Source organism: Onychostoma macrolepis, chromosome 07 (assembly GCF_012432095.1).
Source record: "Onychostoma macrolepis isolate SWU-2019 chromosome 07, ASM1243209v1, whole genome shotgun sequence".
NCBI lineage: Eukaryota > Metazoa > Chordata > Actinopteri > Cypriniformes > Cyprinidae > Onychostoma > Onychostoma macrolepis.
The window spans coordinates 39,156,792-39,269,141 of NC_081161.1; the positions used below are offsets into that span (position 1 = coordinate 39,156,792).

General features: G+C 35.1%; 2 protein-coding genes and 1 long non-coding RNA gene across 3 annotated transcripts; 1 reads left to right on the plus strand and 2 right to left on the minus strand.

Annotated features, from left to right (window-relative positions):
* Window positions 1-8,836: 8,836 nt before the first annotated feature.
* On the minus strand, window positions 8,837-11,126 carry LOC131544397 (uncharacterized). Its single transcript, XR_009272126.1, has 2 exons — window positions 10,678-11,126; window positions 8,837-10,401 (listed from the first exon to the last, which is right to left on the minus strand). It is a non-coding gene; the product is annotated as an uncharacterized LOC131544397 (long non-coding RNA).
* A 13,724-nt stretch (window positions 11,127-24,850) lies between these two features.
* On the minus strand, window positions 24,851-38,261 carry immp1l (inner mitochondrial membrane peptidase subunit 1). The gene is made up of 6 exons (XM_058782583.1): window positions 38,154-38,261; window positions 28,891-29,015; window positions 28,706-28,794; window positions 28,468-28,594; window positions 25,661-25,771; window positions 24,851-24,959 (listed from the first exon to the last, which is right to left on the minus strand). The coding sequence occupies exons 2-6, from the start codon at window positions 28,993-28,995 to the stop codon at window positions 24,897-24,899; spliced, it is 495 nt and encodes a 164-aa protein (XP_058638566.1). The 5' UTR covers window positions 28,996-29,015; window positions 38,154-38,261; the 3' UTR covers window positions 24,851-24,896.
* Window positions 38,262-38,309: 48 nt separating this feature from the next.
* Window positions 38,310-110,336, plus strand: elp4 (elongator acetyltransferase complex subunit 4). The gene is made up of 10 exons (XM_058782582.1): window positions 38,310-38,513; window positions 39,222-39,257; window positions 42,857-42,978; window positions 45,131-45,262; window positions 51,089-51,222; window positions 59,238-59,322; window positions 67,823-68,011; window positions 74,671-74,779; window positions 80,070-80,176; window positions 109,875-110,336. The coding sequence occupies exons 1-10, from the start codon at window positions 38,345-38,347 to the stop codon at window positions 109,983-109,985; spliced, it is 1,194 nt and encodes a 397-aa protein (XP_058638565.1). The 5' UTR covers window positions 38,310-38,344; the 3' UTR covers window positions 109,986-110,336.
* Window positions 110,337-112,350: the final 2,014 nt, after the last annotated feature.

Below are 112,350 nucleotides of genomic sequence, written 5' to 3' on the forward strand. Positions count from 1 at the left end.
TATATTTAAAGGGATAGTTCACCCAAAAATTCTTTCATCATTTACTCAAACTCATGTTGTTCCAAACCAATGACTGACTCATATGCATCCATATTTACATATATACAAAATAATTGTTATATCATTTTAATTTTCACTAATAAAATTGTAGCATAAAGTCTCTTAAAGTTTTTACCTGATTTCATGAAGACCACTGTTGCATGTTTTGAATCACAGTCTCCCCAAACATCAGCAGATACGTCCACAGAACCAGCCCGTAAAACATCACCAGAGTATACCAAACACAGTCCCACACGTCAGGCCTAGTTATACCCCGACCGTTTGCACTACACTGATTACTGATATTAACTCCCAATGCACATCATCAAACACACATTCAATACCCACACAGACACACGGCACCTTCACTGCAGGGGACGTGTAAACTCACCATGTGGAAGCAGGTTGGAGCGTTAAACGCAGGCATATGCACCAGTGAGGAGTCTTGCCCTGATCTCACACAGTCGACTACACTAGAGTAGGCCACTCAATGGGCTGAGAGAACTCCCGTAATCATGGTTCACACCCGGCCTGCTAATGCTAATGACTGATCTTTCATTCACGCTGGCTGTTGATTGCACAGGGACAGTTTGAGTTAGCGCAGTTCATGGAGAGGTTAATCGGTCAGAGATATTAACATTAATCACATTTGCCATGCTAACCTGCCAGTCAGAGATGCCAGAGTTTTTTCCCAGAGGTCCTGTGTACAGTATCAGTTCTAATCTGGTATTGCAACTCTAAACAAATGCAGAAGAAGTAATCGTAATTTCTGCCAAAATACCAGTTTTAATTGTAAACCTATTAAAAAGCATAATTTGCTCACATGTATGCTCACATTTAAACAAAAGGAAAAATGTCAAAAACCAAACTAGTTATTTTTCCAGTTATAAAGATGTGGATCAAACCTTTTAAGCGTTAGGAAAATTCAAAAGTATCACAAAAACCTTAATATTACATACATAATACATAATAATATTATAAACATAGTCCATATGATTCATGCACCATATTGCAAGAATTCTGAAGCCATAAGATAGTTTGAGTAACAAACAGGCCAAATTTCTATTGTATTTGCTTACTTCTGAACTGGATCAGTCTGAAAAATGAACAAATCATTTAGACCATTTCTGTGAACTGATTCATAAAAAGATCGGACTCAACTAATCGAGTACTTGAATAGTTTTTTAATACTTTTATGGTACTGTTGTGTCATTTTGTAATTATGAATCCTCACCTACATTCACTGCATTAAAAACAATGGCAGGATGTTTTTTGTTAAAAAATAAAGAAATAAATTGTCTTTCCATGATAGAAAGTCTTGTTGTTTTGGAATGACTTGTTGAGGGGGGTAAAAGATGACAATTTTAAAGAGATAGTCCACCCAAAAATGAAAATTCTGTCATTATGTACTCACCTTCATGCTGTTCCAAACCTCTATCCATTTCTGTCTTCTGCAGAACATAAAAAAGGATATCTTTAGGAATGTTGGTAACCCTACTGACGTCCATTGTATTTTTGTCCATATAATGAAAGTCAATGGGAACAGAAACTGTTTGATTGCCAACATTCTTCAAAATATCTTCTTTTATGTTCCATAGAATAAAGACAGTCATACAGGTTTCATGTCGAAACGACATGAAGGTGAGTAAATAATGACAGAATTTTCATTTTTGACTATGCCTTTCATTTCTAATATTAAATGCAATTTCTTATATCTTTTCTCTTTTATACACGTACAATATTCAAACAGACCACAGACATGTGAATTCAAGGTCAACAATCCGCTGCAAGAAATGTTAGGTGTCTTTAGGACACATCAGAGAAAGGATACTAGATCCATGTTATCACAACACATTTTCTGTCTGAGCAGACATTCCCCCTTCTCCATCTCCTTTCACTCAGGATCAGAGACGCAGTGGAAGTCAAACCATCCTATACATGACGAATGTCACAGATGGATCACGCCGAACCATGTTTCCCTCTCAAAACAGCAAGAATGAATCAGATAGAGACTGAATGTGGATTTGAACTTGAGATGAAATAAATCTGAGGCCAACAATTACAAAAAATATTGCTGGGAAAGTCAGACCCAGTCCCTTAAGAAAATTAACCACGGTTTAATTATAGTAAAAGTGTAGTAGGCCCTAACAAGTTTTTTTTTTTTTTTTTTTGGTGTATTGATTAGCCTACCATTTATAGTATTAGTTTTACTACAAATACCATGGTTAATCAATGGTTAGTGTAGCAAAACCATGGTTAATCCATGGTTAATTTGTGGTTACCATGATTTAACTAGTAACCATGTTTTTTATTATTATTATTATTATTTGTAGTAAAACCATGGTTATTTTTTCGTAAGGGGTAGCGAGAGAAATGTGGCAGTTTTGTAGCCATTTTAAAAATGATTTGACTTGCTTTGTAAGACTCCATTGCTCTAAATTTTAAAACAATAATATTATTTTGATTTTACTATCATATGTGACCCTGGACCACAAAACCAGTCTTAAGTCGCTGGGGTATATTTGTAGCAATAGCCAAAAATACATTGTATGGGTCAAAATTATGGATTTTTCTTTTATGCCATAAATCATTAAGACATTAACTAAAGATCATGTTCCATGAAGATATTTTGTAAATTTCTTACTGTAAATATATAAAAACTTGATTTTTGATTAGTAATATGCATTGCTAAGAATTCATTTGGACAACTTTAAAGGCAATTTCCTCAGTATTTAGATTTTTTTGCACCCTCAGATTCCAGATTTTCATATAGTTGTATCTCAGCCAAATATTGTCCTAACAAACCATATCAATGGAAAGCTTATTTATTTAGCTTTCAGATGATGTATAAATCTCAATTTTGAAAAATTGACACTTAAGACTATTATTAGACGACCGACCATGTTCGATTCACTAAAATGATCCGACTCACAAGAACGATTCGTTCACAAACCGGATATTGCTACTTCTGTCATAAACGCACCAAGAAGAGCGATTTCTTCTCGTCTCAGAGCCAAGATCAAGGTTATAGACTGAAAAACAGCGATTTTCTCTCTTTTAAACAGTTAAAATTGCTTTTTATTCTTTGAGGGTTGACCAGCATAGTGCCGCTGCTATGACAGTGTCGGTCACTAGGAGGCGCTAAAGGACTGTTCACTGTGTGCTACGAGAAAATGACCAACAGCCTGTGTAAATTATAAATAAATTAATAAAGAAAGAATTGAGAATTATTTTTGTCTCTCAGTAACATCATAACATTACTCTGTACCACCTTTTGTACGTTACTAAAAGAAATGAGCAATAAAATAGATTCGAGAGACTGTCCCACACTAATATTTCTGCTCTTATGCCTTGATTTAATTATCATGCATTTTAATGTTCCCCTCAGTGCACACACCTAGAGTCCAGACAGCTGATTTATAATTAGCAGGATTAGTAGGTGCATTCATAGTTCTGTTTAAATATTCTGCCGTTCTCTGTTGACAAAAACATTTTAATAGGCTCAAAATATTTGAGTTAGTTCAACAAACCTAAAAGTGTGACACAAATATACATCAAGGAGATGCAAGGTATATTTAAAAACTATTTGTATATGATATAGGGGAAAGTTTTGTTGCTCAGAGGTTGGTTTTTCTTAGTTCAAGACGTTCTCGCCTATGCTCTTATGTCTAAGATGTTTCTTTTAAAATTAGTTTAGAAATTCTTTAAAAAATTAATTGAAGAATTGACGAGAAATGTTTGAGTTCATACTGAAATTTCTGACTTGTGTCTTGGCAAGCCTGAGCAAAATTTGAGACATAGCCTGCACATGAGATTAATATTTTTCTAGGTGTTTTCTTCCATGTATAATTTGTATAAAATTACCAAAATTGCCAATTGCAACAGATTTTTATGCAGAACATAGTGGATGTGTGCCTAATGTGAGAATGAATCTATTTTGTGCTTGTATGAGTGTATGAAATGTCTTTTTCTAGTGGCTGTGTTTATAATAGTCCTCAGACCTCTGACACCCATCTGACATCTTCACAACCCATGAAATCCTTCCTCTGCTTTTGTTTGTTGTGCCTGCTATGACTCCCTGTCCACAGCCCCATGAGTGCAGCCACATAAAGTGCCCCTGACCGGTCGGGGCTCTGGCCCCGTGGGCGAAATGGCAGGGCCCAGCAGGGTGGACGCTAAAGTTGCCCAATACTTTCACTGCTGATTCTTCTGGTCCAGCAGTTCAAGCACCACTCGCTGTGAGAGCGGGTCACTTCTCTTAAAGTCAGCGTCGCGAGGACATTTATGATGGTGACATCCACTGGACTCAGCACAGAGTGAGACTTCAGCAGATTTGCCATGAATATGAAGGGCTATTCCGACAAAATGATTATATTTCAAACCAGGGCTCAGATTCTGTCTAGTATAGAAACACATGTTTCTAAAGGTTAAATGGGATTATATTTGTATTATGGATGTGAATTATACCTCAAATCATGCAGTTTATTTAGAAGATGTTTGCTATTGCTTTTCCAAAGGGTCAGAATTAAGTTGTGGTCACATCTACTGTTGCTCTGTGAATTTTTGTTAATGAAATACAGTCATTTCAACACTGTAAAAAAAAAAGAAAGTTGAGCCAATTTAAAATTTTAAGGCAACCAACTTCAGCAGATTTTTGAGTTTTCTCAACTTGTCGTTTTTAAGTTTATACAACAAAAATTTGAGAGTCTCCCACAAAAATAAGTTGAGCAAACTCAAAAATCTGTTATAAAACTGCTATACTTCTATACATTTGGTTTCAATGATTCCTTGACCCTTGACCTACGATCACAACCCAAACACAGCTAACGGACAAGTTGCCGGCAGGAGGTTACAATCATTGTCAATTCTCTACTGTCCTCGGAATGTCTTTAATATCTATGTGAACTTTCCATTCTCATAGTTAACATGCAGGAGATATTTAGCTGGATGTGAACAAAGCTTCCATAGACTACTATCACATAACCTCTTCACATCAGAGTTAAAAGAGTCAGGATAAAACAAGGCACTTGCCCCTAGCCAAAGGTCTCCATTTATTTCTGCTCATGTCTTGAGAAATCAATTACGTGGAGACACTTGATTTTGAGTGATCTGTAAGGGCGCAGTGTCTCCCTATTCCATGACAGCTTACATCCTCTTCCTATCAACAAAAATGAATCTGAATATCATTTTGACCTAAGCTTTCCCTACAATCAAGAGGCTCAGCGGGGGGTAAATTAATTTTAGGGGCATTCAACACCTCATAGTGCATGACAGATAGCAGATATCTTATGACAGCAGTGGGAAATGCAGGGATGGTGTGTGTGTATGTGTGTGTCTTAATAAAGAAATAGTGCCATTTTTTTTCTCTCAGTGTGTGCATGCATGACCCAGTTGGCTCTGTGCCCGTTTTGCAGAATCTGGAAGCTACAAATGAACCATCTGCTCTGTGTGTGTGTTTGTGTGTGTGTTACAGATTTTATGTGGGAATAAACAGGGAATTTGTAGCAGCTGATTCTGTTCACCTCTCCAATGATGATGAATATCATCCAAATATAAATGGACATATATTCCTGCACGACATGATATATATATATTTTTTAATGTAATTATATTTGATCGTTTGTAATTTTATTAATAGAGGATTTTGAAAGTAATGCAAATGACAGTAAATGATGACTAGAGCATGATATATTTTTCAGTCCACCGCACAATACTAATTCAAACCCATATATCCTACATGAGTGCATCAGCTCAGTGTGGGTTGTGCTAACCACAGCTTATGCTTATGTTTTTAACAGACATTCATACTTAAGATTTTGTAAGAAAGTGGCAGAATCTTAACTAAAGACTCTACCGCACACAATCAATGTGTGCAACAAGAGAGACTTATACTCCAATAAGCATGAAAATACATAACATGCACACATTACGTAAAATAATCAATTTTAATTACTCTAAAATATTTTCATCGATACTTTGCAGTAGTGTTATTTTAGTATCACTGAAATACTATTATAGATTTGATTAATATTTTATTTTTTATTTTTATACTTTCTGTTTTCATTTAAATTTTAGTTAATTTTATGACATTTTAATAACTTTAATTTTCATAGTTAATTTTAGTTGGCAACTAGCTGAAATAAAATAATTTTAAGTTCTTTTATGTTAGTTTAGTTTATTTTATTTCAAGCAATTTCACAAAGTTTTAGTTAACTATATTAACCCTGAGAGTATGCAATTTATCATATTTATCATATTTATAATAAACATTTCTCTCGGTTTGTCCACCATCTTCAATTTATTTTTCAGTACATTTTCTGGGATTGCCATAAATTACATCCAATGGCAGCATGATTAAATTGCCTATTTTTGTCTGCATAGCCATCATACCATGTTTTGGAATGGATAAATTGTGGATAATGTGGAAACAGGAATATGAGTCAAGTGCTAAGATCCATTCAAAAGAGCCAATAACAAATAGAGAGAATGTTGTAGTAATGATAAACTAGATTTCACATCAGTTCATTTAGATAAATATCTTCAGTGAATCAGTTTTTGAACAGGTTCATTGACTTGTCTGAGTCTACATGTCCACATGAAGTTGGTTTAATACGCTTCACTAACTTAAAAAAGTGCATCATTTTAAATGAATCATTAAAATTAGCCGCTTCAAAACAAAGATTTGTTTGTGAATTTAGACGTTATGTCTTAAGGACTTTCCTGAAAGACTTAAATATACCTTTTTCATAGAGAATTTTTAGGTATGACAGCAGAATTTACACCAGAATCATGCGAAGATGTTTTTCCAACTTGTTTTAAACCATGAGGATATTTTGACTGTGAAGGCTGTGTGATGAAACATGGCTATTTTTCTGTCTCTGTATCTGACACACACACACACACACATCCTCCCTGCAGCTCAGAGCAACTTCTCTGACTTTTGATCATGACATCTGCGTCTTGCTGAAATGTTTGCTCGTCTCCCCCAACCTTCTGATGTAGCTCCAGGAGCTAATGGCTTGTGAAAAAGGCAGACGGGCCCCTGTCTGCATGTGTGCTTTTGTATATATGGAGAAAAAGAACAAGAGCAAATATCTTTGTTTACGGAATATGTTATATTTACTATGCTTTCAAGAAAAAAAATACAAAGTAAGATTCTTTAAAAAAAAAAAAGGGTTAATGACAAGTCTGTAATTTGTCCAAATAAGGACTCAAATCTGGATTATATAGCATTACTTCCACTGACATCATTACATCTATTCAGGCATCAGGTGTTTTAAGATAATCCAATTATTCTTGACCTTCCTGTAGAGACTTCATGAATACCTCATAGCGTTATGCACTCGTCTCCTGACTTTAATCCGGCCCCAGACGCCGAAGCACAACCAAACCATTTATGCTCATCAGTATGGAAAATGACAGAAACGCTGTCTTCTCCAGGTATTAGACATGATATTCAGGCCTGTGGAAGAGATTAGGACTCAAACTAAAAGGTTTTGGCTTCACAGAATAATGCATTACATAAAAAGCACACTATATATATATATATACATACACTTATTTTCTGATTTAAAAAAAAAAAAAACATAAAAAAAAAATATAATAATTTTTTTAAATTTATTTAATTTTTTTATTTAAGAAAGCAGACTACATTGCACAAGTATGAAACAAAATATTAACAAATAATAATTACCAAAATATATAAAGACAAATTTTGACATATTTTAATTAAACTGGCTCTCCTCTCTCTGAAATAATATTTTGATCAAAATATTATCACACAAAAAAAAAATCAACATATTTGTTTTGTATATAAATCCAAAACTTAATGTCATTTCAAACATATAAAAATAATATTTACATATTACAACTAATATTTAACAAATATATTTTTCTGAAAATGTGAGTGATACTTGTGCATGCAAAACTTACTGCCATTATGCTACAGTTGTGGTCAGGATGTTGCTATGGAGTTACTGACCGGTTGTTGAGGTGTCTCTGTTTATTTTACTATTTAGTAAACAAGCTATTTCATGAAACTTTGTTTTGTAGTGTTCTACCTTATTACTAAGCCCAGTGCATTAATTAAGGCATTGTGGAAGGTTGACATACCATCATTTAATTGAAAAACATTATTTTCAGTAAAATGTCCCAAAAAATCCATGTCTGTGGTCACCTTGATCAAAGTTCCTATTACATTCTGCTTTATAATGGCTCTTTTTAATGAATCTGCCATTTTCCGAGATACCAAAGAAATTATAATTAATAATCATATCTTTCTGTTCCACAAAACAAGGTAGATGTAGATGGGGGAAAAAATAATTTAGGCAAGGTAAAATTAGATTCTAATCATTAAATCTCTTCTTTTTTTCCTCCTGTCCACAATATTATGGTTCATTTAATTGATTTTATGGAATTGATTAAAAGACAACAATTCATGCTTATGTTCATCTTTGCATTTTTAATTTATCTAAATAATCTAATCTAAAATAATTAGGTGCATATTTCTCCTGAAACGATGCTTTCACGATGCTATACTGTCTATTATTTTGTTTTAATTTATGCTTTAATAAGAGCAGTTCACTTCATAAACTGTAAACCATTTGAACATGAATAACAATCAAATACTAAATAAACCTTATGAAAAATAGGACAACATTTCTCCAACATGGCATTTTCTGTTTCTCTCTTTGAGGATGCAGCGCTTCATGTGTAGATATGAAATGAAAGATGCCCTCTAGCAAACATCTGCTCTCAAACACCACACACACACTCACACTCTGCTCTGAGTGTCATGTTAATTAATAATCCCCAGAGAGTTGAATCATATTTACAGCTCAGTCCTGCTGGCGTTGCCTTCAGTGCCGGCCTGCTGAGTCCAGACCCGGGTCTATAGAGCTCAGGTACAGACAAAAGACCTGATAGAAAATGTTTTGTTTTGGTTTGAGCTGATTTCTCGGTCTAATCACATTCTCAACAGTATAGTGCATGTCACTCCTACAGTCCTTCAATAGATAATTGCAGCAACATCCACATGAGAATTAATGTTCAAATTTTGCTTTCACAGCTCAAGAGTCCTAATAGAGATCTTGTCAACTTTTCCGCAGATCTTTCTTGTACAAATCAGTCAATAATTGACACACGGTAAGAGTTTAGAGTAATTAAATGAATGTGGATAACATTAGTAGATTGATGAGAATGAGAAATTGAAATTTGATGTGAAATGTGTGACTTAATATTGAAATCATTTGAAAATAAACTATGGAACCATTGACAAACAAATGCACCACTGTTTGGAAATCTGAGATCAGAATTGTATTTATTTTTTTAGAATGAAATCTAAAACTTAATTAATAAAATTAATAAAATGTGACAGGAGTTTGTTACATTATAAATGTTTTGTAACATTTATAATGTTACAAAACATCTACTGCTAAGATTTCTACTACAAACAAATGCTGTTCATCAAAGAAGTACGAGAATATTAAACAAAAATATTAAGTAACAGTTATTTTAAGTTGTAATAATGTTTTTCAATACTACTGTTTTTACTGGAAACATAGGAAACATCTGGGAACCTTTAGACAAATAAAGCAAAAGTTCTAAATTTGTTCTCTCATCAGTGTCTAAGAGACAAAATTGAGATATTAAAGAGATTTTATTATTCTTTCCCTCTCTCTCTCTCCTCGGGATCAATGTTTCACTGTATAGAGTTATTGAGCTGCTATATTATGCTATAAAGTTCTTGTTTTCAGATTATAGGTTGTTCAAATCAGCATATTGATAAAATACATTGTTTGCATTTTCAACAAACACACGTGACATGAGACTATAAAACCTTTCTTGAGTGTAAAAATTATTTGAAAGCTGGAAAAAGAAAAGAAAAGGAAAAGAAAAATGATACAGTAGAACAGAAAGGAAGAAGGAAATAGACAGAGGCCTCAGTGTTGGAGCCATCAGCTTGTGTTAAGTGGATTGTGACGGAAGCCAGACGGACTTTGATTCCCTCAGGTGATTTTTCCGGTAAGTTCTCAATAACACAGAATGACAGGGGACAGAGGGTGCACATCCCCTCTCGTGTCATCCTCATTCTCCTGCTATTTTCAAAATCGCGGCCGTGACAGGACTTTTAGCCGCAGCTGTAATATGTAGCCGTGGAGGGCAGCCGAGCACAAAACTGGTGCTTGTTGTCATGAGCTGTGGTCACTGGAGTTTGTTACATTAGCCTGTCAGGGGTGAGAGGCTAACAGAGCGCTGTTACTTTAAAGACTTGATACAGCTGGAATATGACAGAGTCTGTATGATTAAAGATGATCACAAGAGAGCAGGTCGGCCTTCCAGCATGATAACACATCGTCTAGACTGAGAAAAGGAAAGAGAAGAGAAGGTGAATACTATTGAACTCAGAGTCAATAGATAAGAGTTCATGTTTATTCTCAGGTAGCACTGCCATTTGTGTCTTACACTGCAAAAAGCAAAATGAAATAATATTTTCTTTGAGTCTTGTTTTTGAAAAATTATAAACAAGCTTATTTAACTTATTCAATTGGCAGATATTTATTTCTTATTTTATTTAAATATTTTGTTTTAAAAATGAACAGTTCACCCAAAAATTTAAATATGCTGAAATTTACTCACCCTCAGACCAACCAAAATGTAGATGAGTTTGTTATTCATTGGAACAGATTTGGAGAAGTTTAGTATTACATCACTTGATCACCAATGGATCCTCTGCAGTGAATGGGTGCCGTCAGAATGAGAGTCACAATAATCCACATGACTCCAGTTCATTGATTAACGTATTGTGAAGTGAAAAGCTGCATGTTTGTAAGAAACAAATCCATCATTATGGCATTTTAACTTTAAACCGCTGCTTCTGACCAAAATATGAGTTCCTAATCCATAATAATGCTTTCTCCAGCGAAAAAAAAACTTCCATCCCCTGTCGCATCAAAATCCATCAACATGTTTTTTAGAACTTTTTTTTTGGAATCTTTTCATCTGTAAACTGCTCGATCTGAAGCAGTGGTTTTAAGTTGAAAATATTGTGTAGATTACTTGTGGATTTTATCAGCTGTTTGGACTCTCATTCTGACGGCACCCATTCACTGCAGAGGATCCACTGATGAGCAAGTGATGCAATACATTGTACAATTGTACACCGGTTGATTTCAATTTTGTAGCTATACTGCCTTTCTCCCATTTTTGGTCTTTCACCTTCTTCTCGCGCTACCAGAGCTGTACAATCCATTAATTGGCTAATTGATGTGGGTTGGACTAATTAGTGAAGACAGGTGTTGCAAGCCTTTAAAACCTCTCGGCTTTTAACATTCTGGTCCTATTATGAGAGTGTTGGAGTGCATGTGTGAGATGGTTTTGAAGGCATAATTGAATTGAGTGACTTTATTTTTAAGAGAGTGACTTAAAAAAAATAAAAGACAAATAGGAAAAAACTGGACATTTGGGGTTATTTTCTCAAGAAAAAGCGGAAGAAAGATTTCCCATTTGTTTTGTTGGGTTACACTTTTCTTTTGATAACTAGTCAGGAGATCTGTCTAGGCTAGGGCATTTATCATGAACTTTTTGTTTTGAAGTTATTGGTTTTGAAGCCGAATAAGTGCTTCATGAACAGGTGAAACTTTACATGCAGTAAGAGTAGAGTATGTTGGATGCTTCCACATTGGTAATGGAGCGTCATCAGGGGCCAAACAATCTCTGAAATACAGAACTGAAGGCACCCTGTGTGGATAACAACAGGCATGGGGAACTCAAGCTATGTTTACTAAAGACCGATAGAGCACTCCGCTAACAGCAGGCGACGGTCTGAACGGCCTGTGATGTGGACAGAACTGACAATTCTTCTTGGTTTATTTGCTGATGGAGAGAGATGCCACACAGAGAGAACAGTACAGTTAATGGGCCATCAATGGTGCAAAATCAACTGATTCATATTCAAAAACATGAGTGGTTCAGTGAGTAAACGTCTGGGATTACAGAAGAGGGTTTCCTAAACTGGAGTTTGTGAGGAAACTGCAGGGGATTCATGAGTTGTTGAAAAACTACTAATGAATTAAATCATAAAAATGTAAAATTTCATTTTAAAAAATCTATATAAAAACACAAAAAAAGGTTAAATATTTCATGTTCACCTGCATGTCATGTGACCATTACTAACATCAAGGAACTGTCTGCTAAAATGAGTAAAAACTGAGTTAAAAATGTTGCTGCAACTAATTATAACAACTTAAAATTTGTTGAGATAACTTACTGACTTTGTTGAAAATAAAATAAAGTTGAAAAAACTTAACTAAGTGAAAGTTAACTAAACTTATAACTTTAAGTCTACTTACATTATTACTTATTGTAATTTTGAATTTTAAGTTGTGATAACTAATCACATCAATAATTTTTTACAGTGCCTGAATTTCTGAGAAATTAAATCCCCAAAATGTCTCTGTTTTATCTTCAGTAACCCCCATTACTTTATTGCTTGAAACATGCAACTCGAAACATGAGAATATTGCAGTACTTGGAAAAAGGCATTGAAATGCATACAGTGAAATTAAACATTATGAAGAGACTCTTACTTCATTTTTTTTTTAATATTAAATATCAAATGTTACCAGCTTTTTTTTTTCTTGTCACATTCAGATCTTATGACTTTCTCATACTAATTGCATATTTACATGGTTTCAAGAATCATTCTCTGACATAAATGGAAATTCAGCATATAATTTCTGTAAAAGATTTTTAAAAATTGGTTAAATTGAAAATCCATGTCAAATGAAAAGTTATGGATATTCGTTGATCAAAGGTGTGGGTTCCATCTGGTCTACAGTTGAGACACTTCTATCCTAAAAGAAACATTTTAACACCAGAACCTGTGAGCGTTTTCCAGAGCAGTATTGGCAGCTCGACCCTCTACCTTTGTGTTATTTTTGTGTTGTGGTCTTGTTCTCTCCTTTCACTCCACAGTCTTTCTCTTGTCAATGTTTATCCCTTGGGTTTTGAATGGGTAGCATATGGAAAAATGTCTCTGTTTTTGTTTTGAGGCTGAGCTCAAAGTCAGGACCATTTGGTGATTTCACCACATGACCACCACACGCAGCACCCCAGTACCACCAACATGATTCGCTCATGGGTAAAATTGGTTTGGCAAAGAACTGATATGCATTTGATTTGCAAAAATGTTTCACATATTGTAATTTCTTATTTTCAACTGCAACATTGATTTTTTTATAATACGTGCCCATATTTCCAAACTATGTTGTCCAAGTCCAAGTCTTGTCCGGCTTCACCACACAGAGCAAACACAACCAGAGAGAGCCCTGCGAATGACCCTTAAAATCAAAAGTCGGGCCTTAACCTCACTTTGCATACATGCATAAGGGCTCTAGGTGGCAGTGTTGTCATGCTGGCAGCTTGTGCCATCCTGTCTGGATCTGTTCAGTGCTTCCAGCTCTCTCACCATCAGCCTAATGAAGTGAATTCTACAGTGTGGCTGAAACTGATGGCTCTGTCTCCTCTGTCACTCGCAGTTTGTACCTGGCTTTCTGAAGGCATGAACACTGAATTATACAGTAGTTTTGTCTATTATCATATATTACCATATATAAGATGAGATTTATGTACACTGCCATTTTTTTCCCCCTGAAATTAATTTGATCTTTTTCCCATTTTATTTTATTTTATTTTTTGAATGTATTCACATATACACATATACACTATATATATGTGTATGTATATGCATATATGTATGTATATGTGTATATGTATGTATATGTGTATATGTATGTATATGTGTGTGTGTATATATATATATATATATATATATATATATGTGTGTGTGTATATATATATATGTGTGTGTGTGTGTGTGTGTGTGTGTGTGTGTGTGTGTATATATATGTGTGTGTGTGTGTATATATATATATATATATATATATATGTGTGTGTGTGTGTGTGTGTGTGTATATGTATATATATATATATATATGTGTGTGTGTGTGTGTGTGTGTGTGTATATATATATATATATATATGTGTGTGTGTGTATATATATATATATATATATATATATATATATATATATATATATATATATATATATATATATATATAATAAACACACTTAAAGTGGAATTGTATTAAAATCTGAAACTTGGCAAATTAACTTAGACTTTAAAATGACTATATATTTCAAAACGGGCTTAATCATGTGCTCACGCACCCATGTAAACTCTCTGGAAAGAGGATAAAAAAGCTAGAAAGACAGGTGAAAATAAAAAATGAGAGCAAGTCTGTGACTGTGTGCAGTAAAGAGAGATTGTACCCGGATCTGGTTTGCTATAATGGTTGCGTGCAAAGGGTTTAACAAAAGAAAAAAAAAAAGAGGCATGAAGGAGAAAAAAAACAAAGAGAACAAAATAAATGAGGCAAAACACATGACAGACAACTGCGAGACAGGCACAATTAGAATCATTATTGAGGCAGCAGAGATCAGAGAGGAGCAGCATGGCCGTCCTGCTGGGCTCTGGCACGCAGGCTCAAGAAGGTCATGGTCACTTCAGTAAAGGTATGCTGAACCTTCTCCTGGTCATTCCAACTTAATCTCTCTACACCTTCTGCTAATCAACCAGCACACACACACACACACATACACAAGAATTATTTCAGTCTTTCCACTAAAAGCATGCAAACTCAGATTTGATCTTGGGAGTTGTAGTCCACACTGGTTTGGAGGCAGTTCTTCCTGTCAGTCCATTTTTCTTTCTCTAATAACACAATGAAACTTTTCAGTAAGGACACTGGTCACATGAAATTCATAATTCTGAAATTCATACTGTATGTACTGTGGACAAACTTAAAAATCCTTTAAAAAGACAAGTTGAGCTGACAAAGTGCTCTTCATATTTTAATTTGTTTGATTACTTATTAGAGGTATTTGTTAAGGCAGGCATTTTGATCATATTTAATGAAGTAAAAATGAGAGTTTTGTGGCTCTTAGCTCAAATTTGTTAGCTTTTAGGTAATCTATATTCTGGTATACTCAAACAATGACAAAATTAAAGTTTTAGTGATTACCATTCAAAAGTTTGGGGTCAATACAATGTTTAAAAAAAGTAACAGTGACATTTATATAATGTTACAGAAGATTTCAATTTCAAATGAATGCTGTCCTTTTCAACTTTCTATTTGTCAAAGAATATCAAGAATCTTGAAATCCTGATGTATTTCACAAAAACAATATGAAGCAGCACAACACTGATAATAATAATAAGAAATATTTCTTATAAGAAATATATTTCTTTCTATCATCATATCGGCATTTTAGAATGATTTCTGAAGGATCATGTGACACTGAAGACTGGAGTAATGATGCTGAAAATTCAACTTTGCATCACAGGAATAAATTACATTATGTAAACAGAAAACAGTTATTTGAAAGTGTAATAATATTTAACTGTTTTTAATGCATTTTTGATCACATAAATGCAGCCTTTACACACACACACACACTCACTCATTTACAGTTTTTAAAATCTTCTATGAAAACTGACCGAAAATATTTGTGACTAGCATTCACATGCATATTCAAATTTGCAAGTAGGAAATCATTAACAAAAAGCTATTCAAAGTTTTTTTTTTTTTTAAAGTTCTGCACCACTTCCCGTTTAATAAAAAAATATCTCAATGCACTGAAGAAAATAATTAGAACTTGACAAGCAGTTGAACAGGGTCTCTTAAGGTTCTGATCTTAAACCATTAACCATATAAGCTTAGAACTTATAAAATTTACCTTTAAATTAAATGTACAAAAAGTAATCTCACTTTTTGCAATAATCATATTTAACTGCAAACAAGTGCCTGTAACTTGCAGGTGACATCAGTTTGCTGCTGATGTCTCCATTGCATCTGTCTCTCTCTCTCTACAGACGCACAGTCTCTCCTGAATTCGACCCGCACGACTCCCACGTTTAGATATGCTCTGGAATCTTCTGCTCGAGCGAGTGGACTAATGCATCTCTGTGGAAACGCTCGCTCGCAGATTGATCAGGCATTACAATATCTGCTCTCTCCACCATCACAGTCAGAGAGCCAAAGATTCGACTCATCTCAAGCAAGGGGAAAATTGGCAGTGAAGAGCATCTTAAGTTAGTGTCAGTGTTAGTGAGATGATGCATAGTAGACGGTAGACAAACGTTCCTATTCTGCATTCAGATGAGGGTTGATTTGCGATTCCCAATTCATTTAGTTCATCTCACAAATATGTTACTTGAGTATAAATACCATGCCAAGTGTGATATTACAAATAAATATCTGCAGGACAGTGGAAATCTGACCTCAAATATAAAAAAATATGGGAAGTGGCGGGAGGTTTGAATAATTTCCCCCCCAAAAACACCAGCAATCAATGTACAGCAGATATTCAGGGAGGAATTACAAACACGCAGGCCAGAAGCATGTTGGAGAGCGTCTCCCATTCTGGCCTCCAGGGCTGTTTATGGAAATGCAGAATTTAATAAGCTCTTCTCGACACCTTGTCACTGATGTGCTTGTGTGTGTGTGTGTGTGTGTGTACTTGCATTAGCAATGCTCTGTTGAATAAGTCCATTATGACAGAATGGAGTGACCTGAGTGTGCACTGTCTGCATTTTTTGAATACTACAGAATTATTTGCATTTCACTTAAGTTGTGTCACACCACATGACTGTACACTCACAGAAAAAAGTACAAAAGCCGTCACTGGGGCGGCACCCTTTCAAAAGGTACCAATATGTACCATGTAAATATGTACACTTTAAGCACTAATATCAGTAATTATAAGGTATTAATATGCACCCTTTAGGGGCAAATAAGATACAAAGTTGTACCTTTTGAAGGGATACTGCCCTAGACAGCTTGTTTTTCTTGAGAATAGCACAGAAAAGATACCAAACACTTTTTTTCATGGACATTTGTTATCAATGCAAATAAAACAATTATAATGGAGAAACACAATTGTTCATGTACAATTGCACCATCCCATCTTGAAAACCATTTTTGGTTCCACAAAGAACCATCTCTTTCTTACCTTTTTATAATCTGAAGAACCTTCTTTCGCCACAAAGAACCTTTTGTGAAACAGAAAGGTTCTTCAGATGATAAAGGATCTTTATGGAACCATTTAGACAAAAAAGGTACTTCCATGGCATCGTGAAGCACCTTTATTTTTAAGAGTATAGATCACATCACAAATTAATTAATGACAACTGTTTTCATTTACATGATAAAACAATCTGTTTGTTGTAATTACAGCTAAATATTCAGTTTTCTGTTCATGTCCGCCTCTTGGCTCGATCTACACTCAAATCCATCTGCCGTTCACCGTGCCGCCACATCCGAACCCAAGCAGACCCAGAAACCACTGATCATCCCCAGCGGCTCTCATTTCACTGGGCTTTACCGGGGCCCACCAGGCTTTTGGAAGATTGATGATCAGTCAGTAAGCTGCCACAGCACCAGATTCGCAGAAGGTCTGGATTCACTGGTCTGGTAAAGGAAGGGCAGGAATAGCTGGGAAATTTGGCATCACTTTAGCCTTATTCACTGGCTGGGCCAGCAGTGTTGGAAAGACAGTCATGCATGTCGGCCCAAACAACTGCTGCCAAAGAAAACCAGATGATGATTTTATTTCTGAGAAAACAACACCTTTTGAATAGGTTTTGTTATAGTTAGTGCTATAAATCTACTATTTATGTATTCAGTAAAAATCACGTTGAGGTTTTATTATTATTATGACATGAGGATTCGAATGTTCTTTTTAGTTATTTATATTTTTATATTTACATGACCTATTCAAATGTATTGTTGCACCATCCAAACAGACCAAACTATTTTATCTTAACAGCAAATCACAATAGATTTCAGTCATTTTGAATTACAAAACTTCCGTTATAATAAGTAATGCAATACATTGCATCCAAAAAAATGAAAAATCTATGTGAAATTTGCACATTTTCTGGCATGTTGTTATTCTGTCTCTGATGTCTTGGACTTAAAAACTCACAAAAATTGAGAAAAAAGAGAGCTGTTAAGTGTTCTGTCAAAGAAATGCCATCACATCATGATATACCAGTAACAAACAACAACATTCTCTCATTTGAGGCTCCGAAAAAAAAAAAAGAAACACTGGTAAATAAAGTGCATCTGTCTTATAATCTGTCAAATGACTGACAGCTGAGGCTGTGGTTGGCAGGTATGTTTCCAATACATCTTAAATGATAATCGGATTGGATATGCCATTTAAGTCTCTGCATTGGTAATGGTAGTTTAGTGGCTAAAGATGTGGGCTACCAACCCAAAGTGGGTCTGCTTGGAAAGTGTTTGTCTATTCAATAACTATTATGCCCAGCAAGAGAGTTTTTGGAATAGACAACTAAATGGCAAGTGGCCAGATAGAGTTCAGCCAGAATGGCTACCATTGTGATTCCTCTTGAGTTGACACATTGTCAGACCCTTGCCAGTGTTATCTGTACTGATCCTCTATAAATTATGTGGTTATCATGACTTAATTTTGTAGACCTCCATGCAAAGAAAAGTAGTGGAAATTTAGTTATACTGGTGTAATGTCTGGCTTAACTAGAACTGAGGAAGAGCCGTTGGTCCAGTTAGCTCATTTCAGGCCTTCAAAAACTAAGAATGGGCCAATATACATACATTGCTATGAGACAACTAAAATGTCACACTAGACCAGGGGTTTTAAAACCAGGGCCCAGATGGCTACAAGGTTAGGGGGCCTGAAGAAAAGTTCAGAGAATGAATGAATGAATGAATGAACACAAAAACAATCAAACAAACTCAAATTTGACACTCTGCTTTCAAAACACTGATCAAAAATAATAAATTCACACATAATATTATTCTATCGAGAGATGAGTTGCAAACAATAAGATGTCTTGTAGAAAATAAATATTTTTCAGATATTTTATACTTTCTCACAGTATAAATGGACCCATATGCATAGTTGCCTATATGTATTTGAAGAAAAAAGGGACTCCCGCAAGGTGATCGTGTATTTGGGGGTCCATGGCATAAAAATGTTTGGGGAAAAAAAACAACAGCAACCCTCACTTTATACAATAATTTGCTGCCTTACATTTTTAAGTACAATCTACTTAGTTGTGTAATTTATTTCAACTTAAATTACATTAAACTGGCTTAAAATAATGAGTTGTTTAAGATATACCTTGTATATCTTATAAATTAAAGTTGAAAATTGCTTTACTTATTTTGATGAGTTAAAGTAATGTAAAAACTCACATCACATAACTTATCGGTCATATTATTTTTTAAAGACTTGACAACCGGGTAGAGTCTTGACCTTGATGAAGGACAATCAGTCACAGTCAGTCAAACATTTTGTTTCACAGTAATATCTTTTTGGTTCAAAATCCTGCTCCACATATTAAATGTTTGGCTGACTGTGATTGTTTACACAGCATTCAGTGTGGACAGACTACCTGCTTGTCACTGGTAACTCACTTCATCACTCCTGGTTCATGATACTGAGTTAGAAACACTGTCCTTTAACACAGGCGATGTTAACCTGGTTCCTCTGGTTTCTCAAACTTCTCAAGCCGACGAGTCAATGCCATCCTCCCCATTGTCTCTGTGAAGGCGTATCAGTGCTCTGTGAGGCTTTTAAGGAAATTAAATCAATGACTGAACATCAAAGCTGTGTTAAATGTGCTAGAAGGTGGTTCTCTAATGCTGCCCTTAATTAAAGCCTGGATCGATGACCTTTAGTGAAAGGTCTGCTGGAGTCTGATAGCAGCTTCTCTCCATTAAAAGTTTAGTTTCAACACTCTCCTATAATCTTGAGGGGACTGGAAAATAAACACGGAAATTCAATAGTCATTCATTTGTTTCAAGTATATTTCTGCAAGTTACCGGTCAGAATTTAATGAAGTTTTATAATAATAATAATAATAATAATAATAATAATAATAATAATAATAATAATAATAATAATAGTAATTATTATTATTAGGAATTAAGTGAAGTTCTTTTCAAATCACTTTCAAGACTAAACATCAATGCCAGACTGAATATTTAGAATTATTTATCCAAGGCCCACTATTAAGCCGAAGACTTTATAAAGAGAAATAAAACATCAACAAAGAATAAAATAACTATTCTTGCATATCCACCTACTGTGCCAATCAGAGCTTGGAAATTGTGGTCGATTCTCTGGAGATCACCAATGAGAAACTGCCCAGACAGGGTTGGGGGCGGTGCTTGATTGGTATTAGTTCTAATCAAAGAAGAAAACCACATATATTCAGTGATTACTGGCAAGGACCCAGAGGATAAAGTCTGAAAACAACAGGAACAAGAATAAGAAATAGCATTCAGAGTCCTTTAGACTCTTGTTTCTCAAAAAATGCTTTCATTGAGCAGGAGTGCTTGTATGCAGACCCACGGGGGGTATGTGGGTCAGGACTGTCAGAATCAGCCTGCCTTTACGCAAACTGATGGGTCTTTTGCCCCTTTAAGCCCCCTTTTTCTTCCCACCTCGCCCCCTGCCCATCTCTGCAGGCCTTGGGGAAAATGTTCCTTTGGCCTCCATTAGGAGTGTACAGTGTTCCTCCCCAGCACTCTTGCCACTATTAGTCGAGGAGAGCGACAGTAATGGTGTCGAATGCCTGTGGCGTGAGGACACTTCTACACAGCAGCGCAAACTCACGCCACAGACCTCAGAGCAGCTCAACGCCGCTGTTGTGCTCTTCTGAAGAAGGTTGCCTCAGGTCTGAGATCCACAATGCTTATATCACTCTCCACTGGAGAAATACATGTATGCCATTTTTTCGAACATTTCCCAGCAAACTTACACAGCCCTTTCTATAAATGTAATGACATTTTGTTATTTGGACATCACGTGTGGACAGGAACCACTGTCAAAATGTTAGAAAACAAAAATAAAAAAAACAATACAATTATGTTATTAGTTGAGTGTCAGACTGTGTCTCTACGTCTTGTGTTTTCCCCTCCTCTCGTGACCTTATTTAGAGTTCCTGTCCTTGTCCTAGTTTTTGTCATCATTAGTTAATTAGTCCCCAGCCCTGTGTTATTAATTCTCTCGTTTCCCCTAGTATTCTTAAGTCCTGTGTTCCCTCTCCTCTGTGTTCGGTCTTAGTTGTCCATAGTTGAATGTCAATAGTTGTCTATTGTTGCGATTGTCATAGTGTTTTCCCCTCCTCTCGTGACCTTATTTAGAGTTCCTATTGTTGCGATTGTCATAGTGTATGTTAATATGGTTATTGTAAATAAAGTCGTTCTTCCCGAAGCTCCTACGTCTCCGCGTTTCCCTGGAGTCAACAATGTGACAGAAGACCGAACCAACACCAAAGCTAAGATGGAAGTCGCCGCTTCGATCCTTGCCCTCGCCCGTCAGGATCTCCCCTTTTTTGAGTTTGCGGGGGATTTCTGTAAATTGGCTGCGAGAGCCGCGTTGGACGATGTGGAAATCCTCCACCTGTTTCGGATCGGGCTCTCCTACCACCGCCCCGTGAACCTCCCAGACACCACAGGATTGTGCTGGAGGGAAGGGGTCTACCGGTGTCTGGGAAGCATCCGGTCCTGCGTCGGAACCAGCCCGCCGCCCGTGGCTCTCCCTCACACACCGCCGTTCGCGGCTCACCCAAGCCCGCTGGTCCCGACCAGCCCTCCTGCGTCTCCGCTGGTCCCGTCCAGCTCCGCGCTTCCAGAGCGCCCCCCAGTGCCTGTGCCACAAAGGCGCCTCCCTATCTCCGCGCTTCCAGAGCACCTCCAAGAGTCTGCGCTTCCAGAGCGCCTCCCAGTGCCTGTGCCACGAAGGCACCTCCCTAGCTCCGCGCTTCCAGAGCGCATCCAAGAGTCAGCGCTTCCAAAGCGCTCCCCAGTGCCTGCGCCACAAAGGCGCCTCCCTATCTCCGCGCTTCCAGAGCGCCTTCCAGTGCCTGCACCACGACGGTGCCTCCCTATCTCCGCGCTTCCAGAGCGCCCCCAAGAGTCCGCGCCTCCCTGTGCCTGCGCCACAAAGGCGCCTCCATATCTCCGTGCTGCCAGAGCGCCGCCAAGAGCATGCGCTGCCAGAGCGCCCCCAAGAGCCCGCTATCCCTGATTGCCTGCCTAGATCCACCTCTAATTTCCCAAAAAAATTTTAGGGGTGGGGGTAGTAAGGTTCCTGCCATAGAGGCCGAGGCTGGGGCCGAGGTTAAGTTCATGGTTAAGTTCACATGACTTAACCATGGCCTCCTGAGTCCCCTGACCCGCCATGGCCTCCCGAGTCCCCGGAGCCGCCCTGGAGGCCGTCCATCCTGGTACTCTGCCCCTTGAGGCCTCCAGAGCGCCCACCCCCCTCCCCGTTGGATTTTTGTACGGCGCGGGACGCGCCTTTGGGGGGTGGGGTAGTGTCAGACTGTGTCTCTACGTCTTGTGTTTTCCCCTCCTCTCGTGACCTTATTTAGAGTTCCTATTGTTGCGATTGTCATAGTGTATGTTAATATAGTTATTGTAAATAAAGTCGTTCTTCCCGAAGCTCCTACATCACTGCGTTTCCCTGGAGTCAACAACGTGACATTGAGCTAGTGTTGAATGCATATGGAAACATGGAAAAAGAAGAACAAAAAATCAATCAATAAATAAATAAATGCTTCTATTAAAAAGTTTGGGGTCTTACTTTTTTTGGTAAGAAACTGATACTTTTATTTAGTGATGATGCATTAAATTGATCAATAAAAAAAATATATAAAAGACATTTCTAATGCTACAAAAGATGTTTATTTCAAATAAATGCTGTTTTTCCAACTTTGAAGAATCCTGGAAAAAAAAAAAAATCTTGAGCAGCAAGTCAGCATATTAGAATGATTTCTGAAGGATCACGTGACACTGAAAACTGGAGTAATGATGCTGAAAATTCAGCTTTGCATCACAGGAATAATTACATTTTAAAACATATTAAAGTAGAGAACAGTTATTATTATTTGTAATAATTGTTCACAATATTATTGCCTTTGTATTTTTATCACGTAATTCTGATTTTATCAAAACAAGTCTGCTATTGGTTTTAAATTAAGCTACTTCTAGTTTGAAATTTCTATTTTTGATTACCATTCACATTATATGGATACAGATTTAAAAAAAAGTAATTTTAAAATTTAAATTTATAAAAGAAAAAGGTGTGAACAGTATATATGGATAAAAGACTGAAAACCGCTGCATGCATGTGGTATATTTACTGGAAAAGGCACTGTTACTGTAATATAATGGGTTTTGTGTGTAAAAGTGGCTAAGAATCATTTAAAATGACCGTGTGGTTGTCATAATATCTATAGTAAGTTTTTGTAAATGTATTTTTCATTTGGTCATGGACAAAGAAAGACTTTTTAATTAACACCTGGAAATGTGTTTTCATTCTGTTATACTTTTATGCTTTCTTCAATAACATTTGAAATCAAAGGCTTTGATCAGTAGGGTTTATCTATCGATTATCCTCACGGGTCTGATCACAACAGACATCACACTTGGTGCAGCCGCCAGTAGTCTGTCTCCCCCTCAATGCCATCTGTCTGGTATGGATCTACTGGGGGGAAAATCCAATGTTGGCAGAAGTTTCCCTTTTGAACTGATCTAAGATCAAATTCCCTTTCCACAAACCTCATTCTCAACCACAACAATGGAAACCACAAATCTGACCTCAGATCAGCACACAAAAACATGTTTCAGCCAAATTAAGAGGCTCATCCCATGCAAACACTCACATTATTGAAAAGAAATTGTGACCGTCGTCTCACATTTGATGTCAGCCAGCATCATCGAAAGACAGACTCATCCTGTGCTGAGATCAAATGACGCTCTGAAGTTTTAATTAAAACCTTGATTAAAGAAACACGCATTCTGCATTGGAAAGAAAGACGTCAATTTCTCATTACCTTAAATGCACACATCCAAACACACCAATAAACACCGAAAGAAAGAGCAACTGAGGGAGTTTGTCTTTGATGAAGGTGTGTAGAAGTCTCTCTTTGGACTTTAATTATGATTAAGTTTATTAATCATTACCTTCAATAGTGGATTACATCCCAGGTGTGCTTAAACCCATATTATGGTTCAAACTTCAAGGAGGATATAAGCTTAATAAGTTTCTCCCTCTCAAACAGCAGAAATTAATAAATAGAAAAAAATGGTGGCTTTTTTTTTCAAGTGGAAGTGCTATCTGTACCAAAAATGCTGCTCCTCATGATTAAATTCTACATCAGGACAATGCCAACATAGCGTAGTATGTCTGGAAATGTGTTTATACCACACAACTGCATTTCTAAACAATATGGAAGTATTATTCTGACTATTGTCACATTGTTAGAACTGTTAAAAACATAATAATTTTTAATGGTTGAAAAGGAAGTTTCATCAAATTTAGTCTCTGTACTCTCATATAATCTTATTTTAGGGTGCCTTCCCTTTTAAAAAGTCCATTTATAACTTTTGGTGAAAATGTTTATATGCAAAAAAGAAATTTCAATATTAAGAGTGTTACTTATTGGTCAGCTGCATTGATGAATGTTGTGAAACTTATTTGAAACAACACAAGTCTGTGTTAAAACCATACCAGATCTTCCTAGCATTTAATGCAGTTTCTTCATTAACATTTTAAACCATTGATTGCAGCATGATGTTGCTGATATGATGCATTTGTGCATTTTGTGTCTTTTTCCTTATCATAAACTCTCATTTGCCCTAAACAATGAAACAGACATGAATTATAAATATGAATTTATTTTAAAACATTGCAAAAAATATAATTTACATTGCGACTATACATGAACACAGCTTCTTCATAAAATGCGCCCGTCGTTTGGACTTTCAGCCAATACGCCAAAATTGTGTGGGGGCCATAACTGCAAAACAAAACAAACAAAAAAAAAATTGTATATAATATTTTATATTATACTCTGAGGAAAAAAGCTGTCACTGGGGTGGTATCCTTTCAAAAGGTAAACCTTAGTACTTTTTTTTTTTTTTCTAGAGAGTGCATATTAGTACCTTGAAGGTATATATTAGCACTTAAAGTGCACATATTAGTATCTAAATGGTAGACATAATATTAGCTTTTGAAACGGTATCACCCCAGTGACAGCTTTTGTACATTTTATGAACATACTATGCATTATATTATTTTAAACTTCAAACATGCATTTTCCAACTCAAAAAAGTGGAGAAAACACATCTTGTCCTTGTAAGACCCTCCACCCCCATATCATTTGCCTCTGACTTTCCAATCAGGGCCTGACAGAAGGTGAGGAGACCTGTTTACAGGGTCATGGGCACATGATGCTATACGAGTCGACAGCCGAAAACAGTTTCAAATGAAGACGACACTCAATTATTGAGACACTTAATAAATTATACTTTGAGTTCATTTATTTGCAATTTCGAATAAAAGTAAAATTAAGAAAGGATCATTTGTACTGCTTGTTTGAGGAAAAAAACCTCATTAAAAAAATACTACATAAAAGGCCAACAGTTCAAACTCAAAAAGCTTGTGGTTTTGCCTTTGGGGAAGCATATAGGTCAAGAAATGAGACTGTATCCTCATTACCTTTAAGCAAACGCGTCCTCGGATCAGGGCATAGGGAACTGGGCCATAGCTTCGGGAATCTGTGGAATTCCGAAGGTTATCGCCTTCCAGCCACACATGCCCTCTTGGTACCTAGATTACAGCAGAAATGGAAGTCCAAAATGTTAAACCACCATGCTAACTTGAGAAAATGAGTACAATTTATTGTGATTGCAGCCACACTCATCTAAAATGATCCTTCGCAACACTATGAAACGCATTCACATGCAACACACTGTATCGAAACCCTAGGTTCTGCCCGGATTAGAGGATAAAGAAGAAGTTCCTAACAGTGAGAAAGTTCACATGACTTAACTGCTCATCTCAGATGGGAAAGGGATCATTTTTACTGACCGCTGGGGCCTCACACCCCCCACCCTCTTTATCCTCTCAGCGAGGGGTGAAGCCACGCCTCCGTGAGCTGCTCCATGGGTCTAGACCACGGACAGACCTGCCAGGCTGGGCCGGCAACCGAGCGAAGCCTGATCCACACTGACATCAATTAGGAATAATCTCATCACACAGGGAGAGTGGGGCTGTCAAGCCCCTAATTAAGTCCCCTCCACCCCCTCTATATGTGAGGCGAGGGTGAACAACACATCACGTTGTCATTATAAACATAACAGTATGGAGATGCCTATCTGGCACTGACCAAACTGAAGAATTTTCAAGTTGGTTTTTCCCCATCAAGCAGAATTCCATAGAATCTTGTAGGATTTGATACTCTCAATTAGTCACACTCGATATCTAACAAAGCCGTCTCATGCACTAATGTGTGAGAACGACTAAATATGACCCATAAAGTGATTTCCTGACCTTCTGTATTGCAAACAAATGCATCATTGACAAATGCAAAAGAATCGTGATTATAAACATATGTCAGCATGGAGTCGTCTTGCAGTCGACTCTCATTAGCATGGAAACATATGTTTGATCCCATCCACAAGAAATCTCAGCCCATCATCATCTGCTGTTCCGAAGCGAAGCTTTTGTCCTGTCTGTCAGCCAAGCATACGAGAAATCACACCATACTGTGACCAGACACAAATGTTGACAACCCTGCGTTCGATCTTACAAATGGGAAGCATGTTAGAAACATATTATGGTTACTGTTGTTGATTGTTTAACATCTAGATTCTGGTCTACAAAATACCTCTACAATGAATTATGCAAGTTATAGATAATATAGGGCTTATCTAAACAAAACTTTGTTTTGCTATCAGATTATTATTAATATTTTTCTGTTAAGTGAATAGAGTCCTGAAGTCATGACGCAATTTTGTAGGCCAACATGGAAGTTTGCATCGCTCTGATTCCCTCAACAAATGGCTGTTTAACTAGATTTTTGCATAAAATATGCTCTGTGACCGACAAAAGATTACGAGTCTTCACAAATAAACACAACTTTTATAAATTTTGAAGCCTAATATACAATCGCCAGATGTATCGCCAGAACAAACTACACTATGGCTGCATTACGGCTTTAACCAACACAAAACTTTGACAACTTTTATCTTAATTAAAAACTTATTTAAAATGATTTGAGTTAGAAAAGTTTGCAAGAGCATGCAACAAGGTTGTAAATATGGACTAGTGAGTAGATAAGTTGAACTGTTCAGCTCCAATCTAGCAACTAGTTAGTAACCACCTTTTTCAAGACATGTAAAAGCATAAAATCACAAGTCAAAAAAAAAAAAAAAACCCCAACAAAAACCCATTGGCTTGATGTAACTGGCAGTTCACAAATGCTAACTAATGCAAGTTTTAGGATTAGTTCCTGCAGCACTGTATTGAACTATCACACATTTTCTCCTGTTTATAGATCTTTCCCAGGAACATGTTGTGGTTTGGAGACATGCAGTGAAAAACAGCTGCCCAAGATATCGCAGCCAAATCAGTTATTAATGTTCTATCTTTGATTGACAAATCCTTTAATCACTCAAAGGCATTTTATATATAGGAACAAACAAATTACCCTGTCATGCTACAGATGATTAATTATAGAAAACATGTCACATCGTCTGTCAGCTATAAACAAGTATCAACACAAAACAACTTCTGTGACAAAATGAGCATTAGAAAGAAAAATCAATAGAGTACACAAATAAATGCAAGAAGGAAGAGCAGTTACAGTATGTTCAGTATGTTAATACTGCTATGACGCCATCGCTATTGAATTAGATTAGCATTTTAAGATTTCATAATTTTCATACATTTTAAGAGTAGAAAGAGACTGCATCAGTACACTGCTGTCTTAATTATTCTTCAGTTCTGACATTGCAATCGGTTTGGGATGGCTAGTACCGAGAGTGAGCAAACTTCTACAATCTTGGGTCCTTGTTCATCTTGAGGGTTTGTATTTCTTTACCTTAAATGACTGCAGTGACAGGCCTTTCGTTCTCTCCTTTCTCTTCATCACTTGCTCTACTCATCTGGCACTAACACTAACAGCTTCGGGAAAAATTACAGGCCAGAACCGCACATAGTCAAGGTGAAAAAAACAAGTGATACAAAAAAAAGCAATAACAGCTATTTCAGTGACAGGGTGGCTATGCTCTCTCTGGACCAATAATAAGTGAGAAACAAGCATTTGTTGTTGCCATAAGGTAAATGTTTTACTCAACGAAGGTGAAAGCATGTGAAATTCAAATGCATACACCTTTAGAGTAAACACAGTGGTTTATACAAAAAAAAAAAAAAAGTAGTAAAGGACTTCAGAAAGTGTCTATGGGTTTATGGAAAAGGAATCATTTCTTCAAGCAGAGCTGATGTCAGATGCGGGTACTCACATAAGTGTGTGTTTTAAAGATGTCAGATGGTCCACTAGTGCAAACTTTGTCCCCTTCCAGGCCGATCACTCGTTTACAAATGTTCATTTTTGGATCAAAAGGACTTTTGGCTATTACAATATCCCCTCTGGAAGAATGTAACAGGTGAGGTCAAAATAAAGCAGATACTCAAAGATTCTGCATGACAGTAAAATCAATAAAAGTCAAATAGAAGCTAAAGTAAGCATTTCATACTCACTTTTGTATTCGACAGAGGTGGCGGCTTACTCGTTCTGAGAAAACCACATCGTGGTTAGTGATGGTGGGCTCCATTGAAGGTCCTGAACACTGTAGTAGGTGAATTGTGGGCATAAATAAACTTTTATATGTATTTATTTTACTGTCAGTGGGAATGCTTTGACCAAACAGCTCCAAGAAACTTACAGACACAAATTCGCCAATATACTCAAAGGCACAGTGAGCAACGCAGCCATACTGGACGGTGTAACCGACAAAGCTAATCGTCTTCACAAAGAAACTGCGAAACATCCTGCCAGTCTTCAGAAATGCTGAAAAAATAAAAATAAATAAAAAACAGTCTACATTTAAAAACAATTATTCACAACCAACACTGATTTTACCATAAAGGTGATATTGAGCACATGTACTGATTTGCTTGAGTTCTAAAACAGGTTAATGAAAATTAAGTCTGAAATTAAAAATTAAATCTGGTTTTCAGGAAGAGTAACAAGAAATTACTGGAGTAGAGATGGAAAAGGGATAATTGTTTTTTTTTTTAAACATGAACTTGTCATTTTTAGTCAAAATATCATCACCTGCATAGCATGTGTAAATTATAGTATTTTGAAAATTGACTAGTTAATGAGGCATCTTAATGCCTAGTTGAATTGATATAGGGATATATCCACCAGACACTTTTCACTGGTATTTCATAACATCCTTGGAGAAGATTTTAGCATGCTAACAGTTTTTACAAAATAGCAAAAGTTTGTATATTAAAAACCATTTTCAGTAACTGAAATAAAGCTGAAATAAAATAAAATATAAACATTACATGAAAAATGTAAGCTAAATCAATCTTAGAAATGCTGAAAATGAGAAATAACTGATTACAGAAGACCTAAAGTTATAAATTATAGTAATAACTACTATAACAGTATATATAATAAGTATAGCTTTTTATGTTTCCTCTTTCCTACTACTTGTTTCACTTCTGTTTCAGTTTTTATAACCATTTCTTACTATGTATAAGTTGTTGCTGTTTTTTTAGCATGTGTGTTTGGCTCAGTGTTATTTTTTTTAGGATTACTGATAAACTAATGCAGTTTGATTTGTATTTGTTATCTATTTTAGTTTTAGTTACAGTTGTAGTAATGTTGTCATTTTATTAGTTTTTTTATTATGTCTGCATAGGTTTTTATTAAGTTTTATTTAATTTGAGTTATTTTATTACTTCAACATACTAAATGGAAATGAAATATATATATTTAATTTATTTTTATATATGTGTGTGTGTGTGTGTGTGTGGCAGTACATACACATGTAGTTGTTTTTTTGGTGTTTGGCTTAGTGTTCTGTTAGAATCATTATTATACTCATACCTTTTGTTGCTTTAGTATTTTGAATTGTTTTTAGCTTTATTTTTTGTTTTCATTTAAATGTGTAGTTTTTGAAATGTTGTTGTATGCATTTTTTCATTTTTATTTAATTTCTTTACTTTCTTAAATGTGTATATATAGTATTTATAGAGTTTTAACTTTTAGTTTTAGTTACTTTTTATTATTTGTAAGTCGCTTTGGATAAACGCGTCTGCTAAATGACTAAAAGTAAAGTAAACTAAAGTAAAAGTAAGTATAAAAAATACTCAAATAACACGGATGTATGGTAGATTCAAAGACCCTGAATTTAGAATATAACATCATATTACCATTTTTATTTATTATTGTATTACTAGTTGACCATTCTAATCCATGAGAACCACATCTCTGGAGCACATGCTCTAACCACTACACTGCAACTCCAAATGAACCTTAAATTTGTATGGAAATTCTCAATTGGAAATCTCATTCAATGACAAAAACTGATGACACAGACCTGTGCCAGAGGGTCGAAAGAGGGTTTTAAACACTTTGTCACTGAGGTGGTGTTGGTGGGGAAATGCACCTCACACATTTAATGGCTAACGGTTAAAACTGTGAAACCAAAGTGATCATTAGAGATGGTGTTTCATTCTCAGGAGCCTCTACAACCCATCAACAAGACACAAAGAGTGACCCCTGGGCGTCTGACCCTGTCTCAGACAACCCAATCTACACCTGTGGGAGCAGGTGACGGCGCTAGCAGGCACAGGTTCATCTCCTCAAGCTGAAAAAAAAGAGAGTTACGCTATGGCCATAGCAACAGAACATGAGGTCTTTTGTTTGTCCTCGCACCCCAGCACTTTAACTGATAAAACTGTGGTGCGTTGTCTGAATAAACAGTCCATCCTCTCTCAAACTATTGACTTTTCCTTGGCCATCAAGCTAGCAGTGTGCACGAGTCAATAAAGGTTGTGTTTGGATATTTGTACACTCTTAAAGGAATAGTTCACCTCATATTTACTCACATCATGCAGACCATCCAAGATGTAGATGAGTTAATTTCTTCATCAGAACAGATTTGGAGAAATTTAGCATTACATTACTTGCTCACCAATGGATCATCTGCAGTGAATGGGTGCCGTCAGAATGAGAGTCCAAACAGCTGATAAAAACATCACAATAATCCACATGACTGCATATAAGAAACAAAAGGCATCATTAAGGCATTTTAATTTCTAGCCAAAATCCCAGTCCCTAATCCAAGCTTCCTCCATTGAAAAAGTCTGTCTCCTGTTGTCCTCTCCCAAGAAATATACGCATACATATATGTTTAGAACTGTTTTCGCTTGTAAACTGTGCTTGATCTGTGCATAATTCTCTCCGGCTTCAAACAAGACAACTTCTTTACTGGAAAAAGCAATATTATGGATAGAGGGCTCTTTATTTTAGCCAGAAGCAATGGTTTGAAATTAAAGATTTCTTAATGATGGATTTGTTTATTACAAACATGCAGCTTTTTGCATCACAATATGTTAATTGATGTACTGGAGCCATGGCAATTACTTGTGGAATATTGTGATGCTTTTATCAGTTGGACTTTCATTCTGACAGCACCCATTCACTGCAGATGATCCATTGGTGAGCAAGTGATGTAATGCTTTCTCCAAAAAATCTACATCTTGGATGGCCTGAGGGAGAGTACATTATAAGCAACTTTTAATTTTTTTGGTGAACTGCTCAATTAAAAATAGGGATTCCAAAAGAGGGTTTTTGTAGCAACAGAACCATTTTGGGTTCCCCAAAGAACCTTCTGTTCAAAGGAAAGATTCCATGGAATTCTTCATGGAACCATCAATGCCAATAAAGAATGCTTATTTTTAAGAGTGTACACATCCACAGAACCTCACTTGGCAGAGAAACTTCTCAAAAGATTACCCAACACTTCAACGGCGTGACGTTTGTCAGTTTTTGAACTGCTTTCCAATGAGAAACTCTGAAAATCAAGCTCTTGCACAATTAGAAAACACATCTTCAGAAGAACAACTTCACTGGATGTCCAATGAAGGATAAACCTCAATCTTTTCTCCTGAAACAAACCAAAAGAATTAAGGCGACCCAGCCGAGCAGAAACTGAACGAAACCGAGCCCGATCCCAAAAGCCCCTATTGCCTCGGGAATGACATCTCCAATATGGGGCGGAATTAATCCTCCTGTCCCCTACTTCCTCCATCTCAGTCCCAGGCCAAGTGTCATGTGTCTGTCTCCGTGTGTCATGGAAAGTGCTACACCTAATCCCATTACCCACCAGCCATCTCCTCGCCCCATACCTCTGTCCCCTGCTCCCCTCTCTTTCCATTCCGGTCAGACATTGAATCCACACCTTTGAATCCTCATAATTACGTCTGATACCCCCAACACAAACAGGGTGTACGAGAGTTAGCTGCTCTACCCAAAGGCCCCCTCCGTCCAGGGATGTTTCTGCCTGACTGGATGTAGTCGTATCTCAGGGAGGCAGTGAAAGGGCCAGCTGTTGTTTTGCTTATCAAACTCCAGGGTGGGGCGAAAAAACTATTGTTTCTGAGCCGTTTTCCCTGGCAGTTGATAGCGGGCACAGATTCTTTGCCTAAACTATAACATATATGCACACCTAATAAACCTCTATAAAGCATCTTTTGGGATGTACAATACAGAGTAACTGTTAGCTTCTGGGATGAGCAAAATGAAATATTTGACTAGGCAGTCAGTAGCCTGAATAACTAGTAACTAATCGGTCTTAAGGAAACCCTGTATAATTTGCTGCTTTTAGTTCACCTGGCCCTGATCTGATACATTTTTAGAAGGCATTCACACAAGTTCAAAACAGGTTCTGCAGGTGTATTTAAAAATAATATTTGATCTTCTTAAGAACACTCAGGGGGTGAGGCTCTCAGCTTATCAGTTATCTGTTTGAATGTATGGCTTGATTCATGGAGGGTGAGTTTAAAGACTTCTGACAGGATTTTGCTGTGCAGACTGTCTAAATACTAAAGCATTAGCATACTAAACAAAGCACTGGCTTTTTAAAATAATAATAAAAAAAGATATATAAACCATATATATATTTTTTTAATGAAATGAATACTTTTTCTCAGTAAAGATGCATTATATTGATCATAAGTGAAAGTATAAGGACATTTATAATGTTACAAAAGATTTTACATTACAACAAAAACATTAAGCTGCACAACTGTTTTCAATATTGATAATATTAAGAAATGTTTCTTGAGTACCAAATCAGCATAATAGAATGATTTCTGAAGGATCATGTGACAATGCTAAAAATTTAGCTTTCCATTTCACAATATTACTGTTTTTACTATATTTTTAATCAAATTAATGCAGCCTTGGTGAGCATGTGATACTTAAAACTACTTTAAAAACATTAAATCTTACCAACCACAAACTTGGAACTATTGGGCAATAGTCAACTAGTCAACTTTAACACCATACAGATTCTGATAAAAACAAAGGATTTTGATCCATCTATTTCCTTCAAACTGATTGGCTCTCTCTCATTCTCGTCCTGACCTCAAGAGACTGTCTGTTGCGTTCATAACGCAGACCAGCTCGGCAGAATGTGTGGCGGAGAACACAGCATCCCCAACTACGTCTAGTCGTCCAATCACCAGCACTGTCACTGTTGTGGGCGTCCAGCATAGGTGAGGATTAAGGATTTAGCATAATAAGATTACACGGCCAGTGAATGATATCAAGAGACAGTCCATATGCGGCCGCCTGGTTTTCCACAGGCACCCTGTGTGTGTGTGAGAGAGAGGCTGGGTGAGTCAGCTGCTTGGAATCAAATGGAGTTTAGCCAAAATCAAACAGACCTTCAGACAATTGAGATTAAATCTCTATTTCTGAACATTCCCCTGTGTGTTCAGAACAAGCACTATCTGCACCATGATTCCCTGGCCGGGGAAGTGACGGAACCAAAATGAATTTTATCTAACAATTGGATAATTAACTCCAAGTCTCCCCTTAATCCAGGATTACACAGTACAATGTATATATTTGCTACACAGAGTCACATAGAGCATCTCTGGAGAGCCATCTGTGGCCCCGGACCCCCAAAACCCATAATGCAACAGAAGGGAGAAAGGGTTCCCAGAGAGCTCAGAAGCAGGTGGCATCAAAATGCTCTTTTAATCCTATAAATCTGCTGTAAAACAAACTTTTGAAATTGAACAAATCTCTTGAGACAGAGCTGTCATCAATGTTGTTTTAGCAGCATTCAATCTGATAAACGGCTCTAAATAATAGATTATTTACAGTTTAAAATTTGGCACCAAGACTTGTTGAATTAAGATTATTATAATATCATTACATGAAATAAAACAAGCTGTTGCATCTTGAACTCAGGACATGGACGTTACATTATTATGGCAGGTGAAGAAAAAAAAAAAAGTTGTGAAATAGTATTTAATTATTTAAATATGTGAAATAGTTCAGTAGATCCTGCATATAGATCCTCAGATCGCACTACCTTAGTCTCGATATAATTAACAATGAACTGGAAATATTTTTTCCTAAAATAACAAAACTTAAATTAAAACAGCCAGAACACATTATTTGAGATGTGATAATTAAGAACCTGTCGGCCTTCAAAACTTTTTTTGTGCAGTGTTGGCAAAATATTTTTGGTTGCCGAAATTTTAGTGCACATTTATATAGCATTACAATAATCTACTGCATACATAAATGTATTACTTTTTTTTTTTAACACCAGTCAAAAATAGTTTCAAATATTGCAGTAAAATACATAGATATCCCTTTAAGAGTCAGTAACAATGTAATATAGAATGCAAACACCTGGTATACAAAGTAAAGTGTGCAAACACCAATCCAGGCATTGAGACTGATGTCACACTTGTGTAAAGGTCACAATGACTCCATGCCACCATCTAATGTGCTAACACTCTGCTGACCTCCTGAAATAGCAAAGAAAATAAACAGCAGCCCAGGTGACACTGCAAAGCAGGCTGTAATTCTGAGCACCATTGTTCATGATTGCCGGACATTCAGAAAGAAAATTAGTACAAAAAAAAAAAAAAAGGTTAAGAAAACAATAAATATACTGTATTGAAAAAAAAACAAATTATATATATATATACTAATGTATAATATACTACCGGTCAAAAGATTGGAATAATAATTTTTCTATGTCTTTGAAAGGAATTTACACACTTAGATTCTTACACCAATTTTTGCAATTTTTTATCAGAAATACAATAAAAAGAGCAATATTGTGAAATATAATTACAATTTAATATAACTCTTTTCTATTTTAATATATTTTCAAATGTAATTTATTCCTGTGATGCAAAGTTGAATTTTCAGCATCATTACTCCAGTCTTCAGTGTCACATTATCCTTCAGAAATCATTTTGATATGCTGATTTTTTGAAAACATGAAAAATCTTATTTCAAACTTTTGACTCGTTGCATATATACTGTATTATAAAATATTTTTGTTTGTTTTGTTTTTTCAGTTTCTGAATGGTGATACATACTGGGATTTAGAGAGGCGATAAAAAAATTCTTAAATTATGTGTAAACTTTTAATTATTTTAAACTTTAAAATATCCTGAGCATAAAGAGAGAAACTGAATCCCAAGGGCTGCTTCACAGCTTCTTATCACAGCCCATCTGAATTTAGACATACATGAGGAGCTCAACTTTGGGAGCTTCTGCAGGACTTAAGAAGATTACATAGATTCGAATAGTGTTAACTAAGACGGCGTTCCCCCGAGAACCCAGATGGAAGGAAGCTGAGGAGGGAGGACCTCTCTGATGTTCTCGATCTGTGTGGCAGAAGGCAGCTGAGGGTGGCCTTGCATTGCTCTCTTTGTTCTCACTGGTCCTTCATGTCCAGTGAAAGGAATCGGAGAACCTGGAGATTTGGTAATCGGGAGGCTATCAGAGCAGCTATCAAAACGAGGCTGGCACCTGGTTGGTTGATGGAGGACAGATGTCTGCATGCATGACATAAAGGATGCCTTTCTCCATCACTTGATTTTTACAACAGTCCAATGGAAATCAAATGAATTTTAAAAGGCAGATAATGACTAAAGCCAATTACAGAGTCAATCCCCATAAATATGAACAAAAGCGAAGTGATTTCAAAGGATGCTGAGCTAGTTCTGTAACAATGACGTGACATAAATAGACTAGTCTTTATTGAAATGACCTTTGACTGCAGTCTGAACCCAAGAGGGAGCTGAAAGGCAAACAGATCTTATCGGATGTCCCAAGTTAGGCCTTCTGTTTTGGCTAAACGAGAAATCTTACAATTCTCTATTCACTAAATGCCTATCCCTAGCACCGATTTCTTTTTAAAATTAGCCTGCTTTGTTTTACGTTATAGATATCTTTTATTTCATATTGGAAAAAATACAGATTAATGCCGTTTTCAGAGCAGAGCATAAAATGACCTTCCCATGGGTCACAAATAATAGTAACCACAGCCCTATAATTGTCCTGACATCCAAGATTATTACTTTCCTTTCAACACTACCGCAAACAAACCTTCCGCAGATGACAATCTAACTTCCCCTCTGAGCAATGCCACTATATTCTTAACCTCAGATTGTGGTGGCAGAGAGAATCACATTGGGGAAACCCAAACAAGCTGCTCAGGAAACATTTGACATGTTATGACTGTTAGTATTAGCACTGTGTGGAACAATCAGATATGAGCTGATAAAGCTGACATCATAAAAATAACATAAGCGATACCAGCATCTGAACAAACTAAAAAGAGCACCTCAACAATAAATAGACCTGTTTAGAGGATATCTAGCATTTTTATGTACAGAAGTGTGGGGGGTGGGGCATTTTCTGAATGGCCAAAATATAATTGATAAGACTCAGCTGACACTCACTTATACGCATTATATTATCCCACCTATAAATTAAATGTTAAATACTGATTTACATATGTGACCCTGGACCACAAAACCAGTCTTAAGTCGCTGGGGTATATTTGTAGCAATAGCCAAAACTACATTGTATGGGTCAGAATTATTGATTTTTCTTTTATGCCAAAAATCATTAGGATATTAAGTAAAGATCATGTTCCATGAAGATATTTTGTAAATTTCTTACCGTAAATGTATCAAAACTTAATTTTTGATTAGTAATATGCATTGCTGAGAACTTCATTTGGACAACTTTAAAGGCAATTTTCTCAATATTTTGATTTTTTTGCACCCTCAGATTCCAGATTTTCAAATAGTTGTATCTCTGCCAAATATTGTCCGATCCTAACAACCCATACATAAATGGAAAGCTTATTTATTCAGCTTTCAGATGATGTATAAATCTCAATTGCGAAAAATTTACACTTAAGACTGGTTTTGTTGTCCAGGGTCACATATGTCTTATTGTTGTGGTAGTTTCTCACGTAATAAGGAAATTGGTATGGGTCAAAGACGAGACGTCTCATTTTGGTGGCCACATCAAATTAAATTGACAAACTATGTATATACACAGATAGCACATTAAATGCAAGTATGCAAATGTCTACTTTAATGTTTCAAATAACTTCTGTGAAAATGAAATGTCAAAATATGAGTGAAATAATGTTCCATTGTCATTCAGCACAACAGATATTTTTATGCAAAAAATGAAACAACATGCTTATTCTGACCTATACTTATTAAAATATACAAATATACATTTTTCAGGCTTCTTGAATAGAAAGTTCAAAACAAACAGTATTTGTTTCAAATACAAATATTTTGTAACATTGTAAATGTTTATACTGTCATATTTGATCAGTTTAATGCGTCCTTGCTAAAAAATTTTTTTATTAATCTTTAAAAATAACACGTTTACAATGACAGCTTCAGTATTTACAATATGCTTATGAAAGAAACTATGATCTGTTCACTACATTTCCCAAGTCTTGTCTAAAGTAAGTTACAAGGGCATCATGATTTTTGTGTTATTATGGCTCAGGTAGGTCAGTTTCAACATCGATAGCAGGATATACATGATCTACTGCAGGAATGTCATGTGTGATGGAGTTATAATAAACGCTAGTCATTTGTACAGTAATCCTACCTGATTCATGTTCACTGACAGCGCGATGTTTGTATTTCTTGATCACACGTTCACTACGCAGCTGCCGTCAACCTTGAACTCCATTGCATCATCGTCTTTGAACAAAACTCCTTCTGATTGGCTAAGAAAACAACAATTCAGTCGCTGATTGGCTGTAGCGTCACCGGCGTTGCTGTCAACACCAGAAAAACATGGCGGCTCCCGTGAGAGGCATGGCTGGATCCACCAGCATTGGCAACACAACTAGTTTTCAGAAAAAAACCCGCAGCAAACTAGTTTCTATCCCTGGTACAAGACCGTCTGTACAGAATGGACAGCTCTTAGTATCATCTGGCGTCAGCTCGCTTGACTACGTGATTGGTTAGTACAATTCACTCGGTTTAAGCCCACTGTCAAGTGGATGTGCACTATATTCATATTTTTGCACTCCACTTTATCGTCTTCATATTTATTAGTAAATCTAGAAAGACTTCCCCCATTAATAGACTTTTTTTTTCTGCACCACTGTCACACTTAATGTAAGTTGTGTAATGTAAGACTTCACATAGAAATGCCCTGATTCCTTCAATTTATTTTATTAAGGGTATAATTATATATATATATATATATATATATATATATATATATATATATATATATATATATATATATATATATATATATATATATATATTGTATCTTAAGTCCTGTAAGATATAGATTTGGTAATGATTACTTTATCTTGGCATGTATACACTGTAAAAAGTGACAAAGAATTCCATGAGAAATATGTGTTCAATAATAATAATGATGATGATAATAATAATAATAATTAAATAATAATACACTATATATTATATAGCATATATTACTATATTTCTAGATATATTTCAGTTTGTAATAAAGCTCCTTGCTTAGCATACCCACAGTATATTGATTGCATCTAATTTAAAAGTTAGACATTTTAATAATAATAATTCAAAATGTTATCTGGTAAGGAAAATGTTTATTTTAATGCAGGTGTTGGTTGATGTTTAGATAAACTACATTATTGTGTTTTGTCATTAAAACATATGCACTGTTTTGTAGGTGGAGGCCTGGCAGTTGGAACTCTGCTGCTTGTAGGTAAGCAATGAAGCAATGTCTTTATACCATCAAGTCATGTCAGTAGGTTGTTGAAGAAGTTATTATTTCTGGCTAATATGTTTGCACTCAGCCAATGTTTTGCATGTCATAATGGGTAATAATTAATAAAAATATGGGTAAGATAACAATAATGTTTTGTGTACAGTACAAAACTAAAGCCAGTGAAACACAGAAGCATCTAACCAGATGTGCAAATAGCAATAGTGTGTGTATATTATTTAATTTCTTTGCATTTAAGATGCAAATAATAATGTAGTTGCAAAATACAAATTACGATTCAGTAGGCTGATAGCTCATTAGATATGGTGATTACAGACTAATTGTTTTTTTCTGTTGTTTAATTCTGTAAGGTTAACTGCAGTTTACCTGAGTAGAGAGGTTAATTTTGAGGATGTTTCTGTTGCTCCTTATATTTTTTATTTTCTTCTTTGATCATAAGGTTAAGAAAGTTGTCACTTTACACTCTAGTAAATGACTGCCATATCTTTTTTTGTTGAATAGTGAATCATTTTGATGTGACTCATTATTGTCAAAACATATATTCATGAGGATCTTATATCTTTATGGCCTAATTTCTATTCTTTGCATTCTTTTGTCATGTTGAAGTCATTCTTTCACTTCATTGAAAGTGGATTGGTCATGGTTCTTTATGATGTATCGAATCCTGTCTAAGTCACTCATGTCCCAACACGTGACCCACATGTGTATTAGACAAGTAGATGTTTATACATTCTAAATTTAAAAGAAATGATCTGCTTAAATTGTGTGCTTTATCTAATATACAACAAATTGCATCTTTTTTTCTTTTTCTTTCAGATGTTATTAACTTAAAAATTAAGTGTTACAAGTTGTACTAAAGCAAATGGTAAAAAAAAAAAAAATTAATCTGAACAACACCTGCCATTGGTTGGTTAAATAGATAGCCCCGCCCCCCACATTTATATCACTGGTTGAGCCAGTGTTGCTGTGTTAGACTGGATGGAATGCTAAAACATACAGAAATATTTTATAGTGCTTGTGTTTGGTAATCAGTTTAATTTTCTGCATATTATGTTATAGAAGAAATTATTTTAATATTGAAAAATACACAGATTTAACGGTTATTATTTGATGCAACAGTAATTAAAATAAATGATAGTGTCCCCAGAGGTTGCACATTTAATTCCGATTTGTATTACCGGTGCCATTGTGAATCAGTGGGACTCAGACGGCAAACATATGGAACCAGGAGGGCAGAATTGTTGACCCAAATTTCCCCTGCAGCTTTGAGTGACTGACTCCCACTCACTGCACACACACACACACACGCACCCACTGTCTTACACGCATGCTGAAGTATGGCTTGCCTTATTCTTTCTCCAAAAGAGACACCCTCTCTTCTCTGCATCAGAAAAGATAGGAAGTATCTCGATGTCCCACCTCTTGGGTGACTGATATGTGCCAGAGTCGTGTTGTCTCTACAGCAGAGATATGCACCCCCAACACATCGCGTCCTGCCCCCGAAACACCCCCGCTAGGCTAATAGCACCCGCAGGTTTCATTTGTAAGGCGCCATAGAAACGCCACCACAATAGGCCCCATCTCGAGTGGGCCCATCTGGGTGTCTTTGTCGGGGCCGCTGAAAGCCACAAAGGCCTGCTGACCTAGAAACACATCAATAAGGGAGAGGGGAGTTCTTCCAATGACAAATTGAAGAACTGAGGAATTGTTTTTTTTCTTTCATTGGTGATGGGATATGGGAGGCATCCAGGTTTGTGGGCAGAATCCGGACGAGGACAGGAAATCTCTCATTCTTTCCTGCTGTTGGAGGAATCCTTCAGAGGTCACGCAGTGGCTTTAGATCTGTGTGGGTTTGAGGGTGTTTGTCAGGAAGAATGGAAGGTTGAAACTGTCAGTGTGTGTGTTTTTGTGCTGGAGAGGGGAAAAAAAGCAGTCTGTGAGTGTTTCTGAGCTGGCCATAGCTCTATTACCGGAACTCTTTTTTTTTTTTTTTTTTTTTTGGTAATTATATCAGCTCTAAACCGATTGGGGCAGTTACTTTGAAATTTAATTTAAAAAAAAAAGACTACATATACAAAATGTTGATCAAAAGTGCAGGGTTAATGCAATTTATTTTTAAATAAATTTAATATTTTTATTCTACAATGATGCATTAAATTGATCAAAAGTGACAGTAAATAATTTTATAAGGTTACAAAAGATTTCTATTTGTATTCATCAGATGCTCCTGGAACAAAAATCTGTCATGGATTCCACAAAAGTATTAAGAATTAATAATTAAGGATCACGTGACACTGAAGACTGGATTAATGATGCTGAAAATTCAGCTTTGATCACAGGAATAAATTACATTTTAAAATATATGAACCTAGATAACAGCTGTTTTAAATTGTAGCAATAGTTCAATAATAGTATTTCTGTTTTTACTGTATTTAAAAATGCAAAAATTAGAATGCATAAATAAATTAATCTTTGGTGAGCATAAGAGACTTCCAAAACATTAAAAAGGAAAAATCTTACAGACCCTAAATTTTCGAATGCTACTGTAACTATTAGATAACATTTATGTAATTTACATAATATAACAATACATTTTTTTCCAGTCAGATTTTTTTTTTCTGATACAAAGCATAATTATATTAGATTTTGTGTTTTTATTTATTTTATATTTTATAAAACTATAGTATTATGTTTTACAGTATACATTGCTATGGAAATGGTTATAATAATTATTTTTTAAAGGAAGCATTTTGAAAATGATGAATCAAATTACTAAAATGAATCCATTTGAAATGTTTCAATTGAGATATAATGGATAATTGGCATGTTTGATTATTGATTATTGCCAACCAAGCAACTGCTACTGGAATGAGTCTGAAATGCTAACAAATAACCTTCTCCTTCTCCAACTATTTTAGACCTTCTTGGTGCTTTCAGGGTGTTAATATGTACAAAAATGTGTAAAACACAGTAATAGTAATGACATTTTGAAGGCGTTACCAATACCTAATATTATTGAATATTATATGAAAATGTGTATCTCAAAACCTCTATGTAACCTAATCAAAGAACTATGATCAGGTCTGCGTTGGCAAACGTTTGTCTGCATACTTGTATCTAGTTCTGTCACTGGAGGTTTGTCACAGGGTTGAGGACTAAGTAAAGTATTGAAGAGCTGGTTTACAGATCAAGACAGATGTTCTTTTCTCTTATCCTTTGTTCAGCTTTGTAACAGACATACATGTACATTTCCTCTACAGGAGGAATTTTGTGTCATATTCACACTTTTCAGGTACAGTGTAGCTGCTGATGGATGCTGAATCCATTACAATCACACTAGCCTCTTACCATGTGGCATGTATCACAAAGCGTCTAGTGTGTTTGGCATCACTAGCAACCAGAATAAACAGTTGTTTTCTTATTTCATCTGAGTTTAGTCTTGTTTTTGTTCTCTGTGTTGGGATAATTACAGGATCTGATGTGATAGTGACAGTTCTTTTGTCACAAGGTGTGTCAAAAGGCTCAGCGTTTGGGTTTGGGTTGGTATATGTGGCATTGATGGTGATTCCTGTTCACAGAGGAGGACCGCTATGACAGCTACTCCCGCATGCTGCTCAAGTACTTCCTGGCGGAGGGAGTTGTGTGCGGACATGAACTCTTCCTGGCATCCGCCCGAGATCACCCTGATGAGATCATGCAGGTATGAAGAAAATCAAATCAAGTGTTCACACTCTGCCTGTTTGACACTTTGGTCAGGTTTCTTGGTTCTGGGTACTCCAAATACATCAAAATCTATTATTTACAGCCGTATTCTTTTTATATAACTAGTACCTGGCTCTCAAAACAATAAACCTGCAGAAATCTGTGTCTTTTTCAGTAAAATGTTTTTCTCAGCATTGGTCAGCAACAGTGTGACCGAACATGACACAATGTCTGTATGTATTATTATGACTGTGCTATAGTCTGATTTGTGTATGTACTTTTGGTCTAAGGACTCTTTGAAACTGTTTGGAATAGAATACCATAGTCAAAGTAATCATAGTATTATTTTTTTTCTGCATGTATAGGCTGCATAGCAGTTTGTACATGCTTTGTACATTTCAAATCTGTCCTGCTATGCGCACAAATTGATCTTGCGTTGCTTATGCAATAAAGTAACCAGAAGTAGAATGTGCTGTAATTTTTAAAACATTTTCTTTCTTCGTTATTTCATGACATTTTATTTATTTTTTATTTTTTGACATTATTTGCATCTTGTCTTGCTTCATTATTTTAGACATTGTTTTATTTTATTGTTTTATAGACATATATTTTTTTTAAATTCATATCTTCTTGCTTCATTTTTTTAATCAAGCATTTTATTCTATTTTTTTTATTGCATTTTATTTAAATTTGTCATTCACATCTTTTCTTACTTTATTATTATTATTATTATTATTATTATTAGTAGTAGTAGTAGTAGTAGTAGTATATTTTATTTAATTTATATTACATTGTTCGCATCTTTGGTATTTGACCAGTCATTTTATTTATTTATTTATTTATTTAGACACATCTTAATCATTCGCATCTTCTTGGTTTATTATTTAATCAGACATACTTTATTTTATTTTATTTTATTTTACTTCATTCACAGAGTAAGAATGTAAGGCATCAGTGTGGTTTAAAATGTGCATACTGTTTCTTGTTCTGCATTTAAAAAGGTACACTGTAAAAAAAAAAGAAAGAAAGAAAAGTTATTTTTGTAGGAGATTTTTGAATTGTCTCAACTTTTTGTTGTATAAACTTAAAACAACAAGTTGAGAAAACTCAAAATCTGCTGAAGCTGGTTGCCTTAAAATTTTAAGTTGGCTCAAGCAGTAGTCATGTCTAGTGTGCAGTATGCTTTTAAGCAGTACACTAATATTCCATTACAAACATAGCCAGTGTTTTCTCTCTTCTCCTTCCCCATCTAAGCTTTCATAGACTGATACATGAATGTTTTTGTGCGAGAGCTCAGGGAGTTACCTGTGAGCGTTAACGAGTCTCACCTTAATGACAGTGGACAGGAGTTCCTCTCTCGCCGGCCCCTGATTGGCCCCCAGTCAACACAAGCTTAATGAGGGCCTGTTGTTGCCCTTCAGACAGTTCCTGCAGTGAGCTGTTATTTGTGAAACAGTCTCTGTTTTTTGTTATTGCACGGCCTGTATGAACATTCCCCTAAGGGACACAGTTCCCACCTTCATTTTGGCATTTTTTGGCATTAACGACAGCATCAACCCTGTTGTTTAAACAACAGCTTTCAAAGTGCTAGCACCATTTTGATGTGTTTATTCATATTTTGGCCTTGTAAAAACAGGTCACTTGACATTCATTTCCCTTTTCACTGTGAGCTTTGGCCAAGCTACTGGCTTAAACTAGCTTTAGTCTACCTAGATACAGTGTAAAAATTCTAGAAACATGAATACCCACACAAACTCTGTTAAAATATAGACGACATATTTGAGAGAAAATATAGACAATGTATTTGATTTGTCAAATATAAATATATGTAGTAATTTAATAACTGGTTAATTTATACAACCAACACACTTTTAAAATATATCGTAAATATTATTCCAAATATTTGATAAATGCTTCTCTAAAGATTTTCGTACGGTCATTCAGATTACGTTTATGAACTAGTATAAACATTTAAGAATTCAATTTCAGTGGGTACAAAAAAGTTATAACAGTAATGCAATGATGTTATTCTTCAATTTTTTTCTTTAAGTTTCTTATGTGTCTAAAATATATTTCAAAAGTATTGTTGTTGTTAGTAGTTGTAGTATTAATAAAGTAATGTTCTCTCTTCTCATGTTTTTTTAAAATAGGAACTCCCTTCTCCAATTGTGGATGACGTTGCCGGCATGAAAATCAGCGACGGTCAATCTCAGCCAAGTGACCCAGAGAATCCAGACACAATGAAAATCGCCTGGCGCTACCAGAATCAACCCAGAGTTCAGGTAAAAGACCATCTGTAGGGAAGTCGGTCCTTTTATTCAGTAAAATATTGAGAAATCAACCACACACATTCACGATGATTTTAAAATGTTACGTTTTAAATTTACTGTGTAACGCAGTGGTTCTCAACTAATTCTGCCTCAGGACCCAGGTTTATATTAAAGATCAAGTGATGACCTACACTGGAAAAAAAAAAAAAAACATTTATTATACTATTTATCCAGTAAACAAATGCAAATGTATTATAATTTTTACTTTGTCAGTAATTTACTGTACAAATGCACTGTGGTTGGCACAAACAATATTTATCTTCATTGCTAATGAATTTACATCAGGGTTATTATATTTCACTAAAACAGTAAAAACTTTTTGGTTACTTGAAATAAAATTAATATTGACTGAAATAAAATATTAGAAAACTTGAACTTATTTTATTTCAACTGGTTGCCAAGGCATAATTTCTCATTTTTGTTAAGTTCAACTTGAAATACTAAAATAACTCAAAGTAAATAAACTAAAACTAATATTAAATATTAAAACTTTAAAATTAAAGTGAAAACATTAAAAAAATCTAATTCAAAAAGTTAATAAAAACTATAACAGTACATCAGTGTTACTAAAATAACACTGATTTGGATTTGAAGTAATCTTTTGCATAGTTTTGTGTGCATGTCACACAACCTGTCCATGTTGGCATCAGTCTTGTTTGTCTAGCTTTAATGCCAAAATACCATGGTGATTGATTGGACGCACAACTTTCTATATCCGCAATGAAAGCTATAGACAGGATTTAGTCTGTCTTTTAAAAAAATTGACAAACCTCTTTATTTAACTATGCAACCCATGCGAGATTATATGGTAAATTAGTCACATTTTCTGTACAAAAATACATTGTTTTATACCTGCTGTCCACAACTCAATCAGAACAGAAATGCGACCCATTTTTGGAGTGGAGAACCACTTTTATACATGCTAAGAACAGGGGGTGGGAAAAATAGTGTCCTTTAATAAATATATCAATTCCTACCCACCCAGCGCTGTGAATGGGCTTTCGCTGCTCTCATTCACAGTTTAGGTGGATTACTCACGCTTAGCTGGTTATAGGTGGACTTAAAACCCAAGGAGACAGGAGGACATGGAGCTTCTATTCAACCTTTACAATGGACCAGAAGCCTCCAGCACCCCCAAATCCCTTCACAGCCCTCGCCGTGGCGTCCGCGCACCCCTCTTTCTTCCCCTCCTGCCAGCCCATAATCCAGATTGCTATGGAGATTAGGGGGGACGCTAGTGCTAGACACTAGATTTCACTCTTTCTGTCTGCATTTTCGGACAACTTTCGCTCATTCTCTACCATTTTTTCCCCCTACTTCTCATTGGATATTTTCAGTCTCGTTTTCTTATTTCGTCCTCCCCCTTCCTCTTTTTTTCCCCCCTGTCTCAGAGGGGATACTTACCCTCCTTAACCTTTATCATACCTCCATCCTCTTCACAAAGCACCAGTAAATCTAGTAAGGGATTTGCATCCTAAACATATAGTGCCCCCCTCGTTTCTTGTTCTCAATGGAGACGCCAGATCAAAGTTCAGTCAGTCAAAACCCATGCCGTAACGTTAAAGGGGTCGACCCGACCGGCCCACTAAACGAGGATGAGCGCCAAGCTGTCAATCTCCGAAGGAGGTGCTGGAACACACAAGAGTCACTGATCCAGATCAGGAGAAGATTAGGGGCTCACCTCGCTGCTCATTAGAAACTCTGGAGCAAAAACCAGACCCCCTCACAACCTGAGGAAACATCTGCCCGCGTACAAGCTTGCTTTCCTAAGCCCAAGTGGTCAGTCTCATCAGAAAGTGATTACATTCTCAATGGCTTAACGAAGCATCTGGGTTTCTTACAGTTTAACAATGGAGAAGCATCAGTGGTAGCTGGAAGCTGGAGCTGGAGTCTTTTATATGCTTAACTTTTCTAGTTATTGTCTTATGTAAAGAATGGTCCACTATGATAGGTCATCAGTTCATAGATGTACACAACTGTTCAAATGTTGGTCAGTTATATTTTAAATAATAATAAATACTATTTTGAAAGGCATTAATGTTTTTTAGTAAGAATGCATTAAATTAATATTGTGAGAGATTTTTTCAAATAAATGTTCCGTTTTTTAACTTTGTTCATCAAAGAATTCTAAAAAAATATATATATAATTGTTTCTGCAAAAAATATTAAGCAGCACAACTGTGTTATTAGCAACATTAATAATAACAAGAAAGGGTTCTTGAGTACCAAATATTAGCATATTATAATGATTTATGAAGGATCATGTGACACTGAAGCCTGAAGTAATCAATTCTGAAAATTCAGCTTTGCCATCACAGGAATTCAATTTATTTTAAAATATATTAAAGTAGAAAACAGTTCATTTAAATTGTAATAATATTTCATAATATTATTGTTTTTATTATTTACATTTTTTTTTTTTTTACTTTTTTTTTAATTATTATTTTATTAAACAAATGCTGCCTTGGTGAGCATAAGACTTCTCTCAAAAACATAAACAAAATTGTTAACTAGCATTTAAGTGCTAGTGTGTAAATTACAGATATTTATATACTATAAACTAGTAAAATGTTTCTTTCTTTCTTTATTTCTTTCTTTATAAAGCACTTTCACACAACTACCAGTTGATCCAAAGTGCTGTACAATACAGCTAAAATAAAACAGATAAGAGACAACAGAGCATCAAAACACAGCATAACAATACAGTTGACATGGCTAGACAAAAGCTATTGACAGAAGATGTTTTTTTTCAGCCAACATTTAAATACAGGCAAAGAGGGCACAGCTCTGATAGAAGCTGGTAATTTGTTCCATAGACTAGGACCAGCAACAGCGAAAGCTCGATCACCTCTGCAATGGAACCTAGATCTAGGAACAGAGAGGAGGCCAAGATTACTTGATTTTAGGGACCTATTTGGTTTATAAGTAAAGATTGCCTCAGAGAGATATGATGGAGCTTGACTTTGCAGAGATTTAAAAACAAAAGTTAAAATTTTGAATGTAATTCTAGATTTGACCGGTAACCAGTTTAGGGAAATAAGAATGGGTGAGATGTGGTCGAACCTTCGTCTGCCTGTAATCAATCTTGCAGCAGCATTTTGGACCAACTGTAAACGCATTATAGAAGACTGACTTGTACCATAGTATAGTGAGTTACAGTAATCTAAACGAGATAGAACAAACAAGTGGATAATCTGTTCAAACTGTTTTACAGAAAGTAAAGATTTGATTTTTAATAAATGCCGTAAGTGAAAGAAACTTGATTTTATCACTGCACTAATTTGTTTCTCAAAACCCAGGTTACAATCAAAAAGAACACCAAGATTTTTAGCACAGGGTGTAAAGTAGGAAGAGAGATGACCAAATTGAAGAGCATATTCTTCATATGACTTTGAACCAAACAAAATGAATTCAGTTTTGTTCTCGTTTAACACTAAAAGATTCTGCTTTAACCATATTTGTAATTCGTTTAGACAATTTAACAGAGGTCCTAGGCATTCTTTACTTTTATGCTGCAAGGGAAAGTCCAGCTGAGTATCATCCGCATAAAGATGGAAGGACACTCCATATTTCTCAAAAATTGCACCCATTGGCAGCATGAATATCGAGAATGAGACTGGAGCAAGAATTGAGCCCTGTGGCACCCCACAAACAAGTGGGTGTGAGGACGAACTATGTTGGCCAATAAAAACACTAAAGCTTCTGTTAGTTAAAAAAGATTGAAACCATTTCAATACCTTTCCCTGTAACCCAGCACAGCTCTCCAGCCTGGAAATCAAGATATTGTGGTCAACCATATCAAATGCAGAGCTTAAGTCTAGAAGCACAAAAGCCACGGCATTCTCTTTATCTGTTTCTAGTAAAATATCATTTACAACTTTTAAAAGTGTAGTTTCTGTTCTGTGTTGAGACTTAAAACCCGATTGGAATTTTTCAAGAATATTATTTGACATCAAATGGGACTGCAGCTGGGTAAACACAATTTTCTCAAGAAGCTTAGAAAGAAATGGCAAGTTTGATATAGGCCTAAAATTAATGAAATTTGAAGAATCAAGATTGGGCCTCTTTAATAATGGAGTTACTATAGCTGTTTTTAGGCAATCAGGAACAACCCCAGTAATTAGACTAGTGTTAAAAACAGTTAAAAGATCATGTCCAACATTACTGAAAATCTGTTTTAGAAATCTAGATGGAATGATATCTTGAGAAGATGAAGTCGATCTTAGACGTTCAACAATGCCTTTACAGGATTCAAAGGAAACGGGCTGAAAATCGTTCCACAGCATTGGACCACTTGATCTCTCAGGTTGAACAGAGTTCCCCAAGGGCAGGTTAGATCTTAACTGAACGGTTTTCTCATTAAAAAATGAGAATAATAATAATCAATAACAGAGAAAAGGGTTTTAGGTCTGTGTAAATTGTCACCAATAAACTCAGATAGATATTTGGACTTGGCGGCCTTGACAGCTCTCTGATACATATATAGGGAGTCTCTCCACATTTCATATGAGACCTGTAACTTATCCTTACACCATTTTCGCTCTGCTCTTCTGCAAGCCTTTCTGAGCAAACGAGTTGAATCATTAAGCCATGGCTGGGGTTTAGTAACAATACGTTTGGGTTTTAACGGAGCAATAAGATTCAGAGTAGACAAACATTTTTGATTGAAGAAATCAAAAAGTCTGTTCACATCCTGCACAGGAGAGGACAGTTCAGGCACAGGTGGATCAGTTATTGCATAAGAGGCCTGCAAATCTCTCACATGACTGAGTGGAGAAATAACGATTCAAACAAGTCACTGAAGGTGTAGCAACTACTGGATCTGGAAAATGAGAGGAAAAAAGTACCAGTTTGTGATCAGAAAAACAAGTTTCACTGATTTCAATGTCTGATAATTGGAATCCATGTGAAAGAACCAAGTCCAACGTGTGACCATGAGCATGAGTAGGCTCTTGCACCCACTGCACAAAATCAAATGAATCAATAAGATTTTTAAATTCAGTTACCAGGGGTTTAGTGGGGCAACATAAATGGATATTAAAATCACCCAACACTAAGATGTATTCAAACCGTGGAATCAGTTCTCCTAGTAAGTTAGAGAATTCAATTAGAAACTCATTATTAATACGCGGTGGGCGATAGATATTAACACAGAGAACTGGACGTACCAAGTCAATTTGAAGAAGTTGTACCTCAAAGCTCGAGTAGACACCAGTCGGAATGGTACGTGTAATAAACTTTCGTATGAAAACAGCTGCAAGTCCTCCTCCACGTCCAGTTTTCCTGGGGCAATTATAAAAGGTGTTTGTAGCAAATAAATATGTTCTTTCATATTTTGTTTTACATGCTGTGAGTGACTACCGATGATTGCAACCATTGACACATGACAGTCTATGGGATTGTCTATGAGTGTAAATAGGGTCTAAATTTTACTTCATATCACTTACATCAGCAAAGAAATGCAAATAAAATGCTTTGCTGTTCTCAATATGTACATAATTGCTCTGATAATGGATTTGATTACGATTACAATTACATGATGCATCAGATTTGTCATTTGGTCATGATTCTGTTTTGATTATCGTGATTTGGGACACAGAAGTAGCTGTAGGGACAGTTAAACCTGTTCATGCAGAAAGCAGATTGGAAAACTAAAAATAGGCCAATAATTGTATTGTTGTGTTCATTCAAAAATGTATTATTAAATTCTTTATTTAGTGCATTTTACACTCCTAGGGAATAATGTTTTTGTTATAATGGTTTTCTTTTTATTTATAGACTGTTTTGGCGTCATCAGTGAGGTTTGGTCATTACTATGACGTGTCCAAGACCATGGAGCCTGAGCTACGGCAAGCAGCTAAATGCCACAGTTTTTATCAGCTACAGGAAACACCAGTAACCACAGGATCAAGGTAACTACTATTGTCCACTTGAATATCTGTTAGGTATATCAAAATAAATGTTCAGTTATAGTGAATATTCAGAATAAGATGTTTACGTGCCCCAAAATTTGCATTGACGTTTTGTTTGCCGAGATGTAGACTACCATTCATAAGTTTGGGGTTTGCTTCAGAAATCATTCTAAGATGATGATTTGCTGTAATATTTAAGATTTGCTGTATAATCAAGTAATATTTCTTATTATTATCAATGTTGAAAACAGTTGTGATGCTTAATATTTTTGTGGAAACTGAAAACTTCAACATTCTTAGAATTCAGAAGATTTATACATTTATTTGAAATGGAAATCTTTTGTAACAATATGAAAGTATATGCTGTCACTTTTAATCAATTTAATGCATCTTTTTCTGAATAAAATAATAAATTTCTTGAAAAAAAATCGTATAAACGCCAAACGTTTTGAATTGTGCTATATTTCATCTTCAAAGCATGAAACAAAAGATCGCTATGCGGTTCGAAGTCGGAAGTATTAAGAAGGAATATTTAACATCCAACTTTAAGTGGATCAGCTTGTCTTGCGTAAATATCTATATTGCCCTGACACAGCTTTTATTATTACTCATGGAAGTTCATAAAAGAATGCTTATGATTAGAGACAGCTTAACCAAACATTATAACCAACCACATGCACGGCCTTCTGCACTTATCTTTCATATACGTCCTTACTTCTATTATGATAAGTGCGCTAAGTATCGTCACATATCTCCAAGAAGAAAATGCTCAATGCTGATGTCATGTTTCTGAGGAACACATCTGCAATTTCGTTTTATGACGGGTGTTCAGCCTAATAAAGATTTTCATAAAAACGTCTCTGTACTTCCAGGTCCTCGCCAGCGCTGCGAGAGCCAGGGTTGAGTCTTCAGTGGTGTTTGCGATGCGGTTGTTTTATGGTTGCGAGGGGTGCGTGTGTAGAGGAGGCAGGAGCTTTGGTTGCATTAAAGTCTACGGCACGGCCACAGTGCAAACAAATCAATCTGGAGCCCCTGGTTCATGGAGCCTCTCTCTGCTTTTTATGTCCGCAAACAAAAAGGTCTTCTAATTGTTTATCTGCATAACAGCACCATAGTGAAAGGGGCCGTGTTCCCAAGCCTGTGTTTACTCGCATCAGTAAATGTGTTCCTGTGTGGCGATACTGTGTCCGCGGAACAGCTTGTGCCATGGCAGCAACGTGATGGATGCCGTGGCCTACGTAGGTGTTGCTTTTGGAATTTTGCTGTCATTCCTTCCTCTGCCTTCAGTTTATTATGATTTTATGACGTGTTGTAATGGAATCATAAAGCTTTTAGCCATTAGCTGTTTTAGCACACCTTTTAGATGTGTTTCTGTCCCATAGGAACACGAAGAGACTTTATTCCTAGTACGTATATTGCTGAAGGGCATCTAATCGTCATGCAATTTCCAACCCAAAAATGATATTACGCTGCCTGTTTTGTGACACTTTCCGTTTTATCCGAGACAGAATAGTGTGAGCAATTTATTGCGTTGATTGTTGTATGTATTGCGGCAGTTTCTAAATGAAATGTCTAGTGATTGGTGCTAAAATCTTGTTCAGTTTGATCTGAAACAGATTAATGTGAATGTGGTCAAATTTTATTACGCTGGTTGTTGTACATATCATGGAAGTTTGGAAATAAAATGTTCACTTTTATCGTAAATAGATGAAGGTGATTGTTGTAAGTTTTGCAGCAGTTTGGAAATGAAGTGTCCAGTGATTGGCGCTAAAAGCTCAAACAATTTTATTCAGAACAGATGAACGTGAATGTGGCAAAATTTTATTACATTGGTTGTTGGACATATTGCTGTGGTTCAGAAATGAATTTGTCTGGTGAGTTGCACTAAAAGGTTAATGCTCTTTTGTGTTTGACAATGACATATCTCCTACACTAAACCTAACTGACTCTTTGAACTCTTGTATTGAGTGTCAAGACAAGTAGGACTCGTGCCTTAACGCTCGGCATCACAATGTAGTGCTGTACCAGGTGAGCTACCAAGCAAGTTTACTATATCAGAGAAACCATACATATGGATGTCAAATGTTTTACTTTGTAAATCATGTACTATGCTAAAAGTGTTTTGGGGTCATAATATAGTGCAAGGAACAGCACAGAAAGAAGTCTTTAATTGATAATCTGCCCTGTGATCATAATTCGTGAGAAAAGAAATAAAAGTTATTGCTGTTTTACTACCTTTAGTATTTATTTGAGCTGGAAACTGCAGCGAATCGCATATATAGGTACTTTTTTGGAGGTTTTTTTTTTTTTTTCAGTGACACTATGTCGATCATTTTGTTAAAGAACAAATTGGGGCAGAATCAGATGTAGAAAACTGCTTCCTATCCCTTTCAAAGAAATCAATTAATCAGCAAGCTTAAGCGACAACCAAATGTCTTGAGATACAAAAAACCCTCATTGTCTTTCCACATTTCACAGCTCATAGAATAAAAAGCCCCATGCCGTTTTCAGACTGTTAAATCGCTCCGTTTCACTACGTGGCGTAATTGGCACAAATTGCTCTCCAGGTGAAAGCGGAGCCTGTTGTTTAAGACGGATGCTGCCTCTACGCGCCCCTCTGGTCCCCCTCACCCTCGCATCACTGTGATCTTAATTAGCTCACCTGTCGGCCATTATCCTCTACGGACGGCACCTTAAGCGATCACGCTCTGTTGGGCTGCTGCGGTCTCTGTCTCAGACACAATGGGGGCGTGTCCTCTTTTGATTGCCGCCACCCCCACCTCCCCAGGTCTTAATCAAAAGAGGGAAACACGTGTTTCACCCCATTAAGGAGCAAATCAGTGAGGTGGCTTCAGAGCGTGAAATTGCACACTACAGTTCAAAAGTTTGGGGTCAATGATATATTTTCTTAAAGAAATTAATATTTTTGTTTAACAAGTATACATTAAATTAATCAACTTTTTGTGCTGCCATTTTCAGGACTCCCTGGAAGAAGAGATTTTAATTCTCATTGGGACTATCCTGGTAAAATAAAGGAAATAAATAAAAAATGTGACAGTAAAGACATTTTACAATGTTACAAAATATTTATATTTCAAATAAATGCTGTTCTTTTAAACTTTCTGTTCATCATGTGACACTGAAGACTAGAGTAATGGCTGCTGACAATTCAGCTTTGTCGTCATAGGAATTAATTACATTTTAAAATATATTTAAAAAGAAAACAGTTCTTTTAAATTTTACAGTATTAAGGGTTTTACTATATTTTTGACCAAATAAATGCAGCCTTGGTGTGCACAAGACTTTTTTCAAAACCATAAAAGCCATTTAAAAACCATTTCAATAGTCTTACCGACCCCAAACTTTTGAACAGTATGTGAATATGCGCAGATGGAAGATTCATAATCGGTTCTATCGTCACAATTTTTTCATAATGATTACCACAGAAAATTGTGAATTTAATTTGAGACTGTGTCATAAAAGTTATAATCCGATTATTTGAGCTAGAATCAGAGAAATTCGGCTAGTCCTTTTGAACACAACTAAACGTCTGTGTCAGGCCTGGAGGTTGCTGTTTGTCAGGATTTAAATTCAGTTCTCAATCTTTGAGTAATTGATGGCTGTCGTAGCTGCATGCAGAGTGGCACAGTGTGGTCATTACAACATGTTGTGAACCAGAATGAGAGGGGAAGACTGAAATGAATGACTGAAGTGACAGAATGAAAGACTTTACAAAACCCCTGAGGTGTGATATATATGTCTTTAAATGAGCAAAGACATAAATCTCAGTCTAGTAGTTTAATCTCAACAGGCTGCTTGATCGTTATCGTTATATTTCAAACAAAAATGCACTTGCTCTGAATAGTAATTGGAGTCTTCTGAATGCCATTGCATTTCAAGTCTCTTATGCTCACCATGGCTGCATTTATTTGGTAAAAAATTCAGTAAAAGCAGTAATATTATTGCAATTTTAAGTAACGGTTTTATATTTGAATATATTTTAAAATCTAATTTATTCCTGTGATGCAAAGTTGAATTTTCAGCATCATTCTTTAGTGTCACATGATCCTTCAGAAATCATTCAATATATGCGGCACTGTAAAACCCGATAAGTTAAGAATACTCAAAACATTTCAGGAAACAAACTCAATTTTTTTTAAGTTAGTAGAGCTTAAAATTTTTGACAAGTGGGGAGGGGCTGAGAGCCATGGGAGCCAATCCAAGCCTCACTTCCGTGATCCCACCCCACTCATCACAATAATAATTATATACAACTTGCTTCCATAAACAGCACATTCATTCAGATCTTTATAGTTAAGTGCTAGTTTGCAACAGCACACTGGCACGCTAATGTAGTTATATAAAAGACTCACGACACACTTGCATGTAAATAGTCAAACAACATGCAGTATACACTGTGTGCAGAATTATTAGGCAAGTTGATATTCTGGTCATATTTTTTTTCCAAGAACATTTTACCAATTCCAAACCACATCAATCTTAATAACTACTATTGATTTTGTATTTAATAATTTGTAAGTGATATATAATTGTCCATGAAGGCTGATAGTCAGAAACTTATTATTTCAGGTGTGCAGAATTATTAGGCAGGTTTTCCTTTACAGATAAAATGAGCCAAAAAAGAGATTGAACTCAAGAATAAAAGTTAAAAAAATTATTAAATGCCCATGAGAAGGATGCAATACTAATGCAATAATAGAATTAGCAAAGTTAAGGCATGACCATTGGGCAGCGAAATGCTCATTGGGTCAGCAAGGTCAGAAAAAACAGGTTGAGAGGAAAAGACACGTTAACTGCAAAAGAATTAAGAATTAAGGTGAAGAATTAGGTGAGAAACCATCAGGAACCATTTAGTCTCCAGCACCATCATTTTCCAGAACTGCAACCTTCCTGGAGTCTCCGAATTACAAGGTGTCAGGTTCTCAGAGACTTTGCTTGGGTAAAAAATTATTTAAAATGGCCCTCACTTAATAAGAATAACATGCTGAAGTGTTGTGAAATACACGAAGACTGATTTTTTATAGGCTTTATGGACAGATAAGTTGAGAGTGACTCTTGTAGGACCAGCATCACATCCTCTTGTGCCACAGTTTGAAAAATTTATCTTCCAGAATCTGGCAGTAAGTTTTAGGAGCTCATTTTTAATCAATCCTTAATCAATCAAAGTTTGTCTTGCAGGATTGATTAAAAATGAGCTCCTAAAACTCACTGCCAGATTCTGGAAGATACATTTTTCAAACTGTGTTTTCTGACCTTGCTGACCCAAGCATTTCGCTGCCCAATGGTCATGCCTTAACTTTGCTAATTCTATTATTGCATTAGTATTGCATCCTTCTCATGGGCATTTAATAATTTTTTTAACTTTTATTCTTGAGTTCAATCTCTTTTTTTGGCTCATTTTATCTGTAAAGGAAAACCTGCCTAATAATTCTGCACACCTGAAATAATAAGTTTCTGACTATCAGCCTTCATGGACAATTATATATCACTTACAAATTATTAAATACAAAATCAATAGTAGTTATTAAGATTGATGTGGTTTGGAATTGGTAAAATGTTCTTGGAAAAAAAATATAACCAGAATATCAACTTGCCTAATAATTCTGCACACAGTGTATATAATCTTTAAGTTTTGCTATCCATCCTCAACCTAACCGCAGGCACTACTCTTCACCACAATGGTAACACTACAAAACCAACATAACAGAAACCTATGTAAATCTTAACATAACACAACATTTAAGTACTAACTTGTGTCTCTCTATGTTAATCTTGTGCAAAAACACACAAAATAACTTAATTTCTGCATTTATTTTCCTTGTTGTCTGATGCAAAGCATGCTGGGAACTAGAAAACGCAATCATTTTAAGTTCACCTTACTACAACAACATTTTGAATTTACAGAACGTATTTCAATTAAGTCTAATGAACTTTCATTATTATTTGAGTGAAATTAACTCATTTCATTTCACTGTTTGGTTTTACAGCGTGATTTACTGCTCAAGTAAAATCAATTTCTTATTATTATCAATGTTGAAAACGGTTGTGCTGCTTAATGTTTTTGTGGAAGAAACTGTCATATACTTTTTCAGGATTCTTTGATGAATTAAAAGTTCAAAAGAACAGCATTTATTTGAAATAATTAAGACTTTCAAGATGTTACAAAAGATTAGTCACTTTTCACCAATTTAATGCATCTTAGGGAATAAGAACAAAAAATCTTACTGACCCCAAACTTTTGAACGGTAGTGTTTCTGTTGTTGAATAATGTTAAACTCATTATTCTTAATTTTGTAACATAACATTACACTTGAAATGTGTGCTTGTGCCAACCTTCCGTAAAATAAATGCCATGCGGTATTTTCTTATCTAAAGCAGTTTTAGGGTCTAAATACGTTTTGAGGACACTGTATAATACTCTCAAATTTTAGGGAGAAAGAAAGCAAGAAACATATTTGAGTAAAGACAAAATGTGCAACGCAGAGCAGGTCAAGTGCTTTGACCTCCCTTGTTTTGAGTTGCACATCTTACCCCTGATTTAACATAGAAGCGCTGTGTCACTGGGATCAGAAGCACTGTCCCGTTAACACAGCGCTCTGTTTCAGCACACTCAGACTCACCGCAGGCCTCAGGGGGAGCGCCCGGAGCTGACAGAGGTGCCAAAGTGTTTAATTAATTTCATTTCATTTCATTTGATTTAATTAGTGATGTATTTCCTTGCGTCTACATGCACGGCTAGGTTGCCAGGGTTACTGCCGATGTCAACAGGCTTTTGTGATATCAAAGCAAATCCCACTTTATGACGGCAGCATATGCCACAACAATTAGTGGTTTTAATTGAAGTGTACACAGATATCATCAGCTTTTGACCTGTTATGAAGCCATAATCATAATAGGCCACATTCAAGCATTTTCCTGAAACTGAACCTTTGCATAAAAAAATAAATAATAATAAACATGGTTTGAAGCTATCATTTGTTTGCACATTTGTTCTAAGTCAACTTTGAAACTTCTCTTACAGTTTTGAGTCTTGACACATTGGTATGATTAATTGCACAATTCCACACTTGTTACTTTAGATTAAAGCATCTGATAAAAGAAAGATGTTAAATGTGATTACGTTTTACACTGACATTACTCTTCGAAAGATTGGGGTCTGTACGATTTTTTATATATATATATATATATATATAATTTTTTTTTTTTTTTTTAAAACACACATTCTCGAAGGTTGCATTTATTTTATTACAATAATTACAGTAATATTCAGGGTTTAGGGTTAGTAATATGATGGTTTAGAATTTTTATGCTTACGAAGGTTGCATTTATTTGATCAACAATATAGTAAAACTGTATATTGTGAAATATTACGACTTAAAATAACTGTTTTCTGTTTCAATATATTTTAAAATGTAATTTATTCCTGTGATGTAATGTTGAATTTTCACCAGGCATTATTCCAGTCTTAAGCATCACATGATCCTTCAGAAATCATTCTTATATGATGATTTGCTGCTCAAGAATCATTTCTTATTATTACTAATGATGAAAATGATCATGCTGCTTAATATTTTTGTGGAAACCACAATACATTTCTCTCAGGATTCTTTGTTGAACTGAAAGTTCAAAAGAACAAAATGTATGCAATCTTTTGTAACATTAATTCTTTAAAGAAAAATAATGCAAATAATGGTAATGCACAGTGTTTTACATTGGCATGAATGGAATTTAGTTGATCAAATAATTATTTTAAAATCAACATCATCAAAGTCGTCTCCATGATGCTAGGTTGTTGGGTGGGTTGTTTTAGGTGGTTATTTTAACTAGCTTCATGTGTTTTTTTTTTTTTTTTTGTTTTTTTTTTTTTTTTTTTTTTGGGGTTTTTTTTTTTTTACATCTACAATCTCAAATTGCAGTCTTTTCAGCCCGTCAGCCTATTTGTTTATCCATCTTTCAAAATAAGTGTATTTTATTCTTCTGTCATGTTCTTTCAGTCCGTTACCATCACCCTATCATGCTCTCCTGAAGTCCATCCAGACAGTTATCCGGAAAGAAGGGTTTGACGGATCCACACCACAGGTTGGTTGTCATTTGTTTAGCCATTTATTTCTCCGTTTCAAATAACGGATCACTTTTTCAGAAAATGAAATGCCAGTCGTACCAGAATGCCTCATTTCAGTATAATTAAAGTGAAAGGTGACCACAACTTTCAAGCAAGGTTTTCAATGAACAGTGACTTAAATTTCACTCATATGGCTTCAGAAGGCACGGAATAATATGTATGAGTCAAAATGACTTCTTTTATTATACATATCCACATGACGGTTAATAAATTACACATTCATCATTTTTGGGTGAACTATCCCTTTAAATTGACCAAAAAGGCTATAATGAAATGCACAGTTAACAGACACTCTGTCATTCACACCTCTGGAACAATGAAAGCGTTTTGCCACAGGCAGTGTTTTTACAAGACCTTTAATTTGTTGTTTCATTGATTGGTCTCGGTTGGCTAATTGTTGCCTGATTTTGTCTGTTCTTTCACTTCCTTTGTAGCGTGGCTTTCATAGCTTGTGATAATTAGGAAATGGAAAAGAGCTTCAAATATAAAGGCTTTATTTTTTCTTTTCCTTTCCAACTTTATTCCTCTTTTTCTCGTCTCATCCTCAGTTGTCAGTTTCTCCATGTTGTGCTTGAATCGCTCTCAGGGGGGAGATGGGTTCCCTTGGGTTCCTCTTCCTTAAAGCTGAGTCCTATTAGTTTTGTGGTAAACAGGCCAAGACAGACACTGGGCAATATGCCCTCTGTCTGTTCATATTCATTAGCTCCTACTGAGAAGCAGGGGAGCTCTGCCCCTCTGGGGGCCCCTCTCAGAAACGGCCCCACGATAGCCCCTGTCTTGACTTCCACATCAGCACTGCATCTGCTGAGCTGCTCTTGGGACCGGGCCGCTTGAGGATACACTCGCTATTTTTAATCAGTTTCCAACTTTATGTGGCCCTAATGTGGCTTATGTCATGTGGTGAACTCCACACTCTCAGAAATAAAGGTACAAAAGCTGTCACTGGGGCGGTACCTTTTCAAAAAGTACACTTTTGTACCTATTAGGTTCAAATATATACACTTTAAGTACTAATATGTACCTTTAAAGTAGCAGAATGGACCCTTTAGGTACAAATATGTACCTTTTAAAAAGGTACCGCCCCAGTGACAGCTTTTGTACCTTTATTTCTGAGAGTGCAGACATGGTCTCCTGACCAAAATTTGTGTCGGCTTTAAGTAAACAGGCCTATAAGTTTATTAAATGAAGTTAGCGAAGGTATACTAGTAGCCTCTCAAATCAGTCTTTAAAACCACCTTTATTATTTTATTTTATTTTGTTTTATATTTTAGAGATTTATTTTCTATTTGCACATATTTTAGTTTTACTGTAGGCTTATGTCAACCCAACAAGCAATTAATTAAATAAGAGAAATTGCTTGTTCTTGTGCTAAATTCTACTAATATAGGAAATGGTAATAAAACTAAATAATAAATAAAATAATGCTAAATAAAATAAAATTATGTTCTAGTTTAGTTAAAGACAAGACAAACAAGTCAGTGTACAGTTGTTTAGATTACATGAAGACAAAAAGAGTTCCAAAAAAAAAAAGTGGAAGACTTACAGACTTAAATTTGTATCCAAGATGTATACGAATGTATTATAATTACTATAATGATAACTATGTTAGCGTGCACACCAACAGATGATAACATTGTTTATTCTAAAATTATTTATTTTAAAAGAACAAAGATTTCTATTGGCTGTCATTGTTTTATCATTCATTAGCTGAAAAAAAAATAAAAAATACTCAAAGCGATTACTACACTGAAGTGTGAACTACACGTTTCTATTAGAGTTAGAATGATTTCTAAAACTTTATGGTTATCATTCTCAGTGTGAATGGGCCTTAAATACATGTTAAAAATGGTTTAAAATAGGGCTGGGTTTTGACACAAATTTCATGATTCGATTCGATTCTCATTCACAAGCTTGTGATTCGATTCGATTACCGATTCGATTCGATATAGATTATTTTGGATATATATCAGGTACAGTACATGCCAAATTTTCTCAAAGAAAAAAATATCTCAACTAATGCTGTAAAATATACATTAGAGTCAGTTGGTACTACATTAGGCCTACTATAATATTGAAGGTTAAAATTGACTGATTTATTAAAATTACACTTAATGAAGTTTTTAAAATAATAAAGTTACAATTAACCCATAATATTTCTACTTCAATTAGTTTTTTTAAATATAAACATAATGGTGGCAGTCATAATAACTTGATGGATTTATTCAAACATAAATTAAACATTGAAGAACAGTAAATGAATATGTTATATGATGCATATATTTAACAAAAATGCCCCTCTCTACAGTTTATTTTTTTGATTTTATCTGACTAATGCGTTTATGATCACCGAATATGTTTTTCTGAGGTAAATGTGACATTATGTGACATTGTTTACAAGCCGTTATAATATTGACGTCTTTGCGCGGCTGAAACACCGATTGAGCGATTACATGAGACAGGACACGGATTGTAAAGTTGTACTCTTTCTTTTAACTTACCTTCGGATGTTTAGTCATGTTTATTTCGTGCTGAAACTGATATTAATGTGGAGGATATTAACGCTGCCGCGTCTGTTTAACTGAGGCGCTGCAGAGATCTGCCACTCCACATTAAACAGCGCCAAAACGGCATTTATTGTTTGAATACTGCAATACAATGGACATAATTTGAAATCTGAGACTTCGTTTCATATTAAAAGTACCAAAGCACAATGCTAATTGCGATTTATTGGATGGGAAGTGCCTTTTAACGTTCCTTCCATTAACTGAAAACAGGCTAGAATAATCGATTCTTGGGATTTAAGAATCGATATCGTTCCGTAAAAATGAGAATCGATTAATATCGAGATATCGATATTTTTTTTACCAAGCCCTAGTATAAAATATTTCACTGCACTGCATCTTGTCATCTACATTTAGCTTTTCAACAAAGTCTCCATATACATCTATGCATGTCAGATAATGCTCCTTTTTTTATATAAGTTTTGTAAGTTTTATAGTTACTTGCTAAAGTTTTCTTATGTGAATATTCTAATTTTAGCATAGTCCCGTCTCTGACACACAATTTAGCTTTTGAAATATATTTCACAATATGTCGCAAACCACATTTGACAGCATATAAAATTGAATTAACCTTTAGAATAATTTTGGATAACATTGGAAAATAAAAATGTTGAAAACAAAACTTTATTTCAAGTTTGTGCGATTCCAATGTTGTTAAACTGTTTTAAACTAGGCTATAGTTTAAAGTTTGATGGAATCGAGTTCCCAAATCAAATCTTATTCTGATCAGTAGCTTAGGTCTTGTTTGTGTTAGCTCTTTCTTGTTGATCGTTGCGCTTTAGTGTTTTTCTTTTAATCCGTGGCACTGATGGACACCTCGGGCTCCTCACCCTGGAAGTCCTCGATCCCCTGTCAGTCAACCGACAGATTAAGCGCTTACATCATCAAACAGTGCCGTTCTGTTGGCAGAGGTCGAGGAATGTGATGAGGTTGAGAGAACATGGGCACAAAGGCAAGAATGCTCAGAATGAGAGCAAACAGGGCAACAGTGAGACTGACTAAAACGTTTGTCAGATTGGTGACTCAATTCTAGCTGTGACTGCAATGACCTATAAAGTTTGAATAAAATGCAGTAACATTTTGTTGATCATGGTAGCTTTGGTAAAATCAGTAATGCATTTTATTTTTTTAAACATTCATTATTTTTAGTTTTTTTTTTTTTATTCCTCCTTTTTATTTTATGTTCATGTTGCCATCAGAAATTGTTAAAAGCATATCATTTTTCTCATGCACACATAACGGGGAAGAGAGTGTTAGCAGTAAAAAGCCGGAGTGTGGCCGAAGGGAAGGAGGAAGCCGGTGAGTCAGGAACACCCTCTTTGTGGAAATGTCAAGCTCAACCCTCAAGAAGCTTTGGAAACACAGTCAAACAATGAGGTTTATTTAACTTAAGATGCTTGTGATTGCTGGACGGTGTAGAGGGTGTTAACTTTACTGTTTATTGTCAGTGGACGAAGGCTGATGTGAGGAGAACAACCAGGGCGGTAGACAATTCAACACCACAGCTATTTTCAGCTGGTTTATTTAAGATATCTAGTTTCCTTTTCTCTATTTCAAAGATATAAGCAGGTTAATCGGTTATTCACACTACAAAGATTTAACCAAATGAAGGCATGTTTTAGAATAATATCAAAGAAAAAGGGAAATTCTTGCATTGGTGGAACTTTTCTGGCTCCTGTTTTAAAAGATTATAAAAGCTTTAAACATTTTGTATTGTATTTTATTGTATTTTTAATTGCATTTCTTCATTTTTATGAGTATTAAAAAGGTTACGCTTACCAGAATTACTTTATCTTTTCTTTTGTTTGTATAACTTAAAATTATTCAAAATTTGTAAAAAAAATAAAAAATAAATAAAAAACATCATAGAAATATTATCCAATAAAAAAAACAGAAATCAGAAATATTATCATATTAATATAAATGTAATAAATTTAACAAAAATTTAATATTTTTACATTATGATCTGAAAGTAGCTTTATTAGGTGTCATTATCAGTATATATATATATATATATATAGTGCCGTCAAACGATTAATCGTATCCAAAATAAGTTTTTGTTTACATAATATATGTATGTGTACTATGCATATTTATTATGCATATATAAATATGGTAACACTTTATTTTAGGGTCTCTTAACTAGTTGCTTATTAGCATGCATATTACTAGAATATTAGCCATTTGTTAGTACTAATTAAGCACATATTAATGCCTTATTCTACATGACCTTATTCTACATCCCTAATCCTACCCAATACCTAAACTTAACAACTAACTTACTAACTATTAATAAGCAGCAAATTAGTAATTTATTGAGGAAAAAGTCGTAGTTGATAGTGAATTAGTGTTCCCTATTCTAAAGTGTTACCATAAATGCACAGACATGCATGTAACATATACAGGTGCTGGTCATATAATTAGAATATCATCAAAAAGTTGCTTTATTTCACTAATTCCATTCAAAAAGTGAAACTTGTATATTATATTCATTCATTACACACAGACTGATATATTTCAAATGTTTATTTCTTTTAATTTTGATGATTAGAGCTTACAGCTCATGAAAGTCAAAAATCAGTATCTCAAAATATTAGAATATTTACATTTGAGTTTGAATAAATGACCATCCCTACAGTACAAATTCTGGGTATCTCTTGTTCTTTGAAACCACAATAATGGAGAAGACTGCTGACTTGGCAATGATCCAGAAGACGAACATTGACACCCTCCACAAAGAGAGTAAGTCACAGAGGGTCATTACTGAAAGGTGTGGCTGTTCACAGAGTGCTGTATCAAAGCATATTAAATGCAAAGTTGACTGGAAGGAAGAATTTGGGTAGGAAAAGGTGCACAAGCAACAGGGATGACTGCAAGCTTGAGAATACAGTCAAGCAAAGCCGATTCAAACACTTGGGAGAGCTTCACAAGGAGAGAACTGAAGCTGGAGTCAGTGCATCAAGAGTCACCACGCTCAGACGTCTTCAGGAAAAGGGCTACCAAGCCACTTCTGAAGTCCAGTGTGAAGTTTCCACAGTCTGTGATGATTTGGGCTGCCATGTCATCTGCTGGTGTTGGTCCACTGTGTTTTCTGATGTCCACAGTCAACGCAGCCATCTACCAGGAAATTTTAGAGCACTTCATGCTTCCTTCTGTTGACAAGCTTTATGGAGATGCTGATTTCATTTTCCAGCAGGACTTGGCACCTGCCCACACTGCCAAAGGTACCAAAAGCTGGTTCAACGACCATAGTGTTACTGTGCTTGATTGGCCAGCAAACTCGCCTGATCTGAACCCCATAGAGAATCTATGGGGTATTGTGAAGAGGAAGATGAGAGACACCAGACCCAACAATGCAGATGAGCTGAAGGCCACTATCAGCGCAACCTGGGCTCTCATAACACCTGAGCAGTGCCACAGACTGATCGACTCCATGCCACGCCGCATTGCTGCAGTAATTCAGGCAAAAGGAGCCCCAACTAAGTATTGAGTGCTGTACATGCTCATCCTTTTCATTTTCATACTTTACAGTTGGCCAAGATTTCTAAAAATCCTTTCTTTGCATTGGTCTTAAGTAATATTCTAATATTTTGATACTGATTTTTGACTTTCATGAGCTGTAAGCTCTAATCATCAAAATTAAAAGAAATAAACATTTGAAATATATCAGTCTGTGTGTAATGAATGAATGTAATATACAAGTTTCACTTTTTGAATGGAATTAGTGAAATAAATCAACTTTTTGATGATATTCTAATTATATGACCAGCACCTGTGTGTATGTGTGTATATATATATATATATAATATATACACAGAACACACACATATATTATGCAAACAAAAACTTTTATTTTGGATGCGATTAATCATTTGACAGCACTAAAATATATATATATATATATATATATATATATATATATATATAGGTAAGTTAATTTGACTGCTACAGTAGCTAATTTGTTGTGTTTGCAAGTCTACAGCTTGTCCAAAATGTGTATTTTTATTAAGAGGCTTACTAAAGACTAGATAACTCTAAACTGAAAGTGCTGAAAAGAGCTTCTACCTTTCACATCTTCATAAATATGCAAATATGAAGTTGTCCTGCTTTTCTGGGACATCTGAAACTTGTATTGCTGTCACACCAGTTGCCAGTTTTTTAGTTGTTCTGGTCTGAGGTGTCCTCTTAATCTTTATTAAGCAGGTTCAGAATCAGCTCTTTGATGGTTTGTGAATAAGGTTCAATTCTCTGTCAGACTTTGTACACTGTAGAGGGCACATCTCTCACCCATGGCCTCTTAGCTTGGCTGATGTTGGCGGATAACGTGCCAAGAATTTCCTGGCACTTGTTGGAAGCAGACATTTTGGCTCTTAGGTTGACAGCCACATTGTGGTCATGTCAGGCAACTGTCCTGATTGGAAGATGTCGTCCAATCACTTTTGACCACCGTGTTCCGTTTGACCGTGCTGTTGAGTGGTCTTGGCTGGGCCGTTTGTTTCATTGATTCAAGTTGTTTGAGAGGTACATGACCCTCACTCCAACAGACAAAAGGCTTTTCACTACAGACAGGATTCCACTACTGACTTAGTTACACAAGTCATTGCACACTTATGTATGACATACTATTTGGGCACTGTTTTGTTTGCTTTTCACCATTCTTTCTTTCATTATGGAGAGAATATAAATGTGAAATTGCACAATGGCTAATCACGTCCTGTTGAGAGTCTCTAATTGATTGATTGAGTAAATTGCTTGAGTAAGTGTTGTTTGTGATCTTAAATTTACTTTCATTACTGCATTAAGCACAAGATAATGAGTACAGTTAAAGAAATGGTTCACCTTAAAATTGAAATTAGCTGAAAATTTACTTGCTCGCAGGCCATCCAAGATATAGATGAGTTTGTTTCTTCATCTGGACAAATTTGGAGAAATTAAGCATTACATCACCAATGGATCCTCAGTGAATGGGTGCCGTCAGAATGAGAGTTCAAACAGCTGATAAAAACTAAACGGTAATCCACAGGACTCAATTAACGTCATGTGAAGTGAAAAGCTGTGTGTTTTTAAGAAACACATGCATAAAGTTTTTAACTTCAAACCGTTGCTTCAGGATAATATACCAGTCCTCTAACCATAATATTGCTTTCTTTTTGCTTTAAATCAGGAGAGAAATATGCACCGATCAGGCACCGTTTACAAGCGAAAATGCTTATAAACAAATACATCAGTGAATTTTGATGTGAGAGGACAACAGGAGGTGGACTTTTTCATTGTGATTGGTTGTCTGTCTTGCATTTATACACATTGAATTTGTTTCACCATTAATCAATCCATAGCTGTCTTTGCAGTGCAAAGTATGACAAAATTTGTTATGTGTTGATTTTAATGCACAGCAGACGGAAAGACAAAAATTGCAGAATATAATGACAACAATAAAGTTAATAAAATTAATTTGATTCTGATACAGCATTTTACCTAAAACTAACACTGTTTTTGCTATATTGCAAACTCTACTATTTTGTGTAAATTTACATCTAGGTCATACAATGTTTCACAAATTTCTTATTTTGCTGCAGAATTGCTAGTTCTAAAAACTGTGGTGAAAAATGTAAGCATCATTGACATGTTACTGTAAATAAGTGTCATGCAACACCACAGTTTTTTCCTTCTTTCTCTTTTAAATTAAGGTGTACTTATTAAAATACTGTTAAAATATTCATTCATGCATTTTTGAACACAAAGTTTACTCTACATTGCTTTAATGAAATATTCATTACTCAAGCCAGATGTGGATTTGTTCACATGAATTGTACATATCCAGATTGTCTTGAAAAACAATGCAGTGTTTGCAATTCTAATTTTTTTTGTGTTTGTCTCTTTTTTTGCACTTCTGTAGTCTAAGGTTCGGAACGTCCTGCGGCTAGGTCTTCATTCTCTGGGGTCAGTGCTCTGGGGGGATGATGTGTGCTGTAAGGATAACCCCGCCCACTGCCACGCCCTCACCACATTTCTCTACACCCTCCGAGGCCTGTTACGCACTTCACTCTCAGTCGCTATGGTGACCATACCCTCCCACCTCATTCAGGTATGATTAATCACATAGTTTCTCAGTGTGTTCATTTAAATCCTTTTTATATGATGTTTGGAGTCACCGTTAAATGCTGGTGTTATTTGTTTTTAAGGGATCATATGACGTTGCTAAAAAGAACATTATTTTGTGTATTTGGTGTAATGCAATGTTTATGCGGTTTAAGGTTCAAAAAAACATTATTTTCCACATACTGTACATTATTGGTGCTCCTCTATGCCCTGCCTTTCTGAAACGTGCCGATTTTTACAAAGCTCATCGTTCTGAGAAGAGAGGTGTGCTCTGATTGGCCAGCTATCCAGTGCGTTGTGATTGGCTGAATACCTCAAGCGTGAGACGGAAATGTTATGCCCCTTACCGTATTGTGGTGTCGTGTCCCGGCGCAACGATACAAAAACAATAAAACCCTTTACAAACGAGGAATTTGTTGCATCCAGTGGGGACATAATTACTGATTATAATGACTTATACTGTCTTTTTACACGTCACGTTGCATCGCGTCGCGTAAACATTACCATGTCTGCATTTGTGATCGGAGAAACGACAAACAACAAGCACTACTCTACACTGCAAATTTTTTAAAATGCGCTGCACACACTCTAATATTTGGTTTGAACTGTTCTGGAACAGTGTTTTAAATACAACTTAACCACTGATTTCTAGTTGTGTCCTCTTTTGGAAGCCCAAAGAAAGTAGTTTCTCTTTCACAAGGAAACACAGCGTCTCCAGGACATGGTGCCGGCGGCAGCAACAATACAACAGCGAGAATAATAGTTCCGCCTTCTTTCATTGCGTATACGTTTGGGCGGTGTTTTGCAAATCTCCCCACACCGTGACGTAGACATGTGGGGGCGTGTTTAAATGAGCCATTTTAGGGGGCTTTATAAAAGTTAGTCTTAACTTTTATAAAGAATATCTCTTTGGTTTTAAAACTTTAGTCTTTGCAACTTCAGGGATCTTATCTATGCACAAACCGCTTGTAACACTCCAAAGAGAAAGTAAAAAAACGTGAAATTAGGGCTGTGCAATTAATCGTATTCGATTTATCATGCTTTCAGATGGAGCGGCAGTTAATACACACAGCCGTAGTTCACTGACAAACTACGCTAAACCGTGTTCATAATCGAAGGCGATTCGTCTTCGATTATGAACGCGATATTGCCTAGCTTGTCCGTGAACTACGACTCTGTGTATTAACTGCCGCTCCATCTGAAAGCAGGTGATGGCGATTTACTGCTAATCACGAAACCGGCTTTACTGACGAGATGCGCATGATAATCGAATACGATTAATTGCACAGCCCTACTTGAAATCGCATCATATGTTCCCTTTAACATTATATATTATTACATTTTACAAATACACTACCATTTTTTTTTTTAATCTGCAAATTTTTCAAGAAATTAATGCTTTTAATCAGCAAGGATGCATTATCTGTCTGTCTGTTATCTATCTATCTATCTATCTATCTATCTATCTATCTATCTATCTATCTATCTATCTATCTATCTATCTATCTATCTATCATTATGTCTATCTATCTATTTATCTATCTATTTATCGTTCTGTCTATCGTTCTATCTATCTTTCATTGTCTGTCTGTCTATCTATCTATCTATCCATCTATCGTTCTACCGTTCTTTCATTCTATCTATCTATCGTTCTTGCTATCTATCGTTCTTGCTATCTGTCTATCATTCTATTGTTGTATTGGTTGTTTGTCATTCAAAATCTAACCAACAGTGATGACGTCATTGTAATATTTGTGTACTGAACTGTAATTGGTTGTCTTTCTTGCATTTATTTGCGCACACATTTTTCTTCAGCTACTGTATTGCAGTGCGTTTTTTTTTCCTTCAGCTTTTATCTGTGGTGTTTTCTAGGGCTATTTCTCATACTGAGGTTTAGGGATGTTAAAATCTTAAGTATTAAACTAGGGATGCAAATGATACTTTAATGCTGCTTGTTAAGGACATTTGAGGTCTATCTTTCTCAGTTTTCTGAATCAATAAGATTCTACATTTTTATGGTCAAACCTGCAAAATTCCATAGACTTATATTGAAGGAAGAACACACGATATTGAGGCACAAGGACATTATAGAGACTTGGGGTTGTTCTAGCAACACCCTCGTAACCACTCCCTACACTATTTTGGCGACAGGTCTTGCGCAGACACTCTTCAAAAAAGTCTGTTGTAGTTTAGTGGTTTTTTTTGCTATCATTCCAAATTTTTGAATTTTTATGGCATCATCATGAATGCTAGACTTTTCCACCATCGACTTCCAGAATTAATCCCACAGAACAGCCTTTTTAGATTTTTTTTTAATTTTTATTTTTTTTACTTGACTGTCAGTCACATGGACCAGCATTGAGGTCACCATAAGTTTGTCGACCCTGGCACACCATAACCGCCCCATGAGCCGGAGTCAAAGAGTCGACCCCCCTCCGTTGTGTGAATGAGGTTCCGCTTGGCTGGGGTTCAGGGGCCTGTGTGTGTATCTGTTTGAGTACATGTATGTTTGGCCTTCAGAGGAGCGTCTTCATTGGCGCGTGAACCCACATTCTTTGTCTGAGGCCCTCAACTTTGCATTCAGCCAGCCAATGGTCAGTCTTGAGTCTTTCTGGGCGCTTCTCTCTTTCAGCGTCTCTCGGTTCCTGAGAGGCCCTTTTCTTTGTGCCTCCATTAGCCAACTAGAGTCAGGCCGCAGCCGCTGTGCTCTAAGATTGCTTCAAAAGACAAGATCTCGCTGTTCTTTGTCCGTTTGGAGACAAAGTGCTAAAACCCCTCTCAGGGAGGCTGGGGGGCACACAGCGGTTTTCTGCGGTGGAGGTGATGGAGTAAACGTTGGTTTGAAAGTAGTTTTGTGGATTGGATTGGATGTGATGTAAACTAGTAACTAGTGTTTTGAGGCGGTGAGGTCTTAACCTAGTCACAAACCGATTTTGTTGTCTAATATATACATATACACTACCGTTTGGGTTCAGGTACCATTTCTTTTTGAAAGAAAATAATACTTTTATTCAGCAAGGATGCGTTAAATTGATCAAAAGTGACTGTAAATACATTTATAATGTTACTAAATATTTCTATTTCAAACAAATCAGCATATTAGAATGAAAGATCATGTGACACTAAAGACCAGAGAAATGGATGCTGAAAATTCAGCTTTTCAATCAAATGAATAAATTTGAAATAAATTGCACATGAAAACCAGTTATTTTAAATATTTCACATTATTACTGTTTTTACTGTATTTTTGATCAAATAAATGCAATCTTGGTGTGCATAAGAGATTAAAATCATTTTTGAACTTTTGCATATATAAAATGCAATATGAAATTATATGATACTCAAAAATATACACACACATATATATATATATATATATATATATATATATATATATATATATATATATATATATATATATGCATCTGCTTTAGAGGTTTAGAGCTTGAAGAGATGATTGTAATATTACTAGCATTCTGTCTGAGGGATCAAGATTTTTGCTTACACTATTAAACCTGGGGTCAACTTTTACAGCTGTTGTGTTAATCTTCCATTAATTGCATTAGCACCTCATCTGAAGTCCATCAGATGTAACTTGTAATGAAAAGTCCTGTCATGTATTTTTAATGTCGACAGGAAAGGGCCGGGCATTGAAAGCCTCCTCTGACGAGATTAAAGCCACAGCCCATCTGAAACTTTAATCAATTTCTGCTCAAATAGCCATAGTCCACTACCACACACACCTACAGGTTCAGCTGCTGTCGGGTCAGGACCCTGGAGACCCAGTCTATCAGTCTGAAGAATGACAGCTTCAGAGACTGGAAGGAAGTTTAGTGAAGAGCTGAACAGTTATCATGGCTAAAGTTAGCATTCCGATGTGATTTGTAGAGCAGTTCAGTTAGTAGGACTGCATACAATCTGTCCAAATTGGCAGAAAGCAAAGACTCATTGTTCACAAAATTTACAAAAACTTCACAAAGTTCTTCACTAAATATTTTATATCCTACTTTAATCATACTTTCAGCCACCAACAAGACGTTTTCATGTAGTATGAACATATTTTAACACCTTTGCCATAATTCCACAGATTTACTCATAAAATAGTTCCAGATAGATAGATAGATAGATAGATAGATATTCCACATATGTATATGCATATATTAGGTCTCATTCATGAAACAAATTTGTGCCATTGTTCTTAAAAACCATTTTATATTAAACTGAGTAACAATTGATGTAAAATATTCTGAATATGAATATATATATATATATATATATATATATAAACAATCTTTTAAACAAAGGCTTAATTTAATGATACACAAGTACATCAAGTTTCTCATATATATATATATATATATATATATGAGAAACTTGATGTACTTGTGTATCATTAAATTAAGCCTTTGTTTAAAAGATTGTTTTAAAATGCTCTTTAATTAAATTTGGGAAAATATTAATTCTTTTTTTTTTTTTTATCAAAGTGGGATGAAATGTAATAATGGACTGCATGATACATAAGCAATTTCTAGATACATTTCTATATATGTTTTGCTTTGCACCTATAATATTTACATTTAAATGAATTTAACATGATTTGCCATTGGGGAAATTTATATTATTTTTTACATTTTTCTGTACATATGCAATTTTTAAAATATATTTCAAGAATGTTGCTAAATCAAAGATTTATTCTCATTCATTCACAGACGTATTGTTCCTTTTATCTTTTTTAATTAATGTGTTTTTTTTAATTAAAAATTATAATTTTTTAATTATTTTTTACAATGGCCAAAAACATGATTAGAGTAATTTAATCAATTCAACTACACATAGTGTTTCCTAGTGTAATTATGAATTATAAATAACACAAGCAGTAGATTTAAAACTATCTTTTCCACTAATTTTGTTAACCTGTCTGTTTTATTAAACACCATCCTGGACTTGAATTTCAATATGTTGGCTCAACTGTTGTAGTAGCATTTTTTTTTTGTAGTTTTGTTTACTTGCATTGGTGTGATGGCGCTGAGTTAATGGCGACTGTCACTAACACAGTTGCTTAGGTTAAATTTTTTATGCTAGATTTGGGAAAAGGGTCACGGCTGCGTACACGAACAGCGCATGCTCTCAAAGTCCGCTGTAGATGAGAGGAAGGGAGGAAAGAAAAAAAGAAAGGACACGGATGCATGAAAACTGCATTAGGCCTCGTCAGCTGCTACAGAGAGGGAGCGTATGAAATATTCACGAGTGGTGTAGAGATTAATTTTTCACAACGGCCTTATCTTTCTGTCTTTCTTTGGAGTGCTCCCTCCTTTTTGAAGAGACTTTGTATTTGTTTTTGCCAGAAGGAGGCGCTCTCAACAGATTTTGATGTGTGTTTGTGCATTTTTGCTCTTTAATACTTTAAACTGGTTTATTTTCTCATTTGTATTGGCCTGAGCGTCTTTGCAGTTGTTGATTTGTGTTTATTCAATTTTACCCATGAGCTTCATATCAGTAAGGTCAAGGTCACAGGTTTTCATGACTTCGTTTTCCAAGCCCATTATGTGTTTGGCCCATTCTGTCATACTTTTATCTCTGTTTACCATGATTTACCACATTTTAAGCAGTTTTGCAGAATTACACCAGTTGTTTCCTGTTAAAATCAGAACCATCAGACCAAAACAGGTCATTTCAAAATGTAAAATTGTATAATTCATGTGTGACACACAACCTTGATGAGCTGGAAGGCATATTTGAAATGTTTTAAATTTCTTGAAGACATTTTTACACCAGATATTTTTAGAATGAAAGCATTAATGGGCAAGACGTCTTTTCTTTGACTCGGATGGAGGAGGGATCTTCGGATCTTTCTCTGAGTTGATGTGGCTTTATGCTTACGTTCATCCAGATTTGTGCCGTATGGTGACACTGCATGAGTCGTGCGATCAGAGAAAGAGAGACAGACAGATTTGGAGAGCATGTGTTTGAGGGAATCAAAGCACTCAATGTGTTTGAGCAGCAAACGTATGTTCTGCTTTTATCTGATGGATTTAATGTTACACGACGCAACCAAAGGCGGCAGTTTACAGAGGTGCCTTTATGTAGTACAGCTGATATCTTTACCAAAGATCATGTAATAATACCTGTTTGGATGCCATGATTGCAAGAGCTTCTCCAAAATGTTAAAAAGTAATTGTGATGCATTGAACATTGTATTGATTGCTAGGTGTTTGGTTATAAGTCAAAAGAGCCCACTTTTTCTGACACCAAACTTTTTAATTATACCTTAAAAAGTTGACATCAATGATTCCACAAATGCAAACAATCCTGTGCTGACGCTAAAAAGATTACAGTCATCATAGAGAAAGGTGTTGGAAAAATGGATACATTTTTAAAATTGCTTGTAACGGAGGTCGTTTAAGTTCTGTAAGCTTGTGAATTCAGTCTCTGGAATTTCCTGCTCCATTTTCCTGAGATAATGATGACCTAATTCTGTTCTCACAGCAAAAGCTGTGCAACCCCTGCTCGTTAGGAGGGGTTTAATTAGCAAGAAATGCTCTCAGCATTGCTCTAGATGTTTCTGCATTTACTGGTATGCTCCTCTCATGTTTTTCCTGTCTCTCTCATTCATTCCCACTCTCTCTTCCTGTCTCACTCTCTCAGAGCAGAGCTGTAATGGGACGAATAATCAGACTGAGTGACACAGCCATCGCTATGGAATCATTCAGAGGCTCGGAGAAAGAGACCAACCCACTTTACAAAGACTATCACGGTGAGAAGAAACATACATGCAAGAGTTCAAATACACAAGCAAAAAAACCCCAAAGCCTAAATATTAAACTTTTGCTTCTAACTCATTCTGCACCACTTGATATCTAATTTATGCAGCCGGATTTAGAATTTTATTTTATTTATTTTCGACACGCCTATGGTGGGCAATACAACAGATTAAAAAAAAAAGAAAAAAAATGAAATAAATAAATGTGTGTGTGTGTGTATATGTATATAGTAAAGTAAACAACAAATAAAACATTATTAAATACTATATATTCTATATACTATAATAAAAATATAATAAATAAATAGTATAATAATATAGATATATTAAATAAACAAAAACTAATATAAATGACAAAAACGCACAACAAAATTACTAAAACTTTCAATGAAATTAAAGTGAAGACGGAAAATACAAACAAAATCTAATTCAAAATATTAACAAAAATTGTCAATGATACTAAAATACCATTGCTGTAATTGTTAACTAAAACTATATTTGTTATTTGAAATAAAGCTTAAATTAAATATAAAAGTATTATATAAATATAAAAGAATATAAATATTAGATGAAACTTAAACATATATACAAACTTAAACATTCAGTAAAACGTAAATAAAAAAAAAGAAATATAAAAATTAGAAATATTCCCTGGGCAACTAAGTAAAATCAGTTTATGCTGAAGTACTAAAATTACTCAAATTCAAGCTAAATATTATTAAAGCTAATATAAAAGGTCAAAAGCATGTAACAAAATTACTAAAGCGTAGTCTAACATGAAAACTGAATGTATACAAAAAATAAAAATGAATAATACTATAATAGTATATAAATAATACATAAATAGCACTGCTTAGCATAGCAACACCCTGGCAACCATCCACAACTGTCTAGAATCATGGCAGAGCATTTTACACAAACAAACACTGCTCACATTTTCTTCAGAAAATTTATTTTCAAAAGATGTTTCATTGGTCCCTCATCTTATTCATGCCTTTTGCATCATCCTATCTTTCTGACTCTCTCTCTCTCTCTCTCTCTCTCTCTCTCTCACTCACACACACACACACACACACACACACACAAACACACACACAGGCTCAGTAAAGTGCATTAGTAGAGAGGGGCAGGCAGGGTGGACCTCTCTCTAGCTGTCAGCTCGTGTTAGTGTGGCCGTGTTCAATCAGACGTGCTCCTTGGCAGACAGGCCAGGGGGAGATTCAGCTGCCACGGCAAACACACACACACACACACACACACGCACACACACACACACAGATCCCCTCCGCCCCATCACAAGCACCCAGCACAGCCCTCAGGGGCCGCAGAGTTGCAGAATCAATATTTTCATACTGGCTAAAACCTCTCTGTGGCCAGACTGCAGATGAGGAAGATCTTTGGGGCTCACGCTCTTTCCGTTCTGTCCTTTTTCCTCTTATTCTGCCTCTTTATATTCTTCCTTGTTTTCATCTCATGTTGCATGCTTTATCTTTTCATCTCTTTTGTGTCCGTCTTTCTGTAAAGGTCAGTTTGTTTACAGTCCTCTCTCCTCGTTTCCGCCCCCTGCCCCGATTCTTTCTTGCACTCATTTGCTCTGTGTGTACGTAATGGCCAAAGGGGGTGTGGTTTACAAACACTAATGACCTCCGATGATTCAACGTATGTTTGTTTGTATGTTTGTTTGTTTGTTTGTTATATATATATATATAATAGGTTTAATTTGTTTATAAACGGTGCTTATCAGTTGTTTATAAACAAATAAAATGCTAATGAGTTCAATTTCATAAGTTTTTTTTTTTATTTATGTACATTTGTATTTATTTTATTTATATATTATTTATGGATTATTGTATTTTATGATGTTATTTTAATATTTGTTATTTTATAATTTTTTATGTTAATGTCATTCATCATTTAAAATGTTCTTAATTTCTCTTCTGTTTTATTTTTATGTAATTACATTATTTTGTCATTTTAATATTTGTTATTTTATCATTTTAATTGTTCATGTAGTAATTTCTTTATTTAGAAGGTTATCAGATGTTTATGAAGAAATTAGATGCTAATGATTTCAATTTCATGAGGTTTTTTTCATTTATGTATTTATTTATTAATGTATGTGTTTTATTTAAACATTATTATTAAATGTGTATTTTAAAACTGCCAGTTGCTTTTTTCAGCTATATCAATTTTTTATTTAAACTTATTTTAAATTTCAATTCACAGTTACATGTCAAAGTATTGTTTATTTTGTTTTATTATTTATAATTAGTTCTGTCAAACGATTAATCGCATCCAAAATAAGTTTTTGTTGACATAATATGTGTGTGTGTGTGTGTGTGTGTGTATATATATATATATATATATATATGTATGTGTGTATATGTATATATATGTATATGTGTATATATGTATATATTTAAGAAATATTTTATGTTTATATATGAAAAATATTTATATAATATAAAGTATATGAATATAAATACATGTAAATATTTTCAAAATATATACTGTATGTGTGTGTATTTATATATACATAATAAATATACACCGTACACATACATATACCGTATTGACCCGAATATAAGACGACCCTGATTATAAGACGACCCCCCTTTTTCCAGATATACCTTTTGGAAAAAGGCTTTTTGAAAACCAAATCTTGTTGTTTTTTTTTTTTTTGTTTGTTTGTTTCTCTCTGTAAAACCCATTTTTTACTTAAATTATTTTCATATTGCATATTTTTCCTATTTTAATTTTTGATATGAAAGTATGGTAAATACTGGTAAAATGTACCAACAATGACATTTAAAAATATACACTTTTTGTTATACCATAAAAATAACAGGTAGCCCATCTGAATTATATAACATTTAGGCTATCAATCTCATAATAGCCTACCAAAATTTTATTAGCAGTAGAAGTGAAATCTTATCTTAATCTGGGTACTGTCTTTATGTTTTAAAATCACTTACAGAGGAAGTTTGGTCCCATCAGGCCAACATGACAGTCCAAGAAAAAAAAAACATTTGTCTTGTATTTGGGTGAATACGGTATTATGTAAACACAAACTTTTATTTTGGATGCAATTAATTGCGATTAATCGTTTGACCACACTATTTATAATATTGCTAAAAAATAGTTAGGTCAGCACGAACAACATTCAGCAGTTTTTCTCAGATATTTATGAACAAATTAATTTAAATTTCAGTAATTAGTTCATTTTAGGAAGTTTGAGATGTTAGTAAGATTTTTAAACAAATAAGATGCTAATGATTTCATTTGCATATGAATTAGCTCTTTTTAAGATTTACCAGATGCTTGCAAAGAAATAAGTTATAAATGTTATCTCAGTTGTTAACATTATGATATTAATGTTATCTCAGTTGTATGTGAATTATCCAGCCCGATCTCACAGCAATTCGTACATATTTTACGAGGTGGCTAATGCGTACGACCTCACTCGTACAAATTCATACGTTTTTTGCTAAACCGTACGTATTTTACAAGTTGCCAATTCGTATGAATTTGTACAAATTACCTACACCTAACCCCGCCCCTAAACATACCCGTCACTGGGGTTTAGAGAAACGTACGAATCGTACGAATTAGCCACCTCATAAAATATGTACAAATTGCCGTGAGATAGCGTTGGAATTATCTCTTTTAAAGATGTTTGCAAATGGATAAGATGCATAAAAATATAATGCAATCCTCTCCAGATTATGGGCACATCTCAACAACGTATATATCCTTAATTGTTTGTGTTTAAAAAAAAATTAGGTGTCCGGAGAGTTATTGTTAGCTCTTGGTATTGATTTTTACCTTGTTTCATGAATTAATGCTTTGCCATAAGGTCTTATAGACAATAGTGAATGTGAAGACGTACATGAGGCCACCCTTTCTTTTCTGTGGTGCGTCCACTGCACAAAGCATGTTGGGAGTCCTGTCACAGCGAATCAACTCGAGCGGAATCAACCTAGCGCACGGGTCCCCTTACAAGCGGAGCCTTTATACACACACACACTCACACACATACACACATGCTCTTTCCATCCTCTCATCCCCCTCATCCTGGTCTTCAGCGCTTCCTTTTAATGTCATATTTCTACTGGCCGCATAACTGAAAGGAAAAAAAATTGGGCTGGAAATTAAAGAGAGAGAGAGGGTAAAAAAGCTTTCTCTCTTCCCAAGATGCCCCTGTGCTGACTGACCTTGTTTTACCCCCATCCTCCACTCACCTCTCTTGCTTTCTCTCCCTCCCATCAACATATTTCTCTCCTCCCTCCGCTGCACTTCTTCTCTCGTATGTTTTGGTTTCTGCCCATTGGTGCAGCTAATAAAATAATGGTTGATACAATGCTATAGTGGCCAGTGTGAAAGGTGATAGCTACATGTGCCCACAGTAAGACTCAGCAGACAATGAAAACCAGGGTCTGTTTAAATAGGGAATAGACATGACATAAACCTGGGAAAAATATTTGCTAGAGAACATGTTTATTAGCCTGCCTAATATTGTGAATATAGTCAGAAATGTCTTGCTCATTGAAATGTAATGCCTCAGATTTTTGAGACAAATGGATTTTAAATGCAATTTCAGTCAAAAACTTTGTTTGAAATATAGTGATGCAGTGTTAGAAACCCATTCACACAAGTTGCACCTAATGCAAGACATGCACCTACAAAAAGTTGTTGCTCACAACCTGTAAAATTGTTTTCCTTTTTTGAAAGAAATTAAAACTTTAAATCAGCAAGGATGCATTAATTAGGTCAAAAGTTATAGTAAAGACATTTGTAATGTTACAAAAGATTTCTATTTTCTGTTCACCAAAGAAAATAATATATCGTGGTTTCAACAAAAATATTAAGCAGCATGTCTTTTTTTCAACATTGTTAATAAGAAATGTTTCTTGAGCAGCAAATCAGCATATTAGATGTGACACTGAAGACTGGAGTAATGATGCTGAAAATTCAGCTTTGCATCACAGGAATAAATTACATTTTAAAAATCTATTCAAATAGAAAAGTTATTTTGAATTGTAATAATATTTCACAACTTTAATATATTTTCAATCAGCTCAATTCAGTCTTGGTAAGCAGAAGAGATTTCTTTGAAAAGCATTAAAAAAAATTTACAAACCCCAAAACTTTTGAACAAACATTTGAAATTTATACTGAACTATATATATATATATATATATATATATATATATAATCAGTATGTCTTATCAGCATGTTTATACAGTGATATGATACTCTTTTAATGTCTTCTGTGTTTGTTCAGGTCTCCTGCATGTTCGTCAGTTGCCCCGTCTGAACTGTTTGTCTTGTGAGATGCCCAATACGAAAGACTTGGCCTTCAAACTCAAGAGAAAGCAGTTCACAATTGAGGTGAGTTCACAATAATGATGTAACTAGAAAATGTACAATCGTGTCCTCTCGTTTGTTTCTTTAATACTTTTCTCTTCAGTGTATTCACTTGTCTTTTCCTCTTGCAAGCGCAGCTTTTTTTTTATCTTCAACTTTGTAGGAGAGCAGTAAGTGTAGGACATTTCAGGTGCTAAAATTGCTCATTTTAATTGCTAATTTTATTTTCCTCCCCCCATGTCTCTCGAACCACTGCACATATTAGGAGGTCATGATTATGAATTGATGTCCACATTAGCTGTGCTTCACTAGTTCCTGTTTATCTTCCTGAGCTATTGAGTGTCAATTTGAAAGGTTGAAAGTATTGATTTTAAACTGGACATGTTACACCTCTCCTCAGAATAACCTCAAAAGCTTTTCTGAAGTCTCATAAATACACTAAAAGTCCTTATTGTGTAACTTATTGTAACTGGGAATTATATAGAACTCAGACAGGTCTGATCAGACATTGTTTGCGTGCATTCACTTGAGCAAATGTGCCCAGGTAAATATATTGTCTTTAAAAATAACTGTCTGTTAAAACCTAGAAATTTGTTTGTTAGTTAAATTAGCAAATAGGCAAAAAAAAATATTTATATTGTTCCTCTTTGAAAGGTTTTATGTTGTGTGTAGGGTCCAAAATGATATATTTATTTTTTTTGCCAAAAGTGAATTGTACGGTGCCACTAAAGTGACTTTTGGGAGTCTCTGTTGTTTGTGTGTGTGTGTGTGTGTGTGTGTTTTTGTGAAAAATCAGGACATAGATTTGTATTATGACATAGGTATTACAAGGTGAAGGTGACTTTTCAGGACATTGACCCATGTCCCCACTTTTCAAAACGCTTATACATCATACAGAGTGAGGTTTTTTTGGGGAAAGTTGAAATGCACAGTCTCCTGTAAGGGGTAGGTTTAGGTGTAGGATTGGTGTAGGGCAATAGCACATACAGTAAGTACACTATAAAAATATATATATTTTTTTATATACATATATTTTTTTTTATTAGTGCTGTCAAACGATTAATCGTGATTAATTGCATCCAAAATAGAAGTTTTTGTTTACATAGTATATGTGTGTGTTTTATTTTGGATGCAATTAATCGCTTGACAGCACTAATTTTTATATATATTTTTATTTTACACTTTGTATGTATTTTATCATTTCAATATGTTTGTCCCTGTGACAGGAATAATTTAGCTGTTTTTTTGTAAAATGCAATATTGTAACTTGCAGCAAAAACTAACATTTCTGATTTGATGGATTAAAGCCTAGATATCTGTTGATGGAAAATTGTTGAGGTAAAAACCTGGTGTCATGTTAATAATATATTTTTTTTAACTAGTACAACCTAGTTTTATAAGAGATATTTTATCCTCTTTGAAAAAAAAGTTCCAATTAACAGTTTGGCTTCTTATCTAAACTTTCTTGAGGTTAAACTTTACTCAGTTCATCATGAATTATTGTGCATTTATTTTCAGTTTCTTGGAAAGTTTCAAAAATAGGTTTCTATTTGACGTTTGGTTGAGTGTTAATTTTATGTTGTATGTTTGCTACCATTACAAACCCTTCAGTAGAGACACACACACAATCCACTTCCAGCCAGTGAGTGCATGCCCATGAAGTGGAGACAAATGAAAGGGCCCAAGCTCTTACTGAAGCCCCATCATTGGCCCCTAATTAAGTTATCAGTGGTGAAGCTGTTAATAGTTAATCAGGAAGTGTATTGTCTCAGAAGGACCAGCAGTCTTTGTCTTTAAACGCTCTCTGAGGCAGACACCTCTCATCCACTCCTCCCTAGATTTATAGGGTCAATAAAAGTCAAGGTGGTTTCCCTCAATGGCTGTTTAATGAGCCGACCGCTTTGAGTTTGTGGAAGGGCTCAAATGTGAGTTTGTGTTGTAGCAGCGCTAAGAATTTGTGTATCTTTTTTGTGCAGCGGAATGTACCTTAACATCTTTTCATCAGATCTTTCAACATGTTCCTTTAAAGGATAGCATAATAGTTTGTAACTCTAACTGAAACATGGCATGGCATTAGCAACACCAAAGGTCATGGTTTGGATTCCCAAGAAGTGCATGAGCTCATAAAATGTATACCTTGAGTGCAATATAATTCGATTTGTGTCTGCCAAATGCATAAATGTAAATATCATATCATAAAAACTAAATATGCATAAAGTATAATGGTTTAAAGGTCCTAATTGCCCAAACTAAAGCATTGAGGAGAAAATATTGCTTCAGCAAAAATGTTAACTTATGAAAATGTTGAATTTAAAAAAAAAAAACATACTTAGGATTTCACCTTGTGCTATTATGTTAAAATAAAATTAACATATTTCATTTTAATATATAGCACAAGGTGAAATCTTGAAATCAAGATTGAATTTCAAGGTGAGATAAGGGATGGTGTCTACTATGGTTTCTACTACAAGATTGAATTTCAAGGTGAAATCTTGAAATCAAGATTGAAATCAGTTGTGCTGCTTAAAATGTTTGTGAAAAACATTTAGTGAATGTAAAGTTCAAAAGAACAGCATTTTTTAAAAGTAGAATATTATATAGAATAGTCTATCTATTTAGTATTTATCATGTAGAATTTTTTTGTACACTCTCAGAAATAAAGGTACAAAAGCTGTCACTGGGGCGTACCTATTAGGTTCAGATATGTACACTTTAAGTACTAATATGTACCTTTAAGGTACCAAAATGGACCCTTTAGGTACAAACATGTACCTTTTGAAAAGGTACCGCCCCAGTGACAGCTTTTGTACCTTTATTTCTGAGAGTGTAGCGATGTAAGTCTTTACTGTCACTTTTGAACCATTTAATGTGTCCTTGCCGAATAAAAGTGAGATCATATGAGAATATGTTCTTAATTGGAACTTCCACTGCGTCAGGTGTGATGACATCACAATAAGATGTGGCGAGTAAGAAAAAAGAAAAAAGTGATAGAGATCATTAGTGGAAGGAGAGGTGTTTCCCATTCAATCTTACCGACATACAGACAGGCCTTTGATAAATAGTTTTACACCAACACCTTTGTCACGCACACAAACAAATGTGCCGTGCGGAGTATATAGTGGGTGAAAAGAAATGCATCTCAATGAGTTTGCCCTGCGGCACGGAGTTAGCGTGTGTTCGCTTTGCTTTCAAAAGTTCATATCATGTAGAATCATCTCTTGATCTTTTGACTACGGGAACTTGATGGACTTTCAGTGCTCAGAACCTCTGAACTGACCTGAATTATGACTATCAACATGTAAAAGTGGGAAAAAAATGTATGAAATGACCATTTTAACACCGTTTTTTTTTCTAGCCAGGCTATCATTCCAACCTTCAACACAAAGAAAAAATGTATTTTCGCCTTCCTTTTAAGATGAGTCAGTGTGAATCAGAGGTCTGATCTGTGTTCAGTGATTGTGTTTGAAAGGTGATTGGCAGGCCAAGTGTGTGTCAGTCGGGTCGCTCAGAGTGCACTCGTCAATCAGAGATCAGCCACGTCATGATAACATGACCACAGAAAGATGAGTTTTCACACATAGCAACCATGCAGGACATGTGAAAACCGCAAAATCGAAATATTAGGTTGAATCATTCCTAACTTGCATGTTCTAGCTGTTCTTGTATACTGTTATAAAATGCACAGTTTGTTCATTATTTTTATAGATGCACCGATATAGAAACTTGGGGTCATGCTGATAATAACATTTGTCGTGGCCAATAACCGATATTGAAGATTATTACTTTCATTCTTGCTTCAGGTGAAATTAGGCATCAGATAAGCATAAATAAATAAGTAAATCATAAACAAAAACAAAGAAATAAACAAACGTGTATGTATATACGTATCACACACACACACACACATACATATATTATATATTTAATATTAGGCATTAGAAAATATAAATGGAAAAAAATATTTATGAGATGTACATTTATTTTTATTATTATTGATACTAAATGTCTTGCACCATATAGTGAAGGAAGGAAAAGCTAGAATCTAATCAACAGGAGAAGCTAAAGTCTGTCTTTTAATTTGTTTAACATTTTCATTTGTCATTTTTCGGTTTTTAGTGAATCCTGCATCCTAGTTACTGAATGCAAATACAATCGAGTGTGAATTATGAGTTTTTTTGCTAATATTCTGCCTGTCTGTTGAGGCGAGTTGCTGTGCTGTAATGTAATTAATGCAGGCTGGGTCTACATGCTGTCACTCAGCTACCCAGAGGAGCATTTGGCTGCTTGTCTTTGACTGACTGGTAAAGTTCAGTTGGCGGTTGATGAGCAGTCAATTGCCCAGAATGCCCTGCGGTCAGAATTAACCTCTGTCCCTGTTCCGGCAGGTATAGAGAGAGGGGTTATGAGGAAAAGCGTGATTAACAAACACTCACGCATACGCATGCATGTCAGTTGAACGCTCGACAACGAGTGAGGTGATCAACTGAGGATTGAGACAGGAATGTAAGAGGTATGTGATTAATCTATACTTACCCTAGCGTGACCTCTGACCCTAACTAGAGCCAAACACACCTTGAGGGAGTTTAGGATTCTGGAGGTGAGGTCAGATGATCTTCAACCCAGGATTTAGGTAAAATTAGCCGTGGTTTACGGAGGTGCAATCTTGAAAGCTCAGCACTGGATTGAGTGTCATCAGGTGTGAACATTTTAATCGCAATATCTGCATTGTTTTCTTTGGACTAGTTGAACCATCAAGTTTTGTTTTTTTTTACCAGTTGAGGGCATATTTAAGACTTGTGTGGGCATATTTATGGTGATATGTCAGAACATTGGTTTTATAATTCTCATAACCACACAAGCATTCCTTTAGTAATTGTTTTTTTGTTGTCCCATCTTAGTTTTGAAGGTTCTGCTCCTGCGGCAAGATCTTGACTGATTGGTTGTGTCTGGGCCAGCCTGATCTGTTTAGGTCTTGTTGTTGGTTGGGCCTTGCTGCTGAATGGTGTGGTTGATTTTTAGCGGTCGACCAGTTTTTATTTTATTTTTTATCAAGTTTTTGCTCTTTTCTAATGCACGTGAGTGAAGTATCTGTGGTTTTGGATAGTTTTGAACTCAATTTAAGAGAAATAACTACTTGGAAAAAAATATAGTAAGACATGCAAATTAATTTTAATAATTTAATATTAGGCTATATCATTTGAGTATTGATTTACACTACTGTTCAAAAGTTTGGTGTCAGATTTTCTTTTTTATATATATTATATTTTATATATTTATATTTATTCAGCAAGAATGCAATAAACTGATACAGTAAGTACTGATAACTGATAACTGATACAGTAAGTACTTTTTCATTGTTGTAAAAATATATTTCAAATAAATGGTGTTCTTTTGAGCTTTCAATTCATCAAAGAATCCAGAAAAAATGTAGGCTATCACTCTTTCCATGAACATATTAAGCAGCACAGCTGCTTTGATAATAATTAGAAATGTTTGTTGAGCAACAACTCAGCATATAAAAATGATTTCTGAAGGATCATGTGACACTGAAGACTGGAGTAATGAAGCTAAAAATTCAGCTTTGCATGATTATATATATATATATATATATATATATATATATATATTTTTTTTTTTTTAAATCAATATAAAACAGTTATTTTAAATTGTAATAATATTTCACAATATTACTGTTTTTACTGTAATTGTGATCGGCCTTGGTGAATATAAAAGGTGTCTTTCACAGAGAAGATTTTAAAAATATTTGACTGTTGTATCGGCCCATCGCTAGTTATTTTTATAAATGCGGTATTTCAACCTGTGGCATTAATTCATTCATATTTAAATGCTCTTTAGCCTGAATTCCAGACTTTAACTCCAAAGTGTTCGTCCTAAATAGGAGACAGAGTTAAAAACGTCACATTGGAGTTGTTGATTGTGCATTGTGAATCATTCTTTAAGAATGTTTCTGTGCAGATAGTTTTGTGCCAGTGCTTTAGTGATCGGTCTGCACATGCTCCTTCCTGAGTGCAACACTCTATACATCAGATCAGTATCTATAATTCATTTGACTGTATCTACAGTGGCCCACACAGTGGCTCTTGACTTTCGCCCAGACACCAGACACCAGACACTGCATGGGCTTCTACATGTACAGTGTGCAATCTAGTATTAATGCATTTCCTAAACCCAAGCTTACCTGAATCGGATGGTTAGCGTGTGGGCGAAAACTATTGCATAGTGGCACCTATTTCAGTGTTGCGCTTTCCCCCAAATGCCAAAGGTTATAGAGAGGTAAGAAACGTGTGCATTTCTTAGTCATGTACCTTTTGGTACTGTGTAAAATTTCAGGTATGTATAGTACTGTTTGAAAATGATTTTAATGTTTTTGAAAGAAGTCTCTAATGCTCACAGGCTGCATTATAAAAATACATCAGTTTCCATAAAAATATTAAGCATCACAACTGTTTTCAACATTATTAATAATAATAATAATAATAATAATAATTGTTGTTTTTTAAGCAGCAAATCATCAGCATAGATTGATTTCTGGAGGATCATGTGACACTGAAGACTGAAGTATTGATGCTGATCACAGTCAAATTTACTTAAGTTCATTTTACTCAAATATTACTGAAACTTCATTGTACTTAATAGAAAAAAGATAACTTAACTGATTTTGATTCGGTGCTCAAGAAGCATTTCTTATTATTATCAATGTTGAAATCAGTTGTGCTTAATATTTTTGTGGAAACTGTGATATATTTTTCAGAATTCTCTTTATATATATATATATATATATATATTTATATTTATTTATTTATTTATAAATAGTTATTTGAAATTGAAATCTTTTGTAACATTGTAAATGTCTTTACTGTCACTTTAGGTACATTTAGATTAAGATGTGTAAATGAGTGTCACAACTGAAAAACTGACCAGTCGTCTTTAGACCATATATTTAGAAGTAAAAGAAATATGTTGTGCAATAGAAATATTTTTATGCTGTTCATTTATCTTTGCCTAGAGGACAAATTTAAGTACAAAGTACTTTGGCAAATACCCCTCTCTCTCTATATGTGCAACATTAATGTACAGTAGATTCATATGTTGTTGAATCACCTCGTTATGTTTCATGTTATCAGCAGGTGGCATCTCGAAATAGGTGTTACAATTTAGTTGATATCGCTTCAGAATTTAAGTCAAACACTTCATTGTGCAATACAGTGCGTGGTCTACTGTAGAATATGTGCAAACTGTTCATGGTTTACATACTGCATACTACTTTGTTTCAAAAAACACTGCCATTCTGTACATAGCCTATTTTATGAAAATGAAACTGTGGCATGGATTACTTGGAGGATAACCAGATCAAAATGTCTTTATTTAAAAGTGTCTTGCACAGAAGTGGTAACTGTTAAATAATTTCTGGTTAGACTGATGTTGATTTTAATTGTTAAACAGTGTTCTCTGCTCCTAGAATATTTGAGCCGGTCAGTTGCAATAACTATTTATCAAATATAAAGCAAAAAAAAAAAATTTACAGATGCACTGCTTCACTTTAAATAGTGGCGACTCCGTTTGAGCTAAACTTGCCATCATCAGCAAAGCCGGCCTCTCCCCCACCTGGTCCACTGCCGCCCGGTTCAAAGGTGGAATTTTGATCCGGAGCAGAAGATGGCCGAGTAGAAGTCTTTGTCGGTTCTGGCATGGCTGCTAAAAATAACTTTCCCACACTCTTGAAATGCTCCAAGGGCTTTTGCAGTACTTTCTTTCAACTGACAGCCAGTTTGTGAACTCTGAGTAAAAATAGCTTTGTGCATCATAAAGGTTAAAGGAGATTTTTCAGGTGAGGGTTTTTGAGAATTGCAGTTGGTTTTAGTAAGCCTCTGGTATCCAGTTGTCTATGACCATGTACTTAACACTTGATGATGATGCAGTGTTTTAAGATTTTAATGTTGAAAGATGAATTATTGGGCTGCTCAAACCGCTCTCCTTTTTGAATATTGATAGGAAGAGTTCTTTTAAAGCTTGCATAAAACCTTTAAACAGGCAGTCATTGAGTAAATGGCCATAAAAACTTGATGAATTTTATGACCATCTTCACCCCGACACCTACAGCTGGCTGCTTTTCAATGGAACCTAAACAGATGACCGAGGTCACTGGAAATGCATATTAATGAGTTCTCAAATGCACTTTAATGTAGATTAATAGAGTATTCATGAGTCAAAATGGGAGGGTCCTGATCCATATTAAAGAATGTTTATGAGACCAAAAGCCTAGTCGTGTGTTGGCAGAGTTTTGTGACCCCAGCTTTGTGAACTGTGAGCCGAGCAGGCTATTTCTGCTTTAGACAAACTTTCCCATCGTAGCTAATGAGGAGGAGTAATGCTGAGTGGCAGTGCTATTGGGACAGTATGGGGGCGGGGCTACAGTATGTCAGAGCCAATCACATTTGAACTGACAAATTACATTCAAGCTCTGCTAAATCTATTTGGTGGTCAATTATTAGTAGTACTCAATTATTTCACTCAATTATTCAATTGATTTTTTTTTTTTTATAATTAATGTTAAAAACCATTTTTGCTGCTTAATATTTTTGAGGAAATCATGCTTTCAGGATTTAAGGAAGTTCATTAGAACAACATTTATTTTAAATATTAATCTTATGTAACATTATGAATGTAATTAATGTCACTTTTGATCAATTTAATGCATCCTTGCTGAATAAAAGTATTACTTTCTGTTAGTGCTGTCAAATGATTAATCGCGATTAATCGCATCCTTAAAAGTTTTGGTTTACATAATATATGTGTGTGTACTGTTTATTTATTATTTATATATAAATACACACACATACCGTGTATATATATTGAAAATATTTACATGTATATGCATTAATATATTCATATTATTATATTATTATATTTTTATATATATATATATATATATATATATATATATATATATATATATATATATATATATATATATATATATATATATATATATATATATATATAACAACATATTTTTCTTAAATATATACATGTTTGTATTTATGTATGCATAATATACACAGTAAACACTCATATATTATGTAAACAAAAACTTTTATTTTGGATGTGATTAATCGTTTGACAGGACTACTTTCTATAAAAAAGTTTGTGTGCGTGTGAGAGAGATATGAATATATGAAATAAGATTAGTCTTTATTGCATAAATTTATGTATTTTTATATCTTGTTTCGAAATAGTACTTTTCCTCCCTCAGTCACTCTGAATACCTCGACAGAATTCATTTGTGTTTCTGTATTGGTGTGCATTCCCTTTGGCAATAACTATTGAGATATCAGGTGTTTGCGTGCCAGGCTTTCCCATGAGGCAACTGCCATGTGGCAATTCAGAAGGGTAGGAGAGCAAGTTTTCCACCACACTTACATTTTATGGCCAAAAAATCTCCACCCACTTCCCCCAGCCTCCCCTGCTTCCTTGCATCTCAGCGGTGATGTTAATGACCAGTGACAGCTCACCTATCCCTGGCGTGCCTCCAGTTTGTCCCATCCCCCCTCACATGCACACTGCTGCAATCACGCACGTTTGCTGTGAATTCTGCATTGTTAAAACATCGCTAAACTTGTTTGTGTTTATATACACACGTGTATATGTGTACTTGTGTTTTGGGCTTAATAGTTCTCCATTATCTCTATATTAGAGATACCTAAGCTATCTAACAGGTGTTCATGACATAATTGATGATCTCATTAAGAATGCAGTCCATCTTTTAAATTTAGTTTTAATTTAGTTTAAATTTAATTTTGAATTCTTTATTGGAATACTAGATTGGATAAGGCTGTAATATAGTTCAGTTTGTATTTGATTTTGGGGTCCAAAGTTTAGACAGAGTGGGAAATTATAAGTGCTAAATGTAGGTAAACGTTCATAATTTGATACTAGGGTTTAGGCAGAGATCTTTTCAATTTCAATTTCCTTTAGTTTCCTTGTTATATATATATTTTTTTTTCAGTCTGTTGTATTGCCTGCTGTTGTCAAACATGGACAGCCATTTAGCCTGTTGGCTTTTAGTGTCTATGGAGATATAAAGTGGCAGAGTTAAAGTGGCAAAGATGTTTTGGATGTCAGTGTGTCTTCTGGCTGTTCAAAGCACTGGGGCATTTTCATAGTATTTACTGTGGGTGAGTTTGTGTGTGTTTGTGTGTTGTGAAATGGAGGGTTGCGTGCTGGGCCGGTGTGAAACAGAGCACAAATGCATGAGTCGGCGTGAATATGAAATCAGCTGAGTCGTATCTGAGTCGTACTATTTCAGGTGGGTTTTTTTTTTTTCTGCTTCTACTTACTCGTTTCTTTTCTCTGCCCCTCAACACATTCTGGTTGTACGAGCAGTCTACTGAGAACCAGTGCATTTTTACCAATGTTTTATAAATAATATAATTTTATAGATTAATATTTATAATAAAAATATTTCATAATTATAAATAATAACTTATTATTCTTTATATTAAACACAATTATTTATAATATATTTATGAGTCATTTAAATAATTATAATAAATAAATTGAAAACACTATTTTGTTTAAAACACTTGTTTCTCCACTCTAAAACAACTTTTGGATTTTCCCTATTCTCATCCTATTATGTGCTACTTTTTATTTTATATTATTTTATTTTATTTTTTATTTTGTTATATTTTAGAGAATTGAGAATAAACTGTTACATTTCATAAATGGGTGATACTTCAGTTACATTATGTCCCCTGGTAAGATGATTTAAAAAAAAAAATGTTATTATAGTTTTAAAAGGTAGTTTATAAAAACTTTAATCTTTAAGCTGCTTTTGCCCTAATTTTTTAAAACGTTAATCATAATACATATATAAAGTTGAGCTATAACTTAAATATTTGGTAACACTTTACAATAAGGTTCATTAGTTAACTACATTAGTTAACATGAACTAAGAATGAACAATGTTTCTACAACATTTATTAATCTTAGTTAATGTTCATTTCAGCATTTACTAATGCATTATTAAAATCACAAGTTTTGTTTGTTAACATTAGTTAATGCACTGTGAACTAACATGAACAAACAATGAACAACTGTATTTATATTAACTAACATTAACAAAGATTAATAAAGAGTGTAATAAATGTAGTGTTCATTGTTCGTTCATGTTAATTAATACATTAACTAATGTTAACAAATGACACCTTATTGTAAAGTGTTACCAAATATTTAAAGACAAAGCATTTATATATATATATATATATATATATATATGCGCTTTGTCTTTAAATATTTAGCCTTAAATATTTAGGTTATAGCTCAACTTTACAAAAAAACTATATGGGCCTAAAAAAAAAAAAAAACTACTTTTTCTTGAGAAATATTTTGGTTTAATTGTTTTATTTTGTTTTCTTGATTGTTTTTTTTTATTTATTTTATTTTATTTTTTACTTACAAATGGTTTAGTTATGAAAGTCTCCTCTTGCTAATCATCTGGGTTTTCTGCATTGGCATTTTTATTACTACTATTTGATTAAGGTGCTGTTAATGGGCATCAGTGAAGCAGGACTAACTCGGATACATTCATTGACCTTTATGTTTTAGTGTGGGCTTAGGGAAGGCGATAGAAAGATGTCACAAGGACACACTTCATTTACTTTGTGCAGCGTAGGGTAAGTTCTTCATATTATTTTTTTTTAGAGGTGCTTAATTGAGAAATTACGAGAATAGTTTGTGCTTTAATATAGTGTCCAAAGATGTAAAATAAAAATTACTGGCCAGTTTTCACAATTGACAAAGTGAATGAAGACTAAAGCTGTGAAGTTTCAAAATGACTAAAAAAGCACCATAAAACTAGTCCATGAGACCCTTCTGAAAGCATATAATAGCTGTGTGTAATGAGCAAACTGACATTTAAGCAGGGTTGTCACAATATTTAAATATTATTATGACTATTATAAACCTTTTCATTATTATTTTTTTTATTTTTTTTATTTGAGCCACAATTTTAGGGGCATTAATTAAAAGTATTATCAGATCATGGCAGAGCGGCTGGCGTCTCAGTTTCCAGCTGATGTGGCACAGTGGCCTTGGCACGATAACTGCCAATGCTAATGCTAACGGGGCACTGAGCACAAATACCTGATTAAGATGTAAATTTACCCGTAATTGGAATGTAAATTCTTACATTTAGATGAAGATGTCAACTGTCACGTCGCCATGTAATTATATCTCTTTTTCCACCCTTTCATGGCCAGCCTACGTACACATCATCATTTCTTTTTTTACATTTCCTTTCATTTTTTTTTTTTATGAAGGTGCAACCCAGCTATTCTATTATAATATTCTCAGTTCATTTCCTGTACCTTTTGTTTGGTTTTGTATCTTTATTTCACCCGTGTGTGATACGTTTGCTCCTGTGGGATTGGGGAAAATTTCATCTGAAAATTGCGTTCATTTGGTGCCAGTATTTTGATTGTGCATCCATTACTTCTGCTGAATATTCCTCAATGCAAATAAGTCCAGACCCACCGAAGAGCTACATGTATCTGAGATAATTAATTTCCCTTTGAAAGCCAACAGAAAGCGAGAAACCCTGCCAGGAACAAGCAAAAAAATTAGTGTTCATTTAGGGTTTTTTGGCAGTGGACAAATTAATAGTTTTTGCCCCTAACAATATGGCCACCTAGGGATATCTGCTTTATTCCTTGCTTCGAGCGGTTTTGGCCCGAGTGGACTGGTAATCAATTAAGCATGCCGACTGGCATTAGCATGCTAATGTTCCTGTAAGCGAGGGTCAGACTGGCTAGACTAAGGCCATAGAGCTTCTGCATGCATTTATGTCTTTATCGGTAGGGTGGTGTCTGGTGTTCAGATGCTGTCGATCATGTGAAAATCCACAGCAGTTGTTTCTTTCAGCTGTGTGTACTTGGGTGAGTTTCAAAAAGAAATGTCTACATCGCATTTCCCTCCATATAAGAAAATAGGAAATTTCACTTTTCATAAAGAATATGATGCATTTTTTAAAGTTTTTATTAACATTTTGATTATATTTTTCATTATGGCAATTCAACATGTTATTTTTCCTCATATTCACATAATGTGATCAAGCTGTGAAACAAAATTTGATATTATTAAATTATTTTATGTTTTTATGCAGTACATCATTGTAGTATTTATTGTATTGCCTTTAATAGATTTCTAATTGTGGAATAAAATATAACCGTATTGCTTTACTGTGTTATGGATATGATAATTATCTTTCAAAATAAAGGGAATAGTAAAAGTATAAATAATATACACTACTGCTCAAAAATTTTGAGCTGGTAAGATTTTTTAAATGTTTGTCGAAAGCATGATACATTGATGAATAGAAAGTTTAAAGAACAGCATTTATTCGAAATGCTGGAAATCTGCTGTAACAATGTAAAAGTCTTTAAATAAAATAAAACCCCATTCAAAAGTTTGGGAACCCTTGGTTCTTAATACTATGTGTGGTTACCTGGATGATCTTTGTTTTGTGATGGTTGTTCATGAGTCCCTTGTTTGTTCTGAACAGTTAAACTGAACACTGTTCTTCAGGAAAATCCTCTATGTCCTGCAGATTCTTCAGTTTTACAGCATCTTTTGCATATTTGAACCCTTTCCAGCAGTGACTGTATGATTTTGAGATCCATCTTTTCATACTGAGGACAATTGAGGGACTCAAACACAACTATTAAAAAAGGTTGAAACATTCACTGATGCTCCAGAAGGAAATACGATGCATTAACAGTCGGGGGTTGAAAACTTTTTGAATTTGAAGATCAAGGTAAATTGTACTTAATTTGTGTTCCAGGAAATATGCAGATATCTTCTCTTGCTTCCGAAGGGCAGTACTAAAATGGAAAAAATTATATTTCTACAAAATAATAAAAATTTGGACATCTTCATCCTGTTCAAATGTTTTCTTATATATAATACTTTTATTATATATATTTAATATATAAACATAACATATCTTTCTTAAATATATACATGCATGTGTTTGTATATATATATATATATATATATATATATATATATATATATATACACACATATATATATATATATATATATATATATATACACACATATATATATATATATATATATATATATATATATATATATATATACACACATATTATGTAAACAAAACTTTTATTTTGAATGCGATTAATCGTTTGACAGCACTAATACATACATATGTGTATATATATATGTGTATGTATATATGTATATGTATGTATGTGTATATATATATAGTTTTATTTTATTTAAAGACTTTTACACCTGTCACATTGTCTCTTATAATAAAACTCATCTATGCATGCATTGACGTTAATCGTTAATGTCACTAATTGTATGCACTGATCTTGTGAATGCTTACACGCAATGCTGTCCTGAGCAACAGCAACAAGATGCCACCGTTCATAGCTACCATTCTTGACTTAGGTGTCCCGTTTTGTTTCTCATGGAACCCAGTTTCACTTTGTTCCTTGAGACGAAAGCCCATTTGTAAGCTGGTGAAAATATGCGTCTCCCTCCCTCCTCCGTGGGAACGACAGATCGAATGGCATGACAAATACTAACTGTATGCCCAGAGCCAAGGTGGTGCTTGTGTACAGGTGTGCAGGGATTCTTTTAAAAGGTGTTTCTTCTAGCATGGCAGAATGCTGACAATGCACTGGATGCATGTTAAAACCCCCACCGCTCATGTAATACCTGTGATGGTTTCCAATTAGTTCCCAACCGTACAGGAATTTTGATGAGCCCATTTTATTTTTGGTGTCAGTTCACATCTGTCAGTGTCACTCAACTGCACAGGATGCGTTTTCAACTGCGTTTCTTGTCAAAATCATTAGCTTGGCCACGAGCAAACGCACGCCTCCTGCTTTGTGAATGGCCGTGTTCATTCATGCTCCCGTGAGTGTGATTGGTCTCTTGCTGAGCAGGACTTAAAAACTGGTGATGTGGGAACAGCCTTTTGGCAGGTGCGCAGACTGCTCATGTGCTCTGTCCTTATGATGATTATGATTTAGGTCACTAATAGATAAACGCCCTTCTGTCCAACATCTCTCTATCTATACCTCTATCTATAAATCTATTAGTCCTTTGAACCTGCAGTCTATCTATATATAGGGCCCTATGAAATCCTTTATATTTTTCCCAAATTCCGCTTAATTTTTTCTTTCAAATTCCAATTTTTCTGGTTTTAATGATTAAATAAAATGATTTTAGGGCCCTAGGCATTTTATTTTTTTCTCAAATTTATTTATTTATTTACTTGCTTGCTTGCTTGCTTACCAAATTCTATTTTCCATTTGAATTTATGGATTCAATTTAAATTTTTAATGGTTTAATTTAATTGTAAATATCAACTTTTTTTTTACAATAATATTTGGCCCTATTAGTGTTCTTGGTGTTCTTCTTTTTTTTTTTTTTTTTTTCAGAAATTCTGTTATGTACTTTAATTAATCAGATATCAAATGATGGTATAAAATGTTCATTTAATTTATCTTTTAATCCTTTCTTTTTTCTTTTTTGGCAAAAAAAAAGTGGTTTACTGATCAAATTAAAACGTAACAAAATGTGTGTGATTATTCCTTAAAAATAAAGTTTTAATCATTTTAGTAGTAGTAGGATGTACCTTCTACCGTACAATAGTAATATATTTGTGTCAAAATTTCTTCAAGTTAAACTGAACTTTTATTTTGATGGGTTGCTGTGAAGAGTTTTGTTTGTGTGTGTGTGTGTGTATATATATGATAGTAGTTTTTCTCAAATTAATTGTTCAGATGCTCATGAAGTGACTCTCCGAGCACTTCTGGAGATGTTCATGTTTTTATGTCCTCATTTAGTGAGACAGCAGACGTTTAAAAACATTGTTAGAGTCACGCGCACTTAGGTGAAACCACGCGTCTGCACCGTTCATTCACACAGAGACATGCCCGGCATGCAGAATTCATATCTGGTCTTTTTGCTGTTTAGAATTTACAGACACTAGTCCATATCACCATTTGATTTAAGTGAACTGACCTATTTTTGATTCATTTGTTCAAAATTTGACAAATTTCATGGCATTCAGTGTTATACAGTTAATTCCATTTTTATGACTGTATTGCACAATTCTCCCGTGTTTTCCGCATCTTGGAACTCATAGGACCATTTATATGTCTATAATATCTGTTTGTATCTATCTGTCTGTCTGTCTGTCAGTCTATCTGTTTGTCTGTAAATCTCTCTGCTTGTTTATCTGCATGTCCACCTATTCTGCTGCAAGCAAAGAAATGCAATTTTCCTTTAGTGCAATGAAAAATGACCCATCAATACATGAAGGCCTCAGTATATTGCCCAATGCAATGTATCAATAGATCTCTAGTATCTTTTGCATTTTCTCTGCACACTCTTTACACTGACCCTCTTTATCTTTAAAATATGTAGATCCTTCAGGTCTGATATTATTTCTATGTGTGCGTATCTGTCTTTGTCCCTGGTCATTATCCAGCAGCACTCATATATGCATACGAATTGCGTTGGATACACTGTCCTTTCATTCTCCTTTCGGGCTATATGTCATTGTTGTTGCCAGTAGGCTGTGTGTATTTATTTAGGGGTAATTGGAGGGAGAATCTAGGGGGTAATGAAGTGTATCCACTCATGGCTGCTCCCCTCCGTGCAGGACTCAGCAGCACAGCAAGCCAGCATCACATCGCCAGAATGCTTATTTTATACCCAGGTGGACAAACACAATTACAGGCCTCGTCCTCATTGTGGTGGCCCAGAGTCTGAAGCAATCGTTTGTGTGTGTGTGCGCGCCAGATTGGCTGTTCAGTGGAGCTCGAGGAAGACCTTTCAGTGTCTCAGAGTCCTCTGCACCCCTGCTGTTCTCTTGCCTGGCCCTCCAGAGCGGCCGTATGATTTCTCTAACACCTCCGGTATTTAACTCTGTCGTGGAAAAGCAAGCCGGACGCTGTTCATGATTTACATGTCATTTGCTGCCTCATATTGTGTGAAATTCAATTGCACAGCACAAACTGTAGCCAAACACCCACGCCGTCTCTCTCTCTCTCTCTCTGCCTCTTTCTCTCGTTCTCACTCTCTCTTCCTTTCCCTGCTGTTTCTTCATATCAGCGAAAGTTTGCCATCTGAAAAAGTGGCTAGTTGGTTACCAATCCTCTCTGAAGTTGATGTAATTTTGATGTGATTATTGTAACAGAACTGTCTGCACGCAAGCATCATTGTGCTTTTTCTTCTAGCAAAACCAAACTGAATTCTCCATCAAGGACCGATTGAGCAGTTACAAAATAAGCAAGTGATTTCACAACCAGGAATATCAACTATATTCAGTTATTTGCAAGTTATAGTTAAAGGATGAGTGGACAGACATTTTCTGAGTGTCTTAAAACATCGCACGTTTGATAATTGTTACAATATTATTTCTGTCAACTCTCCTTGTTTAAAAGTGTTTTGACAAAATGCATCAGAAAAATAGTATTTCAATTTCTTTTTTTCAACATCCTACAAGCTTCCAGGGTGAGATTTTGACTTCATTTCTTTTAGAGTAGGCTTTTTCTTCCAGCACATGTGAATAGTGTGTATGTAGCATAACAGAGGTAAGGTGCTGTTGTTTCTCTGGTATAATGTCTGCTGGGATAAACCTGTTGTGACAGGAGAGGAGTTGCTGGAGTGTTGTTGTCTCTCCCCTCTGTGTCCTTCAGTGACCTTCAAATGTCTCACAATTGCAAATGTACATTGTCCACATGAGCCATACACACATGCAGCTACTGTCTATCTATCCATCTAGAATGACAACTTTTGTCATGGATGGACGGATGGATAGATAGCAAGTTTCTTTTTAAATAAATAAAAAAATGTATTCAGTGAGGATGCATTTAATTGATCAAAATTGATGGTAAAGACATTCATTGCCATTTAAAGATTTCAGATAAAGCTGTTCTTATAAACTTTTTTAGAATCCTTAAAACCCAGAATCCTAAAAATTTTTGAAGGGTTTCCACAAAAATATTAATTACATTTTAAAATGGAAAACAGAAGACTGTGTGTGTGTGTGTGTGTGTGTGTGTGTCTTCTGTTACACACACACACACACAGTATATATACAGTCTCTTCAGTTTTCCTTTTTAAAATGTAATTAATGTATATATAAATTTCTTAATAAGGGGTAATAATGGAACAATAGTTTTCAAAGGTGATTTTTTTTTTTTTAAGTTTAAGATTATTTAAATAAAAGGTATTTGTAGTATAAGACAATAAAAACATTTTTGTGCATCAAAACCTCTTAAAAGTCCTTTTAATCTCTTAAAAGTCAACAAATTTATGACAGCTTGTAACATGTAATGTAACATTTTTAACAAAGCCAAACATGTCAGTCTCTGTGTAATTTATTAAAGCCTATGACTATGACATACGATGATGTACCTAATGCATAAATGTGCACACGCAAGTATACATTTGTTCTTCAACTCGCTGAAATTGAAACCGAATAATCAGGGAACCTAGTGAAATACTTCACACTGCAAGCTAAAGAGAATAAACGTCACTGATAGAAAAAAGTTTGCTAGGTTAGTAACACTTTTTTTAATGCATGAACTATGCATTCTGATTATGAATATTTTCAATAATTTTTTATTCATGGCTGATTTTTTTTTCATAATTTTAGCAATAGATGAACTGTTAAATGAGTGATCTTGAGACGAGTCCCTGTGGTCGCCCAATTTGACTCGATTCATAGATTCGGGAACTTAACATTTTTATAAAATGTGGTTTGAAAACCATGTTCTCGGTTGTTTAAAATATTAAGGCAATTATATCAAAGTTTGATAAAACGTTCTCTAAATATGTATGTGCATGTTTGTGTACAAAAAGATCATTTTGACCTGAAGTTGTCATTCTAGTCAGCTCGGTGTTGTTGTTTAAGGTCAGACTTGTGACTGTTAAAGTGCAGGTTATGGTTCAACGGGATGGGGTTACTAACGGCAACACCTTTTCAGCGCTGCAGTATGAAGTCCACACTATGCCTGCCTTTGTCCTCACAAGTGCTGTCCTTTAGTTAAAGGGACTCTTTCTTGTGAAGAGTTACAACCTGTGATGGATTACACCCCAATTCATTAACACTCTGAGAAGCACTTAAACACACACTTAGACTCTCCTTCGCCCGCTTTCTCCCTCTCTCTGTCTCCAAGTTCCTCTCATACACCCGGTTCTCCTTTTGTCTCGGTTTGATCTGCAGCCTTGCGAAAGGCAAGTCGTCCATACAAAACCCCGTCTTTATCTGCCATTATCCTTTTCCTCTCTCTCCCCACCTTCTCCTTTTCCGTCTCTCGCTAGCATTTCTCCTCCCATGTCGTCTTGATAGCTGAAAATACCTGCTGGCTCATTAGCTCCTTCCTCACGGTGCTGCACACGCATAAAGAGCAGCGATGGCTAACAGCAGAAGCCTTTAGCTCGCTGTCACACACACAAATGCACACACTCTCATGCACACTTCCCTTAAGCTTGTGGGTTGCTCTTATTGGGCTGAAGGATTGAGTCCCACACCTCCATTTGTAGTTGCATCAGACGGAGTTTCTTTTTTTGTGTGTTCTGCTAGACATTGAGGGGAAACCGCTAGCACACATGTAGCCTGGAGTGTGAGCCAGAGGACTCCACCGTTCCACCGACTGGTCAGGTCCACAGAGGGAACGGCACAGTAACCCGTGGCCGACCTCGCCGCTGCTGCACGTAATGCGTTTAAACTGTGTTTGAACCCCACTTCTGGTTTGGGGGGAGGTGGGCAGGAGGAGAACAGGGACTGGGTTTTGTTGGACGAGTGGAGAAGGGATTGGAAGGGCTTCACATTGTATTTGTTTGTGGTCCCTTTTGGGGAGTTTATCACTGACCGTTTCCAAGCGCCCCCAGTCTTTAATGAGCAGGAAAGGTCAACAAAGGGTCCTTTCATGTTGCTATTTTCAGTGTAAAATTGCAGAGGAAACAATAAGGTAATGGGCTGCATTATATTACTTAACTTTAACACTGATTTCAGCCTTTTTCTAGACTGGTTTTAGTATTTCTGTGGCCCTTCAAGTCGGAGTTGTCAAATTTGATGCATCATAGCATTATATGAGCATCATGCTTTGGTTTCTGTTTGATCTCCATCTGTTTGATATTTTAGAGCAGACTGATAAATTTTGACTCAAATCTGAATCTCAAGTGTTTTTAATGACCCTTAAATGTCTTTGGCCCATTTCTGTCCATATTTCTGTTCTTTTCAGATGGTAAAAGTCCTAAATGTAATTCAGCCTCAAGTCGACCCAAACATAAACAGTTGTTATATACTGCATTAAAATTAATTTAGTTACTTTAACCTGTGGTTGTTTGTATTTAGTCTTTAAAATGTACTTTGTGGTCAGAGGTTTTAAAGAAATTAACATTTTTATTCAGAAAGTATTAATTAAATTGGTTAAAAGTGACAGTAAAGACATTTATAATGTCTAGATTTCTATTTCAAATAAATGCTGTCCTTTTGAATTTTTATTCATCAAAGAATACTACAAAAATGTATGCCATTTCCTTAAAAAACAAACATATATATATATATATATATATATATATATATATATATATATATATACTGTGTGTGTATGTATGTGTGCATATATATATAATTTTTTTTTTTTTTTTTTTTTTTTTTTTACATTTGATAGTAAGTTAAATAAAAAATAATAAATAAAATGTTTCTTGAGTACCAAATCAGCATATTAAAATGATTTCTGAAGGATCATGTGACACTGAAGACTGGAGTAATGATGCAAAAGTCTTTCTGACCCCAAACGTTTGAACGATATTGCATGTTGATTTTCAGTTAAAAAAGAATTTACATTAAGTGTAAATCAATGCATGCATTTTTTTTTTTTTTTTTTTTTAGTTATTTACATTTATACGATCACCAAAAATTCCTGGGTACACAATCATCATGTGCAATAGTCACTTTTTGCTATCATGTTCTATTTTCAGAAGGAAAAGGATACATTCAGATTGATGAAAAAAAAAAGTGGCTTAGAAGTTCTTGAGTGCCAACACACATATTACTGCCACTTGTATGTAAAATGTTTGTAACTCTCCACACAAGGGTTAAAACAGGCATTTTGAGAAGCAGAGGTGGTGTTTCTCGTGATACACTGTCATATCATATACTGCCTTCATTTCTCAGCTCAGCCAATCGGATATGAAAGCAGCACTTACACGTGTTTGTCCTCTGTGCCTTTTGCACCCCAGAGTAGCTTGAGGGCACCCGCCTCTGCATTCATATTCCGGCCAGCCAGCCCGCGAGCACCTTAAACCCCTAACATACACCCAACACCCATCCGACAGCACTCAGGGTCCTTTCATATGGCACCTCTCCAAATCCGAACGAGCAGAGAAGAGTGAAAACTCCCTCTAGACTCCTGACCTCTGCAGTCAGCGGCCTAAAGACTCACAGCACAATGGACACAGCTGACCAGAGGGTGTGATGCAATGAGAACGATACTGATTTTGGTACACAGTTGGGTTTTTTTTTTTTTTATTCTCTTGGTTACTTTTGCGTGTCCTCGGGTGCTTGTCACTTGGATTGGATTTTGAATAACGTGCAGAAAGAAGCAAATGAAAAAGAAAATTGTGATAATTATAGGGCTGACGCCAGAAGTTATTACTTCACATTATTTCATGTCCGATGGTTCTGATATTATGTAGTCCCCCAAATTGCATATTGTGAAACAGAGCTGTATTTAAGAGCACTAAGTCATGCTACTTGTTTAAACATGGTTAATTAAAAAACCCGCCATGCAGAAATCACTGTTGGAAGACTTGGAAGTGTATGTGGATATACACATTTATGCTTTATGTATATTTATATATTATATTATACTAGATTAGATTAGATTATAAATTCCATGACTTTTCATCATATTTGCTTTTTTTACTCAAGAATTTTGGGGTGCTGATTCCCAAAATGCCACGTGTTTTGTTCTAGCATTTTATTTTATTTTTTTACAAAATGTGATGCATTTCATAGCATTTTTGCTTTCAACAACCATTTTTGTAGGATGACGTCGTCTTGTATTTTGAATTAATCACCAGAAAAACTGACACAAAAACATGATTTATATCTTCCGCTGAGCTAGGTTACAGCTAGTTGTTCAATTCCCAGTCGATTTTCACATATGTGAATGATTCTGAAGACATTATTTTATGCCTATAGGTGGTTACATTTACGGTTGCTGTACAAAATTTTGTAGGTGAAATCCAGTCATTCCTGATTTTCATACCTTTGGAAGTTGAATTATACATCTTGAAGACTATTTCTTTTTGTCATTAAACATAAACACATGTGTGTGTATGTGACCCTGGACCACAAAACCAGTCTTAAGTGTCAATTTTTCGAAATTGAGTAAATAAGAATAAATAAGCTTTCCACTGATGTATGGTTTGTTAGGATCTGACAATATTTGGCCTAGATACAACTATTTGAAAATCTGGAATCTGAGGGTGCAAAAAAATCTAAATATTGAAAAAATTGCCTTTAAAGTTGTCCAAATGAAGTTCTTAGCAATGCATATTACTAATCGAAAATGAAGTTTTGATATATTTACGGTAAGAAATTTACAAAATATCTTCATGGAACATGATCTTTACTTAATTTCTTAATGATTTTTGGCATAAAAGAAAAATTGATAATTTTGACCCATACAATGTATTTTTGGCTATTGCTGCAAATATACCTATATATATATATACAGTGGGTACGGAAAGTATTCAGACCCCCTTAAATTTTTCACTCTTTGTTATATTGCAGCCATTTGCTAAAATCATTTGTTCATTTTTTTTTTTTTTATACACACAGCACCCCATATTGACAGAAAAACACAGAATTGTTGACATTTTTGCAGATTTATTAAAAAAGAAAAACTGAAATATCACATGGTCCTAAGTATTCAGACTCAGTATTTAGTAGAAGCACCCTTTTGATCTAATAAAGCCATGAGTCTTTTTGGGAAAGATGCAACAAGTTTTTCACACCTGGATTTGGGGATCCTCTACCATTCCTCCTTGCAGATCCTCTCCAGTTCTGTCAGGTTGGATGGTAAACGTTGGTGGACAGCCATTTTTAGGTCTCTCCAGAGATGCTCAATTGGGTTTAAGTCAGGGCTCTGGCTGGGCCATTCAAGAACAGTCACGGAGTTGTTGTGAAGCCACTCCTTCATTATTTTAGCTGTGTGCTTAGGGTCATTTTCTTGTTGGAAGGGAAACCTTCGGCCCAGTCTGAGGTCCTGAGCACTCTGGAGAAGGTTTTCGTCCAGGATATCCCTGTACTTGGCCGCATTCATCTTTCCCTCGATTGCAACCAGTCGTCCTGTCCCCACAGCATGATGCTGCCACCACCATGCTTCACTGTTGGGACTGTATTGGACAGGTGATGAGCAGTGCCTGGTTTTCTCCACACATACCGCTTAGAATTAAGGCCAAACTCCATGCGGGCTTTCATGTGTCTTGCACTGAGGAGAGGCTTCCGTCGGGCCACTCTGCCATAAAGCCCCGACTGGTGGAGGGCTGCAGTGATGGTTGACTTTCTACAACTTTCTCCCATCTCCCGACTGCATCTCTGGAGCTCAGCCACAGTGATCTTTGGGTTCTTCTTTACCTCTCTCACCAAGGCTCTTCTCCCCCGATAGCTCAGTTTGGCCAGACGGCCAGCTCTAGGAAGGGTTCTGGTCATCCCAAACGTCTTCCATTTAAGGATTATGGAGGCCACTGTGCTCTTAGGAACCTTAAGTGCAGCAGAAATTTTTTTGTAACCTTGGCCAGATCTGTGCCTTGCCACAATTCTGTCTCTGAGCTCTTCAGGCAGTTCCTTTGACCTCATGATTCTCATTTGCTCTGACATGCACTGTGAGCTGTAAGGTCTTATATAGACAGGTGTGTGGCTTTCCTAATCAAGTCCAATCAGTATAATCAAACACAGCTGGACTCAAATGAAGGTGTAGAACCATCTCAAGGATGATCAGAAGAAATGGACAGCACCTGAGTTAAATATATGAGTGTCACAGCAAAGGGTCTGAATACTTAGGACCATGTGATATTTCAGTTTTTCTTTTTTAATAAATCTGCAAAAATGTCAACAATTCTGTGTTTTTCTGTCAATATGGGGTGCTGTGTGTACATTAATGAGGGAAAAAAATGAACTTAAATGATTTTAGCAAATGGCTGCAATATAACAAAGAGTGAAAAATTTAAGGGGGTCTGAATACTTTCCGTACCCACTGTGTGTGTATGTGTGTGTATATATATATGTATATATGTGTGTATGTGTATATACAGCCCTGTATAAATATTATATCTATATGTATCATTTTTTTAAATAAATATATACAGTTTATACAGGTAATCTCACAATAATCTCCATGAACACAGAAGTCAGTCATGAGATTAAAAGTTTTTGACCTCTTCTTGAATCACCGCCATTTGTAGTACTGAATTTCCTTGAAAATGACTTTTTCAAGGAAAAACAGTGTTGCCTTTCAAGCTTCAAATAATGGGTATTCCTTGAGTTATAATCCAGGTAAAAGCACATACAGTAATGCTAGACTTTCAGGAGATGAAGGAAACTCCAGATAGTGGGGTGGTGGTCAACAAAGAATTATATTACGCTGGTCATTGTGATCAGTGTGAAAGAGGAAAATAAAAGGTGATAACGGTTCCAGTTACAATAAGCTGGTCTTCAGTATCTTCTCATGTTGCCCTTAAACATAGAAGTTTATCAGCATCAGCGGTTTAGGGAGTATTGCTCTGGAAAATTTGTGCTTGTCTGTCAAACAAAAATGTTTCTAGACAAGGACAATGTTATTACATGGGATTTTGAACAAGTTTAAACTATGGTTTGCGCTTCTATGCTTCATTTAACATTTTGGTTATTAAATGCAAAGCTTGGTGCGAAATGAAGACATGCTGCTAAAGAAAAACCACAAGCTGAAGTTTATTGTTATGAATCAAGAGTCAGCTATTAGTCTCTGTTTAAAAATACCAGAAGCAAATCATTTTAATGATGTTCAGTTATGTTAACCGATCTGGAACTACTTCATTCTCCACCACATTGGTGAAAACCTGTTTAGGTTTTTGTATTATGTATGTATAATTATGTATTATTTCACTATATTCTACTAATGTTCAGTTGGCTGAACTCTAAAAGAATCCCAATGTTTGATAAGAGGCTGCCATGTGAAAATATATATATATATATATAAGTTAATATATCAGGTTAAACATATTAAGTTTTGGTTTATGCTTTTTGAGCTAGGGCAAGTCTGAGTGAATTCAGGTAAGTTGGGCTACTTTTACATTTCATCTTGCCTAATTAAAACGCATTCGCTCTATATAAAGACTGTTACTTTAATCCAAACTCCTCTGATCCCAAAGAAAGTTAAATGCCTTGAAACACAGTCTCCTGTGAGATTTGTGGTGATTCTTCACAAGTGCCAGTGTGACCAACAAGAAGTAGCTGGAGGGCTTTGAAGCTATTATCAGTGCAAGGTTTTGTTCGGCGTTGGAGTGTTATTTGTAACCCTCTTAAGGAAAGCCACTCTTAATGTTCCTCTCGAGAGCCTCTTGTAAATCACTTCAAGTGTTTTAAACTGATTTTTTTCAAGTGACTTGCTGGCAGAAATTGTTGTTGCTGTTTGCATAAAGCACTTCATGACAACGATTGCCTCTTAATAATCCACTCATCCCTTTAATGATCCTAGAGGTTTCTGTGGACTCAGTTTGCTGTCTTTTCTATTATGTTATGTGTCATTTTCTTGTATCCCAGCTTGCAAGTATAAAGGAGCTGTTCTGGTTTTGTCTGTTTGAACATCACGCAGCTGCTGCATTGACTCAACCAACGAGTTTGAGGCAAGCTTTTCTGTTTATCCAACCTGTGGCAGACAGCTGCAACATTTGGAAAAAGTATTTGAAAACAGTCTTTATTATTTTTGCAATTCCATTTTGTGATGTAAATGGTGCAGAAATGAACTCTTTTCTATCGAAGACGTAAACTATACCAAATGCATTATGGGAGCAGAGTTCCTGTATTCCCTCGCACAGTAGGACATTGTGTGATCAAGTATGTGTCATGTTCAAGTCGTCTTAGTCACGCTATCTAGTACAGATTGGTCTGGACTGCCTTGAGGCTGAAAGTAGCATGTGAAGGAATGATGACGATATTGCAAATTGTATGCAACAATGGGCTTTGAGGAGCCAAGACAAAGTGGTATGTTTTCTTTTTTTTTAATTACACTTGAGTGACTTCAAGATGAGGGAATGTTGCATGCAGATCTTTCGAAGCTTGTATGCTTAGCCAAATAGTAATTTCAACCCATCTTTAATGATAAATAATTTAGCCACTTTTAAAGTATTATTATGTTTAACTAAAATATTATTTAATATTAGATTATATTAGAGACAATTCATAGTTGTAGGTTTTCTTTTTTAATTACACTTCAGTAACTTCGAGGGAATGTTGTGAAGCTTGTATGTTTAGCAAAGTAATAAATATTTAACCACTTTTTAAATATTATTATTTATTATTATTATTATATTATGAATATAGGTACACTGTAAAAAGTGATAAGTTGACTTAACTTAAAAAAATTGAGGAAACCCGTTGCCTTAAAATTAAGTAATGGTAATTAAAAAAATAAGTTAAGTGAATTGTCAAGTTCACTTAACTTTTTTTTTTTATTATTATTATTATTATTATTTACTTAATAATTTTAAGGCAACGGGTTTCCTCAATTTTTTTAAGTTGTCAACTTATCACTTTTTACAGTGTTTTACTTAATATTAATATTATAAATATTACCATTATGTAATAATATATTATATTAAAGCCAAGTCAAAGTGGTATATTTAAAAAAAAAAAACAAGTATAATATTTAACTTTCATGTTTTTACCATTAATAATACAATTATGTAATATTTTATTATAATATTTATTTTTTATATTTGAATTTTTTTTTTTTTTTTGTCCCCTTTTTTGGAAAACTGTCAAGAAATAACCATTCTCCTCGATACCATGGTCATCTTTTAAAGAAATGATTCAACCAAAAATGTAAATAATGTCGTCCTCACCTCATGTTGTTACAAACCCATATACAGTGACCACATCTTTTGAGGTCCAAAAATGACAAAAAAAAAAACATTTGTAAAAGTTTTGAAATGACATGAGAGTGAGTAAATAATGACAAAATTATAATTTTCTGATCTGTAGATCCCTTCTCATGTTCTTCAGGATTCCTCCTGATAAGCTTAACATTTTGAATCCTGGGTGTCTCCAAGTTTGGGATGCATGGTAGCCTGGAGGGCTTTGAAGGAAAAGGATCTGAAGCTCTTAAAGGCGTGTGGAAGAGGCTCAGGGAAATTACAGATTGTCCTGAGCTTCCTCCGGCCTGCTCTTTTAGGAACATGACTTACCTGCTGTTCAACAAACAATAGGAGCTTTAGAAGCCCTTTGTTTGGTAGGAGATAAACATCAACCTGTGGAAAAAGGTCACCTGAATCAAGGCTGCAGTTGCAGGTATGTTCAGCTTGTGGCGACTGACTTGCCGTACAGAAGTGTATCTAATCATACACTTGACTACTCTCGACACCGTGTGTGTGTGTGTGTGTGTGTGTCTAAACCTTGCGCTGAGCTCCCTCATTAGCCTCTTTAGCACAAGCTTTTGGCATAGCTCATTGCCTTGTTAGAGATTAGTGCCCATGTGGGGCCAAGTTACCGTAATAAAACGCTTGATTCTAATGAATTTCCTCGAAGCCGTAACTCTACACACAAACCTTTCTCCTGAACCGCCAAAAAGCTCGAGCCTCCCTCAAGGGTTTTTAGCGGCACACTAACAGTTACACTTCTCGGACCATTTAAGGTGCATGGCCAAGCGTCTAACGCGATTTGTGTTCACACACTCCGTTTCGTCTGTCTGCAAACACAGGCTAGGATGTTTTCTCGCCTGTCTTACGTCTACAGGTCTTCAGTGTGGAGTAAAGAAGCTGAAACAGGCATCTCTGGCTAAAAGTGTTCATGAGCACTTGTTCATTTAAACTGATTGTAGTTTTGCAGATTGTAAGGGTTCAGTTTGTTGTATCCAGCAATATACACATGCCTTTTTTTGTAAAAATGTTAAATTATTGCCACAATATGAAACTTTGGTAACACTTTACAATAAGGTTCATTAGTTAACTACATTAGTTAACATGAACTAATAATGAACTGCACTTATACAGCGTTTATTAATCTTTGTTAATGTTAATTTCAACATTTAATAATACATTATTAAAATCTTGTTAACATTAGGTAATGCACTGTGAACTAACAATGAACATCTGTATTTTTATTAACTAACGTTAGCGAAGATTAGTAAATACAGTAACAAATGTATTGCTCATGGTTAGTTCATGTTAGTTAATACATTAACTAATGTTTAACTAATGAACCTTATTGTAAAGTGTTACCGAAACTTTAATACTGAATGACACCTTACAACTGTAGTTCTGTTCCAAAATCATAGCTACCCATATAGACCAGTGTTATTTTATTATTATTATTATTATTATTATTTTTATTAATATTTTGAAATCACTTTAGTTTAATTTTTAATTTTAAGTAATTTTTTGCTTTTGTCATTTTTTTCAATGTCCATTTAATCTTAATTTATTTTAGTTTTAGTAATTGTATTACTTATAAGACAACATTTGTAACTTTAATTTACGTTTTTATAAGTTTCATTTTTTTTAATCTATATATAAAGAGATTATTTGCATGTTATCATGTTTTCATTGTTTTATTATGTTAGTTAGCTGTATTTTTAACCTAATCAAAATAACTTGACTGCAGTTTGATTGAGATTAATTGGAATGCACAATGAAAAAACATGATTTTTGAAAATTGTTAAAAACAAGAGTTATCCGTTTTTGCAAATGAACTCTTCATATATTTTTTCAGCTTTTTATGATTAACAAGTCATATATATATATATATAAAAGCAGCTTCACGTGATATTTCCAGAGACGACAGTTTCAAAATTCACTGAAATATACCCATTTTTTGTGTGTGGTTTGTATTTTTGTGTTTATTAGATAATTGCATTGTTAGTTCAGCAACATGCTAACTATTAGCTATTTCTGTTGCAGCTCTTTTTGGACTTCCTGTTCATCAAAGAAAAAACTGAGTAATCAAAAAATATTAAGCAACTGTTTTTTTAACATTGATAATAAGAAATGTTTCTTGAGCAGCGAATCAGCATATTAGAATGATTTCTGAAGGATAGTAATGTTGCTGAAAATTCAGCTTTGCATCACAGCAATAAATTACATTTTAAAATATATTAAAATAGAAAATGTTTATTTTAAATTGTAAAAATATATCACAAATTTCCTCGTTACTGTATTTTTGATCAAATAAATGCAGCTTTGATGAGCATAAGAGACTCTTCTGAGCTGCTTGAATATAGTACTCCAGTATTATGGTTTACGCCAAAATACCATGGTATTACCATCTAATACCATCACTATACCAGTGTTCCAGTTGTTTTGCGTTTGTTACTTTATCACATGCCCTCCACATTATTCTTTCAGCCTTCCTCTAACATCCTCCCTCTTTCTCTTTCAGAGACTGCATTTGCCTCCAGACCTGTCAGAGACGGTGAGTCGAGTGAGTAAAACAGAACTGGCAGCAGGATGTGGCAGCACTGCCATGGGCAACAAGCACCTAGATTTCTAGCGTATTCCCATTCCTCCTGCACCGTCCACCCCCCCCCGTGATGTTCAAGGGCAGGAGAGAGCTGGAGCTGCACTACGCCAGCACTAGGTTACGGTCGCACCTGCACTGACACACTTACTCTCATTATTAGTGAATGAGATTAAGATGGAGCAACGTTTAGTAGCTACACAACATGGAGAAGTGTACAAGATCGTGATACTCAGTGTCACAAACATCTGACAAGTACCTGTTGTTATCTTTGGATAAAACGAGAATGTGATGGTAGTTTGGCTACCAGTGTCTTTTCAATGCACTTCATGGCTTCTTGATGTCATATTTGGTATTTGGTGTCAATAAAGTTTCAACCAAAAATGTAAACAATGTCATGTATTTATTCACGTTTGAAATAAGGTTTGTGGCAGAAAATATTTTTGTCTCGCCCCTTTTTATTTTTATTTTTTTCAAGCTGTTGATTATTTCTGGTTCATAATGTTGCTCTGTTCAGGATATAATTAATTAAAGCTGAAATATGTGGGTTGTTGACGTATCAATGTGTCCTATGGTGTGACGGAAAAATGTAAAAATAATAATTATAACCTCTAACATTGAAGATAAACCTCTCTCATGCTATTTGTCACTCTTAAGAATGAAGATACATTTTTCTCATGTTATTTGTATGTTTTTTTGTTTTTGTTTTTTTCTACATTTTTGCTATGTCACACCATAGGACACAGTCCAATTTTATTTGTCAACTACCCATGTATAAATATAGGACTTGACATATAGTTTCTCTCTTTTGCGTAGTGTTGTCATTTTGCCATGCGCTTTACTGCCTTGTTTATAATAATTTTTTTGTCTAAAAACAATACTTAAATTGTTTGCATTCATCATAGTAAGATTTGTTGTACTGCACTTAATTCCTGCTGTTTAACAAAAAAAAAATCCATTATTTACAGTTATGATTTACTTTAGTGAAGTAAGAAAAATACTGTTACAGTAAATAAAATCACCATTGAGAATAATGGTAATTATCTCCGAATACATGAAAGTAATTAAAGTTTATAAATTGTCACTTAACTTAATTTTCCTAAAAATATAGCCTTCTTTTTCTTGACACAAATACAGTATAAATGTTTTTATCCCTTTTCCAAGTTTTACCATGTTTTTTAATACTGACCATGACCAAATTAATTTAATATAATATAATATCTCCTTTCTTTATTTCTTAAACAGGCTCCACAATAAGATACTGCATTCATTTACAATTTAATTATAATAAGATCCTTATGCATTTATAATATTCCGACTTAAATTTCAGCTGACATGACCCTGCTTGACTTTGGGGGGAAATGTATTTGTAATGTAAAAATTGCTGCACAAATTATTCATCTCTGCTTCTGAATAAATCTGCTTGTGAAAGCATATATTCATGAGGCAGGTATGTTTTTATACACACGTTAAAGTTTCATAGCCTCATTTTCATTGTCAGTAAACAGATACAGCTGTATCAGTGTTCAGTTTTAGTGAGTTTATTGTTCTGTTCCGAAATGATGGATTTCTTTTATGAATTACCCTAGTTTGTGTAGAGATTAAGATTATATTCACTGATATATATATATATATATATATATATATATATTTTTTTTTTTTTTTTTTTAATAGTCATTTGGTGTCACATGAATATATTTTAAGAACAAACATAGTTTATCAGTTAATTTGAGCCCAAAACTGCATGTATAATAAGACATGCAAATAAAATTTAACAGCTTTGTCCAAGTATAACTTGATTTGAGATTTCTCCATCCTTTTCACTTTTCATTACTCTCTTTATGGGTGTGTTTGAGCAAAACTAGAGCTGTCCTGAAGTCCCATAAGCCACTACCTGACCCAGCAAACGTCAGGACCAACCTACCACCCCCAAAAACCTTTCCCTCGGCGTCCCTCCCCTCGGCCCTCCCGCTGAGACAGCAAGTGAAGCAAAATAACTCATTCTGCCACACAATCGCTTCATCTCTCCCTCCGCTCACTCGGACCGCTTTATTCTTCTCGTTTTCTTCCCTCTCTCTCCTCCCCCCACGCTCACTCGCTTTTTTTCTTCCTTTTAGACCATCGTAACTCTACCAAAACAAGAGCTGGCAGTGCTGAATGGCATAGGCCTGTTCTATTGTGGTGTGTTTTTGTGATGTCTGAGTTGTGTGGAGTCGGCTGGTGCCTTTGTTCACCAGCTCTTTGGTGGTTATGAGGTATGTGGAGAGAAGAGAGGGGTTCTGACATGCTGGTGTGTCTTAAAATGGTAATGTTTTTAATTATGAATGGTTTTACTTGAAAATTATTTTCAATTTCATTAGGCGTCATATTAAAAGTTCTACATTTTTGGAAAATCATG

What these genes read in the sequence shown, in the direction of transcription:
- immp1l (XM_058782583.1), bottom strand. Translation starts at nt 28,995, where the DNA reads ATGTTTCGCAGTTTCTTTGTGAAGACGATTAGCTTTGTCGGTTACACC. An exon ending in CACCTCTGTCGAATACAAAA is followed by an intron (nt 28,595 to 28,705) that starts GTGAGTATGAAA and finishes ACATTCTTCCAG; the next exon opens with AGGGGATATTGTAATAGCCA. An exon ending in TCTTTAAAACACACACTTAT is followed by an intron (nt 25,772 to 28,467) that starts GTGAGTACCCGC and finishes GCTGTAATCTAG; the next exon opens with GTACCAAGAGGGCATGTGTG.
- elp4 (XM_058782582.1), top strand. Translation starts at nt 38,345, where the DNA reads ATGGCGGCTCCCGTGAGAGGCATGGCTGGATCCACCAGCATTGGCAAC. An exon ending in ACCCTGATGAGATCATGCAG is followed by an intron (nt 42,979 to 45,130) that starts GTATGAAGAAAA and finishes TTTTTAAAATAG; the next exon opens with GAACTCCCTTCTCCAATTGT. An exon ending in ACTTTACAAAGACTATCACG is followed by an intron (nt 74,780 to 80,069) that starts GTGAGAAGAAAC and finishes GTGTTTGTTCAG; the next exon opens with GTCTCCTGCATGTTCGTCAG.